We start from the raw sequence: 123,518 nt of genomic DNA, 5'->3' as shown, positions 1-123,518 counted from the left end.
ATCTGCCCTCTGTGTCTGTCTCATCTGTCCAAAGTTACCTCTTTACTTTTCCCTCAACTTTTCCCAACTTTTCCTGTTGTGTGTTCTTCTGTTCTCTTCTCCCTTTACCCTTTCTCTCTCTCCCTCACTCATTCCTCCCAAAGTTTTGGCTTGCCCTCCCCCCCACCCCCACCCATCTTCTGCATTGCTTTGCTGTTTTTGTGCCTTCTTGCCTGACTTTTGTTCCACTGACTTTCATTCAATTTGATTGTTTATTGCTTCTGTGTAAATTTATATATTTGCTGCTTTTGGTTTTTAATTAATAACTTCTGCCATTGTTATTGCTGGCTGCTTGAGTTCTGTTTCTGAGGATTTAGTTTATATTATTGCTTCAATTGATTCCTTGGGTTCTGATTTTGATTGTTAATTTGTTCCCCTCTGGCCCTGCTCCTAGCTTCCCCCCTCCCTCCCTCCCACCCAGATAAGATTGTTTCCCTCCTCGCTGGTGCTGCTGCCTGTTGAGTCTTGCATTCCTTTGGATTTTGTTGTGGAATTAGGTTCTTCTGGTTTTGGTTTTGCTCGCTGTGTGTGTCCCACCCACTCCCCAGTCCCTCCCTGGTAGTTGTCCCCCCCCCCGAGAATTTCTGGCTGCCTTTTGTCCAAGGTTTCCTTTTTTTAACTTTGCATATAGATTGTTTTGATTCAAATTTGATTGTTCCCCTCTGTGTGTGGTCCTGCTCCTAGCTTCCCTCCTCCCTCCCCTCCAGAAACCCACTCCCCCCACTGCCACCTCCTCCACTCCTGCCCTGTCCCCTCCCACCCAGACTGAGTGTTCCCCATCCTCCCTGCTGCTGCTGCCTGTTGAGTCCTCTCTTCCTTTGGATTTTGTTGTGAAATTAGCTTCTTTTGGTTCTGGTTTTGCTGTGTGTGTCCCACTCCCTTCCTCCCTGCTGGTTGTTGTTGGTTCCTCCCCCCCCCCACCCCCAGACTTTCTGCCCAGTTTGGTCCCAGGTTTTCTTTTTTGGACTTTTTTTCATATTGATTGGTTTGGTTTGATTCATTGATTGTTCCCCTCTGTGTGGTCCTGCTCCTAGCTTCCCTACTCCCTCCCCTCCAGAAACCCACTCCCCCCACTGCCACCTCCTCCACTTCTGCCCTGCCCCCTCCCACCCAGATACTGCCCCCTTGACGGACACTAATCCCCCCAAAACACACCCTGCCCTCTGGTCTCTCCCCCTCTTGCCCCCCGACTACCTGCTACATACCCCAGACCCCCTGAAACACACCCCACCCACCAAACACCCTCTGGTCTCTCCCCCTCTTGCCCCCCTGACTCCCTGCTACATACCCCAGACCCCCTGAAACACACCCCACCCACCAAACACCCTCTGGTCTCTCCCCCTCTTGTCCCCCTGACTCCCTGCTACATACCCCAGACCCCCTGAAACACACACACCCACCAAACACCCTCTGGTCTCTCCCCCTCTTGCCCCCCTGACTCCCTGCTACATACCCCAGACCCCCTGAAACACACCCCACCCCCCCAAACACCCTCTGGTCTCTCCTCTTGGGACCGCTGCTGCTGTTGTCCTCCCACACCCGAATCCCCCCTCCCTGCTGCTACATTACAGCTCCCCGGGCTCCTCCTCCTCTCTTCTTCCTCTCTCTCTCTCTCTTTCTCTCTAATCATCCCTTCACTTCTTCTTCCTCCCACAGCTGCAGCCACACAGTAGCCTACCTCCAACCTCACCTGGAGGTCCCCGCCATCGGTTTTTTTTCTTTTGAAAGTTGTTCATTTCATTTGTCTCTGCTTGGGGGTGAGTTGAGTGACACAAATAGTGTTGTCTGTCTCCTCACTTCTGCCCCTCCATCGTTGACCTACCCTGGCTGCCTGTGCCTCGTGCGGCCGCCCTGTTGTGTCCCAGCCCAGGGGTGGCTGCCTGCTGGCGGCGCATCCGTGACCAGCAGTGAGCGGCAGGAGAAGGACCGGAAGAAGAGGGGTTAGTGCGTGTGCAATTGTGCACCTTTTGTTGCCCCCTTTCCCTCCCTAGTTGGCAGTTTTAAATAGGGACACCCCTATTTTGAAATGCATTTGGGTGTGGGGAGGAGGGAGGGACCCTTGGAGAGGAGATGTACTGTTGTAACTTGTGTCTTCTTGCTCAATGAAGAAATTGCTGCTGTGTGCTGCGTTGCATTGCATGCATCTTGCAGTTGGTCTTTGAACAGGTGCCTTCCACAGTGTTTCATGGCCTCTGGGGCAGAGTGGGATCATGGGTTCCGATGCTGCCACTACATGCTGGGCCAATGCCATGCCAGAGAGTTTCCTGGCCTCTGGGTGGGGCAGAGTGGGGTCATGGGTTCTGCTCTGATGCTTGCTGCTACTACATGGCTGCTGTGCCAATACACATATATGATGATGATGTTCCATCCATGCTGCCATCAAGTGTTTGCTGCTACTTGCTTGCCATGGTGGGCAGAGTCACAGTGTGGGCGAGTCACAGTGTGGGCAGAGTCACAGTGTGACGGGCAGAGTCACAGTGTGGGTTCAAATTCTGTGCATGTGTGACTGGGTTCTGGTTTTGGTTGTGTGCAATTTAAAGTCACTAAATAGGCTGCATTGGGGTTGATGCTCCCCCCACAGGAGCATTACTTGAAAACCACCCCCCAGAACCATACCACACTGTGTGTTTCAGTTCACTAAATAAGGGTTTCCTCCTTTGATCTGCAGGTGCCCAAGCTTTGACTGCGTCCCCCCCCCCGGTAGGTGCTGTGCCCTCCCCCCATCCACTCTCCCCAAAAATTAAAAAAAAAACTTGCCACCCACGCCACAACTACTCCACCCTTTAATCCCCAATTTTTAAAAAAACCTCCCAGGCCCATCTCCCCAATTGGCTTGACTCCCAAATTTTAAAAGGTCACCCTCTCCCCCTCAATTCAATTGGCTTCCCCCCCATCAAAATGTCTTCCATTCCTTTCCCCCCCAATTGGCTTACTTTTTCAAAACAGCCCGCCCCCCGCCCCATGAGCTCAAAATCAATTGTGGTTTTTTGGCCCCTTTCAACCCCCTCCAAATTATTTTTTTGCCCCTTCCTGGCCTTACTCTTAAAGTCTCCCTCCCTCCTCCCAGATAAGAAATAATGTCTGAGCGCTGTGTGGCGGGCAGGGCTCGCTCTAGGTTGCCACCAGGCAGAGGACGTGGGAGAGGCCAGGAGCAGGGTGCGCCTGCGGAAACTCAGAGACGAAGAGGACGCGGGGAGCCTGAGGACACCCCGGTCATCCCCATTGGAGAATTCTTTGCCACAGCTCCGAGTTTGGTGCGCTGGATTCGTTTCCCCCCACCTACTGCCGGCAATCGTGGCACGGGCATGCTCACTCAGACTAGGGCTGTGGCGGGTCCCTCCTCGGCGGCACCAGGTGCTGCTGAGGTACCGCCAGTCATTGTGGTGGAGGAGACTGTGGAGGTGGAAGAGCAGGTAGAGGGCGGTGAGGATATAGCCAGGTTCTCCCTCCCTCTGGGGCCCCTTCCCCCTATCCTTTCGCCGCTCAGTGGGGCCCCCCCTCGTGAAGCCCAACACTCTGGTGGGGAGCGGTCTGGCGAGGTGGTGGAGGAGAGGCCTGCCTCTCCGATGCCAGTTGATCCGGGCCCTTCCTCTGGTGTGGAGGGCGGAAGGGGCGGGTTGGGTGGCAGCAGTGGGCAGGCAGCGGCGGCCGCTCCCCCCAGGACTGCAGCCACCCAGAGAAAAATGGCCTAGGACAGCGCCCAGGGCGCAGGAGGCCAAGGGCAGTGGTGTATGGGTGCATTTTGAGGTCCCTCAAGATGCCCCATTCCACGCCCGCTGTGTCCACTGCAGGATGCTTTTCAGCCGTGGAATGGACCCTGCGCACCTGAGTACGACGCCTATGTGGAGACACATAGCGCGTCACCACCCAGGTCTCAGGGGACAGGCTGGCAGTGCTAGTGCGCCTTCTGCATCTGCCACTAGGGTGGGCAGCGGTAGTGTGCCAGCCAGCAGGCAGGCTACACTGCCAGTCCAGCGGTGGATGCAGTTGTTGGGCAGCCAGCGTATTGTTCGCGTGGACCATCATCACCTCACCTGCCTCATAGGGGAGATGATTTCCACCGATGACCAGCCGTTTCAGGTGGTCGAGAACAACGGCTTCCGCCGGATTCTCCAATACCTGGTGCCTGAATACGTCATCCCCTCAAGGACCACGTTCAGCCGGAACGTGGTCCCCTCCCTGTACCCCCAGTGCAGGGAGCTCGTGTCGGCCGAGCTGCGTGCAACTCCGGCTGGGACAAGCGTGCATTTCATGACTGACCTCTGGACCAGTGTCAGTGGGATGCATGCTGCTTTCCTGGCCCTCACTGCCCACTGGTGGGGACCGGAGAGTGAGGGGACCTCCTCGGGCGATGCTTCCGGGTCCGACGCAGCTCCCGCTGCACTACGGCACAGGAGGGCCGTCCTGCACGTGGAGACGATGGACACGAGGCACACCGGGGAGGAGGTGGCGGCCATACTCGACCGCCAGATAGAGGAGTGGATTGGCGGGTGTCCACACTTCTCCCGCAGCTTCATTGTCACCGACAATGGAGCCAACGTTACCGCCACTGTCGAGACTTCATGGACTGCGTGAACATACGGTGTATGGCACAGACGTTCCATCTGACCGTCAGGGACGCCCTCGGCCTTAAGGAGCTGAAGGCGTCCCAGGAGAGGGTGGGCCGCCCTGTCCGAGTTGCTGTTGCTGCCACGGCCACGCTTGTGGATAAGTCCCACAAGCTGGCCACCCACTTCCACTTCAGCGAGAAGTCCAGGAGACTGCTTCTCCACAAGCAGGATGACCTTGGGCTTCCTCACCATCTCATCCCTTCGGATGTTGAGACGCGGTGGAACTCCATCTTCCTCCTGTTCCAGTGCCTGTTGGAGCAGGAGAGAGCCCTTGTCGCCCTGGCGAGGGACGAGTCCTTGGATGTCTGCGACCTCTCGAACGCAGCGTGAAAGCAGATGTCCGAGGCGGTGTCGGCACTCCAGCCCTTCCAATTTGCCACGAAGGGCTTGTGTGCCGACACCACTCCCTTGAGCCAGGCGCTGCCCACAGCTATGGGTCTGGAGAAGCTGATGGGTGAACTCCAGAGTTCTCTGACCACGCCAGAGGGTCGTGCTCTGGCTGGGAGGCTGAAGTCTGGGGTTGACAGGTGGCTCATTGGGGTGCTGGGAGAGAGGGAGGAGTATGTCCTCGCTTGTCTCTGTCACCCAGCCCTCAAGGGCAATGCTGTGAGTGCCAACAAATTGCCCAGGTGGAGAGGCATCCTGGTAGAGAAGGTTAGGGAGGAGGAGGACGCTAGGGCCCGCAGAGACCAGGATGTTGGTAGTGGTGTGGGGGCAGCCACCCAACCTACACCCAGCAGCGGCATGGGCGGCCAGCCGGCGTCAGCTTCCCCTTCCCCTTCCTCTTCCCAGTCCAGCAGCGCGGCATCCCAGGCGGCGCCATCGCAGCAGCCAGTTGCTACTGACTCGAGATCCGCCCAGTGGTTTCAGCGGTTCTGCTATGGCGCCACGCCTGGTATGCGGGAGGCTCGACCTGCCAGGCCCCCCTCCAGTGCTGAGCAATGCGTTGCGCAGTACTTGGAGGAGCCTGTGGAGGAAGACAGGGTGGACTGCGCACAGTTCTGGGCGAGCTGCCACCAAGTCTGGCCGGACCTGGCGGTGGTGGCTGTGCGCCTCCTCTCCTGCCCTCCAACCAGTTTCTAGAGCGAGCGGGTGTTTTCACGTGCCAGGGACGTGGTGATACCCTCTCGCTCCCGCTTGGACCCTGGTCTGGTGGAGCAGCTGGTCTTCCTTAAAGTGAACCTCCCCCTGTTGGGCTACCCCAAGCTGGAGTTTGAGCCGGGCGAGTGATTACCGTGGGTTGCCCTATGGTTGGTCACCTGCCTGGCTCGACCTCTGTGCTTATCCCTACCCTCCCCACATCCACCTCTAGCTGAGCTGACGTGCCAGATGCTGAGCTGTGCCAGCCAGTCGCAGCGTGTAGTGTGCCCACACAGAGATGCATTGGTAGTAGTAGTTGTAGTGCTGCGACTGTCCAGACGTTTACAATGCCCACGCTCACCTAAAAAGAAACCCAATGCTGACCAGCACAGGCCCTTATCTCTCCACCTGTCAGCATTTGGGGACCTGTCGTGGGTACGGCACACACCCCAAAAGTAGCACAGCCCAAATAGTACTAGATTCAGTGGCAGCAGTGGGTATACGTTCTAATGCAGTGTAAATATTGTAAATACTTGTATGTAAATAAACATGTAAATATTTTTTTTCTTTAAAACCCCATGTTAAAACCAACCCTCAAAATTATGCAGAAGGAAAAAAAAGAGGTAACAAAGGGAGAACAAAATGATTGATGAATGCTAAATGAATTAATTTTATTGAAAATGTTACCAGAAATCATGTGTGTGGGGGGCTTGGTTTACATGGAGAAAATAATTTGATGATTTTTTATAATGAAAGGAATGAATTATTATCATCTTATGTTCATCTTGATTGTGGTCATTGTTGATGTTGGCTGATGACAAAAAACCAAAAACCATCAGAATAGCAATGAACTGGCTGCCAACACAACATATTGATTGATAACTATGTATGCAGGGGGGGAATTGGTTCTGTGTGTGTGTGTGTGTGTGTGTGTGTGTGTGTGTGTGTGTGTGTGGTGCAGGCTCAGTCTGTCTCTTCCTGTTGTGTGTCTCAGTATCTGTCTGTGTGAATGGATGCCTAGCACTGTCTATGCAAGAGGACCAATGGCCATTGTTGAGGCTTATGACACATCCTCTTTCATGACACCTCCAGGGCTCAGCTGCTCTTTGTGGGTGAGTTAGGCGAGGAGGGAGGAGGCGAGGTGGAGAGGAGTTGGAGAGATAGCGAGGAAAGAGAGTGTAGAGAGTCCGTTTCTGTTTCTGTCAAATCTATCTATCTATCTATCTATCTATCTATCTATCTATCTATCTATCTATCCATCTATTTATCCATCTATTTATCCATCTATTTATTCATCCATTCATTTATTTATCAATTTATTTATTTATTCAGTGTTAGTGTTAGTGTTTGTTATTTTGTTGTTTGTTGTTTGTTTGTTTGTTTGTTGTGGTTTTGGGAGGGGTCTAGCGGGGGAGGGAGGGACAGTCAGCTTTTAGCAAAAGGAGGGATAGTTAGTCAGGGGGGAATAGTTAGACAGGGAGGGAAATGGGGGAGACGATGAGGAAAGACTTCTTTGCAAAGTAAGTAGGATTCCATAACAGCTTTGCCTTGCTCCCTCTCTTCCTGGCCAGGTCTGACTAGAGTCCCCCGCCCACCTGCCTGCCCGATCAGGAAGGGCACCAGCTGTGAACATGCCTATTGTGACGTGCTTGGCGGATGTCCCAATTGTAGAGGGGAATTTGAATCAACCTCCCTCATTTAGCAGAGTAATCCAGTTGGATGAGCTCAGAGTAGAGGCCTGGAGAAAGTGTTTTTAAGTGTTTTTAAAAATGTTTTTTAAAAAGAAACTGTTCTGAAACAGATTGTTCTAAAGAGGTTACAAACTTAGATTAAAAGCCTGCAACTTGTACTTCCTTCATGGGGAGGGAAGGAAGGAAGGAAGGAGCGGAGCAGACAAAGAAGAAGGGAGTGCCCCAAGCTGTGCTTTGGAACATGTTCATGACCATCTAACTAGCCTGAGACAAGTTTCCCCCGTAGCAGAGGCCTGTACAGAGCAAGCCAGGCTGCACATGGGACTCCCAAGCTGTTTGGTGTTGCTTGTCATACACTGAAATCACACTTGATTGTGGAAGAGGGGAGTGGACTTCAATGTTCTAATCAAAGAGCTGCATCTGAGCTGGCACAATACAAGCCTGAGTTGCTATTCTCTAATAATGAGCCAGCCCTATTGATATCCTAGGTATATTTGGGGGTACTTAAGTTTTGCCCATATATGGCAAAGCTTTTCTTGAAGATAGGCAGGGGTCAGCTTTTCCTTACGAGAACCTTTCCTAAAGTAGCAGTTGATTTCATTTCTTATTCCACGCTCTGGCTGCTTGTTTCGAAGCCATAGATGCTCCTTTCTAGTTTGCACAAAGCCCCTTCTTTCTAGGTACCTCCTAGCCTGGTGGCTGTTGCATGTAGATGTCTTCCTCGATTTCCCCATGAGGGAAGGCAGTCTTTACATCCATGTGTTCAACTTGCATCTTTCTGGCCGCTGCCACGCTGAGCAGTGTCCTCATTGAAGTGTCTGTCACAAGTGGTGCAAAGGTCTCATTGTAGTCCTCAGCATAGTTCTGGGAGTATCCCTTGGCTACTTGCCTCGCCTTGTAGCGCTCTGCCTCCCCTTCTGCATCCTGCTTGACTTTCAAGACCCACTTGCATCCCGCAGTCTTTCTTCCTGAGGGGATTGACACAAGTCTTCAAGTCTCATTTTTGTGCAGGGTGTCAATTTCTTCGAATGCTGCATTTCCTCACCTTTTGTCAGCTGGCATCTTTTCTTTCTCTGGCCATGTGGTGGGTTCTTGTAGCTCTCCTCCTTTGGTCCCGAGTGAGAACCTTTTGGGTGGAGCCCCTTTGTTGGGGCTCTGGCAGTGCCTCAGTTCGGGCTCCGGCTGTGCAGCCCCTTCTGAATCTGTATCCCCTTCTGAACCTCCTTCTGCTTGTGGCACAGATTCTTTGGATTCACGGTCTGGCTCTTGCATCATGAGACTCCACCCACGTGGTTCCTCTTTCACCTGGATCTCTGGCACAAGTTCTGGTACATCACCTCTAGTTGGCCCTTGTCTCTCATCAAATGACACCACCTTGTAGATCCTGACCTCTCCACTTGTAGGATCAAGGATTCTCTATCCCTTTTGGCCAGGCGCATATCCAGCCAACACTCCCAGTTCACATTTGTGATTGTTTGTGGTTCTCTTGGCCTTTGGGACGTATGCAGAAGCCTTTGATCCCAACATTTTGACATGGTTTAGAGAGGCTTTGTGCCCAAGCCAAATGGTGTCTTGTCTATTGCTTTAGCTGGCAATCTGCTATGCAAGTACTTAGGAACACATAGGAAGCTGCCATAGACTGAGTCAGACCATAGGTCCATCTAGCTCAGTATTGTCTGCACAGACTGGCAGCGGCTTCTGCAAGGTTGGGGTCCGCCCTGGTTGCATATGAATGGGAGAATAGCACTGTAAGATCTTCCCCTTAGGGGATGGAGCCGCTCTGGGAAGAGCAGAAGGTTCCAAGTCCCCTCCCTGGCTTCTCCAAGATAGGGCTGAGAGAGATTCCTGCCTGCAACCTTGCAGAAGTCACTACCGGTCTGTGTAGACAATACTGAGCTAGATAGACCTATGGTCTGACTCCGTATATGGCAGCTTCCTATGTTCCTATGACATCAGAATGGATTAGCTCCAAAGGACGCTGTGACTCTGTCTGTGTCTGGCATGCAGAAAAGCTGGGTCTCACCCCTTGATTAAGTATGCAACACTGACACCTTGTGGCAGCTTCTCTGCATGACTCCAATTTAAAGTCCTTAATAAGTCCATTTCCCCCAAGCTCATCGATCACATGGATTTGCCTATGTTCTAGTCTTTCAGGCCATATGGTAGAACACTTCTTCAGTTTGCAAGAGGCTGCAAGCATGGCCTGTTCAGTTACACAGTCCAAGCGAAAAAGCACATCTTTACGCATATCGGCTGTCGTACTGAAATCATCATCTTTGGTGATGGAGTGTCGGAGGGGGTTGGGAGTGGGAGGCACTGCTTTGCAGTGGTGGCTTTGGGGGTGGGAGGCACTGCTTTGCAGATTCCACACGGGGTCCCTTGGAGACCGTTGCTCTTTCCAATCTGAACTTTCCTATGGTGTTCCTCAGGGCTCCATATTGTCTCCAAAGTACTTTAACACCTACATGAAACCGCTGGGAGAGATCCTCCAGAGATTTGGTGCAGGGTGTTATCAGTATGCTGAATGAAAACTCTCTCTTACAGACTGTCTTATGAAAAGACACTTGTTCTTATTACACACCTTTTCCTTTTGATCTAATCATAAATCCTTGTTACTGAAGTGTGCTACTCTTCATGTTGGGTCTGTCACACGCCTTTGGAGGCCTAGGACTGCTCAGCCTTTTGGGGGAGTGCCTACTTCTAGTGTGCAGTCCACACCCAGCAGCAGTGTCATCTCCACTTCCTAGTCCAGCAGCAGGGTGTCTCTAGCAGCGCCAATTCAGCCGGCACAACTGTATTAGTTGCAAGTGAAAAGTGACTCCTGGCTAGGACACTGGCCTTCACTTCATCTTGTGGCGGCATAGTCCCAAAACCCATCCCAAACATGATGCACGATGTGAAGAGAGGGTGAACCTCTGTCATGCCCCCCCTTCTTTTCTTCTTTCTAAATGAAAAGGTCCCAGTTGCCTCCACCTCTTCCCTTCCGGGAAGGAGCTGCACCCCTGAGCTCTTTCATGGTCCTTTCCTATACCTTTCCAAGCGCTAACATAAGCTTGGTGCGTTGGGTTGAGCAGAACTGCACACAGTGTTCCAAAGGTCTCTGCACCAATGCATTTTGGCAGCTGTCTCTACGTAATTCCTCAGCCAGAAAGAAGACAGTGCAATACCTGGAAGCCTATTGGGCTACCTGTATTGCTGCCCTCCTTCTGTTCTGCAATCCTTCCCTGTCCCATTGGCCCCCTCTCCTCCAAATGTCTGCCTAAGGGTCTCTTTCTCACCTTCTCCCTGCTCTCTTCTAGGCTGCGAAGGGTCTGCCACTGCTGCAGGCAGCTCTTTCAGACCTCCCCCACACGTGACTCCAAGGGGAAGCCCCCCAGACGGAGGTTCTTCAAGAGGAGGAACCGTGTTGAGCCAACTTCGGCTCCTCCTCCAACTCTGTCTTCTCCTCCAACTGCAGAAGAGGGCTTCCAAACATCGTCAGGAGTCACAATTGGTGAGGAGGTGCCCTAGGCTCCTGGGGAATGGTTGGGACTGCGGGTGGCTGTTTTGGGAGGGTGGGACAGCTAGTGCTTAGCAAACTGGCAGATTTGTGGGCCTTAATTTTCAATTTGTGGGCTGAATTTCTTCTTCCCTTCCAGCCTTGAGCACCGCATGGCAAAAAAAGGAAAGAGCTAAGGTAGGGTATCATTGAGTAGAGGGCCTTCCTCCACATAGCCCAGGTCATTTCTGTGAGAGGCATTTGCCCCTCTGGGAGCACCCACCCTCTGCTCTGATCCTTTCCCCAGTTCTGCAATCTCCCTGAGAAGCAGCAGAATAATCCATGGAGGGGGTGGGGTCCCCAGAAAGGGATTGAGAGCAACCCACAAAGTAAGGCTGTCTGGTCCATTTCCAGGAAGCCACAGAGAAGTCCTTCCATCACTAACAGCTCAATGCTTCTGATTTTCAGATCATTCTCTGGTGGACATCCTTTCTTAATTCCATTGCGGTGCAAGTCAATGGCGCAGAGTCGGATACATTGCAGTTCAGCAAGCTGAAGATTGTCGAATTCATTTTGGTGAGTGAGATGTAGCAGAGAATGGAAGAGAATGACCAAGCGCAGGCTCAGTCCAAACCTGACTGCCAAGACTGTGTGTTTGGGGCATCATCTTGTTTGTTTGTTTGTTTGTTTGTTTGTTTGTTTGTTTGTTGTTCTATTGATTATTTCTCTATGTAAGCAACTTTGGAAACCTTTGTTGAAAGACAGTGTGAAAATGTTGTTGTTGTTGTTGTTGGAGCTATCCCAATGAAGTCCATGTGGGTAGTGATCAACTCTCCTCTGCTCTTTACCTTCTCCCAGGAGATAATGGAGGATATTACCGCGCATCCTGACCCTGGCTCCTTCTTCAGGAAAACCCTGGACACCGTCACGGAGCTGAGGTAGACTCATAGTCATCAGGGATTAAATCGGAGGGGTTTGTGTCAGGAAAGGGCAGTGGCAAACTAGACAAGATCTGTAACTGGATCTGCCCTTTTAAAAAAAGATGACAATGAATTCTAAGGGGGTTTGTAACATCTTGTTAAGTCCTCTAGCCTTATCGGCATCAGGGCCTCCCCAGGCCTGGATTGGTCATTTTTGAAAAAAGAGGAGAAACTGTCACAGACCAACCGTCTTGACACTGGCTTTGTTGCCCTGTTCCTCTTCTCTCCATGAGCTTCCCTTGGCTGAATCACCAGCCCTGCTCACACGATGAAATCTTATATTCCCCCCTCCCCCCTTCCAGCAAAATCAAGCCGCCGTTGCCCGAGGAGCTGTGGTCGGCAGTGCTGCACGTGGCGGTGTCCGGGGCCAACTACCTGGAGCCAGGGACCCAGGTAAGTTCTCATTGAGCTTTTTCCTCCTGCGGCACAGACTCCTGCTGCTTCTACTCCTGGGGCCCTTGCAATGGTTTGACTGCCTGCAGAGGTTCTTCCTTACATTTCTGATCTTCCGGGATCATTGTGAGTAGCCTTTCCTATTTCCAAATAGCCTGGTTGTTTCTCGGCCCAACTGGAATCAAACACGATACTGCCACAAGCATGAGTGCTTTTTCAGTATTGTGTTCTTAAGATGTGTTGTCTCTCATACTCATGCCTGATCTTCTCTTTCCCCCCTAGAATGAGACCTTTCAATCTCTTCAGAGAATGATTAGGGGGTTTCTGGAGGAGGCCCCCTCGGTCCACAACTTGACCAACATCTTGACGGTAAGTGCAATTTAATGTGTAATGTGCAATTTAATGTGTAATGTGCCCTATTTGGACATTAGGCAGTACGTGTGTACAGGTGTCTGAACACTTGGACGTGATTTTGTCTGCATGACTGTAGTTGCATTCCTTTACAAAGTGAACCAGGGTAGAGGCCCCAATATGGCATGGTCCAGATGGGAAGTGTCTAGCAGTGCCTGCCTTCCACAGCCTGTCTATATAGCTGTCCCTGTGTACACTTCTGCACCTGTGCACTGTCCACTTGTCGTCCAAATGCTGAAGATCAGGTGTGAATGGGGCTTCTGTCTTCATCCTTGACTGAACTGAATTGGGGGGGATGTTTGTACAGGAATAGATCCCTCTGAAACTTGTTTGGGCAGTCAGTCAATGGGTATCCTGTAATGGGGCCAATTCCTTCCGGGCTTAGCTCTCAGTAGCATGGCCAGGGATGATTGAGGCCAGTGCAATGACTGAGCTGCTCTTTCAACCCACAGGAGCTCCAAAGGTACAGCACTGCAAAGGATCCCCAGCTACAGGCTCTGGCCCAGGAAGCCTGCAGCTCTCTCCTGCAACATGCGGCCAGCCTGCCAGCTTTTCATGTAAGTCCCCCTCTGTGAACATGGCTTGGCTCTTCTTCAGAATCCTCTGGGACCCCTCTCAGGTTCCAGCTTCAGAAGAAGACCTCCTATTGGTCTCTGGTCACCCTGGGGCTGCCTTTTGATACTCATAGAGATGGAAAAAGAAATCCAGCTATTGAATCAATAAAATGCATCTCTATTTCTACAGCTGACAACACTGAAGCCAAAAGAAATAAAGAGCAGCATCCAAGGTAACTTGGGCTATTTCCAAGGAAGTGGGGTGGGCGGACTTGTATCCCTGTAGACCCTCCTTCATTGATTCAATATACACAAGTCCCTCCTTACCTCTTATCAAAGTCAGTTTAAATAAGAAATTCAAGTCCTCTTCTCTTCTCTTCTCTTCACCTCAGATGACCTTGTCTTGGAAGAGTTCGATGAGGAGGAGGAGTTTGGTGAATGTATGAGAATCAGAAAGGAGAGAGTGGGAATGATTGAATAGCCATTTGATATAAGCCAGAGACTTAATATTTTGTTTTCTGTTTTGTAGGCTGAGAGATAAGAAGCATAAGAAAAAGAACTTGTGCATAAGAAAAAGAACACTTCATAAGAAGAAGCATAAGAAAAAGAGCTTGTGTCCACAGCACAACAATTAAACCAAGGTTGGTGCAGGGAATTGTCCAAGATGTGTTCTCCAGTTGACTGTATCTTGGAAATGTGGTTTTTACAACTTTTACAACCCCTCCAGAGAGTTTCAAAAATCAAAATCTATCACAGAGAGGTAGTAAGAAGCAGCGTTTGAAAGGGAATCTCTTCCCCTGCAGATTCGTTTAGCCCCTTCCTTACTGATCTTCAAATCTCTATTGAAGACTTTTCTTGTTCGCCAGGATTTTGCCCTGTAGCCGATCTATTTGCTTTTGGTTGGTTACTTTCATTTTTAATTCAGAATGTCATGTTTAATGTTGTCTTGCTTGCATGTTTTTGTGCACCGCCCAGAGTCTTTGGAGTGGGCAGTATATCAAATGTTTCTAATACATAAGAAAGACAGAAATCTTCCCCTCTCCATCAGATGTACCCTGATGAGGCCTCTCTCGAGGCTCGAATTCAAGGAAAAAACCACATCTCAGCTGCATCAAGTGATGAATATCAAGTGTATGTGAATTAGCCTTTAATATTGCTTGCTGTTGGGGACGTGGGGGGGGGGGGCACATTCTTTTCATTTGGTCGGCCGGTAATATGCTGGTAATATCCAGACTTGACTACTGCACTGTATGTTGGGCTGTCTTTGTACCTATTCCAAGAATTGCAGTTGGTACATAATGCAGCAGCCAGCTTGGTCTCTGGTGTTACCCAAAGAGATCATATTACACCCATTCTAAAAGAATGACATTGGCTGCCCATCAGTTTCCAGGATAAAGAGAAGTTGCTGGTTATTACCTATAAAGCCCTGAATGGCTTCGGCCCAATGTATTAACAAGCAAGCCATCTTCTTCATGAACCCCGCCGCCTCTGAAGATCATCTGGGAGGTCTGGTTTTAGTGGCTACTGGCTCAGTTGGTGGCGACCTGAAATTGGGCCTTTTCAAGGGTTGCCCTGGGACTTTGGAATGCGTGTCCTAACTAAATCGTTTTTTCTGACTTTCTTTCTCTTCTCAGAGTTTTCCAGCCAATTAAAAATGAAGACCTTTCTAAGCCAATGCACACACTGGAGCAGCTCTTCACTCCAACCCTGATATCTCAACTGCCTTCAATCAAAAAAAATCTCAGTCATCGACTCTGATTCCAAAAAAGGTGTTTTCTACCTAAGCCTGAACAGGGACTTCCAGTCCAAGACATGGATGATTATGAACTCAACAGAGCCTCCAGAGACTGCTCCACTCCCCAAAAAGGGAGACCAGAGAAGCCACACCAACATCACCCTTCAATCCTGAACATGACGTAGATCATGATCTACGTCATGATCACTTGGAAGGCGATACCATCAACCCTAGCTGCTCTCCTCAACACTGACCTCCTCCGGACTGAAGAGCCTCTCCTATACGATACTGACGATACAGAAGAGAGTCTACATGATACCAATACTCTCCGGGTGTCAGAGAATCTCCTTGCCGTCGGTACCCTCCAAAACACTCATCAGATTGGGTATATTGTGACTGAGAAAGTTGACATTGAGATGACTCTACATCTGATCATGCCTGATCATTACGCTTACTTCTTCGACAACAGATATGGCATTGATCATAGGAAAAACTCTCTCCAGCCTTGCTCTTGGGCTTCACATCAACACCAATCTCTGGGGAGATTGGACCATCCAGACTCTTGGTCCCGATCACACTCTCCTCAACACTGCAGTACTTGGTCTCAGTCAAGAGAGAAGAGAACTCAACCATGTAAGCAGCCGGATGTTGACTCTCTACCACCGGATTCCTTGACTGAAGAATCGGCCTCAGAGGAAGATGCAGAAACATCCCTGAACATTGCATCAGGTTCCACACCTTCAGATCTAATGGAAGATCCAAAGCCTCTGTCTCCATCAGAGTACCTGAAGCTCTTCACTGACCAAGTGGTCCATATGGCTAACTCTTTAGGTATCCAGATGAACAAACCTCCTAAATCTTCTCCTGATCCCATTTTTGGGCCAATTGATGCCGACACTTGGCACTCTAACTTCCTACCACTGAACTCTGCTTGAATGGACATTGTCAAAGCTTGCTGGGGGAAACCTGCATCGTTGCCACCTACTTCTAGGAAGCTGGAAGGTTTTTACAAGGTTCAAGCTAGGGACAGTCAGTTCCTTCTGCACCATCCTACTCCTAACTCCATGACAGTTGAAACTGCTCAGTTCCAATCCAATAACAGAATCCTTTTGGCGCTGACAGTATGATTCAGTCAATATCTGTTGTGGTAGCTCTGCACCAGCACACATGGATGTGTTCAACTAGCTTGGCACCTGAAACAAGAACAAGAATAGTGTCTGTCGTGGGCATGCTGGAAGAGTCCGAGGAGGAGTTGGAAGTGGAGACAGAGCTGAGAGCAGAGGAGGGTGGGCAAGGACCAGAAGTTGCAAAGGAGAGTGAGTCCGACGCACAAGGAGTCAAAGATGAGTTAGAGCTGGGTGAGGCAGCTCTTGTGGAGGAGGCATGTCCAGTCTCAGCTGTGGAGAGGCACCGGACCACGAGACAGCAAGAGTTAAGGAGCCGCGTGCGTAGAAGAACAGGCAAAGCTGCTGACTCAGCAACTCTTAATTCACAGCACTGGGGGTCAGCCTACATAAGATGCTACCCTGCTGATAGCAACAAGAGTTTCCTGCGAGCTAATCGGCTGTGTTTGTGTATTATTTGGACAGTGTTTGGAGCCTGCACTGTGTTGACCTTGCCTGTGGATTTGGCTTTGGACTCTGTTGGATTGATTCGGACTGGACCTGGTTTGGAGAATGGATTCCTGTTAGATTTCGCTCTTCTGCTTCTGCCTCTGTTGCGCTTCATCTGGCTAGCCTGACAGATTTGCGACAAAGAGAGAACTTGCCTCTTGATGGCCAGACCCTTTTTGGAAAGGATACAAAACGAAAAGGATACACAAACTGAGAAAGACAGGGAAAACTATGAACTCCCAGCAAGCTGCCTACAATTTTTCAAGGGGTAACAAATATTCCTGCTCTTCTTCTGCAACATCATTTTGTCCTTCCAACTACTCTCCCTCGGCTGATCATTCCCTTCATCCTTCTCAGGTCTCCCAATTTCAAAAAAGACAGGACTCATTGGGAAAAGCCCAACATCCCAAATCTAAACCGTCAGTATATCACAAAGCTAAACCATCGATGTACAGCTCATGACTCAAGGATCTGCAAATATTCTTCCTTACAGCAATGATATGGACTTGGGGTTTTTTGTTCAGGACTACACAACCGATATTTCCCCAGTATTTCAGAAGGCAGGATTACTACTAAAGCACAAGTTTGGCAAGACTGGTGGATAGTATACAACTGCTTGTCCGTAGTCTTTTGCTCCTCTTGGGGAACCCCTCCTTTCAAAGTGTCTGCAATACAAATTGACCACAAAATGTTACAGGGAGAATGTTTTGTGCCCTCCTCCTCCTCACACAACATTGATGTGCACAGATACCTCAGAAGCCCTGTTCAGACATTATGTTGTACTAGTTCAAGATCTCTGTACACTTGTATGTGGCTTTCTGTGAATGACTGTATGGGGTTCATTTTTAAAGGGAACCTGGGTACTGGACCCTCAAATGTATGATACAGATAGGAAGTGTACTGCTGTCCCTGTGTCCAATGTAACATGTGTATCACTCTAACTGTACACAGATCTTTACCTGCGTACACTGTACCCTCATTGTACAGATATTGAACATAACATACAAATAAAGCTACTGAGTTCTCAACCTTCTGTTGAACTGTAGCATGCTAAGAAGCAGAATCCATGATGGGGCCATGCGGATAGGAGCAGGCTTGGTTTTGGTTTAGCTGTCACCCCACTGACGTGCCTGAGTGCACCTCCTCACTTCCCCCCATATCAGTGCACCATTTCTGTCCACTCCAATGGGCAAACGTAGAGTGCTGGACTTGGAAAGGCGATTGCTCTGAAGGGGAAATGTCCCTTCTATCCAGATGCTTCGTGTCCCAGCCCTCAGTGACATGGATGCATCTGTTATCAAGCTCAGGGTCTTGTTAGTCTCTAATCTTGTGCTTGTTTTGTGCCTGAGTCGTCTCCTCAGGCACAAAACGAATACTGGTGAATGTTGATGCTGGGGGTCTCAACAAATTCAATGGCATGAGCATTCTTATATACAACAAACACTAGAGAAAAAGCAATGTTCTTTCAAGCCTGATTCTTCACGTTGACTGTAAAAGGTTTCCGGGCAAAATACAAAGTGCTGGTGATAACCTATAAAGCCCTAAACAGCTTAGGCCCACGGTATTTAAGAGAGCATCTTCTTCTGCATGATCCCCATCGTCCACTACGTTCATCAGGGGAGGCTCGTCTGTGTCTACCTTCATGTCGTTTGGTGGACACCCGGGGACGGGCCTTCTCTGTTGTCACCCCGAGACTTTGGAATGCACTTCCTGTGGGAATAAGAGTCTCCCCATCTCTAGTGGCTTTTAAAAGGGGTCTAAAGACTTATCTTTTTACCCAAGCTTTTTAACTTTTTAACTTTTTAACTTTTTAAAACTTTGGCTTGTTATTATTTATTTTAAATTGTTTTCAGTATTTGTTTGTTGTGAACCTGAGACCTTGGGTTAGGGCGGTATAAAAATGTGCTAAATAAATAATAAAATGGATTCCCTTTCAATATGATCTTAATCCGGTAGGTGCTGCAATTCTGTGGGTTGGTGGCTCAGCTCTACTGTCATGTGGAAAGGCCTGCCGCCCGCTGGACAAAGCAGGTCCAGGTGGGCAGTTCCCTGATGCAAAATGGCTGCCTGACTGAGATTGGGGGCAACAGGTTTGTGTGAAGTTGCTGTGCAATGAGCCCTGCCCATTGGTTGTGGGCCTTTCATTACATTAGCAGCACCATGGGATGGACCCCAGGGAAAACAGGTTTCTTCCATGTTTTAAATGTCATGTTTAAAAGGGGCAGGAGTTAAGTTGCATGTTCCGTCTGGTAGGTGGGCTCAGCAGCAACTGGAGCTACATCATCATCATCATCATCATCATCCAATATCCAGTAATCCAATTCATGATGGTCTTGTCGATATGCATTTGAGTATAAAAATGTCCATAAAGTATATTGGCAAATGAATCCAATCTATACCTGGGGCTAACTTAGAAATAGCTGGCTATTTCCAGTGGAGAGATAAAATGTACCAGCAAGTACTGAGGTCCTATCTGAAACATCCATGTTTGGGGCTACAAACCTCAAAAGGCAAATGGAAAATATCCATTGGATATTTTGAAAAATATCATCAAAGCCTGAAAATATGGACATGATTGGTCTGGAAAAGGATGTCAAGGAACTGAATAAGATAAGTATCCCAAATTCCTGTGATGTGAGTGTAGTGACCTTCCACTTGCAGATCATCTCAATGGCCATTAAGCAAGACTGACAAAAACAGGCATACTCTGTATGTCATTCTTACATAAGACTGAGGAACACTCCCTGTCGATTCATGGCGCCCCCTCCCCCCTGAGCCAACGATCAAACTGCTTTCCAGCTGCCCCCCCCAACTCCTTGCCGCTCCAGAGCTCTCTCCCCTTCTGTCAGCCAACCGCCTCCTTTCTGCCACATCCCCTTGCATGGCCCGCATGGCCCATCTTGGAGAATTAATTATACAGATCGATGCTGCCACAGAGGTCATCATGCCCGTTAAGAGTAGATCTGCACCTTGTAGATTGGTATTAAAGCGGTTGGAGTGGCATGTGATGTCTGTCACCAAGGCCAAAGGACAGATCCACTCCTCCTGCTTCAGTTCTGGCTCAGGTTTGCCTTCACGTTCCAGGAAGACATAAATCTCTTTCCGGAGTGCCACAAAACGCTGCAACACGCTGCCCCAACTGAGCCAGCGCACCTCGGAGTGATAGAGAATGTCTTCACACACCACCTCAATCTCCCTCAGATATTCCTGAAATGTGCAGTCATTCAGGCTTCTGCTTCTGAGGAGGTTTACTCTGGTCACCACAACAGTCATGACATGAGTGAATTTCAGCACTTGGCTACAGAGGGACTCCTGATGTATAATGCAGTGGTATTGCCTAATGTTGGAGACTGGACAGAAAAAAAAGAGTGGGACAGTTACAGCACTTTTTTTTTTTTTTTGGCCTGTCATACATGGTCCACCATCAGTGCAGACACCTGCAATTTTCTCTGCAGGTCACTGTAATTCCTGCAAAACTGAAATAATTTCTTTGCCTATTGCCTCACCGGTTGCATGCCCATGCATGCAGGGGTGTCGCTATAATGGAGTGAAAGGGTTGAAAGAACCCAGGCCCCCAGCTCCTGAGGGCCCCCTAGCTCCAACCGCTTTTCTTCATTCTCTCCCTCACTTTGAAGGGCTGCCAGAGAGAGGGGTGAACACAGGCCCCCTCTCCCCCAGCTACGACCCTGCATGCATGGATTGCATCATGCCTGCAAGCTCCTGTGTGATTTCAAAGTTTGGGTTCACTCCATGAATGAACGCTAGTCGCTGTGCTCTATCCTTGATGGCACTGCTCTCACCCACTGCAACAGAGTCATATTCAAAGTGTGAGCAACGTTCTTTGAGCTGCCCACTGAGGCTTCTGGATATCTCTGCCTCACAGTGTTGGATAGTCATTCTGGACAAGCGTCTCTCCTGCAGCACTGTTTTCTTTTCTGGAAACAGTACCTCAACAGCTCTCATTCAATACAGTTTTGCATATTCAGCATCTCTAAATGGCCAACCTAGATGTGCTGTCAACTGGGCAATCTTGAAGCTTCCTCTTGCCATGCTTCATTCATAGCAATAGCTCTTGGGAATATGTTCTGTTGAGCTCAACATTTCCTTTTCAGTTGCTGCACTCTGGCACATCTCTCAGTGGCACCTAAAGAGCCAAAGGTTTTCTGAGGTCTGCTGTCAGAATGCCTCTGGCTATTGAATCCTTTGGGTACTGCAACCTGTTCTTGACACACCAGGCATAGGTATTTGCCACTGTATTCCAAGAACAGGTATTCTTCTGGCCACTTGTGTTGAAATGGCCTGTGGTCCTGCTCTATCTTCCTCCTCTTTGGTTTTGGAACTGCTGCCATTGCAGAGGCAATTTCAGCCCTTGTATTGCACCTATCAACCAAACACTACAATTAAAATAGGGACAGGGATCCAGACACAGCTCTCTCACTTCCCTGCTGCCATTCATCATCATCTCTAGCTCCAAACGAGATCTTAAGTCATGAACAACAACAACAACAACAACTCTTAACTCACTGGCCAGCACTGACTTGTCCCTGACAAGACTGAAAAGTCCGTGACTTTTCTCTCAGCCTAACCCGCCTCACAGGCTTGTTGTGAGGATAAATAAGGTAAGCATATACACTACCCTTGGAGGAAGAGCGGGATATAAATTTAGAAGTCTAAGAAAAGACATGTCAAATCACATGTCATGAACACTGATGCTGAGTTTCATTCTTAATCATATGAATGTTTCATTGCTCTCCTTTTCACAAATGTTTGGTCTGTGTAAGGATCCATCTGGCCATTTGTCTTTCAAACTACAAATTTCCACCATAGTTCTATTTCCCCGTTACACCACTGCAATGAGGATCGTATTCCGACATCAAAATAGAAGAAGAACCACCCTGCTGGGTCAGGCCCAAGGAGGCCCATCTAGTCCAGCATCCTGTTTCACACAGTAGCCCACCAGATGCCCCTGAGAAGCCCACAGGCCATAGAGGAATATCAGTTCTGTGGATACAATGGCCAGTTGTATTCAGGCCAGGGCTACTTGTGCAACAGAATTTCATATAACCTGCACTGCCAGGCTTCATTTTTGTATGGGATGTGGACTCTTTTCTTGTGGTGTTTTTTGAGAAGCGGTTCAGGTGTGTGCATGTGAATATGAGAGAGAGTGAGAAAGAGACGGGGGGAGGGAGGGGGGAGCGCTTAGTGGCCTGTAGAGGTGTGTCTCTCCATCATGCCTTAATACATCGATAGTGTACCCTTTAGGCACCACAATCCTCTTTGTTTTTCATACAAGATGAATTGCTAAAGATTCCGGCCACAATCCTACAAAGCTATGTGTGGGAAATTAGTTGTTTCTGCAGCTCAACACAGCTTTGAATTTCCTCCCACCTCCCCACAGCAACAACGCCCCACCCTCCACAAAGCCTCTTTTGAGCAGCAGCAAACAGAAGAGTCCACTTATTTTGCTTGGGCTAACTCTCTGCCTCCCCACATCCAGCAATCCTCTTGCTTGCCTGAACACCATAGAAAAAACCAGTCCACTGGTCTTGCTGCTTGTCTCCCACCCCACAACTCCTCCCAACTCCCCACAATACGAATATGACACATATTTATATACTGCTTTTCAACAAAAGTTCCCAAAGCGGTTTACATAGATAGATAAATAAATAAGATGGCCCACAATAAAACACCACTCCTTTTGGGAGCAGCAGCAAACAGAAGCATCCACTTCAGTTGCTTTAGCTGCCCCCCTTTCCCAACTCCATTGCCTTCCCACTTCCCCAAATCCAGCGAACCTCCCTCACAGCAGCAGAAAACATAAAGAGACAAGTCCGCTGTCCAGACGATCACTGAAAATCGAGATGGGCTCCTCTAGCCCGGTTTTCAGTGATCGTCAGAATAGCTTCAAAGGAGTGCGCATGTAGTCATATTTCTCATGGAGTTAGTGCTAAACCATGACATTCCTCTTGGGAAGCTGTGGCTCAAAAACGGACAGATATGTAAGCTGCTGTGACCACATACATCCTTCAAACATACCCATGAAGTGCCGTTTGAGAATGGAAGCCTTCACCTGGGCCGGGGCTGCCCCTCGCTGAAGGTCTTGGAGCAGAGACTGGATCGTCAGCTGTGCTGGGGATTCTCTAGCTCTGGATTCCCAGCGTCATGCAGCAGATTGGCCCAGGTGGCCCAGGTGGCCCACAAGGCCCCCTCCAACTCCCCCATTCCCCACTCACTCCAGACAGAATCTCTGCTAAATCATTAATAATAATGATCTTTATTACGGTCGTTGACCAGCACAAGTTGTAAAACAGTAATACTATACAGTAAGTGCAATATAAGGAAAGTGTTGCAGTATTACGGAGATTAAAATTGATGTAGCATTAAGACTGAGGGGGCGGGAATCTAAAAATACAAAAATTTTAAAACATGATATAAAACACAAACAGAATAGATAAAATGCATGTAAGCTAAAAAGGACTCAGCCAAACACTTTGTTTCAGTCAAAAAGCAGTATAAAATCAGAACAAATTTAAAAGAGGGGATAATCAGCATTCTATGGGGTCCTGTTCAGCACAAAGTCACTGAAAATGCTGGTAAAATACTAGTGAAATAGATTAAAATAAAAGGGCAGCTTATTCCTGCTTATTGAACAATTACAACTCCAAACACAGCTCAGCTCCCAATCTGGGAGGAGATATACAATTCAGGGGCTCTATAAAGTGTTAGCATTGAATTAGCTACTTTAAAGCTGGCAATACCTATCCCCACATGCCCAGCTACAACTAGCCGAGATATGAGTACAAATTGCTCTGGCATTGTGTCGTTTATTTGTCCATTTTTAGGCTCTTCCGAAAGCGAAGGGCTGCACTGCAAAATTTGGCTACCTGTCTAGTGGAAGAGGAATTACTTCCTTCCAGGAGCCTGGCAGTCATCTGAGGTAGATCGAGACCTGGGAATTTGACTGTCAGAGGGTGAATGAAATCCCGGCGCAGGTCTCTGTAGAGCAGGCATTCCAATAGTACATGGGTAACTGTTTCAACTTGACCCTCGCCGCATGGGCAAAGCCTCTCCCCATAGGGGATCCCTCTGTATCGTCCCTCTAAAAGGGCTGAAGGCAAGGCATTACATCTTGCCAAGGTGAAAGCTTTTCTAAGAGGGGGCACCTCCAGGGCAGTAAGATAGGGTGCTGGGGCCAAGCAATACCTAACTGATTCTTGGCACTGAAAATCAGGTACCCTTGTCATGTCTGTCTGTCTCTCAATATCCTCAATTCTCTGTTTGATGGACTTCCTAGCTGTCTCCAAACTTTGCGTGAGCAGGGCGGACTGATCGAGGCCCAAAGAAGTCATCTTTTGGTTCAGTGAACACTTCCAAGTCGACTGGTATGAGTCCGCTAAGACTAGGCGGCTCAGCCCTATCTCTGAGGAATGGACTCTCAGCCAATAAAACAGCGCCATTTGCCAACATCTGGCCTCAACTCTAACGAGGCCCACCTCCAGTCTGAGCCTCACATTGGAGGTGCATTTAGGGGTTTGAAATAATGCTCTCAGAAACTTGGACTGCACCACTTCTAAGGGGAACAGATCTGTATAGGGACCCAGTTGGGCACCGTATAATAACTGTGCCAATGGTTTCGCCTGAAAAAGTTTTATGGCCGCGGGGATAAGATGCCCAGCCCTGGATCTATAGAACTGCAGAATAGCTCGGGCGCTGTTTTGAGCGGCCTGGGCCACGTGCAAGGCATGGGCTCGTCTTGAACCAGATGAGTGAACAGCTACCCCCAAATATACAAAGTTTTGGACCTGCTCTATCCTTTGTCCATCAATTTTCCAGACCCGTCTCTTGGGTCTCCTAGCAAAGGAGAGCACCTTTGTTTTCTGGTAGTTGATACTCAGCCGTTCAGTCTTACAGTAGACTGCCAGTGCCCCTAAGGCCCTCCTAAGCCCAACTGGGGTTCTAGCCAAAATGGCCGCATCATCTGCATACAGTAGCACTGAGATACTTCTTCCAGCTAGCTTCGGAGGATGGAATTCACAACTATCTAGCTGGGTCACCATATCATTGATGTATAAATTAAACAGCAGGGGCGCCAGCACTCATCCTTGCCGGACCCCCTTTCCAAATGGAATAGCTCTAGTTAATCCTCCTTGCGGGTTGTACCTAATCCTCATGCTTGGTGATGCGTGTAAAGCTCTAATTAGGGCTAAGAGTCGCCGATCAATAGAGGAAACTCTCAGTTTATCCCAGAGCCTGTCCCGAGGGATTGAATCAAAAGCGAACCTAAGATCGACAAAGGCAACATGCAAGGACTGAGCGTATTTCTGTGCTAGATGATGCAGAACAAAACAATGGTCTACAGTAGACCTCCCTTCTCTAAACACCGCTTGCTCATCTGCGAGAATGTTGTCCTGAGCCATCCAGTCCCTCAGCTTCCCATAGAGATGTTTAGCATAAAGCTTACTAACTGTACTCAGAAGACTAATCGGCCGATAGTTGCCTGGGTCGCTTCTGCACCCCTTCTTGTAGATTGGTACAATGATGGCCAGGCCCCAGTCTTTTGGTATACACCCTGAGCTATCAATAGCAGTAAACAACGATGCAAGCACTGCCTTTAAAAAGTGGTTTGGTAACTGATTCGGTCAATTTGAATGGGTTTTGAATCAATTTAAATTTATTTCATGCAGAAAATACCAAACCCTTTTTGCAGAATATATTTCATGCAGAATAATGTCAAACTCTCATGCAGAATAAGAATATCAAACTCTCACTTGTATCTGTAAAATAAGTACCATGATATCACTTGAGAAACAATGAAGTCATTCTTACGACCAGCTCTAGCTGGGCCAGTGCAGCCCAACCTGGGTAGAGCTGCTCATGAGAAGCACCAGGATCGGTCCCAATCCCAGCAGTCCTCGACTGGGTAGTCCAGGTGAGGTAGGAGGGTGTCCATGCACCCTCCTCCCTCACCATCTGGTCATGTGGGCAGCTGGGCTGCTGACAGCTCCTTTCAGGCTGCTGGCAACCATTTTAATGATAGACACCAAGGGAAGGAACAAGCCAGCCTCTAGAGTTTCTCAATGCACAGTGCTGCTCGTGTGGTGCACTGTGGAATTCCTGGAGGCCAGGTTTTGCTTTCCCAGCCTCCAGATTTCTGCACTGCTCATTGCAGTGGCGGTCATGTGGACAGGCAGATGAATGGTGAGCCTGGGAGGGAATGGAGGTTGTGCAGGGAAAGGTAGTTGTGATCCTGCCGCTCCCGCCACCCTCCCCATCCCCTGCCCCAGTGGTTGTGTGAATGATATATTTCTCATAGATATATATATATATATATATATATATATATATATATATATATATATAATCTTTTTAATGTATATTTAAAATTTTAACAGAATTTTTCATTTCTGTTAATGGTTTTTACAAACAAAATACATGGAACAGGATTAAAAGAACAGGAAAATAAAATATAAAACGTACAATTAAATAGGTTGTTTTGAACCACATTATTTAGCCACTTTTTTTTTAACCAAAAGCCTTTTGTTGAAATAAGAGCTTCCCCATCTCTGGCAACTTTTAAAAAGTCACTGTGAAGACATATTTATTCACTCAGGTTTTTAGTTAGATTTATAGTTTTAATATTTTTAATGTGGAATTTTAAATGATTTTAATGTTTAAATGATTTTAATGTTTAAATGATTTTAATTGTTTAATTGATTTAATTTCTAAAGGATTTTAATTGTAAACCACCCAGAGTCACAAGTTTGGGGCAGTATAGAATTATGTTAAATAAATAAATAAACTAGTTGCCACTTTTTGTGATAAGGGGTTTGGCTCCAGTTCAAGGCAACCAAGAGTTTAGATTTGGGTGCAGTTTTGGTACACTGAACACAATTCTGAAACCGTTTTTCAGTTTAGGTTGAGTTTTGGTTTGACTCCTTCCTGGAAAATGGCTGAAAGTGGTTAGTGGGCCACTCAGCTGTGACTGGGTAGGTGCAAATTGGCTCAAGGGATCAGCATCTGTGGATATGGCCTGCAGCCAAGGGCCACAGCATGTAAAGAAGCAAGAAATCAAAGGCAAGGAGAGGCAGAGTCAGGTTGATCTGGGTTGAAAGGGACAAAGTAGAGTGGAATGAGGTTTTTGCACATACTAGAAAGCTGATAATATGGTTTTGAAGAGAACTCAAGGTGGAATGAAAGAATCCACATGGCCTGTGTGATCTCATGCTCTCTCTCACTCATTCGCTCTCCCTTTCTCACACTCACACATACCTCCCTTGAATGGGGGCGATTTTTGCAGCTTGGACTATAAAGACCTGCAAAACTTATTTGACCAAAGAAGACACTGTGCCATAAAAATGACTTTGCACAGCATGAATGACAATGGCTCAATCATACCACTTTCAGCTCTCTGGAATCAGAAAAAAAAATCTAACATCTATCTTTATCCTGGATTGTAGGATTTTGTAAATGTTCAGTATTTGCTTTTGAACTTTGGTTTGAGAGGTATTCTAAGAAGGAATGCAAATCTTAAGCCTTTTTCTTGTATACCTGTTTTTATAACATAGCAACATAGAGACTAATGGATGATGAAGAGGAACAAATTAAAATTAAACAACAGCAACAGGAAATTAGCAGAAACAGAGGAGCTCAGGTGCAGGTTACAAACTGTGGTGCTGGAGCAAAGAAGATTCTTAATTATACGTTATGACATTTAATAAGGAAAACAGAGGCCAAAAAGTTCATTCTCTAGGGCCTGCAAACACCCTGTGGCTGCATCTGAGAGGAAGCATGTGGCTGAATCATGGGTGTTTCCAGATGAAGAAATATTGTGTTTGAAAATGGAGGTTCTTACCACTTCTGCATGATGCCTTCAGATGATGTCACTAACCATCACACAATTTCACAGCACCACCTGCTGGCCATTTGCTGCCAATCTGTGATGGTCTCAAAAGACTTGATTTCCGTCATAGATTGGTAGCAGATGGTCAGCAGGTAATGCTGTGAAATTGCACGATGGCCAACAAACTCGGCAGATCACCCCGTGGAGAAATTGTGTGAACTTCAATTTTCAAATAGAGTGGTTCTCTGTTTGGCAATTCCCCATGTCTTGAATTCAGGAGAGCTCAGGTTTAATCTCTAGCATCTTAGTTAAGGCTTCAGGGCTGAGAGCAGCTGTAAAATGGAGTAGACAGTACTGGGCTGAATGGACCAATGTTTGACTTGGTATAAGACAATTGCATATGTCCATATGAGAGCAAACTCAACAGAGAGCAATACAAGTGGTGTTTTTTATTTGGGGGTGGGGAGAAAAAGTAGAAACACAAAAAGCCTATTTTCCATTTTCCTTTCCTTTGTCCCACCTTGCAGATTGGAAGCCAGGGAATCCCAGAATCTGGCTATGGCAAAAGGCTGTTTGCTATATCAGTGAGTGCAGTGGTAACGATGATCATTTCAGTCATTTGCCTGTTTGAGGTAAGCTAAAAATGCATTTTGAAGTTGGATTTATTAACTGCCATATCCAAGGGCTTGGGATGGGAAGTGAATGTCTCAAAAGACACGGTCTCCTCCAGCTGAGGAAGAACTACTTTCACATCTGCCTTGAGGATCAAAATAATGAGGTTACCAAGGTGGCGGCGAAATTCTTTTATGTTGCTATCAGACTAAGATCTTGTTTAAGGTCTTATTCATAGGAGCTATTGCTTTGTCCTGTTTTTATGTATTATATTATTGTTCGCATATTGTGTTTTTAATCCTTTTTTAATCTTTGTATGTTCTCTGTATGGCCTATGGCTGTAATAAATTGAATTGATTGACAGGGGATATGCCAAATACTCATGCTTTGTAGAGAGCTTTAATTTGAGCCAGAGTTCATCCTGCCTCAACTTCTGCTGAACTCAGCTGCTGTTCCTAATCCCAGAGCTCAGACCTGAAGAGTGCAAAGACAGTAGGGCCTCTGAGCACGTTCAGTGTCATTCCCTTACCCCTGACTAACCACAGGCATTTCCTCACAACAGGGATTAGAGTTGGGAGATCCAAGCAACAATGAGCTCCAACACCTCTCTTTTTTAGGAGGACTATAATTATAGGAATGCTTACAAACCAATTTCTTGGTTGCCCACCCAAATCATTGGCTCTGGCCAGATGCAGGAAATCTTTACGTGGTGGTTGGTTGCTCATGGTCTTTCCTCTCTTTTTCTTGACAAACAGATACGCTCTCAGCATTCTTCAACTAAGGATGGCACCCCTCAAGAAAAACGGTAAGCCTTGCTCAGGAATGCCTGGTCTTCTGTGATTCTGCAGTCTTGAGACTCTACACACAGGACCTGGTCTCAAGCGCAGGATTTCGGTGTCCACTTCCATGTTAAAAAAAACACAAATCAATTATTTAGGCCTTAAGGCAGTGGATGAAAAGTTGAATGTATGCAAACAGTGTCTGCCAAATCCTCCAGTGTTCAATGGGCAGAGCTTCTGTGTGCTGCATAAGTCTCTGGCCATGTTCTTTAGCTACCCACACATTCCCCAGCCTTCATATTCCAAAACCTCTCCTCCTATTGTCATTATGCCCTTCTCCGTTTTTGTTATTTCAGAGTACAAATCTTCCCATGTGCACAATTTGCACAACCTTTTTCATGTATGGGAAAATTGGTATGCCAGTTGTGACTCAACCCCATTTTGTATTTTGTCCGAAATAAAGCCTTCCGAATCATCCCAGTTTTGTTTTCTATCCGAATTAATCCGGATCCAAATTAATTCATATTTAAAAATGGGTCACATGGTCAAAAGAGTGGGTGGGAGTTATAGTGCCCAATGAGTGGAAGCTACCACAAAGATTTCAAAGGAATTGGGCAAACTGCTGATATTTGGTGAATTTTTGAAGTTTGCGCATCCGTCAGATTTCCCCCATAGGGTATGATGGAGGTTTCAGGAAAAGTATAGCTTCATGTGGAGGGGAGGGGTGGCCCAGAGTGGAATGTGGTTGGTGGTAGTGCTGAGTTGGTACAAGGAAGCTACCACAATTTTTTCAGAGGAATTTGGCAAAGGGCTGATTTTTTTAAAGAATTAATGAAGTTACACGTCTTTCATATTTTCCTCATAGGGTATAATGGAGGTTTCTGCAGTCCCATAACTCCACTTGAAGGGCACTGGGGTGGCCCAGAGCAAGTGGCGGTGTAGTGCACATGGGGTGCCAACCACCCACATGAGTTGCCCACCCATGAAGTATAGGGTTTTGTTGTTCTAGAGGTGTTCTGAGAGTAGATTCTCTAGTAGCATATGAGAGTGGATGCATGGTTTTTCATTAAAAATCTCATTTGCTACCAGAGAATCGAAACTCAACACTTCAGAAACAACAAAGCCCAGTAGCCCAATGGGTTAGCAATCCAGGGGGGTGGTTGGCACCTTCTGTGCACTACACTACCATTTGTTTCAGGCCACCCCAGTGCCCCCCAGGTGGAGTTATGGGGCTGCTGAAACCTCCATTATTCCCTATGGAGAAAAATCTTAAAGACGTGTAAACCTCAAAAAATCCTAAGAAATCAGCACTTTGCCCTATTTGTAATCTGGGTGCACCACCCTTGGGGCACTGCCACCCAACCCACTGTTTTGCCCCTGAAGCCCCACATAAACAAGTTGAAAGAGTGAAGAGAATGATGAACAACAATGACACTGAATTTTTTGGCACAGTTATTTGAGAATTTTGCAGTGGGTGGGGGAGCCTGTCCCTGTGGCACTAGCACAGCAGCACAACACATTTGTGGATTCAAGCAATCTTTCAATAAAAACACTCCCTCCCCATGGAACAGTGGCCATAGGTCATTTGAGATCGCAAGATAGACCAATGAGGCAGCATGGTGTAGTGGTTAGAGTGCTGGACTAGGACCAGGCAGACCTGAGTTCAAATCCCCATTCAGCCATAATACTAGCTGGGTGACTCTGGGCCAGTCACTTCTCTCAGCCTAACCTACTTCACAGAGTTGTTGTGAGGAGAAACCTAAGTATGTAGTACACTGCTCTGGGCTCCTTGGAGGAAGTGTGGGATATAAAATGTAAAAAAATAAATAAAAACACAATAAAACTTCCTTGGTACTATGGAACAGCTTCAAATGTTCATTTAACTGAAGTGGAGTGAGCCGTAGCCCAAACAAATCAGCCTACTGTTCAGAATTGTTGAGATTTATCATCACTGCATTTAAGAAAGTGCAAAACCATGGACCATAGTTACAAGAAAGAGAGAAGCAACTAAGATTCCTGGGGATGTCAATAGATTGACAGGTGTATTCCCCACCCCCCTCCTTTTGTCTCTTGTAGTCCCATGTGGATGACCTGTCCCTGCAATGGCAAAAGTTGTGAACCACTGGCTTAGACATCATGTCACACCAAATTACATTGTGGCCTAAATTACATTAGACTGCTCAACTTGGGCATCAAAACTTAGACACCACTATAAATAATAAAAATCAGAAGAAAAACAAAAGAGCTCTTCAAAAGAGCCCTGAACAAGTCAAGAGATTCTTTCTAAGCCTTTGGAAAGAAAAACCTGTATAATTTCAGAACTTTCCTAACCAGCTTCTCGAAAACCTTCTCCACGCACTTTATACCATGGCTTTTAGCACGAGCTTTGGAATTGCATTGAGCTCCCAAAGATATTTGGGTATTTCTGTCTCAAAATGCTTTCTTCTAAATCCCTTTGCAAAGTCAGATTGCATTTCAATCACACTGAATACAACACATACTTACCTAAACCATTTGTGCATATCTTATCTTCAGACTTCATCTGATTTACATCCCTGCGTTGAATTGGAGGAATATAATGTAAATTGTAGGCAATCTGACTGGAAAATTCTTAGTTGGAACATAGCTGGGTAGCTTGGGAAAAGGTCTGATATGGAGTTTATCACCTTCTTGCAACAATGGGACATTTTAATGTTTCAAGAGACTTGGTCCAAAGAAGACTTGAATATTAGTGGCTATATTGTTCATGCATTGAAAGCCCATTCAGATAACAACAGGGGAAGGTCTAAGCTGGGTTTGGCTTGTTGTGTATCACTAGCCCTTAACGTCGAATCTATTCGTTTGCCTGATCTTCCTCCCTATGCTATGACTATTCTCCTTAAAGCTCTAAGTGGGGATATATTGCTGTTCAATGTATATATCCCAATGTATATAAACCTCCAGTTTATCCAATAATATCTGGCAACAATTAGATTTATATATCATGGAAGCAATACTAAAGTACCCGCATGCTGCGGTCATCCTTATGGGTGATTTCAATTCTAGATGCGGTACAGATGACAGCGCCTTAATGGCTTCTCATTTATGGAACTGGGGGGATTGCATTGAGGGATCTCTTGCACCAACTCGGCAATCAAAAGATCAAGTTATCAATAGGTCTTGAGTTCAACTGATCCACTTGGCTAGAATGTTTGAGCTCGTATTACTAAACCGTACTATATTGCCAGATATTCCAGGCAAATATACATTCATTTCTTTGCGAGGGAGTAGTGTAGTTGACTATGTTATGGTTTCCCGCTCCCTGCTCCCCCAGGTTACATCTTTTGAGGTGGGCGAGCAAACTTTTAGTGACCACCTCCCGATGCTCACTTGTTTAGATCTACCTCGGGTGAGGGGGGACACCCCTTTCCCTTGCTTGTTTGAGCAAAGATCAGCTAAGTTGGGTTGTAAAATCAGGTGGTCAAAGGAGATTGAAAATGAGCTGAATACCTTATATGATTCCCCTGAGGGAAGTAATTTGTATAATTTAATTGTATTAGATCAACCGGGTCCACAAGCAATGATTGCATATGAGGACCTAGAAGGTATGTTGTTCCAAAAGATTTCGCTTTCTAGCTATCCACACTTTTTTTGTGTGTATAATGGAAAACGACCTAATAACTGGTTTGACTCGCATTGCAGGAGGCTGCGTGATCAGTTGAATGGCATATATAGAGATTATAGATTGAGTTCAGATCACAATCTTCCACCAACATATTTTTTTATAAAGAAGGCCTATAAAAGGAGCCTTAGATCTGCCAAGACTCAGGCATTAAAAAACACCTGGGACAAGCAAATATTGGCTACAAACCAAAAAGACAGCCGTGCTTTTTGGAAAATTGTTTCGGTGGCAAACCATTCTCATATGTTGTGCAGGATTCCAGCCAGAACATGGGACTCCCACTTTTATGCTCTCTATAATGATGCTCAACCCACGCAACTCTCTGTGCCACCTTCATTTGAGGTGCTACCCTTATGGCCTCCGGTTATGTAAGGTGAAATAGTTGATTTGCTTAGCCATCTCAAAACTGGTAACGCTCCTGGTCCTGATGCTATTCTTCCAGAGGTTTTGATAGCCAATGTGGATTGGTGGGCCCCAATTTGTTTACTGCAATAAACAGTACAGGTATCTTCCCTGCTAAGTGGAGAATAACAATAGTGGTTCCGGTCTTCAAACGGGGTTCCCATCTTGACCCGTCTAATTACAGGCCCATTAGCCTGCTTTCGGTAGTGGGCACAGTATATGTCCTTTATTTGTTATCTAAACTTGAAACATGGATTTCTGATCAGCAGATCCTAGGGACCGAACAGGCAGGCTTCAGAGCTGGTCGCTCTACACTTGACCACTGTATGATTCTGAACCATCTAGCATGTAAATACTCTAGTGCTCCCAAGGGTAGACTTTTCGCAGCTTTTCTGTATTTAAAAGCTGCTTTCGATCTAATTCCTAGGGAATTATTATGGTCTAAGCTTGGGAAATCCTCGATGGACAAAAGATTGTTATTCTTGATTATGCAGCTCCATATCAATTCTTCTATTCGAGTCAGATATGCTCCCAATGGGGCACTAACTGACTCAATCCCCGCCACTCGTGGGGTCAGGCAGGGTTGTGTTCTGGCCCCTTCATTGTTCAATCTTTTTATCAATGATTTAGCGCAGTGTTTAGAAATGATAGATCCACACGCCCCCAAATTGGCTGACATTCGTGTGCCAGTGTTGTTGTATGCGGATGATGCGGTGTTATTGTCCCAGACCCGTCTTGGTCTTCTTAGATTGCTGGCAGCCTTTGCCCATTATTTCAATGACAATAACTTATCTATTAACGATGAGAAATCTAAGGTCCTGGTTTTCACTAAAGCTAGGAAACTTTATAAGTGGGTGGTAAATAAGGAAAATATTGAGCAGGTTTATAAATTCAAATACCTTGGTATACATTTCCAATATAATTTCAACTGGAAATCTCAAAGATTGTATTCTATCTCTATTGCTCGTAAAACTCTCAATGATCTTTTGCGATTCTACTATTCTAAAGGAGGCCAGTATATACCCATGGCTCTCCAAGTTTTTCGAGCAAAGATTGTAGCTCAATTACTCTATGGCGTCCCACTTTGGATTCAGGGAGTAACATCAGAGATGGAAACGGTTCAGTCATTATTTCTTAGGTCTATCTTTGGGGTACCCAGATGTGTACCTTACTCAGCATTATGTTTGAAATCTGGATCCCTTACTATTTTTTTTTTTAAAGCATGAGGACTTACTTTCACCAGATGGATTAAACTTTGCTTGGAAATTCAGCAGCCCTCCTATTTTTATTTTTATTTTGTTTCTATGGAGAGACTCCTTTCCTAGCCCTTGGCTGTCATATGTTAACAACAAAATATTGCAAATGGGTCTATCTCCCTCTGAAATTTTACTCATGGGAAATGAGAAGGCGAAGGTTACACTTATACAACGCCTTCATGACATTGAGGACCAGAATCTTGTTTCTAGGGGAAATAGGACCTGCTCTCCTCTATTTTTTGGTATCATGCCCCCTTCGGGGAATAGAGGTGCGAAATATTTAGCTTCCCTACACTTTTTAAAGTTTAGGATAGCTTTCACTAGGGCCCCTATGAATGTCTTGCCTTCAGCCCTTTTGGAAAAAAGATTTAACAAGGGATCGTCAGATTTTGGCCTATGCCCTTGTGGTGCAGGCCTCCCTGAAACAGTTTCGCATGTGCTGCTATATTGCTCCCTGTACTCTGATACCAGGAAAGAACTCATATTCCCTCTATTAGAGCAATTCCCAGGAAGAGCTGACCTCTTTTATTTGAATTTTTGTCTTGAGGATCAAGATAATGAGATTACTAAGGTGGTGGCGAAATTCTTCTATGTTGCTATTAGATTAAGATCCTGTTTAAGATCTAATTTTTAGGAGCTATTGTTTTGTCATGATAATTATGTATTATATTACTGCTGGCATATTTTGCTATTAATTTTGTTTTAATTTTTGTATGTTCTCTGTATGGCCTAGGGCTGTAATAAATTGATTCATTCATTCTCCTGCTAATCACTCAATGACTCAGCTGGAGTGGAGAGAATCAGAGAAATCAATTTGAATTGCAATGCTTTTCCGAAGAACAAAGCATTCTGTCTGAAACACAGTCATTTCAATTTGGAAACAAAAATCTCTGTTTTTTAATTCTTGATTTTGTTTTCGTTACCAAACCTCCGAAATTGCCATTTTTGGGCACAAAGCATTTTGTACCCAAATCGAAATGCACAAGCCTAATAACGTTTCAGTTTGTTCCATTCTCTCCCTCCTCCATCTCCCCTGCTAACTTGGCAAAGAGGCCCCTTTTAACATGATGATCCTCTTTATTTAGCAGAGGGAGAGTAACTGGCCCTCTCCACCCCCAGCACAGTACCTCCAGTAACTGTTGCTGGTGTCTGTCTGATGTTACTTTTAGATTGTGAGCCCTTAGGGGACAGGGATCAATCTTATTTGTCTGTTATATCTCTGTGTAAACCGCCTTGAGCCGTTTTTGGAAGGGCAGTATAGAAATCACATTTCTAATGTCCAGGGGCGTACCGCTAATATGGCAAAGGGAAACGAATGCCTCCTGGCTCACAGACTCTGAGTGCCCCCCCACCAAGGCCAGTCCTTGCCCTCTCAATTCTGCCATGCAACAGAACTTTCTGTCTCTCTTCAAAGGGGAAAGGGGAAGAGGTTTTTTTTTGGGGGGGTGGAGAATGGAGCACCCTCGTTTAGATTGGGTCTGTCTCGTGTGTTTCCTTTTTTGTACCAGTGTCTGCCCTCTGTGCTTGCAGAACTCATGAACTCTGCAAATGTCCTGGAAAAGCAAAATCAGCAGGAACATGAGGGAAGCTGGGGGGGGGGATGCCTTCCTACCACCTACCTGCCTCTGTCCCTGTTGCTGCCGGCAGCAAAGGGCCAACATTTGGGCTAATGACGTTACCTCTTGGCACATGTCATTGGCCTGTGATGTCATTTGCCCATGTGCCAGCTTTTTGCTACTGATGGTGACAGGGAAAGAGAACGAGAGAGAGAGAGAGAGAGAGAGAGAGAGAGAGAGAGAGAGAGAGAGAGAGAGGCAGGTAGTGCATGGCTCCCCAAAACCTGGTCTCATTGTGTGATGGGTTTTTGCTGCACACAGTTCCCCCGGGTAGATCTGCCCCAGCCCTCAACTCAGTGGCTCATGGAAAACACCACATGGGGTGGGCTCCTGTGAGGGCAGGTGGCTATTATGCTTCCACATTCTAAAAGTAAGCCTTTGCAGACCTAGGAAGAAAGTGTGCCTCTCATTTTATATTGGGGGGAAAGCATGCCTCCACTACTAGACGTTTGGGGGACATCAATCATGCCTTCATTCATGCCTTCCTTCCATTCATCCTTTGGTTTTACCGATAACACAAACAGCCCTGGACAATAGAGAAATAGGTACACACAGCATAATGCAAAGAATCAAAAACTAAAAATGTGAGTTCCGTTCCAGATCGGGTTCCTCAGTTATTTTTTAACTCGTCCATTCAGGAACTAACTGTAAATACTGAGCACCAAGCTACACATGACATTAAACCTGGCATTAGTAGACAGCCTTAACCTGGAAGGCACTTTACAGATTAGACCCTGCAACAAGGTCAGGACGTATCTCTGAAGTGTGCTTCCACACTTCCTGTGCTGTGACACCGCAGTCCCTACGCTGACAGCAGGGTGCCGTTCATATGTCAGATGCCTCGCTTTCAATGTAATCACTGTGATTTAGTACTATGATGTTGTATATCCGGCGTAAAGAAGTTGCTGTTTTGAGGGCTTGTTAGTCACCTGAAGTGGCGCAGCGGGGAAATGCTTGACTAACAAGCAGAAGGTTGCTGGTTCGAATCCCCGCAGGTACTATATTGGGCAGCAGCAATATAGGAAGATGCTGAAAGGCCATCATCTCATACTGCCTGGTAGGAGGCAATGGTAAACCCCTCCTGTATTTTACCAAAAGTAAACCACAGGACTCTGTTGGCGCCAGGAGTCGAAACCGACTTGACGGCACACTTTACTTTTATTTTTGTGAGACTGCTCCCCCCGTTCTTTACATTTTGAATGCGATTTGCCTGAATGGAAGCATTTTGCTGCTGTTGAGCGGCTAAGCTGGAAAGCGCCGAAATAGTTCCTTTGCAAAACACCACTTTGGGCCCAAATGGCCGCTTTGGTATAGTGGAGAGAAGTTTCAAATGAATAGAGCACAGGAGGAAAGTCTCGACTCTGCCCCTCGCTGCACAACAGCTTCCCAGATTGGGGCCCCCTGTGACTGATAGTTAAAAAGGTCTGCTTCCAGGGTGCCCCTGTCTTCTAACCATGGATCTCATGTCATGTGCAGTTTGGCCATCATTTGGTCACCAGGGCACTTTCCAGATTGTGAGCCTTACACCGCAAAAAGCGGTGTAAACTGCAACGTTTTGTGGCCCCAAATTCAAACCACATTAGAGAGCCGTTATAAGGGGACAAGCCTCCTACAACGGGCAGATACAGCTGTGTCTGTGTGTGTGTGTGTGTGTGTGTGCAATGCAGATGCAACATTATAGAGCTGTGACACAGCAATAAAATCCAAAAGGCGGTGTCGGATATATGAAAGGCATCTTCCTTACAACACAGGGGCTGTGATGTCAAAACACAGGCAGTACAGAAGCACACTTAAGGGACCCATTGTGACACTCTGATAGCGTGCAATCTGGAAAGCGCCCTGTCCACACACTTGGAATCAGTTATACATTTCAAGCATAATGTCAGCAAACTCTTTTGCTTGCAGAATAACAGTATTGCTTGAGTGACCTGCCCTTCACCGGCCAGATGTCACGTCACCTGCCTGCCACTCCTGGCTCCCTGCCACCCTCCCTTCCTGTCTCCATGGCCTTCTTCGCTCTTCCCCATTGGGGATGGGATTTTAAACTGCAGGTTCAGCAGTGAGGAGGGTGAAAAGGGAGCTTGTTCCTCCCACACAGCTGATCTGCAGTTCAAAATCCATCCGCATGGCAGTGACGAGGAATGGGTGCATGAAAGAGGCAGCTCTGGCCTTGTCCCCTGATGCTGCTGCCAGTGTCAAGGGTGTGGCCAGCAGCGCATGGACCTCACCTCGGGCAGCATCAGCACTGGAGCTGACACTGTATATCTAGCGCTACAGCTGAGTGACTGTGAAAAAGCTGCTGTCTTTGAGAAGTAATTGCAATGTGGTGACCAAATGACTAGGGAGGAGAAGAATGCAGCCTCGAACCCCATTCATTTCTCTGACTTCTGCTTCTCTTGCTTTGACAGGTCACAAATGACTGCACCGTCCCCTGCTAGAAAGCCCAGTTCCAAGACACTGTGAGTAATTGCAGAGTTCCTTATTATAGGCTGTTACTTCTTCCCTTTCAACTAGTCATTTGGGACTACTCAGTGTAGTGACCTATACTTATTGGCAGATCCATCGACAGGACATTTAGCTGGCTCAAAATATGTATTATATTCTGCAAAGTATGTAAAGCGTTGCTCCCAAGCTAAAATTTGATGCTCCCAATCTAAAAACCTAGTGTAGAATACTATGTGGATTAATGTCACTTGGAGGAGAGCTGGTCTTGCGGTAGCGAGCAAGGTCTGGCCTGGTTTGGATTTGGATGGGTGACTACATGTGTGCGCTGCCTGGTATAGGGGAGGGGGCCATAGCTCAGTGACAGAGCATCTGCTTGCATGCAGAAGGTCCCAGGTTCCCTCCCTGGTATCTCCAGGTAGGGCTGGGAGAGATTCCAACCAGAAAGCTGAGAGTTGCTGCCAGTCAGTATAGAAAATACTGAACTAGATGGACCAATGGTCTGACTCAGTGGGAGGCAGCTTCCTATGTAGGAATGTAACTATGTTTAGGCCTCTCTTTAAGTGGGAGGAGAGGGCGCAGTGGGAAGGCACCGCAGCCCAATTGAACTGAAAACAGTGACTGACATCCAGAGCAGCAAGAGCAGGGGCGGAGCCACAATTGGGCCAACAGGTTCAAAGAACCCGGGCCACTGACCAATCAGGGGCTGTGAGAGCGGTCCCGACGCGCCCCCCACATCTGATGTCAGATGCGGGGGCGGTAGTATAGCTCCCTAGCGGGCGCCGCGCAGCCCCTTCGGGAGCGAAACTAAGGTTGGTGCTGCATTTGCAAAGGCAGAGAAGAGTCACTCCTGGCTGCGAAGGCAGCGCCAGCCTTACTAGCTCCTGAAGGGGCTGCGCAGCCGCTGCGAAGGCAGCGCCAGCCATAGTTTAACTGCCAAAGGGGCCGCGCAGCCCCTTCGGCAGTTAAACTTCAACTCCCGAATGGAGCCTCAAGGAGCCAGACCACGTCCCCCGCGTCGGGCGTCAGATGCGGGGGCGTGGCTATCCCCTGCATCTGACATCAGATGTGGGGGCGGGGCTATCGGGGCACCCGCCACAGCCGCACATGGGCCGCTGGCGGGCTGGCTACGCCCCTGAACAAGAGGCTGCTCCTAATTCATCCAGAATCTTCCCAAGCAGCAGAGTGTGCATGCAGCAGGAGGGAGGAGCCATGTTCACTGTTCTCCCTGCCTCTGTTAGTATCCTTTGCCTTCCAAAAATATGTCCCTGAGGGATTTTTGGAAGGTAAAAAGAGCATTTATGGAGAAAGGAAAGAGCAACGAAAATTGCTCCCCTCCCCTCTGTTCTGGAACAATCTGGCAGAGTTAGGAGCAGCTTCTCTGGTTGCTGCTCTGGATATCAGCCAGTAATAAATTTAAGGTGGTGGTGGTGGTGATGATGATGATGATGATGAAGAACAACTTTGTTAGCTACCCCATAACAAATTGTTCTCTGGGCAGCTCACAACATGAAATTAAAACATGAAATTAAAACACATAACTTGTGGGGCGGGGTGTGTGCTTCAGAAACCTTTAGGTCCAGGTTCCAAAATTACCTAGGTGCACCTCTGCTTCTGATAGAGGACAGACTGTTTGGAGCAAAGGTATATATGGTTGGTTTGTGTAGTGCTGTAAGCAAATGTGTGGTGTAAGCCAGTGTGGTGTAAGCCAGTGTGGTGTAGTGGTTAGAGTGCTGGACTAGGACCGGGAAGACCCGAGTTCAAATCCCCATTCAGCCATGAAACTAGCTGGGTGACTCTGGGCCAGTCAGTTCTCCCTCAGCCTAACCTACATCACAGAGCGGTTGTGAAAGAGAAACTCAAGTATGTAGTACACCGCTCTGGGCTCATTGGAGGAAGAGCAGGATATAAATGTAATAATAATAATAATAATAATAATAATTATTATTATTATTATAAGCCCAGAGGCAGCAAATTTTCTTTAATGCCTGTTTCTATTCTGTCAGGTCTGCACCTCCACCCCTGTTTGCACCTCAGTTCACACCTCTGTCTGTACCTCCATCCATGCCTATGTACATAACTCTGCATATACCTCCCCTGTATCTCTATCTCTCTCCATCCACACCTCCATATGTACATCAATCGGCATTTCGTCCCTATGTTCCTCAGTCATTTCAACCTCCGTCTGCACCTCCGTCTGTACATGGGAAAAGTAAATGTAGAGTAATCTGGGCCTGCTTCTTCCTTTCATTAACCTGGTCATTTTAAAGCTGACCTGTAAGACAATGTAGTACAAAGTAGGATTGTCAGATACATTTTTTTAAAGGTAGCTAATTTGCACAACCTTTTACTTATGCCAGTTTGCTCCACCCTACATCAACTATCCACTCCCCCTTTGAGCAGACTTAATATAGGATGCTCTGCATGCATTGCAATAGACTTAGGCTTCAAACAATAACAAATCAATCAGTTCCCACTAAGACATAGTCAAAAAAGAAATGGAATCTCTGCTTGTTAAAGATGGGCCAGAGAAAGTTGTTTTGAGTACCTCACCCACTCCCAGTCTCTGTCCAGGCTGTAGGAAGGTTGGCAGCAACTCTGGACAGGAAGGTGCCTGCCCTTTTCCTGCCAATGCTGCCAGGCCTGTCCCCCTGCCACCCGACGATGTCTCCTCTGTCAGCACCGGGTCTCCCCCCACACATACTGCTACTGCCACTGCCTCCTCCTCTGATGCCAGGCTTGTCTCCGGCTGTGCCATCCCCTGCCGGCCATACCCCTTCCACCCTGTGTCAGTACACCAATGCAGGAGGCATTTCTGGGGCTGAACAGGATGTGTGGCGCATGGAGAGCACTTTCTGTGTTGGCCCAGCTGGGGGCTTCTCTCCCTTGCTTGCCAGGGAGAGGAAAGAACAACACTACTGGACCGGCGCAGAAAGCACTCACCGACTGAATGGGCCATGTCACAACCGGGAAGGAGACAGGTGCAGCAGCAGCTAGCAGTTGGTGGGGAGGGTTCCCTATGGGGAGGGGCACCCTGGTGGGGCCCACGGCCTAGGGGCAGTCCCCCCTACTCCATTTTCCCCCTATGCACCTGGTCTCTGTGATGAGATTCTCAAACAAAATTTGTGGGGTGGAATCCAGAGCTGCATTTCTAGCACCCGAACAGCCTTCGGTTTTTCAGACCTGAGGACCAGATCTGGGAAGGGAAGAGAGCAAGCCTGATTGCCACAAATTGTTCTGAAGTTTTGCTTTTTACTCTTTAACAGATCGACGGCAGAAGGTGGTGCTAGCAGAGTCAAGGAAAGAGTGAGTAACTGCAAAGTCCAAACCTTTGCTGTTTCTTCTTCCCTCTAGTGTTGATCTGCTGCAAGACTGTGATCTTAAGAAGATATCTGTTTTTGCAAAACATTTTTCTGACATGTGTTTAGTCATTAAGGGAAACGGGAGCACACACAGCTCCCAAACCTGGGCAGGACACGTCTCCTGCTCTAATTAGAATTGTATAAACCAGCCCACTAAGAGGAATTAAGGTTTTGCAGCAATTTCAGTCTGTAGGAGACCAGGTTTAGTGTGGGAATGCTGCAAGACACCTTGTATGTGTACCTGCAAAAGATATAGGAGAGCCAGAATTGGGCTGTGCTGGCAAACCACAAAGTCAAGTTTGAAGGTTATGGAAAAGCAAGAAATACCAAACGAGCCAGAAGCTCAAAGGACCTAGAACGGCTTGGTAGGCTAGGTAAGATCCACAGTCTCCCTGTTGAAAACAGGTATGTCTATATGGAAAGGTGCATCCTGATCCTGTCAGTTGTGAAAACCAGCCCACAGTTTCTAGTTTGCCATAGTAATAGCAACAAAGAAATGTTTCCCAGATTCACTGGGGGGGGGGATCCAATTTACTGAGTGCATTTTAATTTAATTATCTTATCTACTTTATATTTTCAGAAGTTTGGGTGCGGGAAGTGAAGCTGGAGGAAGTGAAGCTGGAGGAAGCGCAACTGAAGGGAGAGGAAGCGCAACTGAAGAAGATTGACCTCTGTTCGTTTGTAAATAATCTTATATTATCTGTAGAGCACTGTAGAAAGTTCTGGTGTTGCTGTTATTATTATTATTATTATTATTATTATTATTATTATTATTATTATTAAATACATACCTCCGAAAGACACGCCTCTTCTTCTCCATGGTCTCTGCAGCAAGAGTTCTGCTTATATACAGAACAACATTTGGAAGCTTCGGAGGTTTTGTAGAGCATTCTGGTTCCTGTTCTGAAATGGGGAGACCTGTGCATCGGGCGTGCCGGCGTGCATACTCCTGTCCCTCAGTCACTTTACAATCATAACTTTAGCAGCAGCAGGGACAGATCCGCCATTGAATACCTGTGTGCTCTGCACATGGGCTACCAGGGGACCCGCCGGATGGGGGCTGAGGGGAGAGGCCTTGCTCACCCACCATCCACTGCCTCTGGTGCAGCCCCCCCCCCCCCGTCACTGGCCTTTGTGACCTCTGCTCTCTGCCACTGTTCAGGCTTGCTGGCTTCTCTTTGCCAGCTGTAACACAGTATAATAATGTCACTGCCCAGCACCTATTATCCCTGAGATGCGCTCATACCAGGGTGGTGACATCATGACACCATGTTATAGCCAGCGAATGAATTTAACCTGGCTGTGACTGTAGTGGTGAGCAGAGGCCAGTGGCAGGTGGGCGGGCTGTGGTGGCAGTGGTGGTGGCCCACCAAAGCATTTAGACATAGGCCATCACCAATATTGCTCCACCGCTGAGCAGCCGCTAAAGGAACTTCATTAGAATGTTAATCTTTTTCCTTCCTTAAAAGAGATAACTTGAACTGAAGGCATTATCGAATCTTCCACTCTCATTCAAAATCGATCATAGACTTGGATGGACAGCTGATCCAACTGAGCTCAGAGGGTAGGATTGTGGAGACCTCCCAACTGGCTGCTAAAAACCAACCTCCTTGAGTTTCAATCCCTGCCTGACCACCACTGCCACCATCCCCAAACATATTTTTATCATGGTGCCCCTGCTGCCATTGCTCTTCTCTTCTCCTCCCGCAGTTCTGCCATGTCCTCCCACCTCCTGCCTTTTCAAAAGGCTGAGGGCAGGGGAAAGGGAGCAGCAGGAAGTATATTGACTGACTTCCTGCTGCTCCAACTTCCCTGCCCTCAGCTTCCGTGCCGGCAGGGGGCGGGAAGATTCAGGGAGGGAGAGGAATGGCTGTGTTGCCACAGCAACCACCAAGTGGGGGGGGGCATTGCAAAGCCTTCCCTCCTCTTGCAGCTCCCTTTCAGAACCTTACAAGATTCAGATCAGAAGCTTCCCACCCAGAAGCTTCCCTTCCCACCCAATGTGATGGCTAGCAGAGGTTTTATGAAGCCAAGCTCAATAATAGCTTAAAGAAGATACAGAATACCAATCATACGTCCCTGGTCCTGCTGAGATCTTGTCCACAGGGGGTCTGTTGCAACCCCAGGCACCCCCTTGGCGTGCAGAGTCGACCATGGCTTCCTCGACCTACACAGAACTCCAAAGTTAGGGTATCTGTGTACCTTTTTGATATCTTTGAACAGCCCTTGGGAAAGGCTATAGGCCCCCTCTCCATCAATGGTATGCATGTAAAGTTTAGGAGAGGAGAGCTGGTCTTGTGGTAGCAAGCATGACTTGTCCCCATAGCTAAGCAAGGTCTGCCCTGGTTGCATCTGAATGGGAGACTTGATGTGTGAGCACGGCAAGATATTCCCCTCAGGGGCTGAAGCCGCTCTGGGAAGAGCAGAAGGTTTCAAGTTCCCTCCCTGGCTTCTCCAAGATAGGGCTGAGAGAGATTCCTGCCTGCAACCTTGGAGAAGCCGCTGCCAGTCTGTGAAGACAATACTGAGCTAGATAGACCAATGGTCTGACTCAGTATATGGCAGTTTCCTATGTTCCTATGTTCCTAAAGTTGGGCACATCATTCCTTTCGTCTAAGAGGAAAGGAAGGGAGTGACAGGCCTCCTTATCAGCAAGTGTGTGATTGGGTGCCAAGTGCCTCCCAACCCTGGGCACAGCCTGATTTATCTTCCCTGGATGTTTTGGGAAGCACGATCTGTGTGCTGGGCAAAGCCTCTGATCCTTCCTCATTATTTGGAGAAATATCGCCGGGATCTAGCGGTACTACTTGGCCAGATAGAAACATCTAGTCTGCACCTGGTCTGTGCAAGGCAGGGTCGTTCATAGTTCATGTCTTCCAGGAAAAGCCCAAGGAGAAAGGCCTAGAATTAATCTTATGCCGAAAGGTAGAAATATAAGCAATATATCGTGTAGAGGGCAGAAATGGATCATGACATTAAACTCCTCGCCAATCTTCTGCGGTGCCACAACACCATCCAGGCCTTCGAAAGGCACCATGAGAGGTGGGGCTGGGGCCGTGCTGGCAACCCTCCCTCAGTGTGGGGTCCCTTTACAAAAGGCTTTGTAAGGCTCAGATTGGGAGCTTCCCATCCAAGCTTTGCAACGCCGTTTCCAAAGGTGTTATGTGCTGGGCGCTGCCAATCCTCCCTCCACAGGGGGAGCCTTTGCAAAGTGTCTAGAGAGAGGCACCGTGAAGGAAGAGAAGGCTGCTAGCAGCTTTCCCTCCTTAGCAGCGCCCTTCCAGCACCTTGCGAAGGTCCAGTGGGGATACAGCCACCTAACTTGTGAAAGGCTTTGGTATACGGGCTTAAGGAGAGGAGGCTGCTTGCTGGCAGCAGTTTCTCATTGCCCAGCCCCCTTGCCAGTCTTGAAAGGTGGCCAAGGTAATGAGAAAAGGCTGCCAGCCAGGAAACAGTCTCCTCAACCTGTGCCCCTTTAAATGCTGTGGAGGGTGCGAGGCAGTCACAGCTTGCCTCAGGTGAGCAAGAACCTGGGGCTGCTCCTACTTGGCAGGGAGAAAGTCTGGCAAAGAGGCACCTTTTAACGTGCTGATTCTCTTGATTTAGCAGGAGGAGAGTAACTGGCCCTATCCATCCCCAGCACAGTACCTCCAGTGACAGTTGCTGGTGTCTGTCTTAAGTTTCATTCAGATTGTGAGCCCTTTGGGGACAGAGATCCATCTATCTTACTTACTTACTTACTTACTTACTTATTATTTCTGTGTGTAAACTGCCCTCAGCCATTTTTGGAATGGTGGTATAGGAATTGAATAAATAATAAAGTAATAATAACAATAACAATAACAACAGCAACAATAATGAATATATGCCTGGTTCCTGCAGTGATCTCTTCTAGACCAGTGTACATCTAATTCTTTTCTAAACCCTTTTCAGCATCTTTTTAGTGCCCAGAACAACACAGTATTACCTGCCGGTCTTTGCACAATATTATAGCAATTTTCTTGGAGTTGGATGGTTAATCTTGGCTCAAGCTAATGCAGCCTGTGTTCTTTTGTTTTACTCTAGAGCAGGGATTCTCAACTTGTGGGTGTCCAGATGTAATTGACTTCAACTCCCATAATTCCCAACCAAAGACCACTGGGGCTGGGGATTATGGGAGTTGAAGTCCAATAACATCTGGGGACCCACACGTTGAGAATCCCTGCTCTAAATGATCAAGAAGCAGCTGGTGGCCTCCATCAAGGCCCTGCAGAAACATTATGTAACCTCTGATGCACTCGTAACCAGTGATGATGGGGACGCCAACACCCTCTGCTGTGCTCTAGAGGCTGTATTTGTGCATGGATTGAAGGCCAAGCACATCAAACCAGAGTCTGGAGCAAAAGGAAGAAAATTTGGGGGGCATCTACTCCTTCCCCAACCCCTTTTCTGGACCCTGCTAAAATCTATCACCCACAGGTAAGAGTGGAGGGGTGAACTTACAACTGCCACCCAAACTTGCTGTGTCTTGTTTAGCATCACTGCTGGTAGTGAGTGACTTGGGGTGGCTTCTAGATAAAGAAAATATCAAAGTGCTACAAACTCAAGGGAATATGGCTGATGAGGGGTCTTCTTCTTCTCTTGATAGATCTCTGCAGTATTGTTATTTTTTAATTATTTTTACATTTATATCCCACTCTTCCTCTAAGGAGCCCAGAGCGGTGTACTACATACTTAAGTTTCTCTTTCACAACAACCCTGTGAAGTAGGTTAGGCTGAGAGAGAAGTGACTGGCCCAGAGTCACCCAGCTAGTATCATGGCTGAATGGGGATTTGAACTCGGGTCTCCCCAGTCCTAGTTCAACACTCTAACTGCTACACCATGCTGGCTCACTATCAGCAAAGTATATCAGCTAAAGTATATCAGCAAGAGTCTCTAATTCACAATAGTTTAATAGCGCAGCAGCAACAACAACAAAGGTCATTTTTCTTAGACATGGATATAGGGGTCAAGAGGATGGTTCTTAAGAATTAAGTTTGAACTTTCGTTATGGCATCCTGGTTTGATATAAATTCCCACTTGTGCCCCATGTAGAATTTGGGCCAGGATTTTAGCCTCAACAAATGTTAAAGCTGCTGGAATTATTTCTCCTCCTTTCCTTAAAAAACACCTCTTAATGGCCATTGAATAGTTTAGAGCCATTTGTAGAACATGCTTAATATGGGACTTCCAAATCTCCATAGAATGGAAGACTACTCCTAGAAATTTAAAAGCAGGAACCACGTTTTCAAAGCTAAATTGCTGAAATAGAAAAAGTTCAGAGTCCATTTTTTGTATGAAAAGACTATGAGCTTAGTTGTGGTACTGAGAACAAATTCCCAATCTGCGCATATGCTCAGAGGCACCCTGCTCCTTAACCAATGTGTGTGTTCATCCCTTGAGCCACTATTTTGCATCTGACTCCAACTGGGATTTAAACCTTGGGATTTTAAAGACAAAAACAAGTCGATTCGGCAAGCTTGAAGTCTGTCAATCCCTAATTGCTAACCTGCTAACCCCTGCTAACTGGGCAAAGAGGCACCTTTTTAACGTGGTGATTCTCTTTATTTAGCAGGGAGAGAATAACTGGCCCTATCCACTCCCAGTACAGTTCTTCCAGTGACTGTTAAAAGCTGGTGTCTATCTGATGTTTCTTTTTAGATTGTGAGCTCTTTGAGGACAGGGATCCATATTATTTATTTATTTATTATTTCTCTGTGTAAACTGCCCTGAGCCATTTTTTGAAGGGCAGTATAGAAATCGAATGAATGAATGAATGAAACAGATGATAGCCAGCTGATGCAATTGTCTGTGTCTCATCACCTCATAACCTCCTGGTGTTCTTCCTTCTGCTCTCTGTTAGTCCTTTGAGAGTGCATCACACCCTGCCTTCCCTCAGGCTGGTTGCACCTACAAGCAATACCCAGACCACCTTGCCTTCCACTTCCCTGTGGAGTTGCAGCTTTAACAGGTCTCTCTCTCTTTTCCTACCACTTTTCCTCCTTCAGAAACATAATTTCTGAGCTGGAACACTTGGAATGACTTGTGCAGTGATTTCCTGTCAATTAATTTGCTACTATACCTTAAATCAGCTGAAGTTACTGGACACTTTTAAAGGTGAAGTGTGCTGTCAAGTCAGTGTTGACTCCTGGTGACCACAGAGCCTTGTGGTTGTCTTTGGTAGAATACAGGAAGAGTTTACCATTGCCTCCTCCCACACAGTAAGAGATGATGCCTTTCAGCATCTTCCTATATCTCTGCTGGCCTATATAGGTGTTTCCCATAGTCTGGGAAACCTTCCAGCAGGTCATTTCCCCTTCAACGGTAGCCCCATGGAGAGAGTAATATGACTTTGATGGTACAAGGGCACACATTGCTGTAGTGAGGTCATCCTTGCCCAGCTGAAGAACCAATGGTGGGAAAGCCTGCTTTGCTACAATATTTCCCAGGTCATGAGTAGTCTTCTGTTATTTACATTATACCTGGGTCTTCACACCCTAATATTGATTCCTCTCCTAGTAGTGAAAACATCACACAATTTTTTGCCAACAAAATTGCTCTAAACTCTTTCAAAATGGATCACTCGCTCTCTACACACACACACACACACACACACACACACACACACACACACACATATGTTGGCCAGTTTCAACATTCATATTGACTTTAAAAAAAAAAAAAGTAGACCAACTTGATGATTCTCAGGATTTATCTCAAACTCCTGATTTCTGGAGATACATGAAGATTTCTGATGTGTATTTTTATTAATGTGCTTACAAATTTGAATGAGTGAAAAGTATTGACCACATGGTGACAATTAACTTAACAGGAAAGCACGTCTCTGCTAACTGGGCAAACACGCACCTTTTAGACTTCCCTCTGGTCGCATAGTACAAGTAATGCAGCCAGGATGTGCGAACAGGTTCGACCTCGAGCTAGTTCGGTTCCATGGTCCAGGGTTGAATCGAACCACCCGCTGTTTCGTCCGACCCTGGACTGAACACACACACACACAGACACCAGAGACTGTTTGGGGATTCGTGAACATTTTTTTTTTAACTGAAAATAAATAAATAATGTCACTTACCCACTTTGGGGGAGTTGTTGGAGGCGGCGAGAGGGGGTGTCAGTGGATGTTTCCCCAAACTGGCCCATTCAGCTGGCTCTTCGGCCCATTCAGGCCTTCCCCCTTGGTGCGGTGTCCATTTTGGAGACTGCTGCACTGGCAAAATTGGCCTCTGAGAGGCCTGGGTCATGCCAAGCCTCTGAGAGGCCAATTGCACAGGTGTGGGGGCCTCCAAAATGGCCACCACGCTAAAGGGGAAGGCCCGAATGGGCCGAAGAGCCGGCCGAACGGGCCAGTTCAGGCTGCATTTAGGCCAGTGGGGGGAGGACACACGGACACACACACCCCGATGCATCTAACAGCTCCCCTGGAGGGGGTAAGTGATATTCAAAACAATTTTTCAGTTTTTTTAAAATTGTTCACGACCCCCCCACAGACAAGAATGAACCCGGGGGGGGGGGGTTGAGGGGGTGCCGGACTGAACTGGCCCGGTCAGGTTCGATTCTAGTCCAGACTTGAACCCAACCAGGACAGCCGCTTCCATGCACATCCCTGCAGCAAGAGTGTGCCGATTCATCATCCCAGCATAGTGCCCCTCCCAGTGGCTGTTGTTGGTATCTCTTTTATGTTTCTTTTTAGACAAGGAACCATCTACTCATTTATTTTGCTATGTAAATCACTTAGCACCTTTTTTGGGCATAAAAAGCAATATGTAAATATTCTAATTAATAAGTTCAAGGTCAAGCATTTCACACATCTTCATATTCACAATGAATCATATAGATTCTTTTTCCCATTTAAATATTTCTTGATTGGCTTGAAAGATAGTAGGCTGTGAGCATTTTGTTTATTTTACATGGATCATTTTGTCATGGCATTGAAAGCAGTTTGGGAGTTATGATCAAAGGACTTAACCTTTATACAAAATTGTTTGTAAGAGCTCAAAGTGCTTCCAATACAGTATTTCAGTCACCTTTTCAGCAATCCTACCAGGCAAGCCAAGATTGTTATCATGGTATTATGTGGGGTGGGACAGAGTGGGGGCTGAGGGTGAAAATTAGTGGGTTGCTTAAAGCCACCAAGTGAGGCCAAGCTGAGATCTGAAGCAGGGCCTTCCTAGTTCACAGTGGGTGCTCTTTATCACTAGCCCCGGAATGGCTCTCAGGCTCATGTACTGGTAGAGAGCATCACAAAGTCAGGTAGCCCAGAATCATTTCTACCAGCACACTCTCCACATTTCACTGGTGAAAAGAGGGAGATGCCCATGGATTGATAGGAGGTATGGCCAAGCAACCTGGAAGGTGTGGTGCATAATGTGCAGAGGCTAGCCACCTAGGAGACTCTGACTACAGGCATGCCGCAAATGGAAAGCAGGCAATAAAGTGCATACAGATTACATCATTCCAGATTAGCAAAGCAGATGAGCCAAATCCATGCCTTCCAATATTTTGCAGATACACTTGTCAGTGCCAATTCTCATACCAAGCATGATTGCCCAAGACCACCGCCATCCCGCACTATTGCACATTGCTGAAGACTGGATTCTGCCTGCTTGTCTGCTGCGCACCGGCTAGTGCCTTAGTGTTGTGCACCCATTGGAATGAATGCAGATGCACTAGAGGCATGTTGTATTTACACATCCACTTAGAGATGTAATTTCTAAAGGCTGTGGGGTGGGAGCTGAATCCTGAAGAATGACAACTCTAGCAGGTTGAGGGAGGGTTGAACAATTCTGTGGGTTGAACAAAGCATCCCCAAGAGCCAAAAAGAGGACAGTGGTTTAACAGGAACAGATTCCAGAAAATACGGTCTGTCCCTGGGAAACAGGATCCTGTGTGCCAGTATTTCCCAAACGTTTTGAACTTTCCCCTTTCTCAACTTGCTCTACCTTCTGCCGCACCCAGCCCACCAGCAGTCATCAGGTGACTGCACAGAGATCCTCACATACAGGAACAGAACAGGACAAGAATGCGACTTCCACCTAAAGTCATTACACAGATTATCCCCTATGCAGGGAAGCGTCACAGGAATAAAACAATGGAGCTTTCTCAAGCTTTCTTCTTCTCATGTAAAGGTAAGTCAAGGCAATGCAGGTGCAAGGACCTCCACGTATATGGTCCTGTGTCAGGGTCATTCAGCCTGCCCAAGGCTCCATCTGCCCCATGGTTCTTTCTCTCCATACTACAACGGTGCCACTGTCCACTTGCAGTGCCCTGCAACCCTTCCATGGTTATGTTTGTTCCCCAGGTATCTGATGATGAGAAGTTTGTCAGTTGAGTGTACTGTCTGCAGTGAGCTAGGGAGGGGGGGAAGGTGGCAACACTGGGGGTGGGGTGGGCAGGGGCGGGGAGGAAGTATCTCCTTATCCAGGGTGCTATCTATCTATCTATTTCTCTTAGATGTACCCATTGCTAACCCCATGCGTGGCAGCTCTTGTGATAGTTTGCGAGGGAGGGAGGGAGGGAGGGAGGGGAAAGTGACGGCGGCGGGGAACATAAGGCCAACGGATAGGCCAGCGAATGGGCAGGCAGGCGGGTGGGCAGGGAGAGAAAGCAGTGGCGGCGGCAGCGAGGGGTAGAGGAAGAGAAAACAGTGATGGCGGTGGGTGGGGGAGAAAGCAGCTGGCCAGGCAGCCGGAGAGAGGAAACACTGAAGCGGGGGAGAGGAGGGGGGATGGCCAAGGACGAGGGGGAACTAGAGGTGCAGATGCTCTGCATCCAGGCCAGCTAGTTTACTCTTATTGCTGGTAGTTCAGGCAACACATCTGAAGAGCACCGTGTGGCACCTACACACGATAGCCTCCTGAAGAGCATTAGGAGGCGCCCCATGATGCACTCACATGGTGCATTATGGAAGCTCCAGGGGCCTCCCAGGCTCCTAAGCTCCCTGCTCCCTCCCTGCTACCAGCAGAAGCCAGCGATCGCCTGGGCGGCTGATCCGGCTGCCCAGAAACATGGATGGGATCACCTGTGAGGGAGGTAATTTTTTTATCGCTTCCTCCCCTCATCCCGTCCGAGCCCATTTCCCAATCATGAGAATGAGCTGTGTGTGTTAAGCCATTATCATCATATATAGAGAACCATTTTTGTAAGCAAAGGTGGACGTAAACATGGCAACATTTTAGCCTTCTCTTACCATAGCTTTTGACGTCCCATCTAATGTCAAGTGATTTTTCAGTTGCACTTGCAAGCAACACAATCTTCCTGATACCTGTTTGAGGATATAAATAAAGCACTCATTATTACACAGGGTGAGATGTGGTGAAGAAAAAGCAACCCCCCAGGCTAATTTTCACATATCACTCATTCCTGCATGGGTGTGGTGGTGTGCAGCCATTCAGATGAGATGGAAGCCTGATAGTCATGAAGTTTGAGTAATATAACATTCACCAGAACTATGGAGGTCTTTTGTTTCTGGACTGCCACTAAGGAGGTGGAAAACTTTATCCTGTATCCTTGGCAGCAGTCCAAAATGAGGAAGGTTATTATTCCTACACCAGTCCAGTCACAACCAGAGTTTCAGGTAGGGGTGTGTGTGTGGGGGGGGAGGATATTTTTTGTTTGGGTTATTTTTGCAAGACATTTTGTCTTGGATTTCTTGTAAGAAAAAGTGACCCTGTTTAGCATGTGCATCTTTCAGCAGTTCATAGTAGCCTAGGCATTCCAGTGTCTCTCTGGAAAAGGTCATCCTCATATTTGCCACTAGTCTTAATTATGCCTAAGTATCTGCAGAATTTTTGGTATGCCAGTATAATTAGAGGGCTGTTCTGTTCCAAGCTGCTTTGGCCATTGCATCTATAGTGACTGTGAACAAACTTTCTGCTGTGATTCATTAGCACTCTGCAGTACCTTTTACTTTCTGTTCTTTTAGATGAGGGAGCAAAGTTCCCATATACTGTTTTATCCAGGGAGAAAGAACCTGGGCCACCATCAATCAGGGGCCGTGAGCACGGCCCCAGACATGCCCACGTCTGGTGTCAGGTACGGGGGGTATGGTCTCCCTCCCCAATGGGGCTGCACAGCATTGGCAGTGCAGCTGGAATGGCTCCCCCTGCCTTTAAGAGCTGTGCTGCCCAACATAGCGCGGGCCGATCTCCGTTCAAAACGGGGCCGCACAGCCCTGTTGGGGAGGGAGACCACGCCCCCACGCCTGACATCAGAAATGGGGGCGTGGCTAGCCAGACCCCTGCGTCTGATGTCAGACATGGGGGTGGGGTGAGAAGGCCACGGCGGCAGCCACCCACAGGCCACCACCAGCCTCCCTACGCTCCTGGTTTTATCACATTGTATTGCTTCTGTGAATGACTGAAGATTGTAGCATGGGCATCCTCAGGACTTTTTCCAGGGGCTGGGGGGGGGGATCTCTAAGCCTATGCCAATTTACCTGGGAATAAACCCCCACTGAATTCAATGAGAATTTCTCAATTGGGGGGTGCCCCCCTCACCTCCCTCCAGATGGGCTTGGACTGCAGAGTTGCCTCTTCTACTCTAAACAGCTAACAGTATCTGCAGTGACTTGTAGACATAGGCGTAACTGGGGGGGGGCAGGGGGGCACGTGCCCCGGGCGCCATTGAGGTGGGGGCACCATACCAGTCTCTGCCACCCCCACCCCACGGCCCACCTGCCCAGCCCCAGGGCCCCCCAGCCACTTGCCTCCAGCTCTGCTGATCGGCAAAGAGGCCTAGGATCGGCAAGGCCTGCAAACTGCAGAGCTCTTCTCTCCCCGCCTCTCAGCTGATCGGCGGGTGGGCGGGGCTTCCAGAGAGGCCTCCCAGTAGGCCTCCCTGAAGCCTGAACTCGAGTAGGCCCCAAGCAAGGAGGGAGGAAGCAGGCAGCAGACCCTCTGCCCAGACCAGACCATCCAGAACAGCTATTGCTAGGTAGGCTGTGAATTCCTTTTTGTGGTTACCCCCATATATAGGGATCTGCTTGCCATAGGGCTTTGATATGGGGAGGTGGGGCGAGACTGGGAAGTCTCTGAATATTTAATTTAAAACAGACTGGAAAATGTGCTGGCTTTAAAAACAAAAACTATCTAAAAAGGCCTATAAGTGGCTTGTTTCATGTCAGAAAATTACAAACACTTCTGGAACAAGTATATTTTATTTATTTTCATTCATTCATTCATAAATGCACTTATGTTCAAGTTGTTTTGCAATCCAGAAGGTCTGAGTGAGAACTGTGAAGCATGTCTTGTGATTTTACTTTATTTTATTTTTCTTGTGTGTGAACTGCTCCCCAATAACTTGCAGGGACTTCAGGGTCAATCTGGCCAACATGTGAATGCAGCACCTCCATTCCAGAGGAGATGTGTGTTAAAGGGCTTTAAAAGCCTCGTGTGAAAAACCTCCTGGAATCAAACTTGACTGAATTTGTTCAGAATTCTGAGAAAACAAACATAGGCTCACCCTGCATGGTTGAAAATATCATTTGCTAATCTGCAGCGAGGGGTCCATTTTAATAATTAGCATTGCTAGTGTGTTCTAGGCATTAAAAGTAGCACAAATATATAGTACTCAGTGTATATCACTATATACTGTGAAGTGTGCATGCGTGTATTCAGTGAAATGTATTTCCAGGTAGCATACTTATTTTGAAATATCAGACTTAAATCCTTGGGGACCTGGGGTGTGTGGAGGCCCTGGACTTTGAGGGTCTGGGGGCCCATTTTGAAATCCTGTCTCTGGACGCATTCCAACCTTGCTATGCCCCTGGCGGAATAGTTACATATGTATTGATCACTACACATGGGTTTCTGCATAACACCTGCACAGAAGAAACTTCCATGTAGAAAATGTGTCTCTTGTAAATTGACCCTAAATTTTCCATCCTTGACTGGGATATCTGAGAGTTAGAGTCAATAATAAAAGAACAGCACACTGCTTGTGACAGGAAGGGGCAAATTACAATGATTTCTTAGTCTGGCAGGGGCTGGTTTTGGCCCTGGCAGAACTTGGCTGTCTTGCTCCTGTTTCAACTGCCTCTGTCTAGTGTGGCAAACGAATGTATCCTCCTCCCTCTTGATGTCAAAGTAAGCACTGGTGTGGTGAATGCACATATACCCCATCATGAGCCAACAGTCATCATAAGACAAAGGCTGGCAGGAATCATTCACTGGTTTATAGACACACCCCCACCCCCACCACCTTCTTCTTCCCCTATTTTGCTAGTGGCTATTTGGGCAGGTGATCCTCTAGGACAAAGTCATGTTTTTTTTAAAAGGAATGAGAGGAGACAGAGAAAATGACACTTGGAATCCTCGCATAACTCCTGACTGTTGTTCTAAGTCTTTTACAGGGATGGCTCATGTTTTCAGGTTTTGATCAGCAACCATGTCTAGATGGTACAGTGTTCCTTTTAACGGGGATTTCCAGATATTGCTGACTACAAGTCCCATCATTCCTGCTTGGACAGTGGCGCAATTTCAGTGCTTGCCCTAGGTGCCATTTTCCCTAGTTACGCCTCGGAATACCTGTCTTGTCTTTTCCATTCTGGGACACAAAACCTATCACTATGTTTAAAAGCATTTATTTTCTGGCCATGAGGACTGCAAACTTAGGCTGTTGGTGTGCAAGACATTTCTTTAAAATATATATTTCTAAAGAGCCTTCTAGCCTCATGTTTCCTTTTCCCTGTCCCAGTATACTTGCACAGATGCAGCCCACAACCCACATTTGACTAGGGCTGTGACACATTTCCATATTTCCGGGGGTGGCGGGCGGCACGCGGCGGTGGGGCACAATTTCAGTGCTTGCCCCAGGCACCGTTTTCCCTAGTTACGCCTCTGCTTGTAGAACTTGCAGGAGTTCATTCTCCAAATAGTTTGGCCTCAAGTACAAAGATTACTTGTTTCTATTCTAGGTGTTTCCGTCGGACCTAAGGATGGGAGGCAATGGAGAGCCACTATCCTCAATGATGAATGTCTGCTGGTTTTCTTCATTTTCTAGACTCAGACCACAGTGTGTCTGCAAGCGGTCCATGTTGATGAGATGTTCTGCTCTTTTTTCAGTACCATGAAAAAATAATAATAAAAAAATAAAAAATACAGGAAGCCAGTTGAGCAACTTCATATAATTTCTCATTTGCATAAGCTATTTGGATTTTTTTCTATTTTTCATAGTTTATTCCAATTCTTATGGGAGTATGGTAACTGAAGCCTTGCCTGCTCCATATAGGTAATCTTACTCAGGAGACTTGATGCATTCAGAGTTCACCAAGAAGGGGCGTAGCTAGCCCGCCGGCGGCCCATGTGCGGCCGCGGCAGGTGCCCCGATAGCCCCGCCCCCTGCATCTGATGTCAGACACAGGGGATAGCCACGCCCCGCATCTGTTGACAGACGCGGGGGGCGTGGTCTGGCTCCCGAATGGAGCCTTGAGGCTCCGTTCGGGATCAGAAGCTACAGCAGCTTAACTGCAGAAGGGGCAGCGTGGCCCCTTGGGCAGTTAGACGAAGGCTGGTGCTGCGTTCGCAGCGCAGCCCAAGAGCGGTTCTTCCCTGCAGGCAAGAGCCACTTCTGGGCTGCATTGCAAACACAGCACCAGTCTTAGCTCCTGAAGGGGCCACTGCGTTTGCAAAGGCAGGGAAGAGTCGCTCCTGAACGCAGGAGCGTTCAAAGGCTGGCGAACGCAGCGCCAGCCTTTGTTTAGCTCCTGAAGGGGCCGCTAAACTACCGCCCCCGTGTCTGACGTCAGACGTGGGGGGCGTGTCAGGGCCACGAATGGCGGCTCCTGATTGGGCACGGCCCGGGTTCTTTGAACCCGTTCGCCCAATGATAGTGATACCTGTGGTCAGGCTTGTGATCATGTCTGAACCATAGGGACTCCATCTTGGAGTCCTGTTAGCCTGACTCTGAGTATGCTGTGGGAATCAGGTCAGCGCCTAATCAAGCTAGCTTTGCTGTATTAACAACAGGATGCTCTGTTCTTTGTCAAGCCAGCCCACTAGGCTGGTTGACACTATCTCTTTAGCTGTCTATTGTTTTCACTCCCTAGTGCTAGGCTCCAGTACTCTCGCTAGGGGGAGATGAGCTGATAAACTATTACCAATGTAGATACATTTTAGGGCCCTTACAATGGTCCTGCTGTGAGCTTCAAGGTTCTGTATGATGATGGATCACCTCCTGTGATGGGATTGGTGGATTGCTTGCATGTACCAATCTGTATCAAGTATGCTTTGATGTTTTTCTCTTTACTATGTATAAAAGCTATGGGCAGACTCCCCCCGGGGGTCCGTCTTGTCTTTGGGAGCAATCCCCTAGACGGCCACTTTGTTATTCTGCAGAATTCAATAAAGTTTCTTTGAACTATAAAGCTTTCTCCTTCTTGGTAAAGCGAGAATTGGCAGTCGTCTACCAAGTAAATAATAACCCTTTGGTTAACAATAGCTCCGCCCCTGTCACCAAGCATTGCCCAGAGTATCAAGCATATTTTTTTCATGAGGGTTAGAAACAGGCAGAAAGGAAGCTGAAACTTTCAAGTAGCTAAACTCTGTGCTCAGTACTACATTCCGTACTTATTTTTCATGTTAGTACAGATGCAAAAACAGCCTTATTTTTTTCTTCCTTGTGGTAGCCAGCCCTTAACTAAGCAGAGTCCACCTTGGTTGCATTTGAATGGGAGTCTACATGTGAGCACTGTAAGATATTCCCCTTAGGAATTGCTGATCAACTTTGGCCCTTCTGCAGATGTTAGCCTACAACTTCCGTAATCCTTGGCTATTGGCCACTGTGGCTGGGGATTCTGGGAGTTGTAGTGCAAAAACAGCAGGGGTGTGTGTGTGTGCTAAACTGAGCAGGCCTGTCCTTAGGGGATGGAGCCACCCTGGGAAGAGCATCTATGTTCCAAGTTCCCTCTGCCAGTTTGTGTAGACATTACTGAGCTAGATAGACCAATGGTCTGACTTGGTATATGGCAGCTTCCTATGTTCCTATAAGTTTCCTGATATATGAAATTGTCTGCTCAGGCAGCTTATAATGCACATAGCCAAGTGGCTCATAACCTACCAAGCTGGAATGAGGTCTTCCAGCTGAAAGTTAGCTGCCTGGCCTTCCAGGTTTTCTTTCATTGCGGTGCCACTCTTAAGGACGGCAGAGAGGTATGCTTGGAACCCACAGCTCCCTGGGTGAAGGTGGTCATCAAGGCCATCCTCAATAAGTAAGTTGTCATACTCTTGCCATTGGCTTCTGCAGAACTTCCTGGTGGTTTGTGCCCTGTGGGGTCAGACTCTGGTTTATCTCCCCCACCCATTCTGTCACTTTCCTCACTTACTGCCTCTGCCTAGCTCGTGAGTCTTAGAAAGTCTGGGTATTTTAACCCTAGTGTTCCATATGCTGTCAAAGACAGCTGCGGATGCACTGAAGAGACATTTTCCATAGAGAAGTCTTACTGTTATGACTGGGAGAAGAACCAGGCCGGATACATTTGGAATGGAACACAATTGAACAGAGACTGCCAGACTCCATTAGGGATCATTTCTCCACGTCTCACCTTTGCCACCTGCTATTTAAAACTCACCCAGACCCTTAATGATACTACGCATTAGTAAAACCATTTTGCTTATTTCAGTTTAAGTATTTTTGAGCCTTTCTGAGTGCCTGTTTTCTAACCTCTTCTCCTCCCCTTTTTTCCAGGGCTCAAGCCAATATCGAACCACAGCTATAAGGAGAGCTTCTGCATCCCTCACGTCTTGCTTCACTGAAAGAAGCGGAGCCGTTTCAATCCAGCCTCTTTTAAAAGTCACTTTAAACCAGGAATGCTGGTTCCTTATTTATATTACATAAGAGGGTATGGGTCAGAGAGGGTATGGGGGTACGGCTCAGAGAAACCACATACCCTGAAAGCATGAAGATAACGAGATGGGAAATGAAGGCCTTTTGGAAAGCAGAATGTATTACTCAATGCAGCTGCAATAGTTGTATTTACAGCAAAGCTACTATGCTAAGCCAATTGGCAATAGTGTGAGCCTTTCCGACTGATTATTTATTAATGCTACCATATTTGAAATATTATTTATTACACCTGAACTCTTGTGTGTCTCATATGGGTTTTAAAAATTGTAATATTAAAGTTGGGTGGAATGTTTATTTAATGATTTGCCAAAGAATGACTGAGTTTTCCTTACTTGAGAGTTCCTTACCAAGAAAAGACATTCCAAATTGCCACAGCTGTATGTGAGGTGACCTATTTCTTTATTTATGTATTTATGATCCCTTCTTAAAAGGGCAAAGAGGCATATTCTAAAGCGGTGGCTCTTTTATTTAGCAGTGGGAGATCCTATCCAAGACCCGCACATCGTCTTTCCAGTGGCTGTTGTGGTGTCTCCTTTGTGAGCCCTTTTTCGATAGGGAACTGTCCTGTTTCTTTACCTCTGTGAACCACTTTGGGAATATTTTTTGTTGAAAATCATCATATACATATCGATAATAATAATCCTCTATAATAAAAATCCCTGGCGTGCGTCCGTGTCAAATGCCTGGCGTGCGTCCGTGTCTCCCTCAGGTGTTCTGGGCATGCGCGGAGCACATGCCCAGAACACGCCGAGGGAGACACGACCGCCAGGACCAGGCGGCCATGTTGGACTGCAGCACAGACAATTCCAACAGTTAAAAACACACACAGTCACATTGAAAAACGCGCTCCGCTTGCGAGAGGGGGAAACCCGTTAGGCCGCACCGGCGGGCATGCGACCCCCGGCCATGCGACCAACTGGCGACCCCCGCCCCACTCCCCTTCATGGCCACCAATGCCCAGCCCGCCCCTGAGGGCTCCGTCCGGGTCCCGCAAAAATCTCACCCCCAGCCAGAGCAGACTTGCCGCTGCCTGCAGTTCGCCAGCAGCAAACGCCGAAAAGGAGCTCGGAACTCGGTGGGGAGGAGGCGGCGGGCTGGCAGCTGCTTAGTCAGCCAGTGAGCCAAGCGTCGGAGCCAACGAAGGAGCAGTTTCGCTCCCAGAGGCGGAGGGACGGCCGGGGGTGCGCGATGGAGCCGCGGGCCCTGCCAGGACAGCTGACGGCAGCGGCTGGGGTCCTTGAAGATGGGGAGGCTGCGGGAGCCGCCGCGGAGGCCGCCCCAGGAAATGGCCACCGAGCCCCCGCGCTGTGCGACGAGCAGCGGCGAGGCTGAGCGCCTTCCGCGGGCCATCCAGGGAGACACGCTGCTGGGCTCTGCAGCGGCGACGGTGGGGGAGGTCGAAGAGGAAGAATCGGGTGAAGGGATAGGGCGACTCTTCAGCAGTTGCGTCCTGCTTTCTCATCAGGTAGCCGGGCACATGTACGGCAAGGATAAGGGTGGAGAGTGAGGGTGTCAAGGGCAAGCTAGGGAGAGCGGGGCAGCGAGGCGAGGCAGGTCCGCTGCTTCTACTGTGCTGGGTGTGAAGGAAGGAAGGAAGGTATGGAGAGAGAGAGAGAGAGAGAAGGAAGGAAGGAAAGAGGGAAAGAGAAAGAAAAAAGAAAGGAGGGAGAAGAGGGGGAAGGAAGAAAAGGAGGGAGAGGGAGAGAGAAGGAAGGCAGGAAAGAGGGAGAGAGAGAGAAAAGGAAGGAAAGGAGGGCGAGAGGGAGGGAGAAGGAAGGAAGGAATGGAGAGAGAGGGAGAAAGAGAAGGAAAGAGGGAAAGAGAAAGAAAAAAGAAGGGAGGGAGAAGAGGGGGAAGGAAGAAAAGGAGAAAGGGAGAGAGAAGGAAGGCAGGAAAGAGGGAGAGAGAGAAAGAAAAAAGAAGGAAAGGAGGGCGAGAGGGAGGGAGAAGGAAGGAAAGAAAGAAAGAAAGAAAGAAAGAAAGAAAGAAAGAAAGAAAAAGGCTACTAGCGCCCGTTATTTTAACGGGCTTAAAAATACTAGTAATGATGATGATGATGTTGGTGTTGGTGTTGGAAATCGAGGATGCCACTGTTGCTGAACTGTTTCAAAATCAAAACCAGGCAACCACCCCTTTGCCTTCACCTCAAAAACCCAAATGCCATTTAACAGAAAAGCAAGAAGAACTAAAGCAAAAAATAAATGAGCACATGAACCAAACAACCACCAGGGTTCGACTTCCAGCGCTAAAAACAGTTGCCAAAAAACAACTCGCTCAGGCATTAAAAGATGTCAGTGCTGCACTTGCAGAAATAACAACCGATAATTTGCAAGAAACAAACCAACTAATGTACAGTGCAGCAACAATAACTACACAAGAGCTCGGATATAAGATCAGTGGACCTGTAAAAGAAGAAAGTAGTACATCACCTAAATGGAAGATTAGATTAGAAAATCAAATCTCCAGGCTTAGATCAGATGCTAGTAAATGGAAAGATATGAAAGACAAGAAGCTGAAGAATGAAAACACCAAACAGTATCTGATCCAAAAATACCACCTAGATTCAAGGAAAATTAGAGAAGTCCTGGAAATAATAAAGCACCAAATAACAGCAGTGTCAAAGAAGATTAGCAGATACGAAGCCAGAATTACACAACATAGGCAGAATCGCCAATTCCAGTCGAATCAGAGACGTTTCTACCAAAGCATAGAAGGAGAAACTGCAAGAAACCTAGAAACACCAAATAAAGAAGAAACAGTGCAATTCTGGGGGAAATTATGGGACAATCCAATAGATTATAATAAAAAAGCAGGCTGGATGAAAGAGGTCAAAAAATGTAACCAACCCATGCAAGATCTAATAATAACACCAGAATTAATCAGTGAAAGAGCAAAGAAAATTAAAAATTGGACTGCGCCAGGCGATGATGAACTGCATGGCTTTTGGCTTAAACACCTAACAAGCCTTCATAAACAACTATCAAAACAGTTCAATCACATTTTGCAAGGAGGTGATACTAAACAATGGCTAACAACTGGGAAAACTCATCTCATCATGAAAGACCCAGCAAAAGTTGCAGAAAAGAGAAGAAAACCAATCTAAGTGTTGCATGGATTGACTACAAGAAAGCCTTCGATTCATTGCCTCACACATGGATACTAAAATGTTTAGAAACAACTGGTGTCAGCAAAAACATTCAGATATTTATAAAAAAAAGCAATGAGCATGTGGAGTACACAGTTAACAATCAATGGCGAGACACTTGGACAGGTTAGCATTAGAAGAGGCATTTTCCAAGGGGACTCACTATCCCCTCTGTTGTTCCTAATCGCCATGACCCCACTTTCACAAATACTAAACAAAACAGGCCTCGGATACCAAACATCCAAAACATCCAGTAAAACCAACCATCTGCTGTACATGGACGATCTGAAGTTGTATGGAAAGTCCCAGTCAGAAATCGAATCACTGCTAAACACTGTCCGTATATTCAGTAGCGATATAGCAATGGAGTTTGGACTAGACAAGTGTGCTGCATTAATAATGAACAGAGGAAAAATAAGAAAAACAGAAGGAATAGAACTGCCCAATGGAAGCAAGATCAAGAACCTGGAAGAGAAAGAACATTACAAATACTTGGGCATTCTCCAGGCTGATAACACTGCACACACTGAAGTTAAAAGAAAAATTGGAAGTGAATACATCAGGAGAGTTGGAAAAACCCTCAAGTCCAAACTCAATGGTGGGAACACCATACAAGCCATAAACACCTGGGCTATACCTGTTATCAGTTACACTGCAGGAATAATAGACTGGACCCAGGCAGAGCTAGAGACGCTAGATGGTAAGACCAGGAAAATCATGGCCATCAATCATGCTCTGCACCCCCGCAGTGATGTCGATAGGCTATACCTCCCTCGCAGCTCAGGTGGAAGAGGAATGCTGCAAGTCCATCAAACAGGAGGAGGAGAAAAGAGGAGGAGAAAAGAGGCCTTGAAGAATATATCAAGGACGGTGAAGAAGATGCACTTCAAATGGTCAATAATGCGAAACTATTCAACACCAATGAAACAAAGCAGGCCTACAAGAAAGAACAAGTCAAGAACCGAGCAGAAAAATGGAGAAATAAGCCCCTGCATGGTCAATATTTGCACAATATAAGTGGAAAATCAGACATCACCAAGACCTGGCAATGGCTTAAGAATGGCAACTTGAAGAAAGAAACAGAGGGTTTAATACTGGCTGCACAAGAACAGGCACTAAGAACAAATGCAATAAGAGCAAAAGTCAAAAAATCAACCACAAACAGCAAGTGCCACCTTTGTAAAGAAGCAGATGAAACCGTGGACCACCTAATCAGCTGTTGTAAAAAGATTGCACAGACTGACTACAAACAAAGGTATGACAAAGTAGCAGGGATGATACACTGGAACATCTGCAAAAAATACAAGCTACCTGTAGCCAAACATTGGTGGGACCATCAAATTGAAAAAGTTGAAGAAAATGAAGATGTAAAAATATTATGGGACTTCCGACCACAAACAGACAAACATCTGCCACACAATACACCAGATATCACTGTAGTCGAGAAGAAAGAAAAACAAGTCAAAATAATCGACATAGCAATACCAGGGGATAGCAGAACAGAAGAAAAAGAAATAGAAAAAATCACCAAATAAAAAGATCTACAAATCGAAATTGAAAGGCTTTGGCAGAAAAAGACCAAAGTAATCCCAGTGGTCATTGGCGCCCTGGGTGCAGTTCCAAAAGACCTTGAAGAGCACCTCAACACCATAGGGGCCACAGAAATCACCATCAGCCAATTACAAAAAGCAGCTTTACTGGGAACAGCCTATATTCTGCGATGATATCTATAACAGCAACAACATTGACATTAAAATTCTGGCATCCCAGGTCCTTGGGAAGGACTCGATGTCTGGATAAAACAAACCAGTCAATAACACCTGTCTGACTGTGTAAAATAATAATAATAATAATAATAATAATAATAATTTATAGAACTACAGTTTTGAATACTGTGAACATATTTTTGTACACACACTACTGATTAAATTATTTTAATACTGAAATGCAGAGTTACTAGTCTGTTTAATATTGTGATAAAGCAACAGTGTTATCTTTTTTGCTTCAAATGGGCAGAACCCACGGGGTGTGTGATATAAATATCTGGTGGCTGATGGCAATGCTCTTAGCCCTGATGACAACACCTATTGTGTGGCAATTGTCCTTCTGACCCACATTCCATCCTTCATGGTGCCATGTGTGTGGTGGTGACGCTTGAGTGAGACCATCTTAGCACTCACTGCTCTAGGCTGAAGACAGTGGCTGTTACGCAGCCTTTCCTGGCTTGCATGAAGCTGTGGAACAAGAGGTCTTGGTGCTTTCCGAGTTCCACAGCTCTGCACAAGCCAAAAAAGATTAGAGAAGGGAAAGGAAAAACCCCTTCACCTGCACTGAGGTATCTACTAATTTGCAGCAAAGCTCTCTGAGGGGTGGTACAACAGGAAGCCTCACCCCCTCCCAGTTCACATGTAACAATGTAATGAAAATATGTGTGATAGCTACTTGTGCCTCAGTGCAAAAAGAAAATGCTGAGATCTGATTTACTTTTCGAGCCTTGGGTTCTCTTCTTCCGCCCCTTCCTCCTATGAGTTGCCTTGGGGAGATCCCAAACAGTGGATGTTGAAGAATAATGGCAATCCACCACTTCCGGCATATACAGTATATATCCTAACATCCAGTGTTTGATGTTAGGATATCTATTCCCCGCAGAGGGAATAGATATCAGAGGGATATATATTCCCTCTGATTCCCCGCCTTTCCTTCATGATTGAGACAGATATTGCAATATAGCAGGTGTCGTGTGGAACCGTCATTTTCACTCCATTGACAGCGGATAGTGGGAAAGCAATGCCTCAGCTCTGCTAAAGGAACCGAGTGTGGAAGTGGAAGGCCCTCCTCTCTCCCAATACTTGCTCTGCAGTCACCCCACGAAGTTGGTTGGAGCTTTGGCCCTGGACCAACAAAAGGAAGCACTCCTTTCTGCACACAACACCCAAGTTCCTCATGAGCCCTCTGCAGATGTCCCCCACTCCCACAGGACTGAACACTGACTGACTGCACACATGGAGGAGAAAGGAAAACTGGGTCGGCCATGCATGCCCATGTTACTGATATAGCCATTGTCCGCTCTCCCCACCCGTCATCAGGTTTGCAGTGTGTTATCAAAGGAGCCTGAGGAGCACAGAGCTGTATGTGCAAAGGGTCCCACTCACACAAATGCGGAATGTGCAGGTGCTGAGCCTCTCTCATGAGAATGCCTGGGCAAGGAGGCAAGCATGCGGGCTGTTGCCACCCAGCCCGGTTGCCAGATCCCTGCAAGCCCTGGGGAAGGGTACTTCAGCAACACTTTCCCCAATCTCGGCAACTGCCACAAACCAAGAGTCCAAGAGCTCCCTCTGACAACCTTGTCTCTCCCCAGCACATAGCCATGTCTTTATTGGCCCTGAATGGCCACCTGGCTTGCCAGGGATCACTCTAATCCTTGGGTGCTCTGCCACAGGATGCCCTGTGACAGCCGACTCACATATGCCGCAACGCCAGTCCCAGCCTAGCCTGTTTTGCTATTGATGTAGGAGCAATCCCCGGTCTTTCCCAACTCTGCCCACTCCAAACCACTCAGACAAATGAAGTGGACCGCACTCCTTGGAAGTTTGGAAGAGCTGAGTGGAGAACGGAAGGTATGGAGTATGAGTTCTATTATTAACCAGAGACACAAGGAACCCCACATCAGTGGGGGGCCCTATAGTTGGGTGGCCTACCTCATAAGAATGAAGTCTAATGGAGAGCTGAAGCACATGGTGCCTGTGCTTTTCTATGGTGAACTGGCCCTCTCATGAGAGGGCCAGTCCCTGGCCAGCAAGCCAGCACAGGGGAAAGAGTATTTTGGGGCTTCCTGGACAGCTTGGCCCAGGTCTGTGAGTCCAAGTGCATTTTTTGGTCACAGTGGACCAAACCCCAGGATCTTTTGCCTGCCCTGATAGGCACATAGGAAGCTGCCATATACTGAGTCAGACCATAGGTCCATCTAGCTCAGTATTGTCTACACAGACTGGCAGAGGCTTCTCCAAGGTTGCAGGCAGGGATCTCTCTCAGCCCTATCTTGGAGATGCCAGGGAGGGAATTTGGAATGTAGATGCTCTTCCCAGAGTGGCAGCTCCATCCCCTGAGGGGAATGTCTTACAGTGCAAACACTTCTAGTCTCCCTTTCGTATGCAACCAGGGTAGACTCTGAGTAGCTTAAGGGGACAAGTCATGCTTGCTACCATAAGACATATACAGTACATATTCCTTCCTAGGAAGTCAGTACAATCCCTTCAGTAAGATTTCAGTCCGGAGTAACAGAAAATTAGTGCCCCTCACCATCCCCCAGTATCAATAATTGTTCATGAGTGAGATTTCGTATCTGCGGAGCTCTTGCAAGGGCAGTGGTGCAAGTGGTGTAAGGAAAGGGTTAAAATGTCTCTTCCATGCGGAGGGTGGGTGATTAATGCCCAAAAGGCATGATCGCACTGAGCATGCCCCCTCAGAGTTTGTGGCCAATGGTTGCCACTTTACTGATCTCCTGCCACCTTGCCCACAATCTGGCGACACGCACAGTGTGAAGCTTGCCGCGGTGCAGCTTCAGCAGAGCAGGAAAAGAGAGGGGTCCCTCTGCCCAGAAACCAGGAGTTGCGAAACATGGTCGAACAGCTGTCTGCGGGATGATTCCCAGTTTCGCGGATTAACCACACGTTCATCTACCCAAGGTTTCACATGACATTTCAATGGGCCCAGTGAGAAAGAGAAAGAGAAAGAAGATTGTGTTTGTTGCCATCTCTCAGCTTTGGTAACTTGTGCACTTTCCCCCTGATCTATTTTTGCTTTTCTGCCATGCTTAACTTCTTGGTCATGTACATGCCATGCGTGGCTTTGCTTCAAGGGCAGAGGGAGGTCAGCAGCAGCCCGGGTTTTGCCACTGCCACGGACACCTAGCCCCGCCCCCTGCATATTATGTCAGATGCAGGGAGCATTTAGCCACGCCCCCGGCATCTAATGTCAGACGTGGGGGCATGGTTTAGCTCCCAAACAAGGCCACGCGGCTCTGTTTGGGAGTTAAACCAGCCAGCGCTGCATTCGCAGCATGGCCAAAGCGACTCTCCCTGCCTTTTAAAGGCCCCATTTGGGAGCTAAATCATGCCCCCTGATTCTTACATCAGACACAGAGGCCGTGTCTGGGGCACGGGGTGCAGCCCCTGAGGGGCAGCGGCCTGGGTTCTTGGAACCCGTCTGCTCAATGGTGGTTCCACCCCTGCTTTGCTTACTTTCTTGAGAAAAGCTGGGTTGGATACTGGCAGAGGGGGCTCCATGCAATCACAACTCTGCATGGAGGAAAGGTTGTCTCTGGGGCAGGTCTGTTGCCACAGAGCCAGGAGAAGGATGTGGGGAATTCTTGACTATACACACCCTTACTCACCTGTGTCAATAGTTTTATTGGCTTTATTTAGATTAGTAATGTCAAACTGTGTGTTTAATATAGGTATTAGGGCCAAATTCTTCAGCACAACCTTTACTCAGTGGCCTGGTTTGCCACATAAAACTGTTTCTTCGCGACTGAAGCGCTCTCCTCTTCTTCTAAAGTGCCAGCAAAACTGTATGTGGTGTGCTTTTCTGCTTCCAATGTGCTGACTTCATGCCTTAGCCCCAAGTAAAGCATTCCTAGAATTTCCTGAAGCAAAGGGATTCTTCTCAACCAGGGCCAGAGTCAGGTTTTGGAAGGCTTCCCGGCAAAGCCCTCAGCAGGTGCCCCCTGACTCCTGGCTGAGCAAGTTGCCACACACGGGGTGTGGAAAAGCAGTCAGAAAAATCTTCAATGTTTTTCCTTTGGAGGAAGCCTAAAACTCCTCTTTGAATTTTGATTTCTCCTTAAAGGAACCCTGAAATTCTCTTTCGAACTTCACTTTGGAGAAACTTGAGCACTAGACTATGGTGGCTGTGGCACTGCCACAGGCAGTGGGGCAGAGGAACAAGTTACTACCATGGCCATAAGCTCCCTGCAATTGGGCTAAGCTTATCAGTCCAGGCGGCAGAGGCAATGGTGACAGCAGCAGCTCCTTCTTCAGCATTGCCATGGGCAGTGGCGCCATTTTACAATTCCCAGATACCTTGGCCCTTGACATGTGTCATAGCCATGGGACATCTGGGAATACTAAAATTCCACCACTGCTGAAGAAGAGTCTGCTGCTGCCCACTGTCACCTGGTAAGCTTTCTAGGGCTTAATAAGATAGCTTACTGGTTAGCAATGGGCAATGCAGCACTGATGGATTTCACTTCTTCAGCAGCACTGCCATGACTGATTGATTGATTGATTGATTGATTGATCAATCATATTTGTACACCGCCCCAAACTTTTGTCTCTGAGCAGTTAACAATAGCATAAAACAAGTTAAAATATATACAAAAACTTAAAACAAGTTAACGATTTAAAAATCACCCACAAATTGAAACCTTAATTTTTTTATATATATATATTTTAAACATTAGCAGGCAAGTCAGGCCAGTCCAACAGACAGGTTAGACTAGGGGAGGCCAAGCCCCTTGCATCTGCTATGCTTCTTTACTACTGAGCATTTAAAATAATAATAATAATAATAATAATAATAATAATAATAATAATAATAATAATTGAGAAGCATTCAATCCAGCTGCTTTGCATGCAGAAAGTCCCAGGTTCAATCCCTGGCAACTCCAGGTCAGTGTCCTGCTAGCGGGGCAGTTAAATATTAAAAAAACCCTGAATTCTTCACGTATTTGTAAGCAGGGGCAGGTCGATGGATTCGAAGAACCTGTCTAACCCTTCGTTGCAGAGCCTCTGAGCCTCCAGGAGAAACTGCAGAGCTCCCCACTCCCCAAGGTTGGAGGTCCCATAGCTGCCATCACCCTCTGCCTTCAGTCACCTGTCACAGCCAGCCACCTGCTTTGGAGCCACCTCCCCTGGCTGTGCACATCCTCCTTCCATCGGCCAGGTGCCTGGAAGGAGAATGAATGCAGCCAGGTAAGTGGCTGACACCAGCCACCTCCTTAGGCCACTCACGTGGCTCTGTTCATCCTTCTTCCATTGCTCAAGCCCAACCGATGGAAGAAGGATGGGCACAGTGAACAACAGAAGGAGGTGGCTGGTGGCCGGCACCAAGGGAGCCCTGACCTGAGGGAAGAGCGAGCTGCCGAGCATGCGCCAAGAGTGGGAGGGCTGCCTGTGTTCTGAACACAGGCCGCTCTCCCTTTGCACTCTCCCCTTGCTGTATTCTGAACACAGGCCACTCCCCACTGCCCATAAGATCATGAGGTTTGGCTGAAATGCTGTCAGCTATGTTGCCCGCTTTCCTGCAGTCGTGGGAACTAGGACGGCTCCCAGTGGTAAGCCCACTTCAGTCCCCCCCTTAAATGAGGTTAAGTTCTACTGATTACCATTCTACTGATTGTGTGCCACCATGGCGCAGCTCTGCACTGTGGCAACACATGAGTAGACCCCGCAATCAGGAGGCAACAAGCAGCCACCCGGCCTCGGGGAATCTCCCCAGAATGCCCCCTGCGCTTGTGTGGGGTTTCCTGGGACTTCCGGCCGTTGGGTGGCCCCCAATCCCTGCTGCCCCTACCGACTCTGTGACAGAGCCGGTGGTTGTGTGGGTGGCCAGTCCGGCTGCCCAGGGACAGCTCCCTGCTCATCTGCTCAGCCCGCTTTCCCCGCAGAGCCCGTTAATGCTCTCCACACTGCTCGTGTAGATCGCCTCAGTGACACCAGCCTGAGATTTGGCAGAAATGTTGTCAGATATTTTTGTTTTCAGAAAGTAAGTTTTGCCATATCAAAAATGCAAGATGGTAGCTAAAAATAAATAGGGTGTAGCGATATAAAATGTAAAAAACAAAGCCATTTTTTAAAATCTGCATCATAGTGATACAAATCTGAGATTTGGCAGAAATGTCCTTAATTTCAAAAAGTAAGGATCACCATGCCAAAAATCCAAGATGGTGGCTAAAAACAAATATATATATATATATGGTGTTGCAATATAAAACGTAATTTTTTCACACAACAGAAGTAGAGAACAGTTCAAATCACTCATGGGTGGACTAAACAATGTAAGTATGAAAACTTATTCTATCAACCTATTCAGCAATTAAGATATCTGCTAAGATAATTTGGCTCCTTGCTCATATTAAGAGGCTGACACACAGATTTATCCATGCCAAAAATGCGGTCAAATTGAGTTGCAAGAATGTTTTTATCAAAGTGAACGACACAGACGTCATTGCCATATCAGTTCTGCCATCACTAAAGGAGCTTGGCCTTCAGACTGTGTGGGTTTCTTTTGGAAGAGGCACAAAGCACTGAAGGATTCCGGTCCATGAGATCGCGGACACATTAGGGCCTGATAAAAATAGTGGACTACCCTTCTTCCAGGTATCCACTGGGTGTGATACCATTACCTATCATCATTTTGTGCCAAAGGCAAGAGGTCTGCATGGCATGCATAGAATGTGTTTGATGATGTGTTAAGTGTTTTCACAAAACTCAGTCAGCATCCTGGCAGTAGTTGAAGACTAAGATCTTCACATCTCAGAGAGGTTTGCGGCAATCATGTATAACAGAGTTAATACGGCTGGGCCTGTAAGTGATGCAAGACTGGAACTTTTTGCAAGAAAACAAAAATCCTATTTTGATATTCTGCTGATCCAGGATGCCCTCTTACTGTATTCAAAGCAGACTGTATACCAGGCAGGAACAGTATGCGGCAAGCAACTGCTTGCAAACCAAACATGGCAAGTCCTGCTGAATGGGGATGGACAAAAGAGCAAGGCGCATGGGGAAAACCTTTGGACAACACTTCTTCCTGTCACAGGATGCTTCAAGGAGCTTACGAAATGTGCCTGCAAGGTTGACTGCAAAGGAAGGGGTGAAGTAAAAGTGGTCTCAACTGCACTGGACTGAGTAGCTGTACATGTTTGGATTATTTTGTTAATTCATAAACCTTTTTTATGAACTATTTCAATATTGTGTTATATATTGTGTTCAATATTGTGTTCCTCATAAGAACCAGTTGTTGGACTGTATAGTAACGTAAAACATTGTTATTTACGATACATTTACAACAGAAATAATTTCAATTTCATAAGAAATATGTTCTGCTGCAAATACTGATGCTTAATTCCATCTAATAAAATATATTCCATACAATTTGAATGCTATTTTTTTCAGTTTAACCTTGGTCTGTGGTGAATATTACAATTAGAATGCAGTTGTTTTTTTAATAGGCAGCCATATTTATATATAGTTGTGTGAGTGTGTGCACACACACACACAACACACACACGCAGATGCACGCACACACAGATTGGCACCATTACTGATTTCTACATGCAAAATCTTTTCTTATCATATTTGTGATATTGTAATATTTGTGATTTGTGATATTGTTTATGCATTTTTGGCTTATAACATCCCTGCCAATTTCCATATCTGTCCATGAATGCAGTAAAATCAGGGTTTTTACAAATTGTGTTACATAAGAGTAAAGCCATTGGAAACATGAAACAGCTGGGAGAGATCATCAGGAGATTTGGTGCAGGGTGTTATCGGTATGCTGATGACACCCAAATCTATTTCTCCATAGCGCTTTCCAGATTACACCCTGCAACGGGGTCACAACGTATCTCTGAAGTGTGCTTCCACACTTCCTGTGCTGTGACACACAGTCCCTTTGCTGACAGCAGGGGGCTGTTCATATTTCCAATGCCTTGTTTCGAATTTAATTGCAGCAATATAATGTATATCTGGCGTAATGAAATTGCTGTTTTTTCAGGTTGTTAATTTTCGTGAGACTGATCACATTTTGAATGTGATTTGCCTGAACAAAAGCATTTTGCGACTGTTGAGCAGCTAAGCTGGAAAGCACCCAGGTCAACATCATCAGGAGAAGGCATAACCTCCCTAACTGCCTGCCTGGAGGCAGTTGTCGCATGAGGACAGCTGGGAAACACCCCAGCGGCACGCTGTCTTAGCTGGAGGGAGCACTGCCGAACTTCCTGTGGTGGCCAGTGGAGGAGGAACAGGTATGGACCTGCGTTACATGCACATCCCTATTAATGACTTATGACTTGCAACTTACTTCAATCAGTTTGTTCTTTGACCACATAAGCAACTTGGAAGCCAAGCCAACTTGAAAAGGAGGCATTATCTTGGAACAACCAACTGGGTAGGAAGCACCACCTGCGAGTGCAATAGAAAGAGGCACATGAAGATGAAGTGGTGTCAGACCAAATCTGGTTTCTTCTCCAACCTCTACTGTTGGACCATCCTGATGTCCTTGTCTTTTATTGTGAAAGGATAAGGGCTGAGTTAAAGGTTTCTTTTTGCCACCAAAAAGGTTTCTTTTTGTACATGGGAGCTCCCATGCAAACTGAGAATTTGCACTAGAACCCTGTATATCATCATAACAGGTTTTGTTCCACACTTTCATTTAGTGCCAGGTACTGGGAGCAACACAAAAACCTGGACCTACATGTTGCCCTGCCACTTAATGGTGCAGCAGGGAAATGACTTGACAAGCAAACCACAGGTTGCCCGTTCGAATCCCCGCTGGTTTGTTTCTCAGACTATGGGAAACACCTATATCGAGCAGCAATGATATAGGAAGATGCTGAAAGGCATCATCTCATACTGCACAGGAGATGGCAATAGTAAACCTCTCCTGTATTCTACCAAAGTAAACCACAGGGCTCTGTGGTCGCCAGCAATCAACTCAACGGCACACTTTACCTTGACATGTTGCATGATCCACTAGTAATGTCTTTCCACTTGGAGGTGACTCCACCCTCTGTGGTGACTACCATACAATAGATAAGAGCAGCAGATTTTACATGGGAAACACAGATTGATGATACAAATGGGTTTGTCCTGTTTAATATGAAAGAGACCATTGTAGTTTGTGGGTATGTGAACTTAGAATTTTTATCTTTGCTTTAGCAAAGAAAATATACCTGTCTGTAGGTCAGATAATTGAAAATGATGAATCGCAGCAGAAATTACACAGAAACGGCAACTGGTTAATGTGGACAGGTTTGTCCTGTTTGAAAGAGATGTGTATGCACTGCCTATGGGAATGAATGACTTCCTCTATCTTTGCCCTTCTTTTTATCAATGACAGATATCTATCTTGGGACCAGGCAACTGAGATGAATGAAAGGATGAATCCCTATATTTCTACAAAGAATAAAATCTACACACAAGAAGGCCATCATTAATAACGTTTTATAGAGGTAAGCTGAAAAGAAAATCAATGGAAATTCTAAAGTTCCACTCAGCAGAAAACGTTTTGTAAGTTGTACTTCGTTCTCTTACCGGCTTTCTCCTTACCTCTCCATGTACATATGAATGATAAACATATAGAGACAAAAATAATCACAATTTAAATTTTAATATTTGAATTCAATCAGATAGTATTTCTACAGAAATATTTAATGCTGTTTGTCATTGAGGACTACTGAAATATCTACTGAAGACGACAAATATTTTTACAAATATTTAGACTCAACTACATATAGTAGAACAAGAGAAAGGGTAATTATTCAACAGGCAGTGCAGGTTATTCATAGAACAGAATCAATCACTGGATTGTCACATATGAAAACTATACAGCCCCAAATACTGGAAAAATACTCATGAAGACGTGAGATCACTAAATTGTCATTCTTCCTCTTCCATTGATTCTCTCCACCCCTTTGCCTCTCTGTCTTCATTTCCATACTGTAAAGTTGCTTATAGTTTTTAAAACAATAGAATAATGAACATTCGAATGTCAGAACAGCCCTGCTGGATCAGGCCCAAGGCCCATCCAGTCCTGCACCCTTTCACACAGTAGCCTCCGAGAAGCCGACCCCAAAGGCAAGAGGTGAGGGTATGCCCTCTCCTGCTGTTGCTCCCCTGCAACTGGTATTTAGAGGCTTCTTAGGTTGGAGGTGGCTTATAGACCTCAGATTAGTAACCACTGAAATACCTGTCCATCCTCTGACTTCAGTCAAGTTTATGTCCATCATAGATTGGACATAATTAAAAACAACAACTAATGACATCAACAACATATTTTTTTCAGATTTATAAAGAGAAAGTAGATACCTTACCCATGCAAGAAAAATACAGTGCTGTGGAAATGTTTGTCAACCCCCTAGGATGGTCTGTATGTTGGCACAATTCTTATTCAAACATTATTAGATCCCAAGCTAAACCCTGATAAGAGAGAAAGGCAACCCCATTGAATAAGTAACTCAGGCAAAAAGGATATATTTTGAATATTCCTCCAAAAGAAAGATTCAACAACAAACATCCTTGTGTGGAAAAGTATGTGAACCCTTCACTCAGTAACTGGTGGCACCTCCTAGAGCAGCAATAACTGCAACAAAACGTTTCCTGTAATTGGAGATCAGTCTTTCACATCGGTTTGGAGGAATCCGGGCCCATTCTTCTATCAAAAACTGTTTCAGCAATGTGACTTTTGAGGGCTTTCATGCATGAACAGCTTGCTTCAGGTCTTGCCACAACATTTAAAGAGGGTTTGGGTTGGTATTTTGAGTTGGCCACTCCAACTCAATGTAATCTCTTTTTCTTCAATCATTCTGTGGTAACCTACTTGAATGTTTAGGGTCATTTTCTTGCTGCATGACCCACTTTTGGTTCAGCTTCAGTTCACAGACAGATGGCCTGACATTGTGCTCTAGAATTTTCTGATCTGCAGCTGAATTCATGGTTCCCTCAATGATGGTGCTGTATTCTTTCTAGTTAAACGCAAAACCTTTGTGTTTTGTTGATTGGTCATTTGTCCCAGTGAGGATCCTGTAGAGAGTGTGGGGAGGAGGAGTCAGAAAGAAAAGGAAGAGAAAGGAGAAGGATAAAAATGGAGTTGCTTCTGAATAAAATCTTAGTTAAATCAGCATAAGATTTTTTCGTGTTTACAAGGGAAACATTTATAAAAGATGGCGAGCCGTCTAGGTCCTGATGCAGCAAAGCAGCCCAAACCATAATGCCTCCACCACCACGCTATCCTCCCATGAACACTATTCCCATTCAGTTTTTTCCTGATGAATCCTCTCATGAACCCTCACATCAGCCACACAGAGAGAGCCCTGCAGATCTTGAGATGTTAGTCTGGGGTTCCTTGTGACTTTATGGATGATTTTCTCGGTTGATCTTGGGATGATGTTGGCAGGACGTCTGTTCCTGGGTAGAATCACTGAGGTCTTCAGCTTTTTCCACTACCTGTCTGACAGTGGATGGATTGAACTCCAAATGCTTAGAAATGGCTTTGTAACACTGACCAGACAAATGAGCCGCAACCCCACTTTTCGTAGGTCCTCTGGAATTTCTTTTGATCGTGGCATGATGAGTTCCCACTGACTGTCATGGTACAAACCTAACTCTGGACTTTTAGGACCTTTATATAGGACAGGATGCCCAAATGTTGCCATGCAGCTTTCCTCTGCAGGATTGTTTGCTTGTTACCCAACCCAATTAGTTAGGCACCTGATAGCCCCTTAACTGTTCTAACAGCACTAGGGGTTCACTTACTATCTCACAGACTGATCCTGAATTAGTTTCATTGTTCCCACTTTGTACATTATTGTGTCTCAAGAAATACAGCATTGTTTAATTCAAGCCCTTTTATTGCATTAAGAAAGACTGGTTTCAGTTATGCAAGGGTATCATGGTAAGACCTTGCAGTGTGATTCTTGTTATTGGGGTTCACAAACTTTTTCTCAGCACTGTACTTAGTTTAGTGGACTGCCCACGTATTGGGACCATTGGATTTTTCTGCCCAACTGGGAATCCGCTGGGGGACAAATGGTAAGCCCCAGGAGAACAGATTCAGCTTCCAGACTATTACTTGCCCGAAAGTAAGTATTAGCCTCCAGGCAAAGGCGTGTCACAGCAGTTTAAGTAATTGTGACGATGTTCCAACAGAACAAATTTCCCGTCAAGTGTAATGACAGTTCAAGTGCAATTATACTATCTTTAAAAAAATCTTAGTCACTTGATGCATTTGCCCTGGGATTCGTAAGTCTTGAGAGAGATACAACCCAGGGCTGATTCAAACTTGATGCAGCTACAGAGAAATCATGTCAAATGACAAGTGTAGACATACACAGACAGTGATTTTTCATTGTTAGCCATCATACTTGCAATAACATCAAAGTGCCCCACTGCTTTGGAAGAAAATCCCTGTATAAAATCTGGCCTAATTCTCTGCCACTGTCAGACTCAAGTTGAATTCTGGGTAGATAATGAGGAAATGTCATTCAGCTACAAAACAAATTTAGCTGGCTTTCATTTCTATAAAACAACTTTTAAAAGGTGATTTGAGTAAAATCACCAAACTACAAAAACAACAACAACAGAGACCCATAAAGTAAGAAAGGCATACATAATATACCCCATTTCAAATAATGAGAACACTATAGATGTTGAGCTATTTATGCAATACTAGCTGGGCCGGGCTCAGACCATCTGCGCTTCCGCCGGCCTGCTTCATCGCCTGCCTGCTCCCCCCTCCCCCACGCGCTGCTTGGCCCTTTCTGGCTGGCGGGCTGGCCAGAAAGCCGGCCTGAAACCACCTCCCACCCGCCCGCCCGCCCGCCAAGTCCCAGTGGCTGGGCCGGGCCGCTGCCGCCTACTCTCGGTGGCCAGCCTGCCACTGCCGCCTGCTGCTCTTGGCGGCCAGACTGGGCCGCTGCTCCCTGCTCCCGCCGGCCGCCCACTAGCAGGAGCAGCGCGCTTCTTCTGCCCCCACCCCGCCTGGCGTTTTCTGGCTGGTGTGCCGGCCGGAGAGCTGGCCCGTCGCCACCTCCTGCTCCCAGTGGCCAGCCCAGCCCGCTGCCGCCTCCTCATCCCTAGTTTCGTCCCCGTCACTAGTCTGGCAGCTCCTTGTAAACTCTTGCGAGAGCTGCCATACATGGAATTAGCGATGGGTATGCGTAGGAGAAATAAATATATAGATTATGTTCCCTGTGAATCTAAGCATTTCATATTGATCTATATGTATTGATCCTAGGGTATATAGTTAATGGAGAACTGAGCTCTTGCTACACCTTTTTGATGGTAGCTGAAGAGAGCAAGAGTCCCCTCCATCTTATATTCCTGAATGTATGTCAGTGGGAAAGAATCTGCTCAGTATGCTTTGGTTCTCAGACACTGTGCCTTGAAGACCTTGTAACTTGCAACATAGTATGGATTCTCTATGCCTTGCTTTGTTCTGGCCTACTGGTCAGGAGAGGTGATGATGCTGGTATCTGAACTGCCTCCTAGAGGCTGCATAAACACTCCTTTAACAATGGTAGTATTGTAAGCCGGAGCTGTACTGCCGGACTGCCTGGCTGGCTTGTTGTGAATGATGATGTATTCAGATGTATCAATTCATTTATAAATGCTTTGGATGGAAACCATCTTGGGTCCATCTTGTTTTGGGGAGCGATTCCCTTGACGGTCACTTTGTTTATTCTACAGAAATAACAAAGCTTCTTTGATCTTTCAGTCTCCTCTTGGTATGTATGGGAATCGGCTATCCACTACCAAGCAGAAATAACCCGTCGCAGTTATCAATTACATGATTTATATTTTATTTTAAGGTCTATTACTTGTTTTAGCAGTTTGCATTCATTTTATTATCCATTTTTATCATACACATTGGCCCAATTAACATATAATGTGGGACCATGGGTCCAATGGACCCGTGGTTCCATTCCCCACCCCACTCCAGCCCTCCTGTCCGATTTGGAACATTATGGAGAGCAGGGCGTCTGCAGAGAGCTAGAATGAAGAGAGGAGGCGAACTGGCTGTGCGGGCTTCCTTCTTGCATGAAGGAAGAACAGCCCACACAGCCATTCATGGCTGGAGAAAGGAAGGAGCTTCCTCCCTGAGGTTACAAGGAACGCAGCCTGCTATTCTGCATTTGGACGTAACACAGGCTGTGTTCAACCTCAGGCTAGGGTGAAGAAACTCATCACTACAGCCTGCGTGTACAAATCAGAGTTTTAAAAAGCAAACCTCAGGTCTCTCTCCTCGCAGAACCAGAGTTTCCTGCATTTGGATGTACAGGGTTGGGAACCTCTGGTCCCTTAAACTCCAGTTTCACATTACATGCTAATGCAGCCATTATTTGTTTTTGTACCCCTGAGGAAGACCTACAGTTGAAATGTGTTGGATGTTCTGCACAAAATAAAGAATTATCTTCTGGCATCAACTTGACATCTGTCTAACCCTAGATATTATTTAAGCCTGGCTTCTAAGAATGTTGCTGGCCTGTACTTTGAGAACGTTTGATTTAGTTCTATAGATTGCTAATGCCAATTCAGATTAATGAAGGAAACCCAAGATGTGACTATAGATCAGCTCAATCAGTAGTGAATTTTCAATGACCCAAATTGTGCAATGGCACAGGCAGCCTGAGCAACAGGGTGGCCTCTACATGGCTACTGTCTGGCTGCTGCTCAGAGAGGCTGCTGCGAGAATCAAGGAATCTATGTCTCCATTGAGCCAAGCACTCTCACCTCCCCCATCCCATTTCCTCCTTGAGAAGGTGAGTGTATGGCGGGGGGAGGGCTCTGGAGGAGAACAAAAGTGCCTCAGAGGAGGTCCTGGGTGGTGTGTGTGTGTGTGTGTGTGTGTGTGTGTGTGTGTGTGTTGGTGCATAGGAGCACAAACACACTATGGCACTATGGTTTTTGTCTTTGCTGATGGGGGGAATTGTTAAAGCCTTCAGTAACGTCTCCCCTCTCCCATCAGTAGTCCACAGGCTTCCTCAGTTGCTGCTGTATACAGTCTTTTCAGCTGCAGCAGCCCGCTTGAAAAGTGTGAGGGAGAGGTGCATACAGAGGCGTAACTAGGGAAAATAGCGCCTAGGGCAAGCACTGAAATTGCGCCCCTGTCCAAACAGGAATGATGGGACTTGTAGTCAACAATATCTGCAAATCCTTGTTAAAAGGAACACTGTACCATCTAGACATGGTTGTTGATCAAAACCTGAAAACATGAGCCATCTCTGTAAAAGACTTAGAACAACAGTCAGGAGTTATGCGAGGATTCCAAGTGTCATTTTCTCTGTCTCATCTTATTCTTTTTTTAAAAACATGACTTTGTCCTAGAGGATCACCTGCCCAAATAGCCACTAGCAAAATAGGGGAAGAAGAAGGTGGTGGTGGTGGGGGGGGGAATGATTCCTGCCAGCCTTTGTCTTATGATGACTGTTGGCTCATGATGGGGTATATGTGCATTCACCACACCAGTGCTTACTTTGACATCAAGAGGGAGGAGGATACATTAGTTTGCCACACTAGACAGAGGCAGTTGAAACAGCAGCAAGACAGCCAAGTTCTGCCAGGGCCAAAACCAGCCCCTGCCAAACTAAGAAATCGTTGTAATTTGCCCCTTCCTGTCACAAGCAGTGTGCTGTTCTTTTATTATTGACTCTAACTCTCAAATATCCCAGTCAAGGATGGAAAATTCAGGGTCCATTTACAAGAGACACATTTTCTACATGGAAGTTTCTTCTGTGCAGGTGTTGTGCAGAAACCCATGTGTAGTGACTGCCAGGGGCATAGCAAGTTTGGAATGGGCCAAGATGAGATTTTAAAATGGGCCCCCAGCCCCTCAAAGTCCAGGGCCTCCACACATCCCAAGGATTTAAGTCTGATATTTCAAAATAAGTATGCTGTCTGGAAATACATTTCACTGAATAGACACATGCACACTTCACAGTATATAGTGATATACATTGAGTACTATATATTTGTGCTACTTTTAATGCCTAGAACACACTAGCAATGCTAATTATTAAAATGGACCCCTCGCTGCAGATTAGCAAAGGAGACTTTCAACCATGCAGGGTGAGCCTATGTTTGTTTTCTCAGAATTCTGAACAAATTCAGTCAAGTTTGATTCCAGGAGGTTTTTCACACCAGGCTTTTAAAGCCCTTTAACACACATCTCCTCTGGAATGGAGGTGCTGCATTCACATGTTGGCCAGATTGACCCTGAAGTCCCTGCAAGTTATTGGGGAGCAGTTCACACACAAGAAAAATAAAATAAAATAAAATAAAATAAAATCACAACACATGCTTCACAGTTCTCACTCAGACCTTCTGGACTGCAAAACAACTTGAACATAAGTGCATTTATGAATGAATGAATGAAAATAAATAAAATATACTTGTTCCAGAAGTGTTTGTAATTTTCTGACATGAAACAAGCCACTTATAGGCCTTTTTAGATAGTTTTTGTTTTTAAAGCCAGCACATTTTCCAGTCTGTTTTAAATTAAATATTCAGAGACTTCCCAGTCTCGCCCCACCCCCCCATATCGAAGCCCTATGGCAAGCAGATCCCTATATATGGGGGTAACCACAAAAAGGAATTCACAGCCTACCTAGCAATAGCTGTTCTGGATGGGCTGGTCTGGGCAGAGGGTCTGCTGCCTGCTTCCTCCCTCCTTGCTTGGGGCCTACTCGAGTTCAGGCTTCAGGGAGGCCTACTGGGAGGCCTCTCTGGAAGCCCCGCCCACCCGCCGATCAGCTGAGAGGCGGGGAGAGAAGAGCTCTGCAGTTTGCAGGCCTTGCCGATCCTAGGCCTCTTTGCCGATCAGCAGAGCTGGAGGCAAGTGGCTGGGGGGCCCTGGGGCTGGGCAGGTGGGCCGTGGGGTGGGGGTGGCAGGAACTGGCATGGCGCCCCCCCTAGTTCCACCTATGCACACACACACACACACACACTTGCTATTTGCCCCCCAACGTCTCTGAAGATACTGGGGAGAGACATTTGATCTGCACAGTGCATCTAATTGGGGCAGGGCAACATACTGTATCTTGGACTAGCCTGCCATTTGTAACCTGCTGGCAGTGGTGGATTAACACACAGGCAAAGTAGGCACTTGCCGATGGCGGCAAATTTTGAGGAGCAGCAAATTTGCCTATGCATTAATCTGCCACGTGCACTTGGGGGGCAGGGGAAGGTTGAATCTATGAAAACTTTTTAAACCACCGCTGTGTGAAGGCAGCAAGAGCTCCTAGTGGGCCCGCCTGCCTCCCAAATCATGGCAGGTTGTCAGGCTGTCTTCGTAGGTGCATGTGGCAGGATGGTGGCGGAGATGGCAGTGAGAGCTCCTCCCACAGGCCCACCTACTTCCCAAGTGGCACGTCTGGTTTGGGGGCCTCTGCGCACACACATGCAAGGCCTGAAATGGGCTGAAAATGTTTTTAAAGTCGATTTAATTCCTCCCCCCCCCACCAAGCCCTTTACTTGTAAAGGGGAACCCTTGCTGGAGTGGCAAATCTCTGGTCACCTATGGGCTGCATATAGCTTAATCCGCCCCTGCCTGCTGGAGCTTCTTCCTGCATTTTGCTAAGCTTGTAACCAGTGGGTCTAATTCCTCCCCACTGCAGGGTTCTCAACCATAATCCGCTGAAAGTCATTGATGATACCTGATTTTACAAGCTTCCCTCACTGAAACTTCTGTAAGTACCTGAAATGAATTAGTTATTACCATGATCACTGATTTTTCTGCATCTTGGACAGACACTCCTCTTCAGGGCCACTGTGTGGTCCAGAAGAACTCATCAGACCTTTCCCATATTTTTTTTTGTCATGGTAAAATCTGAGGGTACATTTCTGACTATGTGAAAGTACCTCTGAGTATATGCAGAGTATAGGGCATTTCCCTGTATCCTGTTTTTAATGCAGGACTTCAACTCTAAAATGTGTGATATAATTAAAAGAAGAAGCGAGTTTCTTGGAGTATGTGCAGATTGCCAAGTTTGTTTTGAGCCAAGATTTTGTGCCTGGAATGTAAGAATTAATGATAACGAATTAAGCTCCTTTGATCATGTGCAGGCTGCTTTTGTGTCATCACTGAATAAACTAGATCAGCCCTCATGCATTTGATCCTGGAGATCCAGCTTGCTGGTCGGAGGCATGATTTCAGGGCAGGCTGAAACTAGTTACTCAGTGGTGAGAAAAATACACTCTGCATGTGCTTTGAAGCACTCTTTTCTTTAGTACTGTTGACTAAACAGTACTCCAGGGCTAAGACTCCAGAGCTAAGCCATGATGCTTTCTCCCTTTTCCATTCTGCCTGATGTGGAGTTGTGTGGTTCCAAAGCAGCAAACCCAACAAGCTTCATGAAATTGAGACTCCCTAGACATTACTTCTGCTACACCACACTGGCTTTCTCTTTCTCTTTTGTATCTCATGATATCTGGCATTGGCATTGCAAAAATTCTCTGTCCTTATTTCAGAGACCTTAGTTCCACAGAAATGACCCCAAAGATACTGGAGGCCCTGCTCCAGTCATCCCTGCATTTGAAGACTCTGTAAGTACTATCTACACCCCTTTTCCTTTACTGGTTGCCAAACGAGAGAAGAAAAGAGACAACTGGAAACGGGGAGTCAGCCTTGTTTTAACCCCCTCCTACTCCTCAGCCCTCTAAGTAGGTAGATGGGGCGACTTCAGAGGCTGTAGTTTTTCCTGTGAGGAGGACGGCTTACCACTACTCACACTGCTAGCAAGTTGTTAGCCAATCCACACTTCTTGCCCAAAATGCTATCAAGTTTTGCTGTAGGAATGGAAGTCATGCTAGAGTGGTAGTTTAGAGAACAGGCATTCCTCAGAAACTTGACAGGGGCTTCTCAGCGAGGTGGTCAGAAATGAGAGACAAGCTTCCCTGAAGCCAGGGGTATAGTGGAGGGGGGACGCGCAGGGACGGAGTGTAGGTACTTCCCGGCTTCTCTGACTGTTGGGGTGTGCATGGCCATGGGGGCTGTCATGGAGAGTGCCTCCACTTCTGAATTTGCAATGACATCACTGCCTGAAGCTTGTCTACCACTACCCAACTTCCCCCTGAAATATGGAGCTACAGGATTGTTGGGTGTGTTCTAAGCTGTACGCTCAGTCTGTGTGGACCAATGGTGCGGGCAACAGCCCTGGCCAGCACCCTGTGTGGGTTGAAGGAGTGCAGGAACATTCCCCAGAATCCTCTGCAACACACAGGAAGTGGCAGATATGCAGGGAGTCTGTTGCAGACAAAAAATCGGAAAAGATTCCCTGATGGTAAAAAGTTTGAAAACCACTTAGCTAAAGTAATGAGTATCTTTGGGCATCATGTTGAGACATCTCCCAGTTCTGTCTTCTCCGGAAATATCTCTTCATTAAAAAAGGGTTCCTTCCTTCTTCTCCTTCACAGGCTGTGTGCTTTCCCTCACCAGCACTCAAACACAAATGGAGTGGGGCCATAGCTTAATGACAGAGCTTTGCACATGTGGGGTCCCAAATTCACTCTCTGGCACTTCCAGTTTAAATAATCTCAGGGAACAGAGCTAGGATAGACCTCCATCTGAAGCACTGAAAAACCATTGCCAGTTAGAGTTAGAAAGCACTGAACTCAAGGGGCCAAAGATTTGCCACAGTATAAAGCAGCTTCGTACTTCTTCGTCAAGTAAATATTTCATCAGAAATTATTATCTCTCACAGCAAAGGGAGGAAGATAATATCAATTATCTCCCTCACAGCAAAGTCAGCTGCATCTTCTTCAGTATATGGAGATGGGAATATCCCTTCATAGGGTAGTTTGGAGTTAGAACCATTTTCTGAATAGATGTGGGGAAGAGGATATGTGGAGAGGCCCAAAAGTGCGGGTTGGCATGGCACCCCCTTAAAGGACTGGATTTGGTGTGGGGGTTGCTGGTTACTGTCCTCTTCTGCAAGAAATGCCAAGAAGTTGTGAGGAGTTCTGTCTTTTTCCTCCACAGCATCTTGCCTAACAAGATGTGCTGCTGTCTTTGCGGTATGAAGGATGGCACTGAAGTTTTGTCTGATACGATTAAGTTGGACTGCACCGACACATGTACCACGAACGAATCTCTCTGCGGTAGGCCAGCAGTAGTTTATGAAATTCTGTATTGTTTGAATGTTAAAGACAGGGGAATAACTATAGAAGGGCAAAGGGAGACAGTTGTCTGGGGACCATTGCCTTGGGTGGGGGCCCAGAGGCAAGTCACATGACTGACTCCCCCAGCCGCGCACCCACCCGGGCTTCCTTCAGTTGTATTCATCCTCCGAAACTGATGTGAGTGTTAATATCTGGAGCTACCAGAACAGCATGTCTTTCTCTAATACCATTACATGACTTGTATTGTCCACAATTTACAAAACCTTTTTAAAAATAATTGAGGATGGTGTTGTTTTGTGGGACATATATACATTTTACTATGCTTTTTGTTACCACTATTTAGCCTCATTTAAGATTTCTTTACTTCATGAGCTGAGCTTCAGTGAGGGGGGGCATTTTAAAATCTTGTCTCTGGGCCCACTCCAACCTTGCTACACCCCTGGTTAAAGAGCATTTCACAATTTTCCCTCTAAGCAGAAAAAGAAATGTTGCAAAATGAGCTCATTGGCAGAATGTACTAATAAAGAACACCTCACATGGCAATGACCATAACTGCATAAAAATTAAAGCAGATCTGCGAATGTCTCCTTTTGGAGATAAAATAATTTTTGGACCTTTACAGGTCTGCTTTGATTTCGGGAGTTCTTCCCTTGGTAAAAAATATGTATCTTTCCTCCTTGTGTTTTGTGCAGAGTGACCTCTGAAAGTGTAAGGGCAATGCTTTCTAGAGGCCCTTACTATCCTTTTCTGGGGGGTGTCAGCTGCCTGGGACTCTAATTATTTTTCATCTTCGATTGCCAAACCAGTAATCTTACTCCAGAGAGCAAGAGTAAGTTCTTATTAAAACAAGCAAACAAACTTGTTAATACTTACTGAAGAACTGAAGGGTGAACAGATATTAGGGCAGCTCACATGATCACTCCTTGGGTCAGAGAAGCAACCTACCTATATTCTGTAACCTTCCACGCTCCCACTTACTGATCATGTGTCATTAAAAAACAAGGTGTGGGGTGAGGAGTGATAATCTGCTAAGCGATATCTGGGCAGGAGAGCTTCATCCTAACCAGCAGCTGTAAAGTAAACGTAAAGTTGCTCCGTCAAGTCAGTGTTGACTCCTGGAGACCTCAGAGCCGTGTGGTTTTCTTTGGTAGAATACAGGAGGGGTTTACCAGGGCCATCTCTCCTGCAGGATGAAATGATGCCTTTCAGCATCTTCCTATATCGCTGCTGTCTGGTCTGCTGTCAAGGCACATGTTTCTTTCCTGCTCAGTATCCCCAAGCATGTTGTACCTCCGTCCACATTGGCCATGCTGCTTGATTCAGCAGTCACATGCGTATTGCTTTTGTTGGACCAGGATCCATGAAACTACAGCCCTGGGTCCCCTGGTCTCTCTGGTTCCTTTGACCACACTCCTGTTCTCTCTTTTCCCGGAGAGAAAAGCGTCTTCCCCATTATGCTGTTGAGAGACAGAATGAGCAATTGGGGAAGAGATGGCAGGTGGCGCTCTCTCTCTCTCTCTCTCTCTCTCTCTCTCTCTCTCTCTCTCTCTGGACATTGTGTTAATGGAGCTACAAGGCTCTTTGTTGTGATTTTGCCAGTCACACTTATAGATTTTCAAACAGCTAGAAACTTCCTTTAAAACAAATAAAGCTGAGATTTATGCTGCTTCCAGCAGCAATAAATGGTACACGTTTAAGTGGATTCTTACTGACACTACACATACTCCCATAGGTTTCCATGCTGCTTCTTAGTAGCTGCTTCTTATTCTCAGGCCACACACTGCTCACAGACCGTATGCTATTTTCTCAGCGCCACCTGTTGGCCAGCACTTGCATTCCATTCTTTTACTATGTGGTGACTGCAAGCATTGGCTGGCAGGTGCTGCTGAGAAAATAGTGCAAGGTCTTTGATCAGTGTGTAGTCAGAGAATAAGATCTTCATAGAAAGCAGTTTAGAAGCTATTGGGAACATTTGTACTATCAGTAAGAACCCACTCTGAACTTATGCAGAAGCTTTCAGCATCACACAGTTGATTGTGTCTGGAAAGTACCCTATGTGCACACTAAGACTGCAACCTGGACATTCTCAAAGAAGGCACCTTTTTTGGAATTTGGGAGTCACTTAGCGGGGTGCAGAAGCAAGCACACAGAGATCACAAATTGCAATTCCCTGCTGCACCGATGCAATTTGTTGGGAAATCCTGTTAGTTTGTTTTCTTGCTAACTGTTGCATCCTTGCTCTGCATGTAATTGACAGGATGATATGCACTAATACATTCGTCCATTTACAACTTCTCTTCTTGCAACGTGCTAATCTGAGCATCAAGTGCCTCTGGACTTTGAATGATAATGTTCCTTTCTTCTTTTTTCTGAGCAGAGAAAGATGAGGCTTTGAACAGGATGCAAAAAGAAGTCATGAAGGCGTTGGAAATCAGGAAGCTGAATGCCAGCAGTACACTGAACATTGTGCCTGAGAAACTTTTACACAGCAACATAACAATGAAGGTCACCGTGAGGCAGAGAAACACCAATTTAGGTGAACTCAACCCACACCTTTTGAAATCGGTCCAGGAATTAGGTAAGCTGAAACCTGAAGAGGTCCTGCAAATCAAGTGGAATGACACGTCTGAACTGAAAAAGCTGTACATGCTGGCCAATTTGCTCCAGATGGCACTTACAGAACAAGTTATGGAAGATAAAAGGGGCAGGCAAGGGGAACCTCGCCAAATAGCACGCCGGTCTGCTTGGAAGTGGTCTCTTATGCAGTTCACAACTAGCTTCCCCTTTTTGACAGCTTCCATCATGGTGGATAATGACGCTGCTGACTTGACTGGCCGAGTACTTATCATTCTGAAACATTTCAATGAGTCAAGCCATCAAGACCACTCTCTGCATGAGGAAGAAACAGCGGCTCCCAGTACCACTACCACCACCACTACCACCCCCACTACCACCCCCACTACTACCACAACTACTACCACTAGCACCACTAGTCCTACTAGTCAGAGTTTGCTGCTGGAAGGTACGTCCTGCTCTTCCCAAAATGAACCTAGTGAAGGAAACTCAGAGCAGACATCAGATAATGCACCATTAATGGCAAAGGAGGTGCTGCTCAACCAGCTCATGCATGGAACTCAGGAAGGTGCTGTGCCCCAAATCCCAGGAGATAACGCAGAGGCACCCCAAATCCCAGGAGATGACACAGAGGTCTCCTTAAACGAAATCTCCCCTGATATAACATTGTCCCATGAGACAAACTGGGAGCATCATGAACTGAAGACCACTGCTTGCCACAAGCTGAACATCTTGCCCACTGATGATGACTACTTGCTTCAAGGGGACCTTTTTGAAGCTGAGTTGAACAAGCGGCTATCACCCCTTATCCCAAACACACCAGTGAGGAACCTCATATCCCACACACTCCGTATCCTCAAAATGGACTGCACAGTGTCCAGGGTCCAGCTGGCCTGTGCTAAGCTCATCTCCAGAACAGGTCTCCTCATGAAACTATTCAGTGAGAGAGAAAACCTCATGGATAACTCCGCCTTGTGGAAGTCATACTTCTTGTCTATGAAGAATGTCTCCAACTTGGCCACAGGAAGTCCAAGAAAACTGGGGAAATCTGAGGTAAGAGGCAAACCTTGTCAAGCCTGAGGGGTTGTCAAGACTACTAATGGGTTGTCGGGAGCTTGGGCAATAATCAGCTGACCTGGATGTGGCTCCAAAGCTGCTCACTGGGTGTGAACAATGGGAGGCAATGGGAGTTCACCTGACACTGGCTTCTTGAAAGCATAGAGTCAGCCTATTAAACATTTGGGTTTGTTGTTCATGCTTTATTTTAAAATTTAAATAAACGCAGTTCTGATTTTGACACTGCCTTTAAAAAGTGGTTTGGTAACTGATTCGGTCAATTTGAATTGGTTTTGAATCAATTTAAATTTATTTCATGCAGAAAATACCAAACCCTTTTTGCAGAATATATTTCATGCAGAATAATGTCAAACTCTCATGCAGAATAAGAATATCAAACTCTCACTTGTATCTGTAAAATAAGTACCATGATATCACTTGAGAAACAATGAGGTCATTCTTACGACCAGCTCTAGCTGGGCCAGTGCAGCCCAACCTGGGTAGAGCTGCTCATGAGAAGCACCAGGATCGGTCCCAATCCCAGCAGTCCTCGACTGGGTAGTCCAGGTGAGGTAGGAGGGTGTCCATGCACCCTCCTCCCTCACCATCTGGTCATGTGGGCAGCTGGGCTGCTGACAGTTCCTTTCAGGCTGCTGGCAACCATTTTAATGATAGACACCAAGGGAAGGAACAAGCCAGCCTCTAGAGTTTCTCAATGCACAGTGCTGCTCGTGTGGTGCACTGTGGAATTCCTGGAGGCCAGGTTTTGCTTTCCCAGCCTCCAGATTGCTGCACTGCTCATTGCGGTGGCGGTCATGTGGACAGGCAGATGAATGGTGAGCCTGGGAGGGAATGGAGGTTGTGCAGGGAAAGGTAGTTGTGATCCTGCCGCTCCCGCCACCCTCCCCATCCTCTGCCCCAGTGGTTGTGTGAATGATATATTTTTAAAATATATTTTCATATATATATATATATAATCTTTTTAATGTATATTTAAAATTTTAACAGAATTTTTCATTTCTGTTAATGGTTTTTACAAACAAAATACATGGAACAGGATTAAAAGAACAGGAAAATAAAATATAAAATGTACAATTAAATAGGTTGTTTTGAACCGCATTATTTAGCCACTTTTTTTTTAACCAAAAGCCTTTTGTTGAAATAAGAGCCGCCCCATCTCTGGCAACTTTTAAAAAGTCACTGTGAAGACATATTTATTCGCCCAGGTTTTTAGTTAGATTTATAGTTTTAATATTTTTAATGTGGAATTTTAAATGATTTTAATGTTAATGATTTTAATGTTTAAATGATTTTAATGTTTAAATGATTTTAATTGTTTAATTGATTTAATTTCTAAATGATTTTAATTGTAACCACCCAGAGTCACAAGTTTGGGGCAGTATAGAATTATGTTAAATAAATAAATAAACTAGTTGCCACTTTTTGTGATAAGGGGTTTGGCTCCAGTTCAAGGCAACCAAGAGTTTAGATTTGGGTGCAGTTTTGGTACACTGAACACAATTCTGAACCCGTTTTTCAGTTTAGGTTGAGTTTTGGTTTGACTCCTTCCTGGAAAATGGCTGAAAGTGGTTAGTGGGCCACTCAGCTGTGACTGGGTAGGTGCAAATTGGCTCAAGGGATCAGCATCTGTGGATATGGCCTGCAGCCAAGGGCCACAGCATGTAAAGAAGCAAGAAATCAAAGGCAAGGAGAGGCAGAGTCAGGTTGATCTGGGTTGAAAGGGACAAAGTAGAGTGGAATGAGGTTTTTGCACATACTAGAAAGCTGATAATATGGTTTTGAAGAGAACTCAAGGTGGAATGAAAGAATCCACATGGCCTGTGTGCTCTCATGCTCTCTCTCGCTCATGCGCTCTCCCTTTCTCACACTCACAAATACCTCCCTTGAATGGGGGCGATTTTTGCACCTTGAACTATAAACACCTGCAAAACCTATTTGACCAAAGAAGACACTGTGCCATAAAAATGACTTTGCACAGCATGAATGACAATGGCTCAATCATACCACTTTCAGCTCTCTGGAATCAGAAAAAAAAAATCTAACATCTATCTTTATCCTGGATTGTAGGATTTTGTAAATGTTCAGTATTTGCTTTTGAACTTTGGTTTGAGAGGTATTCTAAGAAGGAATGCAAATCTTAAGCCTTTTTCATGTATACCTGTTTTTCTAACATAGCAACATAGAGACTAATGGATGATGAAGAGGAACAAATTAAAATTAAACAACAGCAACAAGAAATTAGCAGAAACAGAGGAGCTCAGGTGCAGGTTACAAACTGTGGTGCTGGAGCAAAGAAGATTCGTAATTATTCGTTATGACATTTAATAAGGAAAACAGAGGCCAAAAAGTTCATTCTCTAGGGCCTGCAAACACCCTGTGGCTGTATCTGAGAGGAAGCATGTGGCTGAGAGGCAGATCATGGGTGTTTCCAGATGAAGAAATATTGTGTTTGAAAATGGAGGTTCTTACCACTTCTGCATGATGCCTTCAGATGATGTCACTAACCATCACACAATTTCACAGCACCACCTGCTGGCCATTTGCTGCCAATCTGTGATGGTCTCAAAAGACTTGATTTCCGTCATAGATTGGTAGCAGATGGTCAGCAGGTAATGCTGTGAAATTGCACGATGGCCAACAAACTCGGCAGATCACCCCGTGGAGAAATTGTGTGAACTTCAATTTTTAAGTAGAGTGGTTCTGTTTGGCAATTCCCCATGTCTTGCATTCAGGAGAGCTCAGGTTTAATCTCTAGCATCTTAGTTAAGGCTTCAGGGCTGAGAGCAGCTGTAAAATGGAGTAGACAGTACTGGGCTGAATGGACCAATGTTTGACTTGGTATAAGACAATTGCATATGCCCATATGAGAGCAAGCTCAACAGAGAGCAATACAAGTGGTCTTTTTTTTATTCTGAGGAGAGAAAAAGTAGAAACACAAAAAAGCCTATTTTCCATTTTCCTTCTCTTTGTCCCACCTTGCAGATTGGAAGCCAGGGAATCCCAGAATATGGCTATGGCAAAAAGCTGTTGTTTGCTATTTCAGTGACTGCAGTGATAATAATTATCATTTCAGTAATTGGGCTGACTGAGGTAAGCTAAAAATGCATTTTTAAGTTGGAGTTATTAACTGCCGTATCCAAGGGCTTGGGATGGGAAGCGAATGTCCCCCAAAGACACAGTCTCCTCCAGCTGAGGAAGAACTACTATCACATTGGATGTGCCAAATACTCATGCTTTGTAGAGAGCTTTAAATTGAGCCAGAGTTCATCCTACCTCATCCTCTGGTGGACTCAGCTGCTGTTTCTAATCCCAGAGCTCAGATCTGAAGCGTGCAAAGACAGTAGGGCCTCTGAGCACGTTCAGTGTCTTTCCCTCGCCCCTGAATAACCACAGGCATGTCCTCACAACAGGGATTAGAGTTGGGAAATCCAAGCAACAATGAGCTCCAACACCTCTCTTTTTTTGGAGGACTATAATTATAGGAATGCTTACAAACCCATGTCTTGGTTGTCCACCCAAATCATTGGCTCTGGCCAGATGCAGGAAATCTTTACGTGGTGGTTGGTTGCTCATGATCTTTCCTCTCTTTTTCTTGACAAACAGATCTGCTCTCAGCGTTCTGCAGCTAAGCATGGCACCCCTCAAGAAAAACGGTAAGCCTTGTTCAGGAATGCCTGGTCTTCTGTGATTCTGCAGTCTTGGGATTCTAGACACAGGACCTGGTCTCAAATGCAAGATTTGGGTGTCCACTTCCATGTTAAAAAACAAAACAATTATTTAGCCCATAAGGCAGTAGATGAAAAGTTGAAAGTATGCGAATAGCATCTGCCAAATCCTCCAGTGTTTAATGGGCAGAGCTTCTGTATGCTGCATAAGCCTCTGGCCTATTCATCTAACCACACACTCCCCAGCCTTCATATTCCAAAACCTCTCCTCCTATTGTCATTATGCCTTTTCCATTTTTGACATTTCAGTGTACAAATCTATCCCATCTGTGCAATTTGCACAACCTTTTTCATGTGTGGGAAAAATTGATACACCAACTGTGAATAAAACTAAAAATCACGTATCACCCATTTCTTTGCGATAACGTTTCTGTTTGTTCCATTCTCTCCCTCCTCCATCTCCGAGCATTCCAAGGCAAATGATCAGGCCTGGGTGTTATTTAGGAGTGTGCACGGACCGGTTCGGAGACCATTCTACTGGCCTCCGAACCGGTCCGGACATGGGGTGGTTTTGGTTCGGGAGGGATAGGGTGGGGGGTTCCACTACGGGCGGGGGGGGGCTTTACTTACCCCTCCCACCCTTTCCACTTTTTGCGCTGTAAATATCCCAAAAAATCCCGGCGGCAGGATTCCTCGCCGCTCACTTCTATCCACTACGATGGGTCCGGCGGCGCCGCTCCTCCGTGTGTAAACAATCGGGCGGCAGGGTACTTCCCTGCCGCCCCTTTGAAGCCCCCTGTTGCTGCTGCTGAAGCCCCCTTTCGCCCCCTTAAATCTCGCCCGGACCGGCTGCGCTCTCTATAAGCGCGCGGGCGACAGCGAGACATACTCCTGCCTGGCCCTTCCCTGCCGTCTGCGAAAGTGAAGCCTTCTCCTGCCGCCCGGATTTTTTGGGATATTTACAGCGCAAAAAGTGGAAAGGGCAGGAGGGGTAAGTAAAGCCCCCCCCGCCCTTAGTGGAACCCCCCACCCCAGTGCCGGACCGCAGCTCCGCGGTTCCGTGCACACCCCTAGTGTTAATTTCTTCTTTTTATTCTCCTTCAAAGGACGTTTCTGGGCAGAAAGAAGAAAGGAGCAGAACAGGTAAGGAGATAGCTTATGTTCTCCAGTCATCAACAGGAATATGGATTTTCTGGAAACGTTTGTTGAAATTTATCTGAAAAAGTATCCCATGCAAATGTTCCCACATTTGCCTAAAATTTGTGGGAGGGTTTCTCTAAAAAAATAAATAAATACCGTAGAAATGTTCCTGATGCCCTAAATAGATTGAGATCTAATTTTGCGTTATTTGATCTGATTTTGCAAGTTATTGATATAAAAAACCAACAACTCTACACCATGTTAATTTCCCTTCACTGTCCCTCATATGATTTTCAAGTAGCCAAACAGAAATTTTAGAAACAGAGATTTTTGTCTTCACCACAGCAGTATTCCTCACTTTACCTTTCTCTGTAGGAGGCTATCTTCCATTGACTTTTCTGTGAAAGTGAATTTTATGTGCATTTCTAAACTATTTTATGATGAGAACTAAACCTGCTTCTTGTCCCAGTGATTAAGACTCATCCTCCTTCCCACATAGCCATGTTTCTTCATCTGTATGGCCCCATTCTGGGTTTTTCTCTTTGGCATTCTAATGTCAAGAAATGGTGGGCGTTACTATCATATAGCTAGGATGTTTTCTAGACGTCAGTAAAAGATGCTACATATAGAATTTGCGAATAAATACAAGCCAAGAGTTTACAGAGAATCCAGACCCTCCCCAAGATTGGTGCTGCTTTTTCTCCTGGGATCTGATAGGGAGGTCACATGGGAAGAAGGCCCTTGGTGCAATTTTTGCTGCACCCCGCTGTTGGCCACTCCTTGCTTTTTGTGATTAGCTCACATTCACCAGAAAATAAATTTGAGAAGGGGTGGATTAATAACGAGAAGCAAGAGGTGGCCAGCAGGGGGCGCAGTGAAAATTGCACCAGCAGCCTTCTTCCCATGTGACCTCCCCATCAGATCCCAGAAGAAAAAAGCAACAATCTGCAGGAGGCTCTGGATTCTCTGTAAACTCTCAGCTTATATTCATTTGCAAGCTCGGTTTGTAGCATATTTTACTATCATCTAGAAAACCTCTAAATAATGGCATGATATCAACCCCAAAGCCTGAAGTTGGTTTGTTGTGACCCACTGACACATCCCCTTCTTCTGCTCAGTCTTCCAGTGCAGGTTCTTCAGTGCTCGATAAGCCTCTTTGGCTCAAGGATATGTACCAGCCTCTGGATGAAGTACGGAAAAAGAGCATGGTGGACAAAATGCACGATGAAGAATCCTCTGAAGATGAAGATATATTCAGCTGGGCAAGGTATAAATGAAGGGAATATTCTCAGAGCTGCATGGGTTGCATAACATCTCATCTTTGATTGCTCCCACACTAGCCCTTCCCTTCAGAATCACTATCTTTCATTCACTCACTTGGCGCATGAGGAGTGGCTTTATGACAATGTGGTTGATTATGATGCTCTGCCATTTCCTGGTCCTGGTGGCCACTATATGTCCTGCAATGTCTCTTCCACAATTATTTTTCAATAGAGGCTTGCCAGCTTTGAGGTGCTGATGTGGGAAGTCGCAACAGGGGACTCCTTGGGCAGTTTGGTATTGTTTTGTTCTTTAGTTTTTTAAATAAAACCTTTCTCTAATGTGCAATAAAGTTGGGAAATGGAGGACAAAACAGTGGAGTTGCTAGAGCAGATTGCGATCACTCTCTCCCATCGATCACTCTCTCCCACCATTTCCCAGAACGAGCCTGCAAATGAGCTTTTCCTGACTCCCGAACTTGTGCTGATTATAAACAGCGGCAATCTACATTAACCCTATGCCTACATATATGTAGGAGTAAATGCCATCAAATGGAATGGGACTTACTTCATTCTGAGTAGACATGCATAGGAATGGACTGAGCTTAAGATCCACTTTCATAGCCTGTGCGCTTTCCAGACGATACGCTACAACAGTGTCACTACTGTCCATTAAGTGTGCTTACGTACTGCCTGTATTTCGACATCGTTGTCCTTCCGCTGTCAGCAAGGTGCCGTTCACATTAGGGATGTGCAAACAGGATTGGAGGTTTGCGGTTTGGGTTTAGGGGTTCGATGGTTCAACCCCTGGACAACACCCCCCCCCCCCCCAGTTCGGTTCTGCCTAGAACCAAACCACCCCGATGCTTCGGTGGTGGTTCATGAACATTTTCAAGTTTAAATTTTTTTTTTAACCTTAAAAGTGATCATCGAGGTGTTGGTGGGGATGGGTGCGCAGAGGTCAAATGCCCCCCTCGAGCCCTGTAGGCCTGTTTTTTGGCCCCTTCATGCCTTCCTAAAACGGCACGGTGGCCAAAACGTCAGCCGCCAAGCATGCCTGGCATGGCCCACAGGGGCCGTTTGCTCATATATGGTGGCCATTAAAAATATATATTAAAAAAAATAGCTGCCAAAACAAAAATGGCCACCTTGCATGTGCAAATGGCCTTTGTGAGGCCATGGGCCATGCCAGGCCTCGCAGAGGCCATTTGCACATGCACATTGGCTGCCATTTTGGCTGCCACGCCATTTTAGGAAGGCCTGAACAGGCAAAAAATGGGCCTAAAAGGGAAAGGAGTGTGTGTGTGTGTGTGTGTGTGTGTGTGTGTGTGTGTGTGTGTGTAAAGATGCTTGACTTCCCAGTCAGTGTACACAGGATTGCAGTTTTATTATAAACGTATGTCAGCACAAAATCTCAGGTGGTGTGGTTGTGTTTTGAAATAAGGGTCAAGGCTTTCAAACTGAGTCACTTGGTGACAACCCACAGACTGGAAAAACTCCGAAAGAACCACATCCAAGCACTGGTTTGCAGGATTGTATGGATGTTTTAATTGTAAACCTCCCGGAGCCAATTTGGAAGGGCAGTATAAAAGTTGAATAAATACATAATAAATAAAAATGTTAAATTAATTTGCAGTGCTCTTTAAGGCTTGTTATTTTACCATGGAAAACCTCTACTGTGAAAAGCCAATATACTAAAAACGCAGCATCGAATTTCAACAAGTTGCCTTCCCCATATTTTGCAAATTGTTTTGTTGGGTTTGAGAACAACTCCCCATCATTGGGTCCATATATCTTGGAGTGGATTCAGATGACAGTTTGTGTTGTCTCTTTAATGTTCTTCTGCAGCAGAGTCATGGGTCCAGGAGAAGGAGAGGAAGGCAGCGAGGGGCCCATTTTAAAATCTCATCCCTGGGCCCACTCCTACCTTGGTACGCCCCTGCCAATGCCTTCTTTCGGATTTCATCCTTCCATTTTAGTCCTACAACGTTGCATGTGTGTCACAAATATATAGTTGTATTTTCCCATTCTAGGAGGGTTGCACAAGCTCTTTACGTTTTCAAAACGAACCTGACAAGCCAAAGCATTTTACTGCTGAACAGAGTGTAATCTGGAAAGCACCCTGCTCCTATGCATGTCTACTCAGAAGTAAATCCCATGGAGTTCAGTGCAACTAACCTCCAGTTTAAATGTGCGTATGGTAACAGTCAAAATCTCTTGCTCAGCTGAAGGCCCCAGAAGAGAGCAGAGGCATCTGTCTGACTTGTATTGAGTTCCCCACTCTTCTCTGGGGCTGATGGAAAGGCAGAAGGAGCCTTCTTGGAGATTCTAGCCCTCAAAGCTAGTAGGAGAAGAGAAGGCAGCTCCAAGCAGCAGCATCCACTGTAGTGAGGCAAGAAGGGGATTCCAGCCAAAGGGGTTCCAGCCCTTTCTCAAAAAGAGGCTCCATCTCCAGCACTAGTACCTGAGGTCTGAGTCATTCTCCTCCTCCATTCTCTCTTATGAAAAAACATTTTAAAAGCCCGGTTGGTTCAATAAAGCGGGATTGCACTCCTGAATTTAAGTAACATTTAAAATTCGGAAAGTGGTGCTTCCTTCCCAATTGCTTCTCCACAGCAGGCATTTCCCCCCATTTGTCATGTGGATGGGAATTGTAAATCTATATTGCTGCACAGAACTTCTAGCCTATGGCCTTATGAGGACCTGGTGCCTAAACGGCTGTTCTTTCTTTAAACATAAAAGCAAATGCCAAAAGACAATTTTCTGTGACTTTCGGCTTCAAGCAAAATCTGTAAAATGTATGGAAGATTCCTGGAAATTATCCAGACATGGCTTCATGCCACGGGGTATCTGAAGAGTGAATTTGCTTTGCAGCAGATTCGCAACAGTTTAATTTGGGGAATTAAATTTACCGTTCACATAGGGTCAGCTCCTCTCTTCATTCCCTGCAGATCTTTTCCTCTGTGTGTTCCCACAGCTTGCTCCTGGATTTTCTTCCCAACTAATCACTTCCCAGAGGAGAAGGCGAGAGACTTGTTGTTGTTGTTGTTATTGTTGGTTTGTCAGTTGGTGTTCTGCAAGATTGACTAGTCAAAACAACAGAACGCTAAACCTGAAGTATTATCTCAGCGAATGTTTCTGTGTGGATGTTCATAGAAACCACTCCCAATTTCAGGGGCTCATTTTTATCTTTATAGCATGCATAAGAACTGAAGGATCCTCTAGGATAACTTATTTGTGTGAACAAAATCAATGGGCTCTATTTTTCAGCGATTCCTTCCACACCACACACATGAATTATCCCAAAGTTTCATTTCTTGACTTGCAAAAATGAATGAGAAGTTGGAGAGACGCTTGCCTGGGCTGACATCTTGTCAATTCACATCTTGAGAGGGCTTAATTAGTACTAGGGCCCACTTAGAACCATTCCAAACTATGTGAATCAAGAAAAAGCCCCTTTGAGCATGTGCAGAGTGCTGTTGCGGTCACAACCAAAATTCAGACTTATTAAAAAATTTAAATGAAGTACAAAATTTGGTTAGTAATTGGTTTCAGTATCATCAGCTAAATGAAATTTATAAAAAGGATCTTAAAGTTGGATTTGTGGATCAAATGTTGAGATTTGAGAAGGAGTTGTGTGAAAATGATGAAAGATGAGTCTCTAAGATGTATAAGTAACTAACTGGGCAAAGAGGAACCTTTTACCGTGGTGATTTTCTTTATTTAGCAGGGGGAGAGTAACTGGCCCTATCCACCCCCAGCACAGTACCTCCAGTGACTGTTGCTGGTGTCTATCTTGTGTTTTTTTAGAATGTGAGCCCTTTGGGGACAGGGAGCCATCTATTTATTTATTATTTCTCTGTGTAAACCGCCCTGAGCCATTTCTGGAAGGGCGGTATAGAAATCAAATTATGATGATGATGATGATGATGATGATGATGATGATGATGTAGCTTTTGGAGGAGACAAGAGATTAAGTGTTTAAAATGACTATGAAAAAACGGGCTCAAGATGTGGGTCATAATATAGATATGGCTGCTTGGGAAAAATTATGGAAAACTGATTTAAAGTTTACTGCATATTATATTTTTAAAGAAAATTATTATAAGATGATGTATAGGTGGTATGTGACACCCAAAAAATTAGCATTAATGTATAAAAATGTTTCAAACAAATGTTGTAAATGTGGACAATGTGAAGGAACTTTTTTCCATATGTGGTGGTCATGCGGGGAGGCAAAGACTGTTTGGGATATGATATGTAATGAGTTGAAGAAAAAATTTTAAATGACATTTCCTAAGAGGCCAGAATCCTTCCTGCTGGGAATAACCCAAGGAGAGTTTTCCAGAAGAAATTTAACATTTTTTAATGTATGCAACCATGGCGGCCAGGATAGTATATGCGCAGAAATCGAAAGACACTAAAATGCCCTCAAAAGGAGACTGGTTGATAAAAATGTTGGAATATGCTGATTTGGCAAAGCTTACAGCACTTATAAGGGATGAAAATTTGGAATCTTTCAAAGAAGATTGGGAACCATTTTTACTTTACTTAAATAAATATTTTTCTAATATGGACTTTTCAGCAGGGTTTGAAATATAGTAATAACAGCAGGTTGGGTTTGGTAAAATTGAGTAGTAAGTGGAGTATCTATATTTTGAATTATTATAGCAATGGTTTATATGTATAGTTAACATGAACTGTGCAGATAGGTAAGCGGGAAGTCAATATTTACTTAATTGTAAGCTGTTGTAAAAGCCAATAAAAATTTAAAATGCAAAATAACAACAACCAAAACCCAGACTTGAGTCCCGGCACCTCTAATTTTTGAAAATTAAGCTCTGAGTTTCCAACACACAGTGAAAAGCCGCCCTCTGTATTAACCATCCCCCACAAACGAACCTTGCACCAATCCTTTCTTTATAAGGGTCCCCACCACCACCACCATTTGCCAACACTGTTCTTTGAGCCCAGCCTGGAACAGATTTTCTAGGTTCACCAAACTTCTTTAACACAGCCAGAAGCAAATGCGATCTCCCCCTGCCCAAAGACTACTCGCGAAAGTTGTACTCCGTGCACCACAACTCTGCCTCCTCATCGCCAGCGAAAGCATGTGTGGCTGGCTCTATTTTGCCCACACTCCATCCTAGGTTTACACTGCCAGAGCTGCATGATTGATCACAGGTAGTTTCTCTCCCCTCCAGCCTTCTGTTTCCAGCCAACTTGCTGGGAAAAGGCAGGCTACGGGGTAGGGAGGAGGAAGGCAGTAGGGTTGTGCATTTTGTTTTGTTTTCTGTTTTGTTTTTGGCCCAAGGAAGGCAGCCTAGAAGAAGTACACAGCAAGCAGTACTTCCAGTGGCCAATCCCTTTGCTATATTTCTCTTATTACACATTGCAAAAGGGCACTGGCTCTCCATTTAGCCCATTTCAATAACAGCTTGGATTCTTCTCCAGCAAAGCTAGCCACAGTCGGGAAAGCAGACAGACAATAAGGAACACAGCTATCAAATTCCCCTTCCTTGTGGAAGACCAGTGAGACAAGTTGCCAAGTAGCCAGCTCTGTTGACTCTTGGCATTCCGATTTATTGGCAATGGTCCCTCTGCACATTGTGGAGAAGCGTCAGGGCATACCAGAACCCCCCCCCCCCCCCGAAAAAGTTGCTGCAAATAGAGGATTATTTTACCCTAGACATAATTTGGGCTAAGCCAGAATGCGCAGCCCTAACTCAGGGAAAGCCAGAATCGTGTTTGAATTGGTCCCTGATAGCCCACCGCGATTTTGGGGTAAATCCAGCTGATATGTGAATTCGGACCCTCCATTCTGGAGGAGATGCGAACTAAAAGTCATGTGTGTGAAAGTCCCTGGTGTGAAAGTTCCTGTGCCAATACAGGAACTAGCAAAACCAACACAAGCCATAGAATGAGTTGTCACCTTTTTCCTGGCATAGCTCTTGTGCCTGGCAACTGTGTAACCTGTTGAGCAGGCATTCAGGAGATGCACTTGTATTCTCTTAGCTTCAAGATACAATTAATGGCTTCCCCATTTGAACAGTTTGCCTGTCATTCAGCTGTTAACCTTAATCAAATGTGGGACTTCAGCACTCGGCATAGATCTTTGTGCCCTCCCTATGGCTAGTAGAAGCAGAAGGAATTACGCAAACATGGAAAGACATGCCAAACTGATTCATGTACATAATTTATTCCTGTTGCAGGATTTAGCCTTACTTAGCACACAATTTGGATTTGATCTTTCTAAATGTGTAGCCAGTACTCTGTTCTCGATACAAGCGGTTCATAGCTAAGGCTATCTCTTTTCGACCACTAACACAATCTTGGCCATGATATGAACCACTGCAGGGCAAATTTGTGCAGTGTCGCTTTGCCAATATAGTCAGGTTCATAACAGCCAAACAGTCTTGGATAAATGATACCAAGTTGGGAAACCATTTGAGACCCTATTAGTCTTCTGCAAGCTCCACATAACTTTGGCTCTTCTCTGTTTGTCAGAGTTCCCGGAGCTCCACCAGGTCCACCAAGCCCATCACCGGTAGAACAACCGCCTTCAAGAAGGCCCAGCTCAAGAAAAATGTAAGTAACAGTTGTATTCTGTCCAATGAGTCTATTCTCACGATGGGGGTAAACGGGGCTAAAGGAGACCAGCCCAGTTTTCTATCATCGTGAGAACCACCAGGCTTGCGGGCAAGCCCGGTGATTCTCTGGCAGCTAGGCCGCCAAAGTAGCCCTCCCCTTAACCCAGGTTAGTGGAGTGAGTGCTCCGCTAACCTGGGTTTTCTGATCGTATGCCACCATGGCAAGGCACTCCACCATGGCAACACACAAGGAGACCTTGGCCAGCAGGCTCAAACAAGGCTCCTGGTCCCGAAGGTTTCTCCAGGATGCCCCACACTCTCGCGTGGGGCATCCTGTGGCTTCTGGGGGCCGCCAATCTCCAGCACCCCAACCAGAGCCAGTAATTGTGTGGGCAGCCAAACGGCCGCCCAGGGACGGCTTGTTGATCATCTGCAGGGAGGTGTAAGTTAACCCGCTCTCCCCGCAGGCCTGCTGGAAGCTCTTCTCACTGATTGTGAGAAGAGCTTCAATATCTGTTATGTTTTGTTGTTTAGAAGTTTGTCCCAGTGGGGATCCTGTAGAGATTATGTGGGGTGGAGTCAGAAAGGAAAAGGGTGGGGAAGGAGAAGGAGAAAATGGAGTTATTTCTGAATAAATGGTTTTATGTATGTATGTATGTATCAAACCTTTGTCTCTGGGGGGTTAACATAAAACAATTAAAACACATATAAAAAGTTAAAACAATTCAACAATTTAAAATCAACCATAAAATTAAAACAGGCAGTTTTTAAAAGCTGGGAAAACTTGGGTGAAAAGGTGAGTTTTCAGATGTTTTTTAAAAATTGCCAGAGATGGGGAGGATCGTATATCAACAGGGAGCGCATTCCACCATCTCAGGGTAGTAACCGAGAAGGCCCATCACTGTGTAGCCACTAGATGAGTTGGCAGCAACTGGAGACGGACTTCCTCAGATGACCTCATTGGGCAGTGTGGCTCATAGTGAAGAAGACGCTCTCTTAAACACCAAGGGCCTAAGCCGTTTAGGGTTTTACAAGTTATAAGTACTGTAGCACTTTGTGTTTTACCTGGAAAGCAATTGGCAACCAGTGAAGCTCCATCAGCAAAGAAGTAATGTGGTCTCTCCGAGATGACCCACAGACTAACCTGGCTGCCGTATTCTGAACTAACTGAAGTTTCTGGACTACGTACAAAGGCAGTCCACCATAGAGCGCATTACAAAAGTCAAGTCTGGAGGTTACCAACAAATGTACCACTATTTTGAGGTCATTGATCTCAAGAAACGGGCACAGCTGGAGTATCAACCAAAGCTGATGGAAAGCACCACTGGCCACCGCCTCAACCTGAGAAACCAAGGAGAGGTGTGGATCCAGAAGTACTCCCAGAGTAATGTCTGCGAGCCATGCAAAAAACCAAGTGTGCCTTAATATGCACAGCAGTAATTCCCAACCAATGTTTATTTGACGTATTTATTTGATATATTTTATACTGCCCAAACATATGTCTCAAGGCAGTTTGCAAAAGGGTTAAAGTACAAAAATTAAAACATTAATAAGCATGTGCATTTTGAGCATTTTTCTAAAGGCTACCAGAAATGTTGACGCTCTTGTTTCGACAGGGAGTGCATTCCAAAGTTTTGGGGTGGCCACAGAGGGGGCCGAACTCTGAGTTGCCACCAGACACGCCGGTGTCAGTTGTGGGCCGACCTCCACAGATGATCTTAATGAGCGGTGGGGCTCTTGAAGTAGAAGGAATAATGTGCCACAAGGAATAAGCTCATGAGAATAATTACAGCTCCTGAAGCCCCAAGTGCTTCTCTGCAGAGAATCTGTTGCACTCCTACATGACTCACTGCTCGGGCACTGCCTCTGGGGAGGGGAGACCCCACTGAGGGCAGGCGATCCTGTCATGTTGGAGCTGTGTCACTCCCAGTGCAGTGGCATAGAAGAACTCCCCAGCCTGAGAGGGGCTGCCTGCTTGTTGCATCTCCGCAAGTCACCACTCTGAGCTTCCAGTCAGCAGGCTCCCCTAGCCACTAGCGTCATGATACAGGCAGTGGCCCGTGGCCAGATTTTTTGATGCCTCTCACTGCCACTGCAGCTAACCTCTGCCTGCCCGCCTGGCTGCCACCCTCTCTCCCTCCCTGCCTCCCTCCACAGCTTCCCACCCACTTGACCACCTGCCTGCCTCTGTCCCTGTGGCTGCTGGCAGCAAAGAGCCAGCATGTGGGCAAATGATGGCGCATGTCACTGAGCTGTGATGTCATTTGCCCATGCGCCAGCCTTTTGCTGCTGATGGTGACGGAGAGAGAGAGAAAGAGAGAGAGGCAAGAGGGAGAGAGAGAGGCAGGTAGCGCGTGGCTCCCCTACCCCTGGTCCCACTGAGTGACGTGTTTTTGCTCCACACAGTCGCCCAGCGGCAGATCTGCCCCTGCCCCCATCTCAGTGACCCATGGAAAACACCACATGGGGTGGGATCCCTTGAGGGCAGGTGGCTATTACGCTTCCACATTCTAAAAGTAAGCCTTTGCAGACCTAGGAAGAAAGTGTGCCTCTCATTTTATATCAGGGGGGAAAGCATGCCTCCACTACTAGAGGTTTGGGGAACATCAATCCATGGGAAGATTCATGCCTTCCTTCCATTCAGCCTTTGGTTTCACCGATAACACAAGAAACCCTGAACAACAGAGAAATAGGTACACACAGCATAATACAAAGAATCAAAAAGCTGAACTATGAAAAATGTAAGTTCAGTTCCAGTTCAGGTTCTTCAGTTATTTTTTAACTTGTCCATTCAGGAACTAACTGTAAATACTGAGCACCAAGCTACACATGACATTAAACCTGGCATTAGTAAGTAGACAGCCTTAACCTGGAAGGCGCTTTCCAGATTAGACCCTGCAACAAGGTCAGGACGTATCTCTGAGGTGTGCTTCCACACTTCCTGTGTTGTGACACCGCAGTCCCTACGCTGACAGCAGGGTGCCGTTCATATGTCAGATGCCTCGCTTTCAATGTAATCACTGTGATTTAGTACTATGATGTTGTATATCCGGCGTAAAGAAGTTGCTGTTTTGGGGGATGATTAGTCACCTGAAGTGGCTCAGCGGGGAAATACTTGACTAACAAGCAGAAGGTTGCTGGTGCAAATCCCCGCTGGTACTATATCTGGCAGCAGCAATATAGGAAGATGCTAAAAGGCCATCATCTCATACTGTGTGGGAGGAAGCAATGGTAAACCCGTCCTGTATTTTACCAAAAGAAAACCACAGGATTCTGTGAGTGCCAGAAGTCCAAATTGACTTGATGGCACACTTTACTTTACTTTACTTTTCGTGAGACTCCTCCCGTGCTGTTTACGTTTTGAATGCGATTTGCCTGAAGGGAAGCATTTTGCTGCAGGAAAGCGCCGCAATGGTTCCTTTGGAAATCACTACTTTGGGGGCAAATGGCCACTTTGGTGTGGTGGGGAGAATTTTCACGTGGATAGAGCACAGGAGGAAAGTCTTGACCTTGCCCCTCGCTGCACAGCACCTTCCCAGATTGGGGCCCCCTGTGACTGATAGTTTAAAAGGTCTGCTTCCAGGTTGCACCTGTCTTCTAACCATGGATCTCATGTCATGTGCAGTTTGGCCATCATTTGGTCACCAGGGCGGTTCCAGATTGTGAGCCTTACGCCGCAAAAAGCGGTGTAAACTGCAACGTTTTGTGGCCCCAAATTCAAACCACATTAGGGAGCCGTTATAAGGGGGCAAGCCTCCTACAACGGGCAGATACAGCTCTCTCTCTCTCTCTCTCTCTCTCTCTCTCTCTCTCTCTCTGTGTGTGTGTGTGTGTGTGTGTGCAATGCAGATGCAACATTATAGAGCTGTGACACAGCAATTAAATCAAAAAGGCAGTGTCGGATATATGAAAGGCATCTTCCTTACAACACAGGGGCTGTGATGTCAAAACACAGGCAGTACAGAAGCACACTTAAGGGACCCATTGTGACACTGTGATAGTGTGCAATCTGGAAAGCGCCCTGTCCACACACTTGGAATCAGTTATACATTTTGAAGCATAATGACAGCAAACTCTTTTGCTTGCAGAATAACGGTATTGCTTGAGTGACCTGCCCTTCGCCGGCCAGATGTCACTTCCCCTGCCTGCCACTCCTGGCTCCCTGCCACCCTCCCTTCCTGTCCCCATGACCTCCTTCGCTCTTCCCCATTGGGGATGGGATTTTAAACTGCAGGTTCAGCAGTGAGGAGGGTGAAAAGGGAGCTGGTTCCTCCCACACAGCTGATCTGCAGTTCAAAATCCATCCGCATGGCAGTGACGAGGAATGGGTGCATGAAAGAGGCAGCTCTGGCCTTGTCCCCTGATGCTGCTGCCAGTGTCAAGGGTGTGGCCAGCAGCGCATGGACCTCACCTCGGGCAGCATCAGCACTGGAGCTGACACTGTATATCTAGCGCTACAGCTGAGTGACTGTGAAAAAGCTGCTGTCTTTGAGAAGTAATTGCAATGTGGTGACCAAATGACTAGGGAGGAGAAGAATGCAGCCTCGAACCCCATTCATTTCTCTGACTTCTGCTTCTCTTGCTTTGACAGGTCACAAATGACTGCACCGTCCCCTGCTAGAAAGCCCAGTTCCAAGACACTGTGAGTAATTGCAGAGTTCCTTATTATAGGCTGTTACTTCTTCCCTTTCAACTAGTCATTTGGGACTACTCAGTGTAGTGACCTATACTTATTGGCAGATCCATCGACAGGACATTTAACTGGCTCAAAATATTCATTATATTCTGCAAAGTATGTAAAGTGTTGCTCCCAAGCTAAAATTTGATGCTCCCGATCTAAAAACCTAGTGTAGAATACTATGTGCATTCATGTCACTTGGAGGAGAGCTGGTCTTGCGGTAGCGAGCAGGGTCTGGCCTGGTTTGGATCTGGATGGGTGACTACATGTGTGCGCTGCCTGGTATAGGGGAGGGGGCCATAGCTCAGTGATAGAGCATCTGCTTGCATGCAGAAGGTCCCAGGTTCCCTCCCTGGCATCTCCAGGTAGGGCTGGGAGAGATTCCGACCAGAAACCTGCGAGTTGCTGCCAGTCAGTGTAGAAAATACTGAACTAGATGGACCAATGGTCTGACTCAGTGGGAGGCAGCTTCCTATGTTGCTATGTAACTAAGTTTAGGCCTCTCTTGAAAAGGGAGGAGAAAGCGCAGTGGGAAGGCACCGCAGCCAATTGAATTGAAAATAGTGACTGACATCCAGAGCAGCAAGAGGTTGCTCCAGGGGCGTAGCTAGGGGATAGGGGTCCCGTGTTCATCCCTCTTTCTGGCGGCCCTCCAGATTGAGGGAGATAATGAAGAAAATAGGGAGGGATGGAGCTGGAGGGTTCTCAGGAGCTGGGGGCCCGTGCTCTTTGAACTCTTTCGCTCAATTATAGCTACGCCCCTGGGCTGCTCCTAACTCATCCAGAATCTTCCCAAGCAGCAGAGTGTGCATGCAGCAGGAGGGAGGAGCAATGTTCACTGTCTTCCCTGCCTCTGTTAGTATCCTTTGCCTTCCAAAACTATGTCCTTGAGGGATTTTTGGAAGGTAAAGAGCACTTATGGGGACAGGAAAGAGCAGCAAAAATTGGCAGCTATTCTGGTTGCTACTCTGGATATCAGCCAGTAATAAATTTAAGATGATGATGATGATGATGATGATGATGATGATGATGATGATGAACAACTTTGTTAGCTACCCCATAACAAATTGTTCTCTGGGTGGCCCACAACATGAAATTAAAACATGAAATTGAAACACATGACACATTAAATCATAATTGACCAAAAAATAAGGGAGACCGCCTGTCCTCCTCCCACTGCCCGTCATCCTCTCACTCTCCTGACATACGTTCCTTCCTCCCGCCCTTGCATGTGACACCCCCTCTGGGCCCGCCATTGGTCATGGCTGCAGCGGGGGCAGAGCTTGCCACATCCCCACGCATCCCCTCTACAGGAATTAATTATATAGATAACACATTAAATCATAACAGACCAAAAAGGGGGTGGGGGAGAGAAAATACAAAATACAATACAAAGCAAAATACAATACAACGCAACTCTTTTAAAATCCGTTTAAAAAAATCAAATTTGAAAATCATAATTTAAAAGGCTGGACTAAACAAAAAGGTCTTTACTTGGCATCTAAAAAAAAAAATGATGAAGCCAGGCGAAGCTCACTCGGGAGGCTATTCCATAAATGGGGTGTAACCACCAAGAAGGCCCTCTCCCTAGTAGCCACCCGCCTCACCTCGTTTGGCAGGAGCATTCAGAAGAGGGCCTTTGAAGAAGCTCTTAAGGTCCGGGTTGGGACATAGGGAGCAAGGCACTCTCTCAGGCAACCCGACCCCAAGCCATTTAGAGCTTTAAAGGTTAAAACCAGCACTTTGAATTGGGCCTGGAAACGGACTGGGAGCCAGTGCAGCTGATGAAGCACTGGCGTAATGTGCTGAAAACGTCTAGACGTAGTTAATAATCTTGCAGCCCTATTTTGTACCAGCTGTAGTTTCTGGACCATTTTAAAAAGCAACCCTACATACAATACATTGTAATTCTCTAAGCGAGAGGTTACCAGATACAGATAGAACATTAAAAAGTTCTACTGGAGCAGGTGAAAGATTCATCTAGTCTAGCATGCTGTACCCATGACTGGCTAGACCACAAACAGAGCATGAAACCAATAATGTTTGCCCAGTGTTTGTCCCTAATATCAAGTATGCAGAGATATACTGCCTCTGTATGTGGAAGTTCACTTGAGCTATCTTGATAGAGCTGTCAGTGGGCCTCTGCTCCATGAATCTGTATCCTCTCCTTTCAAACTCATCCAAGCCTGTGGCCATCGCCACATCTTGTGGCAATGAATTCCATGAGAATATGCATTGTATGATGAAGGATGTTCTTTGGTTTGTCCTGAAGCTACTGTCAATATACTCCTAGATGCCTCTGATCAGTGGTGCGCTCTTACCCCTGAACTTTGGGGCCGAAGTCCAGGGCCTCCACCAGTGTTCTTTCTAACAGAGATTCCCAGATGTTGTTGACTACAGCTCCCAGAATCCCCAGCCAAAGGCCATTGCAGCCAAAGGCCATTGCTGGGTGTTGTAGTGAACAATATCTGGAAATCCCTGCTAGAGGCAACACTGGCCTCCACACCCCTGGCCCTCACTGCACCAGGCACTCAAGTGTAACTGTGACCTGTGCCATGTGCTTTAGAGACAGAGGAGGGAGTGGGAAAAGAAATATGTGGGATGGGAATATGTTCAACTTGTGTGTTAACATTTCTGCTAGTGCATATCTGCATAAAGTATATCTGTTTCATATTCTGACATTCTTGTGACCTCAGTTGGTGTTTGTGCCCTCAAGAACCCCTGTATTAAAAATATTGTTTGTGTCACTGTGTGTGTGTAGGGGGATGATGCTTAACTTGTGGGGCAGGGGCTCCAGTAACCTTTGTGTCCAGGCTCCAAAATTACATAGGTGCACCGCTGCCTCTGACAGAGCACATACTGTTTGGAGCAAAGGTGTATGTGGTTGGTTTGTGTAGTGCTGTAAGCAAATTTGCTCAGGCTGGCCTAGATGCAGCAGATTCTCTTTAATGTCTGCTTTCATTCTGTTAGGTCTGCACATCCGTCCCTCTTTGCACCTCAGTCCGCACCTCCATCTGTGCCTCCATCAATGCCCATGTATATGTCTCCGTATGTACCTCCATCTGCAACTCCATCCGTACATCCATACGTACCCCCATCAGTATCTCCATCCATCCATCAATCCGTACCTCCATCCGAATATCAGTCCGTACCTCCGTCTGTACATCAGTCCGCACCTCCGTCCGCACCTCCCTCTGCACCTCACTCCGCACCTCACTCCGCACGTCCGTCTGTACCTGCATCTGTGGAAGGAGCTCCGCACACACCATCACCAAAATCATCATTGACAAAGCCCCCCAGTGAAGCTTCAAAACGAGGGTAAGTACATGTAGAGGAATCTGGGCCTGCTTCTTCCTCTCATTATTCTGGTCATCTTAGAGCTGGTCTTTAAGACAGCCTAGTACAAAGTAGGATTGTCAGAAACATTTTTTTAAAGGTAGCTAATTTGCACAACCTTTTACTTATGCCAGTTTGCTCTACCCTACATCCACTATCTACTCCACCTTTGAGCAGACTTAATATAGGATGCTCTGCATGCATTGCAATAGACTTAGGCATAAAACAATAACAAATGAATCAGTTCCCAGTAAGACATAGTCAAAGAAGAAATGGAATCTCTGCTTGTTAAAGATTGGCCAGAGAAAGTTGTTTTGAGTACCTCACCCACTCCCAGTCTCTGTCCAGGCTGTAGGAAGGCTGGCAGCAACTCTGGACAGGTAGGTGCCTGCCCTTTTCCTGCCAATGCTGCCAGGCCTGTCCCCCTGCCACCCGACGATGTCTCCTCTGTCAGCACCGAGTCTCCCCCCACACATATTGCTACTGCCACTGCCTCCTCCTCTGATGCCAGGCTTGTCTCCGGCTGTGCCATCCCCTGCCGGCCATACCCCTTCCACCCTGTGTCAGTACACCAATGCAGGAGGCGTTTCTGGGGCTGAGCAAGATGTATGGTGCATCCAACTGGAGAACGCTTTCTGTGTTGACCCAGCTGGGGGCTTCTCTCTCTTGCTTGCCAAGGAGAGGAAGGAAGAACCCTACTGGGCCGGCACAGAAAGCACTCACTGATTGAATGGGCCATGTCACAACGGGAAAGAAGATAGATGCAGCATCAGATAGCAGTAGGTGGGGATGATGCCCTGGGGCACCCTGGTGGGGCCCACGGCCCAGGTACAGTCCCGCCCCCCCGTGCTACTCCATTATCCCTACTCACCTGGTCTCTGTGATGGAATTATCAAACAAAATTTATGGGGTGGAATCCAGAGTTGCATTTCTAGCACCTGAACAGCCTTTGGTTTTTTCAGACCTGAGGACCAGATCCAGGAAGGGAAGAGAACAAGCCTGATTGCCACAAATTGTTCTTAAGTTTTGCTTTTCACTCTCTTTAACAGATCGACGGCAGAAGGTGGCGCTAGCACAGAGTCAAAGAAAGCGTGAGTAGCTGCAAAGTCCAAACCTTTGCTGTTTCTTCTTCCCTCTAGTGTTGATCTGCTGCAAGATTGTGATCTTAAGAAGACATCTGCTTTTGCAAAACATTTTTCTGACATGTGTTTAGTTATTAAGGGACATGGGAGCACACACAGCTCCCAAACCTGGGTAGGACAAGTCTCCTGCTCTAATTAGAATTGTATAAACCAGCCCACTATGAGGAATTAAGGTTTTGCAACCATTTTAGTCTGTAGGAGACCAGGTTTAGAGTGGGAATGCTGCAAGACACCTTGTATGTGTACCTGCAATCCTGTAAAAGAAATGTAAGAGCCAGAATTGGGCTGTGCTGGCAAACCACAAAGCAAGGTTGGAAGGTTATGGAAAAGCAAGAAATACCAAAAGAGCCAGAAGCTCAAAGGACCTAGAACGGCTTGGTAGGCTAGGTAAGAGCCACAGTCTCCCTGTTGAAAAGAGGTATGTCTATATGGAAAGGTGCATCCTGATCCTATCCGTCAGTTGTGAAAACCAGCCCACAGTTTCTAGTTTGCCATAGTAATGGCAACAAAGAAATGTTTCCCAGATTCACGGGGGGAAATAAAATTTACTGAGTGCATTTTAATTTAATTATTTAATCTACTTTATATTTTCAGAAGTTCGGGTGCAGGAAGCGAAGCTGGAGGAAGCAAAGCTGGAGGAAGTGAAGGTGGAGGAAGCGCAACTGAAGGGGGAGGAAGCGCAACGGAAGAAGATTGACCTTTGTTCGTTTGTAAATAATGTTATATTATCTGTAGAGCTCTGTACAAAGTTCTGTTGTTATTATTACTATAATCATAATACTATTATTATTATTAAATACATAACTCCAAAAGACACACCTCTTCTTCTTCTCCATGGTCTCTGCAGCAAGAATTCTGCTTATATACAGAACAACATTTGGAAGCTTCGGAGGTTTTGTAGAGTATTCTGGTTCCTGTTCGGAAATGGGGAGACCTGTGCATGGTGTGTGCCGAAGAATACTCCTGTCTCTCCATTACTTTACAATCATAACTCTAGCAGCAGCAGGGGCAGATCCGCCATTGGATACCTGTGTGCTCTGCACATGGGCTACCGGGGGACCCTCAGGATGGGTGCTGAGGGGAGAGGCCTTGCTCAACCACCATTTGCTGCCTTTTGAAGGTCCATTGTGGATACGCCCACCTAACTTTTGAAAGGCTTTTGTATATGGGCTTAAGGAGAGGAGGCTGCTTGCTAGCATCAGTTTCTCATTGCCCAGCCCCCTTGCCAGTCTTGAAAGGTGGCCAAGGTAATGAGAAAGACTACCAGCAAGGAAACAGTCTCCTCAACCTGTGCCCCTTTAAATGCTGTGGAGGGTGTGAGGCAGTCACAGCTTGCCTCAGGTGTGTCATGGGCGTGCTGTCAGACTCTGAGGATGAGGAGGAGGCAGACAGTGTGACAGTGGAGGAGGGAGTGCAGCTACATCAAAGGCAAGAAGTTGCAGAAGCAAGCAGGACCGACTCACGGGACGTTGAATATGAAACAGAGCCTAGTACAACAGCTCCTGTGGAGGAGGCGCAGCCAGTCTCAGCTGTAGAGAGGCATCAGTTGAAGAGACAGGAGGAGATGAGATGCACGTGCAGAACGTCTCGACTAACAAGGAAAGCTGCTGACTCAGGGACCCATGATTGAGAGCACATGGCTTCAGCCTATTTAAGATGGCTTCGCCACAACCACATTGCTGGTACCAACGTTGTGCTTTGGTGAGCTTCCCAGATGTGTTCCTGCTTTTGACTCCGGACCGTTTGGACTCAGTTTGTGGAATTCGACTTGGAATTGGTTTGACTGACTGGATATTGTAACAACTCAGACTGGCTGTGGTTTGGACATTGCTTACTGTTTGACTCTGACAGGAAACAGTCTCCTCAACCTGTGCCCCATAAAATGCTGTGGAGAGTGCAAGGCAGTCACAGCTTGCCTCAGGTGAGCAAGAACCTGGGGTTGTTCCTACTTGGCAGGGAGAAAGTCCAGGAGGAGTAAGCTGAGTTTAGAGCAGGGCTACTCAACTCTGGCCCTCCTGCAGATGTTGGCCTACAATTCCCATAATCCCTGTCTGTTGGCCACTATGTCTGGGGATTATGGGAGTTGTTGTCGAAAAACCTCTGGGGGGCCTAAGTTGAGCAGGCCTACCTTAGAGGTATTAAGTGTTCACAACACCTCTGACCACTGGCAGAGTAATTTGTCCCTCAGAGTTATCCCATAGCGCCATGCCTTGACTTGCCCTGCTGCCACAGGATCAAAAGGAGAGCCTCGCTCACGCTAAACATGAAACATGCTTTCTCGTGCTACTTGTATAGGGCTTCTTTATGCCAAGTCAATAATAGACTGTCTGTTACCAGGGCTTTGTTTCTTCCCAGTTTCTGGCCTGCTGAGTGACTAACTTTAGCATAACAACTGGCTAAGAAAACATCACCAGAGTGGTCTCTCATCCTCTATGACTAATTTGAGAGGCCTCCTTTTTTCTGAGCTAGACAAACTAGACTAGCCAGCTATTTGGTCAACACCCTCAGCGTTTATTGAGCACTATGATTTGGGGAACAGGGTCAGAGCAGATGCCCAATATGGCTTCTCTGACTTACAAAATAGATTCTCCTAACCTAATTAGTAACCTACCTTCCGGTGCAGTAAGCTTGCTTGGCTCCTGCACAGAGACTGCACAGAGACTATGAAGAAAAACAGGTTGCTTTACGAGCTTCAAATGTCCATCTGTGTAGACACACAACTCATCTGTCTTCCCACTCTGCAGTGATAGGGAAACAGAGCCATGTTGCAGGGATACAGTACTTGCTAATCTATTAATGGAGCAACTAACAAACCTGGAGATACAGCAAAGCTAGATGATATACCTAGAACAAATGGTTTCTCTTAAACCACCTAGCTGCATATGGAAAAATATATTTTTGAATATTTCTAGTTAGGGTTGCCAAATTTCTTTTTAGTAGGGCCTCTCTGAAGCCACCTAATGGCGCAGCAGAGAAATAACTTGCCTAGCGAGCAAGAGGTTGCTGTTTCGAATCCCTGCTGGTGTGTTTCCCACCTATATTGGGCAGCAGTGATATAGGAAGGTGTTGAAAGGCATCATCTCATACAGTGTGGGAGGAGGCAATGGTAAACCCCTCCTGTATTCTATCAAAGAAAACCACAGGGCTCTGTAGTCACCAGGAGTCGACACCGGCTCAACTGCACAACTTGACCCTTAGGGCTGTTTTGCTTTAGATATTTGCATGACAGCTACAAATCTGACAGGCACAGCTGCTATTGTGGCCAGATTTCCATGCCACAACATTTGCATAATTTAGACTCCTGCCTATCCTACAAACTCTTCAAGACACAGGACCCTCAAGGTTGAAGGGAGAGAATGACAGACCCTAGTGCATAGTGAGTTTCACTTATTAATTTAAAAGTGCTTTGTCCTTTTTTGTTATTATTTATTGAAGAATTGTAGTAAACCAATCAAACAGCACAACACAAGTTGTGCATATTATAATCACTAGCCTCAAAAAGGAAAAAAAGGAGCTAAACATAAATAAATACTTTAACAATAAGAAGAAAAACAGCTCTCCCATGAACCAAACATTGATTGTGTGAGTATGTACTCTTAGAACCCAAATAAGTCCATAGTTCTGGAAATTTGAAGGATTTGTCCATCTTCCTGAAGGTGACTTCCTCCCTAGCTGCAAGCTCCACCACATCTGTCAACCAGTCATCCAGTTGTGGTCCAAGGTTGCAGAATTAGTCCCTTTGGGCTACTGATAAATCTGTAATCTGAGAGATTAAACCTAGAACAATTGCAATTTTTGAAGATTTAAAGGGAACAGTTGAAGCTAAGTTCATTCGCTCAACTATCTCATTCCAACATAGGTGTATAGTGATATATTCCCCCAAAAGGTGAAGTCAATGTGTCCTGGAACACTGCATACTCCAAAAGGTAAAGTGGTGCTGCCTAGACAGTGTTGACTCGGCTTTACACACGTGGCTTTTGGTTCGAATCTCCTTTGGGATGAAGAGTGTGAGTTCACATATCAGCTGCCATTACTTCGAAGTCCCTTCGGGCTATCAGGGACCTTTACCAACAGAACTCTGTTTTTCCCCAAATTGAGGCTGCACATTTTGGCTTAGCCCAATTTATGTCTGACTTAAAATAGTCCTCTATTTTCAGTGGCTTTTGAAAAAAGCCTGTTATGCCCCACCACTTTCCTTTGATGTGTGGAGTGGCATTTCCCAAAACTTGGCATTTTTCAAAACTCAGTGAAGTGGAGTTTGACAGCTGTTGAGTATGGCCTGCTCTGAGTATTTGCAATTGCAAGCACTTGGGGGGTGGTGTTTTGTTTTTTTTTATTAGCAGATTGGTTAAATTCTTTGGAGGGAGTCCAGGAGACGGGGAGGGAGAAATTCTTGTAGAAAAATCCAGAACCAGCTGGTGGGAACACACAGGAAAAAGATTTCTTGGGACCACAGAGCCATGTGGTTTTCTTTGGTAAAATACAGGAGTGGTTTAACATTGCCATCTCTCCTGCAGTATGAGATTATGCATTTTCCTATATCGCTGCTGCCTGATATTGGTGTTTCCCATAGTCTGGGAAACATATCAGCGGGGATTCATACCAGCAACCTCTTGCTCCCTATGCAAGGTACTTCCCTGCTGTGACATCATCATCATCATCATCATCACCATCATTTTATAACCTGCTCTTCCTCCAAGGGGCCCGGAGCAGTGTACTACATACTTAAGTTTCTCCTCACAACAACCCTGTGAAGTAGGTTAGGCTGAGGGGATGGGAGAAAACGGCCACCAGGGTTACGAGGCGGCGGAGGGCAGGAGGACGGGATGGGCTGCCTTGAAAGCCGGCCAGAAACCACGGCCGGGTGGGGGGAGAAGCGGGCTGGCAGAGGCACAGATGTTCTGTGTCCAGCCCAGCTAGTAGTGTTTATAGTTTTATCCAATGCCCAGTTATTTCAGTGGGGAAAAAAAAGGCATTATGTTAAAACCTGCACTGTGGTAGGTTAAAACCTCTCTTTTTGAGGGGAAGGTGGAACTTTTGCAGTGTGAAGGCAAGCATATGAAGGTAAGAAAAATCTTCTCAATTTTCATAAAATAAGTTTGTGGTACCTTCAGCGGTAAGCCAAGCAAAACACAAATCATTCTAGATATTACATTAGATTTGAGTGCATTAATTTGGCCCTGTAAAGTGTAATTTGCCCTGGTGTTATACATTAATCTCAATTTTATTAAGAAGGGGTCTAAATTTAATGTGACCGCTTGACATTTTACTTATTTATTTCCATCTATGTAAACCACTTTGGAAACTTCTGTTGAAAAGCAGTATATAAATAGTAATGCTCATTCACTCACTCACTCATTCATTCCGTCTTTGGAATTAGTAACACTCAAGTATGTAAACTGATATTTCTGTCAATGGACACCCAACATAATTAAAGAAATATCTTTTGGCAAGGACCCAAATTGTTGGAAGTGAAGGACTCTGTGTTACCTAATGCCTCAATGACAGAGTGGGACAGACTAGTGAGTCAGAGGGCTACAGGGATCAAAACATTGGTCATTCCTCCTCTCTACTGCTCTGACACTATGCCTTTAATTTGCTACTCTCAGGGACTTCCTGCCTCCCCTCCTTCCTACCTTCCTTTCTTCCCTCTATCACCCACACGCTTGCCTCTCTCTCTGCACCATGTGTGCAGAGATGCAGACAGCATCTCTCTGCATCCAGCTAGCTAGCTAGATTAGAGATACTAACTCTCCACTTTCCTATCTAGAATGGAGTTCTCCAATAAAGACTCATTGATTTGAAACTATGAACTAGCTCCAAATAATTTCTTTTGCTCTCAGCATACACGCATGCCTAGGCAGACTCTGCTGTGTTTTGCCTCTGTGCACGCTGCTGTAATAGAAGGGTGTCTCTTACCAGAAAGACATTCCCTACACAAATATAGTGCATCAGATTTTGACCAATTAATTTTTCATCCTGAAAGAGAAGCATATTTAGCAATCAGTTTCATCAAGGGAAGGGCAGAGTTAGCTAGGTCCGAAAGTGATATTCATTCATTCATTCATTCATTCATTCATTCATTCATTCATTTGATGAATGAATATCATCTGTATATAAAACCACTTTAAGCTCATCCTACAGCTTTGATCTTCTTTGGTGGAAGCAGAATGTTTTCTACTATGATTTCTGCAGCACTTAGATTTTATAGTACCCCGTGTGCTAGATTGTTTCATTTGTGCTCCCATTGCCTTATGACAAATGTTTCTCAATTCAAGACTTGAGGAAAGGCTGACTAACTGGGATGTCCAACTTGTAAGGGGGGAAAGTAGCAGTGAGCACAAGATACAAGCTCAACTATATAGGGCTGGACTGGGGGCACTGAGAGGGCAGTGGGAAGTATGTGGGGAGGGTGCCAGGTTTTGAGCAGAATGGGTAGGTTTCACCATACCTTTTGGGTTTCATTTAATAATTATTTTTTTCTGTTAACTTTTGATATCTGACCTCTGTTTTCTGTTACTTATAGGTTACTATAAATACTAGGCTTGTGCCCGAAACATTTCGGCGGCCATTGAAAAGGCCGCCAAAATGTTTTGGGTGTCGGGGCAGATTCGGTGATTCGGCGCAGGCGGGGGTAGGGCTTTAAGGGCGGGGGAGAGTGTACTCACCCCCCCCCCGCCGCGTTTCCCCTGCCAGCGCTCTCCGAATTTGAAGCCCCTCGGGGCAGCAGCGTTCCTCCTTGCCGCCCCGTTTGCCCCCCTCGGCCGGAAGTGGACGGAAGTTCTGAGCACACGTGCACATCCCTAAATAAATATCGTGCACATCCCTAATAAATACTTCAAATGAAATATCACTTGTAACTATTAAGAAAGCACAATTCTATACTAATAAATTAGTTTGGATATATGTGTTCCTATGTAACCCAGTTCCTGCAGGATAGTTAGAAACGGAAGCAGATGGCATCTTAATTCACTCTATGAGTCACTCCACAATCTCCCCTTCAGTCCTACAATAGCACTGTTTTAAGTTCTCTTTCCCCACCAGTTTCCACGAGCTGCCTGCCCTCCCACCAGTATTCCCTCTAGTTCTTACCATCAGTGAGTGGGAAGAGTTTTGTTCTGGGCAGCACTATCAAGGCAGTGTGTGCACATCACTCTCTCTCACACACCTAAATAATGCACCATGCGCCGTGTGGCACACAAAAAAACATTTTCTCTCACCTCCAGCTCCCTACCTTTGGCTCTGACTTTATAAGAAGTAAGGTCTCCAGGATAGCTGAGGAGATAAGTATCAGCCTCTCAAGCTGTGTTATTTTAAGGCATATAGAAGAACAGGCTCATTTCACATGGGGTTATGAAATCTCATGGCTCCTCTCTGTCCCTTACAGATACATTTATACACTTGCTACATGGAAGATGCTGAAAGGCATCATCTCCTACTGTGAGGGAGATGGCAATGGTAAACCCCTCCTGTATTCTACCTAAGACAACCACAGGGGTCTGTGGTTGCCAGGAGTTGAAATCGACTTGACGGCACACTTTACCTTTACATGTCCAGAACTGAGTGAGTGTCTGTGTGTGTGTGGTGGTGGTGGGGATTCGTGTGTATATTTTAACATATAAGTAAGGTTTGCATTTCACAGCAATTCACTGGCAAGCATGAACAACCACCTTCACAAAATTCTTCTTACTCCCCTCCATCTCATTATTGAAACTTACACAATATCTTTGTGCCAATTAGTCTCGAATAGCTACCATCGAGGATCTGTCTTCGCAATTGCTAATGCAAATTATATTTCCCATTTCACGCATTTAAATTAAATGCACAGCATGCATTTAAAAAGTGAGGCAGGGACACACACACTTTTCTCATTCCTCAGCCACTATGACTGCAAGTACAAGGTAGTGGGCTTGGGGTGAGGAGGAGGAGGTAAAAAGTATGCATTAAGTCATCTTGAATATGTGATCCAAGCTGAAATTTGGATCCAGGAGAGAGAGCACGTGCCAGATTTCTAAAAAGGCTGTCCTTTATTTTTGGGACGACATAGATCTGCAGAATACCGGGGGGGGGGGGAGCTCAAATAGAGTGATGGTGACTAGCGACCAGCTCATCGACAGCCTCTTTAATGGAAAGGCATTTCAAAAGTAATCTCTTGGCTACAACATGCTTTTTCTCTCTCCCTTAGGTGGCTGGGAAGAGCAGGCTTCAATAAGATGAGTTTCCCCAGTGGAGGTGCCATAGAATTTGGGCAAAGTATGTTCAAACTATTTGGGGGAGAAAGAAGATGGAGAAACACTACAAACCATTAAAGCCACCCAGAAGAGCCTACATGCCCCAAACTGAGGCAGGGGAAGTGGTGTGTGTGTGGTGAGAGGGAGGATGGGACAATTAGCTACTGACCCCCCCCCTCCCCTTATCTGCCACATACAGGAAAGGCAACCGGGGTAGGCAGGCGTGTATCTAGGGTAGGGCAGGCAGGGCATGTGCCCTGGGCGCCACTTGAAAGGGGGCACAAATTCCTAAAATTAATTTTTTTAAAAAAAAAAAGGCCACCAAAAACAAAATGGCCACTGCACATGCTCAAATGGCCTCTGTGAGGCCCTAGGCCATGCCAGACCTCACAGAGGTCATTTGAGCATGCATGGTGGCCATTTTGTTTTCAGTGGCCATTAAAAAAATTATTTTAAAAAATGGCCACTGCACATGCTCAAATGGTCTCTGTGAGGCCCTAGAGGCCAGCAGTGGGAGGTGTAACCTTTGCAGAGGCCCCCCTCCCACGGCCTATAGGAAGCGCCCTGAAGGGGCTACAGGTAAAAAAAATTTAATATAATATAATATAAGTCACTGTACACATATTCAGTTTAGCACTATGTACAGAGAATCAGGGCTTGTGAATACTGAGCTGAAGCTTATGAGCTAAGATTGTATCCATTTGCTCTTACTTTGCTTCTTATGATAAGTGAGTTAAATGTGGTGTCTTAATAATATGGCTATTAATGGTGAGTTTGTCTTTGAATCAGTGTGAAATCCTTAGTATTAAGGCTCACTGGGAATTTCTTGCTTTCTTTCTCTCATTTTAACTATCTTTCTGAAATACTAGAATATATTCCAAGCAGTGACACAGTTTACTCTGCATATCCTTTGATTATTTTCAGAGTATCTGGGAAAAGCCAAATTCTCCATTTATTTTTAAAACTTATGTAATAGTGATGCTACAATGCATAATAAAGAATTAGATAGGCACTTCTGTTTAGTTTTCCAAGTACACCTCCACATAGTATTTGGGTATTTCATGATCCCCAGCATACTGATATTTGTAGTTTTCCAGCATTTTTTGGTCTGGCTACATCCACTGCTAAAGAGTTTTTGAAATTTTAAAGATTAACGAGCTTGACTTATATTTTTCAGCTGATATTATAGTAAAGTTATCTGAAAGATGGGTGTCAGATGTTTGGACAGGGGGCGCAATTTCAGTGCTTGCCCTAGGCGCTATTTTTCCTAGATACGCCTCTGAGGATAGGTGAGATGTCCCCCCGCCCCCAATCCTTCTCTGTCGTTCTCTCAGCGCAAAGAGATTTCACTTCGCGGGGAGGGGTCTGTGCATGAAAAATAGGAAAGAGAAGCATAAAGGGTGGGGCAGTGCAGTGAATGTGGGGCCACAGGATACTCACCCTCTCACTCTCTTTGAGTTGGAAATATGTATCCAGCACATACACCCGTTGGTGCTCAACTCCCCCTCCTCCTCCTCTGGTGTTTGGACTTGGGAGTTAAGAAGCTTCCATTCAAGCGCCCCCTTCGCGGGCAAGAGCTTGTGAGAATTCAGAATGGGAGAGGAGGAGGGAACGGTTGGAAGTGGAGTTGGGGAGCTAAGAAAATGCCTCAAGGAGGGTTCTCTAGAAGAAACTTAACTCTTTTTATGTATGCAACCACGGCGGCTAGAATAGTATATGCGCAGAAATGGAAAGACAATAAAATGCTAGGGATGTGCATTTCGTTTCGGGCACAGATCGTTCTGTGCCCGAAACAACGAATTTTGGGTGATTTGGCGCCGAGCCGAATCACCCCCCAGGACCCCCGAAATTTTCTGTGCCCGAGCCGAATCACCCCGATTTCGGGGGGGGGGGAAATTCGGGTGATTTGGACCTCCGTGGGCATGCAAGCAGCCTCCATTTTGTGGGAGCAGAATTGCCTTCTTCTTCCCCCTCCATTTTCATTCTGACAGCTCTTTGAATTTCCCGCCTTTTTTCTCCATTGACTTCAATGCAAAAATTTCTTCGCATTCACCTCCATTGAAAATAAAAGTTGCTACCTGCAGAGGAAAATGACCAAATAAGGTTTGGATAGTAAATCACACCCTCCCATTGGCCAGGTAGAGGTGGAGGTAGGGTCAAGGGTGGGGGTGATTTTTGGAGGGCTTTGCAGGAGGGTATTTAAGGGGCCACCAGTAGCCATTTTCTTCCTTTCTGCTGCCTTGCGTGGGAGAAGAGACACAAGAGAGAGATCTGCTGCCTTGCTTACTCAGCCTTGCCTCCATTTTGATTTTGGATTTTTGTGGGTGCTGTTTTTCTGCATTTACGCCAGTGCTCTGCCTTGTTGGTTGGTTTTCTGCTTTATTTCAGCACTTTTTTAAATAAAGAGAGAAGAGGGGGGGATTTTTTTTAAAGAAACCTCTGCCTTGCAGAGGCAACCCACTGCTCATTTTTTAATCCTTGTTGGGGCTAGAAGAGGGGGAGATTTTTTTTAAGGAAAGGAAACCTCTTCCTTGCAGAGCAAACCTCTTCTCATTTTTTAATCCTTTTTTGGGAAGAGAAGAGGAATAGATTTTAGATTTTTTTTAAAAAACATCTGCCTGGCTGCAAGCATCGCCAGCCTGCAGCCCTTGGTGGAAAAGGAGGGTTTTTTCCCCTCCTTTTAAATCCCCCCACCCTATTTTTTGCCAAAAAAACTTCTTTGGCAAATTTTTCCTGCGGAGAGTCACTGCTGCCTGTCCCTGCCTGCCTGCCTGCACTCCAGGCCCGCCTGTGTGACCACCAGACCAGACCCTCAGAGGTGGACGACAGAGACCCTTCGTTGGAGAAGCCTACACCTGAGTGAGATTGGCCCAGCCATTTATATTTTACACACGCACACACCACACAACAGACACACACAGACACACGCACGTCACACACGGCGTTCTAATAATCTGTAGTCTTCCGTTCCTTTAACTGTGTGTTTGGGGTTTATTATTTTTTCCCTGTTTTAAGGTTTTTGGGGTTTTAACTTTTCTCTATAAGTTTTGTGATAGTTGTAAGATTGGGTTTTAAATAAATAGTGTTTTAAATAAATAGGGTTTTAAATAACTAGGGTTTGTGTGTGTAGCCTTCCCCGGTAGCTAGCTATTTTAGGAGGTTCAACTGTAGAGTAGACTGTAAGAGTAGCCTGGCCTAGTAGTGCTGCAACTTTATATTTCTGTTGCTGCTTTCGTGTTTTTTGCAAAAATATTTTTTAAGGGCCTAGTCTGCCCACAGTTACTTTTCCATCTTGTTTGCCTGTGAAATTGACACAGAGATAATTTTTTGAAACATTTTTGTAACTGTGTGTTACTTTCAGACCACAGAGAGAGTAACTTCCCCTGTGGGTGGAGTGTGTTCGATACATTAGTAACAAGTTACTTGCAACAACTTCTCCAGTCCATTCAAAGCGACCACAGTCAGAGAAAGATATATAACTAAACTTACTTTCACTTCTACTGACTAAGTGCACTGCACACTGTGTGCACAAGGCTCCAGCCTTAAATAACTCCTCCACGCCCTGCACCTGTGCACAGCAGCTGAGCTAATATTTTAATTTTTATATTTTTTTGTTGCACAGCCTGCTTCTGTTGTATCGCGCATCAAGTAACTCCCAGTTCCTCTGTGACTGTGTTGTGATACATTCATTGCACAGCAACTTCTGACTGAGATCTTGCAGCAACAGCATTTGTGCCAACACAACAAGCCTTAAGCAAGGAGGCATTGTAAAGTCACCGCAGCACATCCACTGTTTTTCTGGCCCTCTAGTATACCTGCCCCCTGAGACAACTACACCCCTTCTTCACATTTTAATTTTTTTTAAAAGTTTTAAAAAGCAATGGTTGGGAGGACAGCAGGAAAAGGGAGGGCGCAAGTAAGCAGGAGGCTTGTCTTCCCTACAGCTGGTCGTGGCAGGGGGTGGCAAGAGGGGCCTACTCCCCAAGTCACCCCCGGCCCTGCTTCGGCACGCAGGCTTGACTTCTTCTCGATTCAGCCTGGCCCTATGCCAGGGCCTGCGGCCGAGCGGAATTGGGGGGGGGGGCTCCCAGATTGCCAGGGAAGAAGATCTTCCTGTGGCAGCTGAGGAGGTGGTGCTGGTGGAGGAGGTTGGCAGTCCAGCCAGATCCACCTTGCGGACCCCCCAAACGGTCACTATGGGGGGTGGGGGCTCAGTCTGGCATCTGAGGGGGCTCAGGAGGAGGGGAGATCTTCTCTTGCCCCTGGGCCTTCCCATGCCAGCGCTGAGGGCATTGGTGGTGGTATGCCCGAGAAGGAACCAGCAAAAGTTCCACCAACAAAGTGACCTTGTGTCGCTGGGGAGTCTGGCAGTGTGGTCTGGGATCACTTTGAGCTTAGCCCTGATGATCCCACCCATGCTGTGTGCACCCACTGCAAGGCACTGGTCAGCAGAGGCAGGAACCCTATGCACTTCACAACCTCGGGGCTGTGGTCGCACATGCGTCGGCGGCACCCAGGTGTGGAGACCTCTGCTGGCACTGGCAGTAGGCCCGGTGCCTCACCTGGTAGCAGAAGCAGTAGTAGTGACAGCAGCAGCAAGCGGCCAGCGGCTCCTGCCCACAGGCAGGAAAAGCTGACCGATCATCAGTGGGTGCAATCTCTTGGGAAGCGGTCTGATCGTCCAAAGCCTCATCTCGTGACTCGGGCCATTGGTGAGATGATCGCTCTTGATGACCAGCCGTTCTCCATTGTCGACAATGTCGGCTTCCGGCGTCTGTTCCAGCTGCTTTTTCTGGAGTACAAGATCCCCTCAAGGACCACTTTCAGCAGGAGGGTGGTCCCCTCCCTGTACCGTGTGTGCAGGGGGGCCGTGTTGGCCAAGCTGCGTGCAGCTGGGCCAAACACCAGTGTGCATTTCACTGCGGATATCTGGACTAGCCGCAGTGGGCTGCACACTGCCTGCATGTCCCTGACAGCCCATTGGTGGGGGCATGGGGGTGAGGGGACATCTGGCACTGCTGGTGCTGTATCCAGTTCCTCCCATGCATGCACGCCTTCTTGGGCAGTGTTGCATGTGGAGGCGATGGAAACAGACCACATTTCAGATGAGTTGGCTGCCGTCATGGAGCAGCAGGTGGGGGCGTGGCTGGCCGGGGAGCCAACCCTCCGCCGAGGCTTCATGGTGATGGACAACGCAGCCAACATCACCAAGGCTGCTAGGTGGGTTTACGGTGTGAACATCGCTTGCGCTGCGCACACCTTGAACCTCGTAGTGAAGGGTGCGCTTGGCCTCAAGGAGGTGTCGAAGAAGGCCAAGGAGCACCAGCGTGTTCGGGGCTCTTCTAGTTTAGGTCAGGATCCTGCTGCTCCCGTGGCCGCCCTGATGGAGCGTTGCCGCCAGGTAGTGGGCCACTTCCACTGGAGTGAAAAGGCAAGGCACCAGCTCAAGGCCAGACAGATCAAGCTGGGCCTGCCTGAACACCAAATCCCCCAGGATGTTCCTACCCGGTGGAACTCCACTTTTCTCTTGCTCCGGCGCATGCATGAGCAAGAGGGAGCACTCAACAGCCTGGGGACGCGTGGTTGCTTGGATCTGTGCAAGTCTCTCTATGATGACTGGCCGGTGATCCGCGAGCTGGTCTTAGTACTAGAGCCGTTCTATTCTGCTACGAATGACTTGTGTACTCAGACTGCCACGCTGAGCCTGGCTTTGCCCACTGCTATTCTCCTGGACCACTCCTCTGACTGGGGTTGCGATTGCCCTGGCAGGTCGGTTGAGGACTGGGGTAGTTGAGCGGCTCGAGACACCATGGGCCGCATCTGCATGGCATGTCCTGGCATGCATTTGTGACCCAAGGATGAAGGGCAGCGCTGTGCCTCCTGGCGAGCTGCCCAGGTGGAGGGGCCTCCTGGTCAAACACGTGAAGCGTGAAGAGGAAAGGAGGATAGGGATAGGTGATGCAGCAGACGACCAGGAGGAGGGGTCTTGGTCGCAGGCTGGCACAGTGCATCCCACCCCCAGCAGCAGCAGCAGCAGCACTGCCACCACCCCCACATCTTCCCAGTCCAGCGGCGTGGTTTCTCCGGCAGTGGGACCAGCAGAGCAGCCAGTGCAACCTCAAACCACCACCCGGTGGCTCAGGGGCTATGCTAGCCTCATGCCGGGGAGACGGGAGGAGCCTGTCCCTCACCCCAGCCGTGTTGAGCAGACTGTTCTGCAGTACCTGGAGGAGGCAACGGAAGACGAGGAGAGTGAGCCGTTCCCCTTTTGGGCAACGCGTCAAAAAGTCTGGCCGGACTTGGCGACCGTTGCTGTCCGGTTTCTCTCTTGCCCGCCAACCAGCGTCTCGAGCAA

General features: G+C 46.5%; 2 protein-coding genes and 1 long non-coding RNA gene across 15 annotated transcripts; 2 read left to right on the top strand and 1 right to left on the bottom strand.

The window, feature by feature from the left end:
- Window positions 1-25,924: 25,924 nt before the first annotated feature.
- LOC128332041 (uncharacterized) lies at window positions 25,925-80,162 on the bottom strand. Of its 3 annotated transcripts, XR_008310527.1 has the most exons (7): window positions 79,960-80,162; window positions 71,659-71,759; window positions 51,778-51,852; window positions 48,441-48,572; window positions 40,318-40,467; window positions 31,321-31,370; window positions 25,925-28,937 (listed from the first exon to the last, which is right to left on the bottom strand). It is a non-coding gene; the product is annotated as an uncharacterized LOC128332041 (long non-coding RNA). The 3 variants fall into 3 exon arrangements; XR_008310529.1 differs by lacking the exons at window positions 71,659-71,759; window positions 79,960-80,162 and adding an exon at window positions 53,026-53,219; XR_008310528.1 differs by lacking the exons at window positions 71,659-71,759; window positions 79,960-80,162 and adding an exon at window positions 52,491-52,751.
- On the top strand, window positions 45,720-58,729 carry LOC128332039 (pleckstrin homology domain-containing family M member 1-like). Of its 3 annotated transcripts, XR_008310523.1 has the most exons (3): window positions 52,824-53,522; window positions 55,504-55,601; window positions 58,272-58,729. XR_008310523.1 is itself a non-coding variant. In XM_053266258.1 (2 exons), exons 1-2 carry the CDS (start codon window positions 45,765-45,767, stop codon window positions 58,300-58,302), a joined length of 279 nt encoding a protein of 92 aa, XP_053122233.1. In that variant the 5' UTR covers window positions 45,720-45,764; the 3' UTR covers window positions 58,303-58,729. The 3 variants fall into 3 exon arrangements, 1 of the variants encoding a protein (XP_053122233.1); XM_053266258.1 differs by lacking the exons at window positions 52,824-53,522; window positions 55,504-55,601 and adding an exon at window positions 45,720-46,012; XR_008310522.1 differs by lacking the exon at window positions 55,504-55,601 and having other exon boundaries at window positions 52,714-53,522.
- On the top strand, window positions 71,374-109,748 carry LOC128332034 (leucine-rich repeat-containing protein 37A-like). 9 transcript variants are annotated; one of them, XM_053266241.1, is made up of 15 exons: window positions 71,374-71,602; window positions 72,697-72,808; window positions 80,969-81,040; window positions 81,822-81,896; window positions 83,332-83,450; window positions 85,849-87,098; window positions 90,105-90,212; window positions 90,726-90,775; window positions 91,894-91,930; window positions 93,046-93,194; window positions 99,694-99,774; window positions 104,368-104,418; window positions 107,425-107,772; window positions 108,840-108,881; window positions 109,527-109,748. In XM_053266241.1, the coding sequence occupies exons 4-15, from the start codon at window positions 81,841-81,843 to the stop codon at window positions 109,627-109,629; spliced, it is 2,394 nt and encodes a 797-aa protein (XP_053122216.1). In that variant the 5' UTR covers window positions 71,374-71,602; window positions 72,697-72,808; window positions 80,969-81,040; window positions 81,822-81,840; the 3' UTR covers window positions 109,630-109,748. The 9 variants fall into 9 exon arrangements, with proteins under 9 accessions (XP_053122216.1, XP_053122217.1, XP_053122219.1 ...); XM_053266242.1 differs by lacking the exon at window positions 71,374-71,602 and adding an exon at window positions 71,606-71,745; XM_053266247.1 differs by lacking the exons at window positions 71,374-71,602; window positions 72,697-72,808 and adding an exon at window positions 79,976-80,186 and having other exon boundaries at window positions 85,849-86,049; window positions 86,266-87,098.
- The last annotated feature ends 13,770 nt before the right edge of the window (window positions 109,749-123,518 follow it).

Source organism: Hemicordylus capensis, chromosome 6, assembly GCF_027244095.1.
Source record: "Hemicordylus capensis ecotype Gifberg chromosome 6, rHemCap1.1.pri, whole genome shotgun sequence".
Lineage (NCBI taxonomy): Eukaryota > Metazoa > Chordata > Lepidosauria > Squamata > Cordylidae > Hemicordylus > Hemicordylus capensis.
Note: the sequence above shows the minus strand (reverse complement) of the source record. Positions and strands in the feature narration are given on the sequence as shown.

What these genes read in the sequence shown, in the direction of transcription:
- LOC128332039 (XM_053266258.1), top strand. Translation starts at nt 45,765, where the DNA reads ATGATCAAGAAGCAGCTGGTGGCCTCCATCAAGGCCCTGCAGAAACAT. An exon ending in CTAAAATCTATCACCCACAG is followed by an intron (nt 46,013 to 58,271) that starts GTAAGAGTGGAG and finishes CCTTTTTTCCAG; the next exon opens with GGCTCAAGCCAATATCGAAC.
- LOC128332034 (XM_053266241.1), top strand. Translation starts at nt 81,841, where the DNA reads ATGACCCCAAAGATACTGGAGGCCCTGCTCCAGTCATCCCTGCATTTG. An exon ending in GGCACCCCTCAAGAAAAACG is followed by an intron (nt 90,776 to 91,893) that starts GTAAGCCTTGTT and finishes TCTCCTTCAAAG; the next exon opens with GACGTTTCTGGGCAGAAAGA. An exon ending in AGCACAGAGTCAAAGAAAGC is followed by an intron (nt 108,882 to 109,526) that starts GTGAGTAGCTGC and finishes TTATATTTTCAG; the next exon opens with AAGTTCGGGTGCAGGAAGCG.